The 135417-nt window shown below is 38.3% G+C and overlaps 3 protein-coding genes and 1 long non-coding RNA gene across 6 annotated transcripts; 2 read left to right on the top strand and 2 right to left on the bottom strand.

The window, feature by feature from the left end:
• Positions 1–30892: 30892 nt before the first annotated feature.
• On the bottom strand, positions 30893–77909 carry GALK2 (galactokinase 2). Of its 2 annotated transcripts, XM_088172544.1 has the most exons (11): positions 77761–77878; positions 75705–75793; positions 74447–74570; positions 69420–69510; positions 66083–66229; positions 53408–53506; positions 50555–50707; positions 48882–48968; positions 45439–45649; positions 38074–38275; positions 30899–31372 (listed from the first exon to the last, which is right to left on the bottom strand). In XM_088172544.1, exons 1-11 carry the CDS (start codon positions 77811–77813, stop codon positions 31165–31167), a joined length of 1464 nt encoding a protein of 487 aa, XP_088028670.1. In that variant the 5' UTR covers positions 77814–77878; the 3' UTR covers positions 30899–31164. The 2 variants fall into 2 exon arrangements, with proteins under 2 accessions (XP_014743220.1, XP_088028670.1); XM_014887734.2 differs by lacking the exon at positions 48882–48968 and having other exon boundaries at positions 30893–31372; positions 77761–77909.
• A 1756-nt stretch (positions 77910–79665) lies between these two features.
• Positions 79666–101258, top strand: COPS2 (COP9 signalosome subunit 2). 2 transcript variants are annotated; one of them, XM_014887755.2, is made up of 13 exons: positions 79666–79822; positions 88808–88921; positions 89968–90045; positions 90604–90729; positions 92045–92134; positions 92248–92325; positions 93191–93365; positions 94355–94533; positions 94677–94729; positions 96721–96818; positions 98498–98580; positions 99661–99719; positions 100502–101258. In XM_014887755.2, exons 1-13 carry the CDS (start codon positions 79769–79771, stop codon positions 100644–100646), a joined length of 1332 nt encoding a protein of 443 aa, XP_014743241.1. In that variant the 5' UTR covers positions 79666–79768; the 3' UTR covers positions 100647–101258. The 2 variants fall into 2 exon arrangements, with proteins under 2 accessions (XP_014743241.1, XP_014743240.1); XM_014887754.2 differs by having other exon boundaries at positions 92024–92134.
• Positions 101259–107535: 6277 nt separating this feature from the next.
• LOC148222240 (uncharacterized) lies at positions 107536–108231 on the bottom strand. Its single transcript, XR_015806510.1, has 2 exons — positions 108056–108231; positions 107536–107766 (listed from the first exon to the last, which is right to left on the bottom strand). It is a non-coding gene; the product is annotated as an uncharacterized LOC148222240 (long non-coding RNA).
• A 78-nt stretch (positions 108232–108309) lies between these two features.
• Positions 108310–132984, top strand: SECISBP2L (SECIS binding protein 2 like). Its single transcript, XM_014887731.2, has 18 exons — positions 108310–108463; positions 117590–117768; positions 118366–118690; positions 118806–118941; positions 119330–119559; positions 119653–119677; positions 120398–120513; positions 122274–122405; positions 122924–123007; positions 123919–124086; positions 124237–124378; positions 125991–126160; positions 127253–127385; positions 128301–128463; positions 129169–129389; positions 130042–130196; positions 130657–130876; positions 131836–132984. The coding sequence occupies exons 1-18, from the start codon at positions 108446–108448 to the stop codon at positions 132507–132509; spliced, it is 3291 nt and encodes a 1096-aa protein (XP_014743217.2). The 5' UTR covers positions 108310–108445; the 3' UTR covers positions 132510–132984.
• The last annotated feature ends 2433 nt before the right edge of the window (positions 132985–135417 follow it).

Below are 135417 nucleotides of genomic sequence, written 5' to 3'. Positions count from 1 at the left end.
CTCTCTATAATGGGGTAGCAGTTACTTATTAAAAATTAAGTGCAGTGTAGAGTCAGTTAAAAATCCCAGGGAGTACGTATGTGCCACCTTGTGGTGAGGGGGACATAAGTAAACAAGACTGATCCAAAATCAACACAAAGGTGCACCAGGCAACCTTGTAGTACTCAGCCTTTCCTATCCACGAAGAGAATGAGTAATCTCCTTCCTTAACATCAACAGCCTCCTTGTCAGCACTCACACGGATCAGTCCCTTTGTCACTCATTTTGCATTCTTTTTTCACCATTTTTACACGTAGTCCAGAGTTGATAGATTTTTCTTGTTGTTATTTCTATTTCATATTGTTTTCTGTGTTCTGTAGCTCAGCCTTGTTTTCCTACTTTAGCAAAAGGCTCAGTATATGCACCTTTCAGATATGAAAGATGTGCTGCTGAGGGCTTTCAAAGTCTGCATACCCACAGCTGATACACAAAGTGCCTTTCATTAGTTAACTGCTGTAAACTATGATCACAGCTATCTCCAGTTTGACTTCTGTCTTGGGATGCCGTGGGGACTGAAGTGACTTATCCCACTTGTGGCTTTTGCAGTACGTTTGCTGGGTTTATATCAGCATGTTCTCTGGTCCATTCCAGTCTGAATTCAGAATGATAGCAATGAAAAAAATTTGTGGTATTCAAATGGCTTATCTCTTGCATATTATAAAGAAAGCAATCAAGGATGAAAGGTAATCTGTGTTTTACTCAGCAAAATAGGATGCAAGTAAAAATGTTTTTGTAAATATTCTGGGTCTTTTATTTCCAATAACAACCTGCACTTTCAGATCCATACTGGTTTTAATTTTTCTTTTTCCTTGCTAGCATACTGTTTCTGACAGTTAGTACCAGGAGAAAAAATACATACCTGAGGTTTCAGTTCCAGAAAGCTGGAGCTATTCGTAGTCCAGGCATAGGCTTGTATTTCTCTTGGCTCTGGAAAAATAAATCACTTGCTGTAAGTGAGTTTTCTTAAGTGGTGCCTCACTTCAAATCTCTGTAAACTTTTTTAGTTAAGAATAAATGAAAAGTGACTTAGATAAGGCACTAGCTCTAATTTTATTTGGTGAACAATGCAGTTACAATTTCATTATTGCTGCTAACATTCATATCCTCATATCTTGAAATTATAGAATATCTTTCCACCATGCTTTAGCTGCATTTAATTTTATTTAATTTCACATTTTTATATCTTGCTATACAAGTCCAACTGTATTTTTTAAAGGAGGGATGCCATCTCGCTGTGCATGTGTATATCAGGCTTCTCTGCATGCATCTCCAAGCCTCTGAATGGCCCAATATGCATCTGATAAATCAAGCATAACTATTATCTCTATCAAATTGGACTAGTTTAGGTTTCGAGAAGATTTCACTTGACTGACACTTGGTACTCTAACAGTTTAACGAAGTGCATGCCCAGGCCTTTGTACTACAATCCCAAGCAAATCTTTAATAATATATAGAATTTTTCCACTTGTGATTTTCTGTTTCTTTGGTGATCAGGTTTCAAGACCACAGGAAACACGGAAATGTGTGAAATGCACATGCTGTAAAGCATCCTTTAATACTTAATGCATGCACTGGTGTCTCCTTCCTGTTGATAAGAGCTTTCCACAGCATTGTTACAGTGCACATGCTGAAAAGGAAAGTGGAAATTAATTGCAAGCCCTTTGGTTCTTATTGTAAAGATTGTGCATAGGTCTCCAGTTAAAATAGAGCTTAATTAAGTTTTTCCTTACATAGGAAATTACTTTTTGTCCTTTCAGATGAAAATATCACCATAAGGACCTATGGTTTCCTCATCTCCAGGCTGGCCTGCTGCAAATTTATTGCACAGCTGTGGCATTGGGTCATGAATGTGACTTTTAAAAAACCTCCAGTTTGTCCAGTTTGCCCTTAGGGCAACACATCCCTGCTAAGAAACATAATCCTCTTCCTCCTTGTTCCTTGATCCATTTCAAATTTTCTTTAGAACACCTTCCAGAACTTCCAGAGTTTAAGGTAGTAGGAAGATAAAAATCTCTGTATCAGACTTTAAACCCAAGATCTTGGGTTTTAATGCCCTGCAGCAATAGCTAAAATGGGATTGGAAGATCCCAGGGAAAAAATACCACACATGTGAAGGTGCTAAATATTCTTGTGATTAAAGCCTTATCCACAGTTTCCAGATCTCAGAAATCAGGATCAGATCAAGGCTGACTATTATTACACGCGAAAGATACAAGAAAAGTGCTACAGTTGGAGCAAATCTTTGGTCAACATTGCAGTATCTGAGAAACACTGCAACATGAGTGGGAAATAAACTCATATAATGAGGCAGTAAAGACAAGAGATACAAGGAATATTGCACTTCAGTTTGCATTTATCTTTTCAGGTTGTAAGGTTCAGATTAAAAACTAGAACTATGAATCTTTTGTCTCCCTAACTATAAGAGTGTCTTTTTGGTTTTGGTAACTGGTATGGGTTATTAAAATCATATTGAAAAGACAACAGCATTTTTTTCCTAGCATTTTTCAAAACAGATCTCTTCAACATCATTCCTTTTTTTGTTTCCTCCTATTCATCCAGATCATATTGAGCTGATTTAAATCTACAGGAAAATTTGAATGGGATGCAGTAGATACTTGGAAAAGAAACCCCCTCCAAACTATCAAATAGTTTGACTACTACATAACTAATTCCTTTTCTTTTAATTAGTTACAGCAGACGTGTTTTATATATTTTATTTTAGGGAAAACAAAGTCAGGGAATACCTTAGCTCAGTGAGTTGTAAACTTGAAGGTAAATCCATCCAGGCTTTTTTCATTTGGACAATGAAGTATCATGGTACTGACTTTTGAAAGAGATAGAATAAAACCAGAATTCAATGGCAGCGAGATGAATCCTTCCTTTCTGAATAATAACCCTCAACATCAGGGAATTCTACTTGGGATGACATCAGGACACTCAGGCAATGTTTTTCATAAACTCAGATGTTAATGCAGAATTGTAACAGTGCATTTTTGGTGGGGATAAAACAAATAGAGATCTGGTATGAGGAAACACTGAGGAGACTCATTTGGTTCATCTCACTTATTACCAGCTATGATGCTCAGAGGTCTCTCTTCTCTTTCTGAAGTGATCCATACATTTGTAGTCACATTTTTGTTTTACCAAAATACTTAACCATGCAGTGATTTCATCTGCCTGACTTTAAATTTATTCCTTTTAACAAAATAAAAAACTTGTAGCATTTTTTTATATACACAGATGGTTGGATAAGAACTAGCATTAAGACCTAGATTTGTGGAATCTGTAGCTTAGAGTCACCTTCAGCAGCTGTCTCAAATTAAATAGAGGTGTGATACATCCAATATCTACTGTTCCTGTTGCATACTGTAGGTGTCAAAATGCTTCTGTGATTGATTTTTAAAAATCTGAGCTCACATATATACACATCATCCACTGAAACATTCTTAATGCTGTGAAATAAAATACTCAAAAGGCACAAATTCTAGCTACCCATCTCATGCATTCTGTCAGGGAGAAATTTGTGAAGAAAACAATAATAATAAAACTTAGTTTGTATCATAGTACATACTCACACACTCAACCAAACCAGTGGTTATCAAAGTAAACTTTTGGCATCTCTGTATAATTCAGTGAGTACAGGCTTTCACTCAAGGTTTAATGTAAATTCCTTCTTTATGGTTCTCTGTTATTTACGAGTGTCTTAAGGTCTGAGATTTAACTAGACATTTTTTCAGCGGCTCTCTCTGTACTAAGGCAGTAAAGCAGGTTGGTACAGCAAATGCAGCAAATACAAAATAACAAAAGGTGGAACTGTATATGGCAGAAATGCTACTGGATTACTACTGTGTATTTATTATTTTATTTTGGGAAACGAAAGTAGGACCTTGCCTGGAGTAAGACCTTTCCTAACTGTCAGCTAATTACGTGGGCTATTGTTACTTGTGTTCCAAAAGCAAAATAATGTACAGGGAAACTGCCCTACTCCCCTGTAAAGCTGTGGTCCTTGGGAGTTCAAAACTCACCAGTTGATTCAGAGCAATTCTCTGTAATGATTGCTTTATTTATTTATTGCTTTATCTGTCAGATACAGGGACACCACTTAGTCCCAAAAATGTAAGGTTTTCCAGCTGTTTACCATTTGAATGGTAGATAAGCATTTGCTAAAATGAGGGAATCTAATAAAAGGGTGTCGTTCCTAGGGAATCTGTGTTAGGAATTGGCTTACAGAGTGAACTCCACCACATTTCCTCACATTTTCCATTCTCTCACTTACTGATAATGAAGTCCATGATATCCTACTAAATCCTATGTAAATTCAGGCCAGAAGAGTAATTTCATAATGTGTTAAGGGTGTGAAAGAAGGATGTGGAGTGCTAGGATCTGAGTGCAGTTCAGCATATCAAGTGCAGGGTTAGAATGAGCATGTCAGCATCATTCCTGAGGCATCTGGTGTGGTCATGGACTGGTGAGCCAGTTTTTCTAATTATAAAAAGAAGAAAAGAAAGTGTCAAAATACCTTTGCATTCAAAGGGCAAATCGAGGCTATGTCAAAACTGCATTTTCTTTCAGAGCTCCCTCAAGAGAGTTAGGCAAGAAGCAATGCTATTGATTTCAAACTGGCTGTAATTTAAAGATGCCTAGACTGGGGGTTACCAGATAGTGCTGTTTATTTGCAATATGAACCATCCTGCTCCTCTGTACGTATAGTTCTGTAGATTGCAGGAGTGATCCCTTCTTTCTGGGAATAGCTGTGCTTCCAAGAGTTGAAATGCCTGCCAGTGCAGCTGTTGCTCTGTTAGATGGTTATTTGCCTGGCTTGTGGCATCATCAAGGATTGAATTTTGTCAGCGACTGTTGAGGGTCAGGCATTGAAACAGATTATCAGACTTGATGTTGTTCTGATCTGCCTCCCTACTCCTGCCTTACGTTGCTTGTCATAACTATCACATTACTAAAATAATTTCTACCCTTTTGACAGTAATGCCAGTTGCTAGTTTTTCACACCTTCGACAAAGACTGTCCTTTGCAACCATCTACAAACCTAAATATTACTGTTCTGTGAAGCTGGAATGTGGAACATTTGGGAGGTGATAGTGAGAAAGAGTGAGGTAAAGAGCTTGGACTAAAGAATCTGTATATTCCTCCCTCCCCTATAAAAGAGGAGGGAAAACTTGATTCTGTGATAGGAATTTGTCTAGTGTAGTGGTAAATTCCCTTTATCAACCTTTTATGATATTGTGTTGAGTGCAGCATCTGTCTCGTTTGTGTACCTCTTGCATCTGTGTTATCTCTGCCGTGCTTGACAGTGGGCTATTGCAACAGAGGCCTTTTCTGGAATAGAAAACTTTTATTGACATGACTTTGTGAAAATTTTTTTCACACTGACTGTGTGTATTGGCTCCAGTGCTGAAGTCACTGTGCTAAACTCCACCATGCTGAGGTACAAAGTGTGGTAGTCCCTTGACACTGCAATCAACTGAACAAGTTTTTGTGGGTTTTCTAATCCAGTTGACTGAAAGCCCTAGAATAAGAAGATATAAATATTAAAGGGAAGTTACTGAAAAGCTATTTTTTAAAGAATTTTGACAGGCAGTTTTTTGCTAGTTAACCACATTTCAATAAAATTCCTCTCTGAAGACCATGCCATTGTTTGTTTGTTTGTTTCATAGCATTGTTAGACACGAACAATAAGCTGGCAGTGCCTGGTATGAATTCTTGGCCTCTAACGTCTCTGGTGAATGGTTTATCAAATTGAACATGTGTTCTATAATCTTGAATTACAAATTAGTTTTTTTCCTCAAGTAAGTCTGCTGTGCCCTTCCTCATTTTTCCTAATGATGACTAACACTTTTTATATCTTTTCTTGATGAGAAACCTGTGGAAGAAAAGACAGTTCTCTCAAAATGTCCTGAAATTTAGGGGCTTGTTGCAATTCTGACTCTTCTGTGAAGATTGTGAGATTTTATCAATAATGCCCAATAGCAACATGGTTTTGATAGCCATTACTTCAAAAGCAAAAAGAAAGTATCTTTTATAGGAGTCTCACATTATATACCTGTGGAAAAAAAAGTGGTAATGCAAAGAAGGATCAGCTGTGTACACACACGAGTTGAAGTAAGGCTTCATGAAAAATATTAATTCTGGTGTTTCCAAAATTCAGTGCTTGACTTTATGATCTTAATTTTCTTCTGATATTGGAGTAATTGATAGTTGTAATTGCTGATTTACACAGTTAGCACCAGCATCTCAAATGTAGAAGGGGATGTCTCAAAAAAGGGAACTTTGTTCCAGTACCAGTCTTTCAGCATCCACTAGTGCTGCTTCTCAGGAAGGTTATTGTCTGAGTACACAAACTCTGCAAACTTCTGCATGAAGACAGTGATGGGTTTCCTGAACTATCCCAAGGGGCTGTTAAGGTGCTGGCATGTGGAAGAGAATGGAGAACCAGCAATGGCAAGAAGAAAATTAGGAGCATTATAAATTGTGGAAGAGAAGGAATTATGGACGAAAATTGATGGACTCTCAGGAAGAGGGAGAGAGTTACAAGACAGAACAGAGGAAAGTAAGAAGATTCTAATGTATGCAGTATGTCAGAAGAAATGGGAGCTAGGAAATTGGGGAACCTTGGAAGTCATTTTAAGAAAATACAAGAAGAGATCAAGGAATTTCTCATACAAATCCTCTCTTCTCTCTGATATTTTTTCAAAAATATCTATCTATATATATAAATATATAAACTATATATCTAAGAGAAATAACATCATCAGATGTGAATCAGATATGAATTAGACTGCAGTGCATGAAATCTTTAATTTCAAAGTTTGTATTTTGGCTTTGGTAGCCTGCAGTGAATGACTTTAGGGATGGAATGATTACTGTACTGTGTGGTGACGAAGCTCTGTTCACCCAAAAAATAAGATTCTGATAGCTAAAAGAGATGTTATTTCTAAGTTATCCCTTCTGCCTTTATATGGTGTGCTATTTCATGTTTTGCAGGCCTGAATGTGTGGCTTGTGCTTTTCCCATTGTGACACTCAGCTGCAGCAAAATGACCTGGCACAACTGGGACATTGCTCATTAGAGTTGGTGCTGAACAGGGCTAACCCAGCCACTCTTCTATTTCTTTTAAAAATATGGTAGATATGTGACAGAGATTTTTTTAAATCTATTTTTGAAATTATTATTTTATCTGTCCAATGAAGAAACCCCTTCTTCTCCATGCTTACCAAAGGAAACTGCCAGCCTCTTCACTGGTCTCTGGTTCCTGGCCTAGATGGAAAGGTGCACAGGAAAAAATAGGACTTCATTAGGGCCACACTATCTGCAGTAGAATCTGTGATGTTGAGGAGTGGTCTTGCATTTTCCTTTGTGGTTTGTGATCCCTGTTCCTTTGTGACTCGAAATTTTGTTCTTTTCTAATCTGTGTAAAGAAACAGATGGTCTACTCTGCAAAACAGTGCCATTAAGTCATACTTAATCTTCAAGATTGCAGATACTGGCCTGCATTTAGCAGAAAAAGAGCTCCCATCAAGTTTGGCACAAAGATCTCCATTTAATACCTCTGTGGAGTTGAAGATTGATATGTAGGTTCCAAAAAAATTATCTTACTTAAACCAAGTACTATTCCTGTAAAACACCGGGGTCTAAATGTAAATTAGTCTTTTTTCTGTGAGCTTTATTTCTTGTGGATTTATGAGCAAAACTGAAAATAGAGGTTTTTTCTTTGTTTTAGTGTTGGCTGATACACCCAGTTTTAAGATAATAGTGCATTGGAGTATAATCAAAATAGGTGTCTAAAGAACTAGATTGCTTCATGTTTCTTAGGGATTTTTTTTTTTTTGTGAAAGAGGAGATTTCTGGATTTGAGTGTTTTTCAGTTCCTACCCCACCCTTCTAAAAGATACATACACTCTCCCTCTTCAGTTTCGAGAAACACCCCCAGGGCATCCTTTTTATTTGAATTGATTTTCTGGTTGTTTATCTTTTTCAATCTGGTCATGAAAAGCACATCTGGTTCCTATTTTAATCAGTATTCCAGTGGGAGCAACATCATATTATAGAAGGCTAACAATGCTAAAATAATAATCCATAATGATGCAACTTCTGGTAATTTAAAACTGTTTTATCCACTGTTTGTAGAAGTGTGTTAATGATGTCGGCCAACTGATCTCTTTGTAGATTAAACTCACCCAGGGTCCTCATAACAGAGAATATCTGACATCCACCTAGGCAAACCCTTGGAACTGTCAGCAGTTCCTGAAGCATCTGAGCATTTCAGTACTTATAGAAAGTGCAAAACTGACAGTGTGCAAACTGAAGCAATCACTTGACAAAGAGGTTGGGTAAAAGAACCCCAGTGCTGATTTAGATGTAAACTACTTCTGCCTTTTATTTGACATAGTTCTGCCTCTGGAGGTGACAGAGTTGGAGGTCGTGCTCTTGTTTTTCTTCACTTTGTTAGTTGATGCAATACTCAGCATGTATGGCAAGACTGCCAGAAGGTGACAGTGGTTATTTTATTACAAAGCTGTGTGCTAACACATAAACTGAGACAGGTTGCCAAACAGCCTTCAAGTGGTAGGGCTATTTTCTGTATTTCCTGTCTTGGTTTAAGCCAGCAACAAAGAGGAAAGACTTCTACTGTTTCTCTAACTAATGCATATTCAGCAATTATGTAAAAGTGAAACTTTCTATCTCTATAATTCCAACATGAATGGTCCAGCAAAGCAGCCACCCCCAGTACTTTTGCTGACAAGGTGTTTGTTGAAGTGTGGGCCTTTCAGTCACATTCATAACTGTATTGTCACTTTGAAGCGTATCGTTCTGATGCCATCTCCAGACTAGAATTTCACAATAGCAGAATAAACTGAAGAGGCTGTCCTTTAAAAATAGCTTTGAGAGTTGGGGAGAACATACACCTATTTGTTGAGAAAGAATCTTCTGTTATCAGAGCTATCTAAAAATTTCATTCAGCCTTCCAAATATGCATTGGAACTGTCTCTTTGATATACACCTGCTTCTACCTTGGCTCTTCAGCAAAGTTTCTCAATGAAGCAGGCTGTAGCATATCTGAAATTGGGAGGTCAAATTTAATACTGGTATGATAAAGGTCTGGACAGGATGATGAAGTTATACATTATTTTAGAGTCTAAATTTAGAAGTGATAGTTGATGTTTGTGACCTTCTTTCTCCTCTAACTGGTGTTAGGAAGAGCTAAAGTCCAAAATGAAAAGAAACATTAAAATTTTGCAAAATCAGTTTTTAGATAGGTTATGTTTTAGAGAGCAATAACTGCAGTCACTGTTAGTGGAATCCTCCTAAAGGTCTGTGTTCTTGGTAAGAGAGGATGAAGAAGGTGAACAAGTGAATCTCAGCAGCACATTTCTCTACTTCTCTAAGAAACTCTGCTCTTAATCCATCCACTTACTTTGCTTCTTAAGACAACTGATTAGTATCTTAACACTTCCATGGTTTTATTTGGTGGAATAAAACAAGCCATTTTCCTTACAGTTCTAAGACAATAAATTATATAAAACATCAGAGCAAAGCAATGCAAATTTCAGAGGAGCTGCGCTTTTGAAACTCTGTGTCTGAACTTCTGTAAATAATCTGTGCTCAAGGTCAGAATATCAGGTCAGGGATATCCAGTGACTGCACACTAAAGCAGGGGAGCTGCAATATCTCTCATCACTGAAGTTTTTGGTTTGCATTTTTAAATAAACCAGGAACAAGTGCAGGGTATATATAGTATCACAACCTTATGCTGGCAGAGGAACTCTCTTGAATAATTTTATTCCAGCATCTTGAAACATGGTGGTGTTTAACTGGTGAAATGTATTTTCAGCTACCCATTTACAAGAGAGAATGTCCAGAAGATTATCAAGTTATATTCCTTGCTCTCATTTGAACAGATGTGACATTCCTGGTTGCTTTTGTGAACTGGATTTTATTATTTGTTTTACTTTTTTCCTGTTTTGACACTATATAATTTCAGATATAATAATTTCACTTTATAAGCTGTATTTTAAAACCTGCTCTCATCTTTAGAATGTTTCATTTTGAAAGGACTTTCATGAGTCAAAAAATATTTTTGTTTATACTGAAGAAGGGGGTGAACAATCACTGTACTGTCCCTTTGGCACATTTAGATATCCCTAGTAGCCAATTTCAAGCTGTGGATACTGAAACAAGTTTCCAATCTAGGTTGCTCTTCACGTTGTAGATGATGTGCATTGTTTCTGATGTTGAAATTGTATCCTGAATATAAGCCAAATTTGTCTTTCCAGATCCTTGGTTTAATTTCTTGTGGTCTAACTTTAGAGGTGCCTCCTCTAGTATGTTTCTATATGTATCACAATTTAAGTTCTATAGAAATGCTTTCAGGATACTTGGGGAATAATTGTGTAAATAATGAAAGGTAAATAGAGCTCCCTATGTGTAGATAGATGATTTCTGATATTGGGTGGTTTTCTTCAGAAAAGGAGTTTCCTGACTGCATTCCAAGAGGCATATGCAAGCAGCAGGTATTCTGAATAAATGACAGAGAAAGTCCTTGTAACTTGATATCATAGCTGGGGAAAGTGAGGTACAGAGAGGAGATGTGCTTTTTCATGGCTAGGAGGTGATGTAGCCATAGATCTTGGAGTTAAGTGCAGGTGGCCTCACTGCAGGAGCTTTCAGAATGACATCAACTGCATCTCGAGTGTGCATTTTGCTTTCTGGTTTTCCACTCTTGTCATCATATTTTTCCTTTTCTTGGTCCTATTCACAGAAGAACATATCTGTTCAATTTTCTATGTACATGTACTTAGGAATGGCATATAAATTGTTAAATAAAACACATTCCTAGAATGGGATAGAGTCTCGGAAGGTTATGAAGTCATGGAACTTCTGTGACTTTTAAGAACTACTCTTACATCCTACCTCACCCCCAGCATATGCTCATCTGGTTGCAGCTCAAACATGTAGTTTTTCACCATTCTCTTCTTGACTTCATTGTCAGAACAGATGTTCTTTTTGCCACATTTTTCCAGAATAGTTTTCCCTCTTTTTCTCCCCCATGAAAATCATTAGCTCCGCCTTTTATTTTGAAAGATGCTACTGTCTTGTTTATGGAAGCCACTTCAATGTTTCCTTTGGCTCAAGAAGTCTTTGGTTTCCTAAAATTGTTCTTTCTGTGTGCATGGTGCCAATTTGGAATTTTACTGAATAAATGAGTAGATTAGTTGTATAGTAAGTATAAGAAATACTAAAAGTAGTATATGGTGTGAACTTACTTTCTCTGAGTAGATACTGTGAAATATAAATTTAGGGTTAGCTTATAAAGCAGTATTTCTCATTTTCTTAATGGGCAATCTATTAATAAATTACAGCCTTTTCTGTTTTGTTGGTTTTCTTTTACTTTCTACAAGTAAGAGGATAGTAGATCACATAATTATTCTGAAACAGAAAACCCACCTGACTTCAATGATTTTCCTTAAAAACTGATGGTGTGATAAAGTCACTCTATTTAACATCCAATATTTTAAGATAAGAATATTAAGGGCAGCTTTATTGTACAAAATGAAAGCAGATAAATTATCTCTGCTTTATCAAAGCTTTACACGTTCTAGAAACAGATGCCTTTTTAAACCAATACAAAATTCCTAGATATTAACTTTTCAAACAATAACAGCTGCTAGAAATCAATCCCTTTTGATTATCTACTCTTGGAATAGGCCAGATTTGTTTTAAAATTAAACATTATCACTGAATGACTTTCTAAAATCAATGTATAGATTTCATACTCAGTCCAAGGTAATTCATGTTAATTCAGAATTCATTGTATATTTAGCCCATATTCCATAATAAGGGAAATATTTTGTAGCCTAAGTTAAAATGTTACTTTTGCATTTCCTCACCATTTAAAGGTTGTGTAATGCAGCTTTCCTATTTAATTTTTATGGTTGTTTTACTCTATTCATGAGAGTGACAAGGGAATTTGGGCTGGTATGGATTCAGTCAGTTGTTGTCCTTGATAGATTTAATTTTTCTGGCATCTGCTTGAAGAAATGAGTCCGTTTAGGAGTTTAACTTGGACTCTTTTTTTAAATTCTTAGTTTTGATTGCAAATAGATAAATGTGTAAATTAAATATTTGGAGATAAGGTTTCAAGTTGTAGGAGAGTGCCTGGTGTCACAGAGCTGGCCTCTGGCCTGATCCTCTGCCACATGCCAGTGTACACATGCAATTCCCTGGCCCACTGCACCTGTTCCAGCTTTTTGCTATTCTGAGAATACATTTGTGTGTGTGGCAACAAGGCTGCTTTTTAAATGGAGATGGATTTCTGGTGACTCTGGGCAATAGTAACCAGTGTATTCTGAGACTGGGATAGCACCATGCTTTCCCAGTCATGATTCATCTTAAAGGAAAAAAGTTAATGATTCTTTCTTCCTTTCTTCTTTCCTCTGATGTTACTGCAATTTTAGACTTAGGTTGTGGGAATTTGGATGTTCTAATGTATAAATGGATGGTACAGTTTGGTGAGTAGTACTAGAAATAAGGAGCAAAGCCAAAATGATATTCTATTCATAACCCTTGTTCAAGACAGGGATTTCTATTAACCAAAACCAGCTTCCTGCATTTCGGGTGATCAAAAGCAAGATGCAGATTTACATAAAAAAGAGGAGGGTTTGTGTTTAATTGTCCATCTTAGAGAGTACTGCAGTTCTAACTTTCCCCTCCACTTAGAAGCAGCAATAGCTGCATGACTGCACTAATGAAGTTGCTCATTGTCACTGCCAGCAATACTATCATTTGCAGGGATGTAAATTTTTGCTGGTAAACTTTATTACAATGCTTTTCCCTTACTTTGACACTGAAGACAAAGGCAATCCATATTTTATATGGATATCTCATACTAGATTGAAGCATGGCAGCCATAATACACCTACAGAAGTACATGCTATCTTTGCTCAGATGTTGAGTCGGTATCCAGAAAATAATTATGTGTGAACTAAAGTGTCAGACCCTCAAAATAGTATAATCAAGTATGATTAAATTTGTGTTCAACTTGGGTGCTTCCTAAGAGGTCATATCTGTAATAAACTCTTCTTCTGGTAGTGATCTTCTTAAAGCACTCAGATTGCTGTATTAGTGGCAATCATTATTAATGAAGGATTAAGAGCTATAGACTATTTTCTGGCATTCAAGCAGACAGGGAGAAAAAACCCCAGACTTTCCTTTAATGTGAAAGAAATACAGAAGTGTGGAAAATCTGGTATTATATGTTGGCACTTTCAGGAAAGAAACATTGAGTGGTTTAAGGTATTTGCACTAAGAAAAGTAGATCTCAGAAAGTCTGAGTTCCAGTTACTGCACCAGTTCTTTTCTGCTTCCATCTTCAAAAATCGGGGAATTTATTAAAGTGTTACCAGGTTCTCATCACCTGATAGTTGTTCATTCAAAATTACTGTAATAATTAGAAACAGAATCTTAGCTCCTTCCTTTTTCTAAGCCTCAAATAGCCTCAGAGAATAGAAAAGCCTTGGAGTGTTTCATAATTTAATGAAAAAATGGAAGCAAGCTGAATTCCTAAAGCCTCTTGGAAGCTGCTTTTTCACTCAAAAGTCTCTTGAAATCTGAGTGGCAGTAATGGGGAACAGAATTTCTGTACCTGTTTTTTGAGGTGTGGTTTTTTTATGTCTGCATGTTTGAATGACCAAGATATCACTACCCACTTTGCAAGACTCCCATATAAAAACTTCTGCCACCATGTTAAAAACTTGTCAGCTTTCTCTTGCCAGTACTGTTCCTACTGCTAGTCACAGGGTTACATGCAGTATTTAATCAGAAAAAGAATAAAAGATGTAGAAGATACGTGTATTGTTTCTTTCTATCATGCAAAAATATGCAAAGCACTTTATAATGGCCAATAAAAGAGAGACAGCAAATTTATTTTCTAAATTTTTTATTTAGACTTAGCCCATTTCTGTACCCTAAAATCACTGCTCTAGATTGTTGAAATATTTTCTTAGTACCTCCCAAGCTGAAGACAAAGAGAGAGTTTTTTTCCTGCCAGCATGCAAGTGCTGCTTGGAGAGGTTCTGGAAGCATTCATCCACCGTGTAATCTCTCTGACAGGGCACACACTGCTGGTGGAATTTCCTAGATAGGCATGCAACCCTCGTTTGCCTCATCTCATCAAAGGAGCAGGGGAACTTGACCCATCAAAATTGTCATACTTTTTTGACTAGGTAATTATAAATAAAGCCTCACTTTCAGTTGTTAATAATTCCTCATTTCTTACTTTCATTTGTGGTTATTTCATGGCATGCTACAATAACTAATGACAGCCTAGGTACTCTGGTTTTTAAATCAAAAACATTTTTAAGAGTTAAATGCTTTCATTTAAGTTGGAAAAATCCCAGCAGAGTAAAAGCTTATATAGTACAATTTGTGCATGATACTAGAGCAGACTCAGAGTTCATTCTAAGTTTCTGCATGCTAAGCATCTACTGAAATCAATGACAGCTGCACATAAAGAGATATTGCAGGACCCATCCACAGCTTAATGATAAATAAATAATAAGTATGAGATAATCTGACTCTACTTAATTTTAAGTAGAAAATTTTGATTGAGAATTTGGGGTGAAATTTTACCTAGACTTCCATATGAGTTTCTAAGGAATGAGTTCACTTCTGAAAGTGTCCTGTACAAGGAGATCAGGTGCTTATCTCGAGCAGTTTGCTCATGTGGTTTTTTTCTCTACCTTCAATTTAAAAAGTCTGTTTTTGAAATCAGCTCTTTGTACATATGAGATATTTTCAACAAATTCCTCTGAAAATTTATTGTAGCAAAAGTGATATTGTTTCCAGCTGTTTCTATCCAGAACTGATATTAAATACTGGAAGATAACACAACCAGATCACTTTCTCTATCAGACTTTGACACTAGGTCATGGAAATTAATAATGTTCAAAATGTATCTCAGATTGAAGCTGCAAAGGCCAGTCAGAGATATCAACCAGCAGCAGATGTTAAAGCCACACTCTGATCCAATTATTACCTTGCACTGCAAAGGAGACAAAATCTTCTGGAGGTCAGTCACAAGGTCTGCTCTGTCTGGGTGGCCTGCATGTCTCCTCTGCAGCTGATCTAGTCCGAATATCACTCAAGATGCTTTCGTTCCTTCCCACCACACATTAGGATATTGGTGAGATAAGATGTGGGTAAGATATCAAGAATGACACTGTTTGAGTTAATACCATTAGATTTGTTTCAAGTTCTTACTCTTACTGTCAAATTTTGTTAGGTCATAATATAGCTGTAAGTCAAGTTTCCATACTATTTCATAATCAAGTGAGGGAGATATCTATCACCCTTTGGGTTAAGTCACAATGTTGAAAGCACAAGAGCTCCCAATTGCTTGTTCACTGAAAGCAGCCAATTCAAAGTACTGAATGCCAGCTACAAACTTGAGATGCACCTCTAGTTATTGCTGATATTTCTGATGTGATGAAAATCCCAACAGCCACTAATATATGTCTGCTTAGACATTTGATCATGAAGTAAGGAGTAGGTTTTGCTCATATGCAGCAGATAATTTGCAATGCTCTCTGAAGACTTCAGACTTAAAGAACCCTGTTCCTGAAACCACTCTGGAATTGAGAGCAGTGCAGTAGCTGTGCCACTGAGATGAAGCATAGCTAAAGCAGCCTAGTCTGAAAGATTTCCCATACTTGCTGGGAGGCAGAAATGATTTTTTTTAAGGATCAAGGTTATCACTGAACTCCAGGTGTTTTTTACTTATTATGTGTTTTACAATAAAATTTGGTTTCAAAGAAACAAAGTAACTGAGGGGAGAATAAATCCTTCTGTTGATAGCAACAATATTGGGTCTGTAGAGGCAGAAGTCTGGGCAGCAGTGGTAGCAGCAGGAAGATATTACACTGCAGTAGCTGGCTTGCACAGAACATACTAATGCTATTGGGTTACTTGTGGATTGAATGTACCTGAATGCCAGGTAACACGTTGACCTGTCTGTAGAATGGATGATTTTTGTATGGCTAAAATATGTAAAATCATCTCTCAGAAAAGTATAGTATAATATAAAAATATTTTATAGAAGTGCTATTAAAAGTTCTGTTTCTACTATAAGAACTCAGAAATATTGACTTTAGAAAATGGAAATTCTTCTCTATTAGTTTAGGACTATTAAATTAGCAGAATCAGGAAAAGGAACCTGTAATGAGAGAACAGCTTTTTCTCTGCAAGACATCTTAATATACAGAAGTCTTCAGCTGTCTATAGCAAGATTTTACATTTTAAAAGAAGTCCTCTGATTATTTCCTAGTTTTCAAACAAGCAGGACTACCCGAATATCAGATTAAACCAAAACAAAATAAATATGGCTCTTCATGCAATATTATTAAGCACTAAAGGACACTGTAGATAAATTTTTTAAAGTTACAAGGATTACTGAAGTGGATTGAAGAAACTTTTACAGAGCTGTCAAATAGAGTCACTACCTCTGGTTCCTGAGCCACAAAATGCTTGTGGCCAAGAGAGATTTCTGTGGAAATATCACTGTGTGCTTGCCATGTTCTTAGTCTTCCTTAGGCATCCGATGTCGGTCAGAGCTGGAAATTGGATCTTGTGCTCTGTGTACCTTTGGTTTGACCGAGTACAGCTATTCTTGTATTCTTCTGTTGTAACAGGAAACAATCCAGATCTGTTTTATTTTTTGTTCTGCTGAGAGAAGTCAGATTTTAAAGTAGAGTAAAGCAGATGCAGCATTAAGACATCTGGTGACAGTCATGCAAACTCACAATTTGTTAATTTAGATTTTTAGTGTCTTCTAATCTGCTGATGAGCAGACTTACTAATCTATAGATTCTACATTTTAATAAGAAGGAACTGATAACAAGTTTTATTGATTTTAAATTATCTAGTTCCACTCTTACTCAGAGCCTGCATGATTTGGCTCCATAGGCTTGCTTAGAAAATAATCTTTTTCTTTTTTTTTCCTTAAGGGTTTGAGAAGATTCAGAGGAACTGAGTGGTATCTGATGGTTGACCAAGTTGTTCTTTTGCACTAAAACTGTGTTAGAATGATGTGCTGTTTATGTTGCAAAATATTCTTCTATCATTGGTCTCTTCTTGAACATCAAATTTTGAACGTCCAGTCCCTGTTTGATGCTTTGTGGTTTATTTATCCTGCACTTATTCCCTTCAGTACTGAACATCTTTCCCTTTAATATTCCTTGGGTCACTAGTTCTTACTTCTTTTAACAAATCAATGTTTCTCCGAGACTCGTAGGAGTTGCAATGTAAATAATTTCAAATAGGAGAAACAGGTGATAACAATGTTTGCATCATATTGAATTTTGTGTCCCTTACACAGTGGGAGAAGGTAAGTTAGCCTTACATAGTGAGGATAAGCTCTTCAGCTTTTTTTGATGACAAAATAAAATATTGTGAATCTTAATGTAGTAAAACAGGCTCTCATCTATAGAACCCTTAACACTTGTTTAATTCTATTTGTGTAAGTTATTTAATTAGCCCATCAATACTACTGTTTTTAAATTAATTCTTTTTCTGTTGGGAAAGTAAGGGGTTAATAAAGGTGCATCTCCAAGCCTAGTCTGACAGTAGACTATGGCCAGTTGTCATGTAGAAAACCAGATTACTATTTCATTTGCAAGGCTGTCATGCAAAAGAAACCATTTGGTTTGGGATGCAAAAGGGTGCAGATACTTCCTGTGAGAGAGTAGTTTAAAATTTCCAAAGCTGCTTTTACATACGTTTTTTCCTTTGTAAGAAAAGATCTTGTGAGAAGTAGTGGCTGCCTTTGGTTGAGTCTGTTCCACACTGGGCTTCGTGAATGAGGTGTCTGTGTGAGGCACTTGTAGCAGCTCACTTTAAAGCTGATCTGCTTTAATTTTTTACTTTCTTTTCAGAATGGCTTTAGTTATCCTAAAGAGAACTTTGTAACTTTTTCACTAAGCAAACGAAATTTTTTCTTCTCCTTTCATTCCACTTCTTTTTCCTTGTTAGGAACTGAGTCCTGTTGAAAGAAGGCACTAATTCCTTACCAGTAAGGGAGAAATCGGACAAAATGAAAGCCTGTGAGGCTTTTCTCTGTAGGATGACAAGTTGTAAAAACACAACTGTATGCTGAAAAGTGACTGTAGAGATGGCATCTTGGGAGTGAGTGGGGGAAGGTTATGTTTATTATCTGCTAATGACTTCCAGATCAAGTTTGCTCAGTTTGTGAGTAAAAAAAAAAAACTCACCCTTTTTTAACTGCCTTCTCTGCAGACTCAATTTGAGATTTAAAAATCATGCTGTGCTAATTTTAATCCAAGTATTACTGTCAGTAATAAAAAGGTTCTTCAGGGTATATTGTGTCTTTAGTTAAACTGTTCATCACTGTACTGTAAGTGAATGTTAATGCTGTTGATGAGAACCTTATCAAAATCAGAATTTGTCTTGTCCTGATTAGTCTTAATTTAGTCTTGCTTAACTAAGTCTTATTAACCCTTTTAAACACATCTCTGTTGTATTGGTTTCTGGACTTGTCTACTATAGAGGAATGTAAAAAGAAGAGGAATAAACCTCAGAGCTATTATTTTTGCATTGCATATAAGGATTGTTGGATGAAGTCATAGGAATTATAAAGTAAATCCCATTGATATGCTGGCCATCTTGTTAAGTTCAAATTTTTCAAGGATTTGAGTATCTAGTCCTCATACATAACACAAATGAGAAATTTGTGGGAAAGGTCAGTACTTTAATTAAATCAAATGATGTAATTTGAAAAATGTCAGCTTTCAGACATGTAGGTCCTTCTTTAAATCCAGTTGGAATCATAATAATCATAACTGGAATGATGTTATCAGATAAAAAGCCAGCAATCTGGAAAATGCTGGGGTGCATTTAAGTGTGGCCTCTGAGGGTGCTTTGTTGGCAGCACCACTGAGCTTGGTGGTTGCAGTAAAGGAAAAAAGGATACCAGCGGTGATCTTGCACTCCTTCCTCTCTCTGACAGATATTCAGTGATCCAAATTGTCCCTGTATCTTGTTAACAAAGACCTCGTTACTGACTTGTCAGGCTGCAGGGCTCAGCCATGCTCTGAGATGTGACTTTTCCACTGCTCTTCTCACTAGAGTGGCAAACTGGGCTGGATACTGCCTCTGTCTCAGCCTGGTACACTGGGATTCTTTCAGGATCAAGGGAGGAGGAGGAAGTGCTCATCTTCTTTGTCATACTCGTCTCATTTTGTTCCTGTCAGATCATCTGGCACTCTGATGAGAGTAGCTTTTCTTCAGCCTCATGTTGTTGGTTACTGATCCTGTTCCCTTCTGTCCACTTTCTTCTTTCCAGCAGGAGAGCACTGCAAAGATTTGAGATCGTTCCTGGTTTTAATAGGCAGTAAAACTTCTGTCCTCAATACAGTGTCAGAGGGGTTCCTCATCTTTGTTTCTAGTATGAGGGTGTCTCCTCCTGCACCTATGACTTTGTTTTTATTTGTTTGCTTGTTATGTGTTTATTTGTTACTCCTGTTGATCAGCCTTTCAGGACTTCTTGCTTGCTGCTGGACCATTCCATGGAATTGGTTTTTCTGTGCATGTCACTTCTGCAAGCAGGGGGAGATTTTCAAGGAGCACACAGATTCCAGCTAGTGTGTCTCCAAACCCCGCATTGTGAGTAGAGTTGGATTATAATTCAGTTTCACTCAGGACATTACTTTATCCCTTTAATTTCCTAAACTCATATTTTGGAGCACAAGAGTTTCTATGCTTATGGGTTTCAAAAAGTCCTGGGCAAGATGTGGAAACTCAGGCCTTTTCTAAGATCTTTCTAAGAATTCAAATTAACTGATTTGGAAGTGGTTGGTACCTCCTTCCCCCTCTTGCTAATTTTCAGCAATCTGGAACATTGTTCTCACACGTATTCTTCTTGTGAGTATATAAATTGTTTTGAAGCCCTATGGGATAATTGTCATTGCTGGAAAACTTTTATTGAATGGTGTTTGTCTGCCAGCATCAGAACTTGAGGAGGTTATTTCATCTTGGCTTTCATTTCAGTTCTATTTTAGCAGTTCTTTGTCTTCAACTCCATCATCTTCTCTGTGCACTGAACTGCTGTGTTCAAAGACATTTTTTGAAATAAAATTCTTCATTTTGTGGTTCTTTTTCAATGATGTTATTTCTCATTTTAGGAGCTTTTGTGTTTCTTTAAGGCAAATGAGACATGTTAGTGGTTATTTGTAATTCTTTTTTGTTCAGTGGATTTCCTGTTATGCAAAAATGTAAAGCTTTTCTCACTGTTCTTCCAAACTTTTGTTTTCCTGTCTTGATAGTTTTGTACATCTGTATCTGCTTTATAACCTGTGGCTAAGATGTACTTGCCCAGTTAAGATCTGGCTTTGTCTTGGTGGATGTCTGACAACTTACTGTAAAACTGCAAGTTAGAACTCCTGCTTGTTTGTTTCAAGACCTTCGAGAAGTGAACATCTTTGCTTTTCTTTAACAGCTTTTCTGAATGGACACGAGGGTACTGAAGAGCCACATAAAATTATCAGCATGTTGTGCTTGCATACCATGTGTCCAGTAATAATTTTATTCCTTACTGTAAAAAAAGAATCCCAGGGGAAGATTCAAAGCACAGGCTTGCACAGGGGCACTGCACCAAGTGCCACGTTTGTTTATGGAGCACGGGAAAAATCAGAGTCACAGGATGCTCTGGGTTAGGAGCAGCCTGAAAGGTCATCCCGTTCCAAGCTCTGCCCTGGGCAGGGACGCCTCCCACCTGCTCAAAGCCCATCCAGCCTGGCCTGGAGCACGTCTGGGATGGGGCATCCACAAACTCTCCGGGCAGCCTGTTCCACTGCCTCACCACCCTCACAGGAAAGAATTTCTTGCTGTGCTCTAATCCAAACCTGCTCTCTCTCCGTTTTAAGCCTTTGTCCCATCATGGGTTCATCCCCAGCTCTCCTCCAGCCCCTTTGCATACTGGAAGGTTTTGCACACATCTCTGCTTTACAGTCATTTTTCCCTTCATGGGCAGGTGGGGTGGGGACAGACAGACAGAAATACACCCACTTTGTGAGACTGGATAAATACTGCTCTTTACCACCATAGAAATCCAGGATTATTACCAGTCTATACAGGCACAGTCTTTAAAAACATCTGAAAGAGATCTAAGTATCTATGTTTTATTGCTAGTGTTTTAGTGGATCAAATAACCTTCTTAGCATCATTTTTCATTAACCAGTTCATTAACTGTAGAGAAATCTCTTTGCATATCATTTTGTCTGGGAAGAAAAAAATGTGGAAAATGTGCTAAGGGGAGATTTAGTTTATTAACATTTCACAGGAAGGGTGATGTGTATCCTAAAGTACCAAGAAAATGCTATGTATGATTTTTATATTTTTGTTAGAAGAGGATTCAATTTGCAAAAAATCTACCTAAAGATAGGAAATATATGGCAGGTGAAGAAATAAGTGAATGGTGTGAACATATAAATACTGTGTCAAAGGAATCCAAAGCAATAACAGAGGTTTGCTTTACATACATCTGATATTAAAAGGATCATACCATGCTAACAAAAGCCATGATTCTGTCAATATTTATAAACTATATTATGAAATCCTTGATAGAATACAGAGGATTATGGGGGGAAAAACGACAATACATGTAACTGAAGAAAAACTCAGCCACAATGTGTTTCTTTTCTCTACTACTCTGGCAGTTGCAGTAATATCAGGTGTGATAGATTTTAAAAATTAGGCAGAAAAGCTAGAGGTGAACATCATCTTTAAGTTTGTTATGTAGGTTATACCATCAGAGGTTTTGAACAGTGCTGCATTTATGTTGGACTTTTCCTTTTATAACTAGTATTTGTGCTGGGGTTTTTTTACATGGGTTTTTTTCAGTTCTCCTTTCTAACATATTTTAATGCTTTCAATGTTCACAAAAGGACAGTGCTTTTGCCAGACATAAGAATCAATTAGATTAAAGGCATGATTGTAGTAAACTGCAGCTTAAAATGTGATACACTAGTTTAATTATTGACAAAACTTTATCATACACCTTGATTCTTCTTAAATAGCTATACACAAAAGTCAGCATTAATTTTTAAAAGAACTCAGATTTGCAGGTGTCTATGTTCCATGCCTAATGTCGTCTGCAGTTTTTCTGCTTGAAATGGAGGATGATCTCCTGTAACATATTAGATTATTGCCATCAGTCTTTACCAGAAATTCTGAGCCCTTCCTATACTGGTATCACCATTAAGTAGTACAGCACTTCATTTTGATGAAAACAAAAAATCTTAGGTAAAAAAACCTCAGTATAAATATTTTTTAATACGAATGTAGAACTTCTTAGTCGCTTCTGCTAGTCTTCTCATGGTGATAACATCCTTTATTGACATTTCTCCCGTTTTTACAGCCCTCTTGTATCAGCTCAGGGTTGAATCCACCTCTGTGCTCCTCAGAATTCAGTGGCCAAAATCCTTTCTCTCCTACTTTCTCCATGCCCACAATACTGATAATGCTTTGTCATATCTCTTGACTTGAAGAGTGTTTGTATACTTGAGTACAATTAATGATATCCTTTTGGACTCCCTGACCAACCTGTATTGTGTTTAAAAACCTTTCTTCAGAAGTTTTTGCCAAGATGGTTTAAACCAGCTGGGGCAGGGAGGAGAAGAATGCATTACTCAAGTCTCACCCATTTATTTTGTTTCCTTTTTCTGCTATGATCCACAATAGCTGGGACAGTTTTCTCTTTTCTAGACTGAGACAGACCACAGTAATGCAGACAATCTCAGCAAGTGGTTTGCCTAAAAGACAGAAACTTAAAAATACAGAAAAAAGGTTTGATTGGTTCCTCATCTTGTTATCCTTTAACCTAACATGTGATTTTAAATGTCTGAAGTGAGACTGCATTTCAACTTGGTTACTTTATTTCTGTTAGATTTTTGGGGAATAAGGCTGAATGAGAAACATAAATCAAACCTCCCAGAATATAATGAAACTCCTCTCATTTCTGGATTCTAGCTTTATATATGGACTTGGTTCTAATATGGCCCTGAATTATACTCTTTGGATCCAAACATCTATAAATCTTGAGGAAGCTTAGAGTATTTTCTGAATTTGGACATATTTCTATCTGGCATGTATCCTTTTGAATGTAGAAAGGACTTATCTGTTATGTGTGCAGATATTCAGAGCCCTTTGTTCTTTTTATCTTAAAACAAAGAGGTTTCACAAGCAAAGATTTGCTAATTAATTCAATTCTTTCCCTGACACACATAGAACTTCTTTAATTACAATGTTTTTGGAGGATTTAATGAAGACTTACTTGAGTTTCTCTGAAACCTTTTCTCGAGGGATTCTTAGCATTTTGGTTTTCTGTATATTGAAGAGTTTGCACACAACACATTAAAGGAAAACCGGTTTGCCACTGCTTTTCAGCATATTCAGCATAGGGACGCCTCAGCTTGCTTGTAAAATCTCAGCAACTTCTGTTACAACAGGACAGCCCTTATTCAGTGAATTCAGAGGTCAGTTTGTGTTATGGTAGTTTAACTTCACTGACTTCAACAAATTTCGCAACTTCATATAGAAGAGTGGAAAACTTTTTTTTCAACTTTCAGTGTGGCATTTTTATATTTGTCATTGTTTTTATGAACTTCACAAGGACAAATTGTAAAACTTGTTATTAGGCTGACTAATGGGATAAAAAGAAAATTTTAGACTTCTTGTGAAACTGATTATGTTTTTCTCAGCAGATTTTAGGTGACTATTCACATTATGAACACAATTCTGTCTAAAAATAAGTTCTGTCCACTTCTTTATGGGTTTATTGAGAACAGAAATTTCCACACCATTCTCCCTTTAATGTGACCACAATGGGCAGTCATAATTTGTCCATTTATAAAAAAGAATAAAGTAGCAAATTGGCCACCATAAACTGTTAGTATATCCACTTTTGCTGACATGTTTATTGTAGTTTGCAATATGCGTGATGTTGATTCTCAAAAATGTTCCATTTTCTTTTTTGAGAGTATGAATTATAAATTCATGAATCACAAAAATCAAGACTGTAATACAGCTCAGGAGTTGGAAAAACTACATGCCACTCATCTATGTCATCCTCAAAAAGTGAGGATGCTGAAATTTTTCATAGTTTGAATAAAAGCCTAAAACTTTCTATTCATTATACAGCTGAAGCCCAGCAGGTCAGATAGTTTGTGTTTATATAATGAGCAAAAGCCAATTAATGAACATGCCAGGAAATGTTTTGTTTAGAGAACCTAGAAAGGGACAAATATGTAAATTTTGGTACCCCACCTGAAACCTTATATAGCATAGATTCTCATAAAATAAACATACAACTTTGCCTACAGTCTGAAAATATTTTTAATGTTTTACTTTCATGGTATGTTTCAAAGGAGATGAACTTGACTCCAAAAAACACATCTAGGAATTAAAGATGGCCCCTAATGAACAGACAAAGGAATGAAAAAAGCAAAAGCCTTTGCAGCCTTAAAAGTAGAGTTCAAAATATCATCCCTCTTACAAAATATTTCCTGAAAATAGGCTTGTGGAGCACAAAAGTAAATTCTGGAAACGCGAGAACTATGAAAGCAAGTCCAGTAGTCGGCACTTTCAAAAATAAATAAAACCATCAGGCAACAACTGTATGCTAATTGCATTTAAGAAATGAAAGACCACCTACATAGAAATAAAATAAATCTCATTAGTGGGGCTCAAGCAGATAGTTGGGATTCAAACTCTGCTAACCAAAACCTTTAGGCTCACCAGAAAGAGCTGATGAAGTCACTGCCATTTTCCTTGGGATGGGGGAATGCTGTGCAAAAACCCCCTGTGTGCCCCTCACTGCAGCTCCAGGGGCTGCTGTGCATTTCCTGCAGGGCTGTGCCCTCGCTTTCAGAGCAGCCAGCCCAGCTGTTCTTGCTGAACGAGCACAGCCAAGGCAGGGACAAAGGAGGGCACCCAGAGCACAGTGTGCAAGGGACTGATAACCCGGGGTGCCACTAAGAAATCCCACAAATCATGAGTGTTGTTCTGTCCAAAAAATTTTATTTATTTAACTCTTTAATTTGTTTTATGAGAAATCAGCTTTAGGAAGGCATAATACTGCAATCTTATAATCAAAGAAGTTAAGCATTTTATGACTTTTGGGCAGCACAATAAATTTTGAAGGTTTTCAGTAACAATAGTGAGAGGCCTGTAGGTCCATCTCCTGAAGCAGCTCCCAGAAACCATCCTATTCCCTCTAGAGGAAGTATTGAAAATCATTTGCAGCCAGTGACCCCTCTCTCCCTGCTGGCCATCATCGGGTTATAGATCTTCAGAAACAAAAGCTGCCCAGGCCTTCACTTGCTCTCTCAAATGCTCTTCTGAAAATAAATGAAAAAAAAATAAAATAATTTTTAAAATCAAGGCTATTCAAAGCTCCTCATCTATTTTGCAGCTGACATAGTTAGATTGGCTGTGGAAAGATTGCAGAGGAATTTGACTGGATATATTTGTAGGGCCAAGGCCTGACCATAACCAACTTGAAAGAAAGCCCAATAGGTATTTTTTCCTTGACCTTTAACCCTTTGTCCTCAATTTTTTTCGTTCACAGTTAGTATTTGGCTCTGACTAAGTTTATGATTCAGCTGTGGAGCTTTAACTTAATCTGACAGAAGTTCTGTAAATCTTTGCTAGATGTTTTTGGTTCTGATTTTAGCTCCTGTTTTTGGTTAGACCTTTTAATTCAGCTATGAAAGCTAGAGCTTTATGTTCCTAAATAAAATTAGGTTCAGCCTTTCATAAAAAGCTTACTTGTGGAGCTACTATAGATGTTTAAAAGTGGTGATCTGATTTTTTAATTATTTTTTTCTCAAGTGCAGGGTCTTGTCTGAATTATTTTCTAGATGGAAGCCTGAAAAGGAAGGAGACAGGAAAGAATGTTCCCAGCCAGAAAGTCAGTAGAAAATGCTTCAGCATTTAATCAGAACAATTTAATTCTATTGATAATTGATCAGTAGAACACAATTAAAAAATCCTGCTCAATGGCAGAACAGCTCAGCCAACAAAAAAAAAATACAGGTATTTGTCACATGAGGGACAGATAAGAAACCAGAAAATGTAGAACAACATGAATAAAACCTTCCCCCATATGGAATTTGTCAAAAAAATTAGGGTATTTAATAATATGCCTGAGGAATTTCTTTAAGAGCTTCATACAAATCTGCTTCAGTGTCCCTTGAAAAATTAATTTGGATTTTAAAAAAAGAACCCCACACATCTGGCTTGATCATTGGCTGATAGAATATATTTTTATTCCCACCCCAAATCACACACAGCTTGGCTGGAAAGAAGACAGCTGCTTGGGCACTAGTTGTGTTTCAGTCTGAAGTACGTCTAATCTTTATTGAGTTATTTGATCCTTGTGTGCCAAGTGCTTTAGTGGAAAGATAATTTTTGTTTTCATTTTAATGCGTAATTTTGGCCAACAAAAAAATGTTTAGGAGATGATAGCAGTTCTCAAAATGCTTTAGACTTAAAATCCAATAAATATATATAATGCTTTTGTATGAATCCTCATCAGTTTGTTTCTACAGGAAACACTGCTATTGGAAATCAATCTCATGCATTTTAATGATCAATTAACTCTGATATCTCCTTAATGTCTTCTCATCTGAAGCTTAAACATTTTTTTACTTATCTACAGTTTTTTCCATTTTTCACTAGGTCTGACACCTATGATGGATTTGGTCTGAGTGCCTTAAATTACTTGTGAGATTTGGGCATGTTAGCTCTATGTGTAAACTCTCACTATTTGTTATTGTACTGCTTGAACCGTTCGCAGGGAGTATGGGCTGGGTAAATCCACCTTATGCTGAAATCTGTGACCACACCTGCAGAGGCTTCAGGAGCTCCAGAAAATGCTCACCCACAGGTTTAACTGGTCAAACAATCGTAGGAGACCTGAGGAAAAGCACGTGCTGAAGAAGCAGAAGCTGCCAATGTGGAGCTCCAGCTGTGCTTGGGCACTGCCTGCCCTCGGCAGCCACAGCTGTCCCTAAACCTGGGGCTGCCAGGGGAGGCTGTGGTCAGTCGTGTCTGTATCAGAGAATCTCATTTACTTGTGACACAAGTCCAAAAGCAAAGGGCAGAGTACAAGAGATCAGTACCAGAATTAATCTCTTGCCTCTATTTTATGAGATTGAATCTCAGAAGAGCATTCGATGAAAGAACTGCAGAGCTGAGGGAGGACAGATGTGTTGGCAGCACTGCTTGGCAGTGCTTCCTTCCTCTGCCAGTTCTCTGTGCACTGGGAAAATCTGTCAAACAGGACTGTATCATAGTGAGCAATTTGCAGTTAGTTTTACATTCCCAGTGTAGTCCTTTCTGCTTTGTCAACTAGTCTTTCTTCTCAATACCTAGCTTTCATTCTCAAAATTAATTTAATGTGCTGCATGATTCACAGGTTTTATGACATTGTCTTACCAGTCCAGTTTTCACACTACTGGTACTTTTTAGTGTAAGTTCTTTTATAGAGTTTGTTTTTTCTTGATGAACCTTAAAATAACAAGAATCAGGGAGCACTACTTCAGTCCTGCCTAGAACAGCTATGGTATCTTTTTTAGAACAGGATACTCTTGTGAGTGTTGTGTATCTTTAACTAGATCTGGCTGGGATTTAGCACACAAATAAACTTCGTAGTTAGCTGAAAATACAAATCTTTCACTTGACTGAAGCTGTAGTGGAGCAGTTGCTCCAACATATCAAGATGTTATTAAAGAGACACATGGACTCAGAGAGGAATTTCAGAAGGATTATAATGACTAAGTAGTCAGCAGTTGCTAAAATAAAAGTTGGCATTCAGATCATATTAACTAGAAACCAATATTCCCGAAAACGTTATGTAAGTATTATATATTAGATTGCCATATGTCCGTGTGTGTGCTGTGTCCAAGACATGCACACATCCCGATTCCCTCCCAGGGAGTGAGTGGTAAAATTGCTCTCATGCTATTTCAGAGGATGAGCATGTTCCTGTGCACAGAGACACAGTCAGCAAATGCAGTGATGAAGACTTACATGTCAGTGGGATTACCATAATACAGAGTATTAATATGGCACCAGGCATGCTGGTGATGCTGCACCCGCATGTTTAACAGTGTCTCCATTCCAGATCCTTTTTGGAAATGTTTAGAGCCCATTTACTGCACACTAAGATTAAACTGGTGATTGAATGAATTACAGTCAGGCCTTAAGATAAAATTACACTCCATGGATAATCATAGCTTGTGCTAACCTTCACTGGGTGCAGGGGGTAACACTGACAAAGGATGAGGAAACGCCTGAGGCAGAGGAGGCATTAATAGTAAGAGCAGTTGTTCTCTGGGTACCAAACCCCCTGAGCTGGAGGAGAGGCCCAGGGATCCAAAGGAAGCACCTGTAATCCAAGAGGAGATGGGCAGTGACTTCACTGCCACTTAAATTCAACACTTACCAGTCTCTGGGGCTGGATGGATCCACCCAAGGGAACCGGGAGATCTGGTGGAAGTGCTCACTGAGCCACTTCCCATCATTGATCAGCAGTTTCACCTGAGGAGGTTTAGGTTGGATATTGGGAAGAAGTTCTTCATGGCAAGGATTGTCAAACACTGGAGCAGGCTGCCCAGGGCAGTGGCGGAGTCACCATCCCTGGAGGGATTTAAAAGATGTGTAGATGTGACACTTGGGGACATGGTTTGTGGTGCACTTGTCAGGGCTGACTCAATGGTTGGACTTGATGTTCTTAGAGGTCTTCTCCAACCTAAACACTTCCATGATCTGATTTACCAATTAGTGTTACTCTAGCTATAGAAGAGATTTTTAAAAGGTAGTCAGGAAAAGTTACTAAAAATACAGACCTGGAAAGTCTTGCTTAGGCAATATGCTCATGAGCTGCTGCTCTAGACTTAGAAACTTTCATAAAAATCTTTCTTTATTGTTAGAGATACTACTAATATCTTTGCCCCTTACCATTCTCATGCTCTGATCATTGGGGAATTTTACCATTATGTAGAAACATGTCTTTAAAAGTTTTTAAAAATAAGCAAAAAAAAGAGAACCCCAAACCATTTTTGTTTAAAAAGAAGCATTTACTTCCTATATACAGTCAGTAAATAAAAATGCCTGAGTACCCTTTTTATGTAAATAGTTGGATTTCTGTAGGTTTTTCCATTAAAGTTATGTCTAATTCTTACTGGGAAAGAGATTCATCAGAAGTTAAGAACTTTTAGTTTTATTCTTTTATACTGTTTTCCTTTTATATCTGGTTTCATTTGTTTATGAGAATATAATTTATAAGATTGATTGTCAGAGAAGTTTTGAAATGTACTGCAGCCTGCGTGTTTTGGGAAAGATTCTATGACTTTGTTTGTCATGCTCAGCTTAAAAAAGAAGAAGAAAAAAACCTCCATAATATATTTTTATTCTGCTCATACACTCATTACTGCTTCCATGAGTCCAGCTAAATTCTAAGTTCTATGCAAATATCTTAATGAAAGGACTGGTATTTACTGGTTTCTACTCCATTTTTATGACAGAATAATAAATAGGAACTCACTGGAATAAGCTCAGGATTGTATTTCATTAGGCAGTTGGTAACAAGGCAGTGGCAATAGCTGTGGCTATCTTAACCATTGTTGAAGATGCCTGATTTTTACTTTTTGGGGTCCTCTATTTACAGTATCTATATCTACTGTACATTACAAATGGGTTACAAGATGTTAAATTTCAGAGATGACAGGGGAATGTTTAAGATTAGCCCATTCTATAATTCTGCCAATTGTTCAGAACTGTTTCTCCTCTCCTTTGCTTTCCCCTTCTCACATGCATACTTTTAACTGTCCTCCCTCCAAATTGTCTTGTGCCCAGAGCCCATCCTTTTCCTCTTGAGTGTTTGATTTACTTGACCCAAGTACTCTATTCCACTTTTCCTGGTTGTCAGAAATAAGAGATCTTCTCTACAGATACTACTGCCATGATATTCCCCTCTGAGGTTCCTGAAAAGATCTGGTAGTTTGCATTGGCTGTCATTCATCTGCTGTGCTCAGATTTGGCAGTCTTCTCAGAGAATTAGGAGCCTCTGAGAATTTGGGTTTGGCCTGAATTAGCATGGGTAATGTACAGAAAATCTGAGAGATCTCTAATTTGATACAGACTTCTGGACATTAACTTGTTCTTAGCATCACAAAAACGTGCCCAGGGCCAACTCTTGCTGTGTCTTTTATGGCTGCAAGTGCTGTGACACGACCAAATCTTCTCTTTGGTTTTCTTTGGAGAGAGCAGAGAAGTGGAAATTTGTGCAAGAGAGAGGCTACAGGAGTCTGACTTTCCCCTTGGGAGCAGGGTTAGGACATCTTTGGGGGATCCTGATGTACAGTCCCCTTTCTACAATCACAACCATTTCTCCTGCTCAGAGCAGTCATAGGAGATGGCAGGAGCAGACAGTGGTGGCAAGGTCAGAATTTGTCAGTAATGTCAATGATATTTTCCCTTGGTCCTACCTAGAGCTTACTTTTGCTTAGTACAGCTGAGTAAATATCCTACTTGTGGAGAGTAGAAAACTTTGTATATTTAGCAAGGTCCTTCCAATCTTTTGAATGCTTCAGTTTAATCTTCATGTTTTACAAAATACTCCAAACAAAACAATGTCCAGGACCTGAAAAGAAAAAGCACTGAACAGCCCTGCAAATACTGCAAGGTCCCCTCCTTCCACTGAGGCAGCTCACTGCTCACCTGGTCTCTCTTTTATTACAGCAAAGGGAAAAGAAGAGACAGACACTGTAACAAATCATCATCTTTATTTCAATTTCCCTTTTCCCTGTCAATAGGTTTTAGTAAATCAGTATTTATAATGAAAGATACATTTAATATGGAGGGGGAAAGACTTTTATAATCAAAGAGTTTACTTCTAATTGCTTCTTCAGAAATCCATTTTGATAATAGCGACTGCTCATTACAATACAAATCAGAAAAATCATTCATGTACTGTGGCATGGGAAGTACTGCCAGTTCTACATGCTCTACATAGTTTCTTTAAAATTTTTACGTTCTTTAGGCCTCAACAAAAACCAAAGCTCCTCTTCCAGGTTTGGTAGCAAACAGATTATTATTCTCCACTGCTAACCTTTGGCCATCCGTTTGGTAATAAGCCTTTTTTACATTTTTTAGGAAAGTGTTCAGCTTGTCAGTAGGCACCATTGACACAGTGCAGCCACCCCATCCAGCTCCAGTCAGACGTGACCCAATGGCCCCAAATTGCCTAAAAGAAAATAAGAGGGGAAAAAAAGAATTTAAAATAAACCAAAAAGAGGTACTTTGTCATATATAAAATTTTAATAGAAAACTCAGATGTCTTTTGAGTATTCCCATGTCATCAGACTTTTCTGATGTTCACTTGCTTGTATGTAACACTACAGCAATTTGCAGTTACCCTTTTGGACCAAAGGAAAGTGCTGACTCTAAACTGCAGTAAAGTCATTTCTATCAGTTCCAAAAGTCCCCCTGTTTTGTAATGCTTCAGCATCAGCTGTTTTTAGGATCACAGTGCAGCTGAGATGAAGAAAGCAGGAGAAGAAAGGAATTGTGTTAGCAACATTCATAAGACATCAGAAGTGAAAACAGAAATACATGACAAAAATAACAAAAGAGGGTTCATAAACTAATTGCACAGGATGTAGGCATGCAAGCCATTTTCTAATGTGGCAAAGACAAATAGCTCTATTCTTCCAGGACAGCTCTAAACCATGCTGAAGATTCACAGGCTTCTGCAGGACTGCTGAGTGTGCCAGTCAAGAGAAGGGGAGTTCAGAGACTCTCAAAAAGTCATAGAGTCACTGCACTCTGTATAAATAAGCTCGTATAAACTACTGTTTATGCTGAATGGACAGAGTTGGGTGTCTCTCTTTAGAGGAACCTCATGAACTTTAGACTGACAGCAGTAGAGGTAGTGTATGAATGTAGTCCCTAAAGAAAAAAAAAGCTCTCAATGAGGAGTGTGAACAGAAAGAACAATGACAAATAAATGAGATGCAAAATATAAACCATTCCTAGCCTCAAGATACTGGCCTACTAGAAATGTCCTAGAGCAAATCCCATGCTGTTACACTGCAAGACTCAGATACCACCTCATTAGAACTTAGAATTTTGCTTACCTGTGTTCCTGAACTTAGACTCAGAAAAAGTAGGAAAGTACCATATAAAAAGTTACTTTGAGGCTTTTCTAACCTAATGAGAACAGAATGAGTAAGATTTAGAAAACTCATCTGAAACCTTATTCTTGGGGGAGATCTAATCTGACTTACAAACAAATACTTCTGATGTGTTTCCAATAGTCATGCACAGAGAGATTCACCAGCCCTAGAATATGTTAGAGGGAGAGACAACATCATGTGAATAGCATTGGAAAATGACAGCTCATTGGAAGTGGGCTGTTGTAATTTTACATGTGTGCATTTTATGTTAAATCAATCTGGTGTAGTGCTGGGTTAGTATAGGTTTAGGTCATATTTCAAGCAAGTACTTGCATATGTGTTTGATTCTAAACACAGATCTCTTCTTGAACAGAAACACTTTCTTCAGTGTCTCTGTGTGGTGCCACCCTTCATATTGACTCGATTTTATGTTCATTCTGCATTTCCTGTTGGTGTTTTATTTTACTTATTGTTATTCCTGTAAGCCACTCATTCTCTGATGCAATTTTGGTAGTTTCTAGTACATGGAGCAACCTCCTAAAATGAGCAGGATCTAATCCAGTCTCAGTTGCAGTCAATAAGGAAATTCCCATTGACTTTATAAGGCCCAATCCACTTTTCAGAGTCTGTTAAATCAACTGTCTGTACTCATTTGGTCTGTTACCTCAGACAGAACTTCATATTTCAGATGGTGTCTGGCTTTTATTTTGGTAGGCAACTGAAATCCCTTCAGAATTGTTCTGAACCTTTTATTGATTTCATAATTCTCTGTGGTCATGCTCATGCCTCATTTTTACTGAGTCATTTTCGAATACTTAGTTGAAATAAAGCATAAAGTAGACAGAAAATATGCCTGTTGCAGAGCTGAAGTCACTGTGTTTCAAAATACCATGGCTTAACAGTGTCAAATGTGGTGATAGCAGCCACTTGGGGCTACTGAGGAACCTGATGGGCAGGGTACCTGATACTACATGGATCCAGGAGGGAGCTCCTAATTCTGTGTCTGCAGGAGATGTGGTGCCTGGGAGGTATCTAGATCAAACACAAGGAACTCATCTTTGGAACAGGTTTGAAACTGCCCCATTGAAGTTTTAATCAGTTCAGTACTAAGTTGGACCCCTCTGGTAAAGTGGGATTCCTGGCCAGACACTCCTCTTGTGCACTGGCATCTAGATGGGTTTTGGAAGAGGAGTCTGAGCAGACAGTCCTGTGGATGGGGAGCTCACCCACGCAGTGGGAGGTGTGGGTTTCATGTGTGGGAAAGGCCCTGTGTGCTGCTGGGCTGTGCTGCAGGGACAAGGAGAAGGAAAATGTGTCTGGAGCCCAGGGCTGGGGCCACTCAGTCCCAATCCCAGGTTCTGGCTTTTGCTGCTGCAAGTGTTTGTGCATCGTTTTCCAGTCTTCACTGGACACAAAGACAACTAGCTTATGGGGATGTAAATGAGAGTAAAAATATGAGTACTGCAGCAAAGGAAGGAAGGATAATAAAAGGAGGGAGTAAAAATGGAAATTCCATAGGTTTGGTATATGGAAACAGTAGGCAAGACATGGCAGTAGTCTATTTTAAAAATAGCTGTACTTTTAAGAGGTGAAAAAACCCCAGAGCAATATTGTTAATTTGAAATACTTAAAATTATGAAGTAGCTTTTAGAGAGCATGGAGTTAATATGGTAAGACTTAAATATATAAATGGGGAGGATTGTGCTTATTCTGCTGTGTAGTTTAGTTTGCATTTGAATAGCATCTTTAAGTGTTTCTGGCTTTGTTGAAATTTCAAATTATGCCATGATTGCAGGCTCTACAGTTTTAAGAAAATCATAAGTGGAAATGGTAAGAATCTTGATAAAATGCAGAATTGTGTTGGCTACCATAATGCACCTGGATGTAATATAAAATCTGTTTTCTTTTAAAAGTGGTCAGAGAGGATTCAGCTCTCTGTCATGTAAGAGGCATGTCTGGGAGCACAAAAATTACCAGGATTTATAGCACCAAAAGATGGAGAATAAGAAAATGAAAGTAAGTCATGTGCAACACTAAGGAATGACAGCTTTTCAAGAGTACTTAACTTACTCAGGAGCTCACGTCCAATTTTTTGTCCCTTTATTGTTTAGTAAATCTGCTGTGTTACCTGCTTTAACAGGTAAACCAGCTACTAACAGCATGAGGTGGGTTAGAGAAAACAAAAGTCCTCAATCTTTGCAAAATGAAAAAAAACCAACTGACCAACTCATGGTTACAGTTTTCAGCACTACAAACCACAGCAAGTATGGATCCCTTTCTTTCTTGGCAGAGGTTATACAGTAAAACATAAAGATCTAGGCAAAAGAGAAAACATCTGTATATGCAGATTATTCTTCACAGTTTAAACCTTGTCAGGAGAGAGCAGCAGTAGACTCTGGGAATTCTGTGCAATATATTTTTGGAAAAGCTTTTGAAAGTTACAGGGTGGCTGTACATCATCGTAAATAAAGAATGTCATTTGTGTCATTCCTGGCCATTTCTAGAATCACATCAGCCAAGTCTTCCTAGAGTGACTACTGATTTTATGTCCTTTAGGTTTTTTAATGTACAATTTAAGAAAAGTTAAGACTTTTTCCCCAAAAATTAGATACTGGCTTAAGGTGCATTCATCCAGAATAGCTATACACTTTTTGAAATCTAATTACTGAATCAGAATAAGATTTAATACTGAACTCCTAGAGAAGAAAGATGCATTTCTTAGGAAATATTGTTGATGGGACAAGACGGCAAAGAACAATGAGCATTTACTTTTTTGTGCAAAGAATACAATAAAAAAACCTCCAAGTGAAATAATTTTAATATATAAATTTGAAATCATTCCATGTGGTGCTTAGCTCTGCCCATCATATGCTGTGGGTTCTTCTGCCAGTAAATCAGAAATCTGATGTAACGTGGGCACACACATCACTTTTTTCCTTTACTACTTATATATTGTTCCCTGGAACTGAAATGCTCCCATGAATTTTAAATTAACTTAGAAAAATCCTAACTGCTGCTTTCTTTTTGGTGCTGTGGCTGTGCTCCTGCTTGGCAGCCAGTGTCCCCCTGCCTGAGCTGGCTGGAGCTGTGTCACCATGGAAGCACAGAGCTCAGCACAAATGGGGATCACAATTTCCATTCCTGTGCTGAGCTTCCTGCGGCAAGAGGCTGTCACTGCCATCCTTGCTGGTTTATTGGAATGTGGCACAGGAAACTCCATGCTGCACAGAACATCTGGCCAGGTTTAACCTGCTTGTCTTCCCCTGCTCAGGGCAGGACAGTTTCCTCACAGCTTTTCAGAGAACACGCCCTGTCAGAATGGGGTCCTCAGGTCTGCCAAGTGCAGTCATTGGCTGCCACTGGTTGAGGCACCAGCCCTGGGCAGTCACTGTACCTAAAGCAATGCAGATGTTAATTTAAGGCTCTGGCCCTGCCAGTGGTGCCTCAGAACAGGCAGTGCTGATGCCTTGCGTGGGATCAAGACTTTGTTGCCCAAGATCTTTGATAATTCAGTAGAGTTCAGTTTCCGTCTTCAGCTGACCCTGGAGATAGTGATTCCCTGTCACACATGGAGCAGTGGTTCCCTTTGAGCAGCTGGGATAACTCTGGTGGAACTGCCCTGCTGAGTGACTGTCACAGCTTATTGTATGATGTGATACAATAAACTGAATAAAGCTGGGAGTTCCACCCTGGACTAGGTCCCAAGAGACAAATCAAAACTTGTTCTTCTCAGTTGCTATCAGTCTGTCCAGTGGCTATCAGGCTGTTTTGTGTTTTAGCACAAAATAGCACATATATCCCACATGCAAAATAATCTGTCAATGTCCAGAAGTCTTCTGTTCAGTTTTTAGGTTTGTAGCTTTCTGCCTCAGAGGCCATTCCATCTTGTCGACAAAAGAAATCATACTCACCTAAATAATCATCTTCTGTACTCTATTGATTTACAAACCTGATAAATGGGCACTGCAACTTAAAAAATCCGTAAGTGCAGAAAAAAAAAAGCATATGGTAAATTGCATGCTTTCAAAATTCGTATTTTCATTCTAAGTCAGACTAATTTCTCAATAATAATAAAAAAAACCAAGCTGGTAAAGGTGGTAAGATATTAATAATCTAATTTTTAAAACACCAAATTGAAATAGTTTGTTTTCTTCAAGACTTAAAAGATGTAGAGAGAGGATGGGATACCTGCTTCAAAAAGACAGTAAAACAAAATTTCTTGACCTCAGGCCTACAAACACTTGTGTCACCCCACATTTCCATTCTGGCACGGCAGTAATGCTCTGGCTTAGGGCAGTTTCCCAAATTAAGCACACCCTTCTCCAAGGAGAAGGAACAATTAGGAGCACAAGTCAGGAGGGTGGCATCACCAGGGAGCCACTATGAGACTGTGGGAAGCAGCTGGGACAGGATGGCTGGGGCAGGGATGCAGTAGAAGTGGGACAGCCCAGGTGGGCAACTGTTTATTTCCCCCAGCCACTGTTAAAATGATCCACTAAATTTCTTCTACAGGCACTGAATTTAGATTACAGTTAGCACCAGGTGTCTGTCTGTGATTAAATATACCAGAAAAAGAGAAATAAAGCAGGACTGAAATGTGTACATTGTTAGATGCTGACCCTGTGGGAAGGGTGAAATGCTATGCAGGATGTGAGTACTAAGTGCTTGTTTTTACTTTGTGGATTGACACACGATTGTACCAGATCTCACTGTCCCCTGCAGCTGAGTCATGGAAACAACAAGCCTGATACCACAACAACCTGTGTGTGGGAGAAGAGAAGGGACAAAATGGCACTCAAGGAATGTGCCTTTGGAATTGTTTCCTCACGACCAAACTGAGTTAGGAAGGAATCACAGCTGAAAGAATAATGCTGGGGCTGAGATGGAGTCTTAATTATATGTGGAGAGCTCAGACAGCACAGAAAGAAGTAGAGTATCAGCTCCTGTAACAGCTGGCACGCTCATTTCTTAAACAGTGAAATGCTGTCCAACCTATCTGATACTCTGGACAACTTATTTTTAATTGAAAAAATGCAAATGGCATATCACTACATTTCATTATAATTCCAAGACAACCTAAAATTGTAGAACAGCTTGTTTATGCCCTGGAACTCCTGTGGCAGCAGTACTGAAATGGTTAAGAAACATGAAAAATGTAGATTTAGATTAGATATTGGAAAGAAATATCTTTCTATGAGAGTTGTGAGGCACACACATTGGAATAGGTTGCCCAGAGATACTGTGGATGCCCCATCCCTGGAAGTGTTCAAGGCCAGTTTGGATGGGGCTCTGAGCAACCTGGTCTGGTGTGAGGTGTCCCTGCCCATGGCAGAGCTTTGGAACATGATGATCTTTAAGATCCCTTCCAACCCAAATCATTCTATGATGTTATAATTCTAAGAAATAGAGAAAAAGTAACAGTTCAGATAGAACAAGTAAGATGATATTTTAAGAAAACCACTTATGACTTCTTCTGCAACTTACTTAAAAAAGAGTAGCCGACAGTCTAACGTAACACTTGTGACGATGAGTCAGTCCAAAAGCAAAATCTGTAATAAAGTCATAAACCGTAGCTTTCATCTGAAAGTATTACACAGATGTCAGCAGGGAAACAATTGACCATGTAATGCCCCTGCAGGAGATTAATTTTGTAAGAAGAGACAAGAATACTTTCATTTTAAGACTGCAATAGGCAAGGATGTCATATTTTCTCCTCAATTCGAACCGTATTCTCCACAGACGATTACTCTTCCTTGTGGTCAGAACTTACAGGCAGATGTCGACCAGGCGATCCAGCTCAGGACAGCTGCACTCATACATCTCCCTGCAGCTGATATGGCTCTGCTTCATTAATTCTCCCAGCAGCTGGAGAGCATTGACAGGTGCTTCACTGCAAATCTTCTGAAATTCCAGCACTCTGGCAGCCTCACTGTACACATGCTTTGCACGCTGGTATAACTTAAAGGTGGAAACTGTACAAAAAGAAAACAGCATTATTATTCATTACAAAAGCAACATACAAAAACATAATAGGATTGTGTTTTTTCAGCAATTTATCCTTTATATGAGAACTCTCTAGGCTGAAAGTCTTCTGCAAAAGTTCACACACATCTTCTTTAAAATCCCTAATAAAAAATAACGTTTAGAGGTTATCAAAATGCAACGTACACATCTTTTTTCATTTTGACAGCTTCATGCACATGCTCTGGTTATTTGCTGTGCCACTGGACAGGCTCAGTCTCTCCTCTTACTTTGCAGAAGCAAGGCAGAAGTGCAAGGGTGGGCAGTGACAGCATTAGGGCATTAATCTGAAGTTTTCAAATAGCAGTAGAACAGAGGCAGGAGAACACCTGGAGGGTCCCCAGTGCCCTGCAGGCAGCTGTCAGCCAGCACCTGCTGGCACAGGGCCTTGTGTGTGGCTGCTGCAGGCCAAAGCTACATCAATTATGGAACTGTGCAGATGGACCTTTGCTTGAAGAAAAAACAACCGCTAAACCACAAAAAACACCACCCAATTTTTTTTTTCTCAATAATGCAGGCTCACTGTGACTGTAGATAATACTGGATTAAAGGTACAGTGAAGAGAACATGTGCTTTCACTTTGGTTTTCAGGGTTTATTTTTGGTACAGGTTACTTGCCAAAGCATTACTGCTGCCTTTATGGATGTGAAGAGATGCCAAGCCCAGACAGGTTCTGATCAATACTGACCTACTAAGATCAAAGACTAGTGCAAGGATTTTGGCTAAACTTTTTCTATTGTGCCATAAAAAAGCAATTCTGCTGGAAAGGGCCGGGGGGGGAGTCCAAACCTGTGTGGCCATCAGGGTAGAGACCTCCATCAAGCCTGAATAATGGGGCATAAAAAGGAAGGAGATGGCTGTGGTTAAAGACTCCACAAGCCACCCATACTTACAGGAAGGTTTGGTTTGCAACTAGTATCTGAGAATTGATCTGCTGTTCCCAAGCTTGTGCTGTAGTTCATTGTTTTCCTCTCCCAATATAGTTCTGTTTGCTTTAATACCATGGCTACTATTTAGGAAGTATTGTTCACCAGAAGCATGCATGACATAATTTAATTTATGACTAAATTGGTTTGAGTGAGCTGTTTGGGTGGTAAATATTACTGGACTTTAACCTCTATATGGAGCACCTACTGCACTGTTTCCTTATTTTTGCACAGTAAAGCTAAAATGCTAACTTGCTAGAGCACTTCAGAACATCCTTCATCTTTTTTCTACGTGTAAATTCTCCTTCAGAGTGAAGTTTGTCTCTCAGTTCAGCTCCTGTCTCTCTTGCTTTCTAAAATGGCTGATAAAACTCTCAAATAGAGCTAAAAGGAGAAGCAAGACCAGCCCTGTATTTAAAATAGAACTTGCTCTCTGACCCAGACCCACAGAGTCCCTACTTTTCTGTTCTGTTGAGACTGCCAAGTTCTAGAACCACTTCTGACACTTTCAGTAATCTACATTTGCAAATACATGTAGAAATCTTTCTTGAAAGACTGGAAATAAAATTAGGTCCAGTATGAAGCATCTCGTGTTGTACACTCCAGGCAACAACACTTACAGACTAAAACTTCATCAGCACCTCTATAATGCCTTTTTATTTCTCCAGAGTATTTCACAACTGTAAATGCTGAAAATAGTGCTGAGACACAAGTAGTCTAAAATGAGACAGAAACATTTAACATAGCAATATTCTGCTGCTGCTGATATTGCTTCTGCTCCTATTTATTTTGTAATTCAATACAGCCTGCTACTGAGAAACCCTGTGCTGTTTGTCTTGTGAACAGGCCTTCTGAAATCATTGCAAACTAGGACAGAAATGAGAAAATTGAGTGCCCCTCAGAAACACGGACTTGAGAGTATCACACAGGAAGAGCATATTTTGGTTTCTGATTTTGTTGCTGCTGGAGTTAGTTGCACTGTGTTTTGCAAAGTGGTGCCTCAGTATTTTTGAACGCTGAAGAAAGGCAGCTTGGCCTATTTTTAAGGATGGTTTCTCTTTAAATATTCTTTTCTTATGAGGCATTGTTTTAGAGCAAGGAGATTTCTAAATGTGCATTCGTTTAGGGAATATCTAAAGTTGCGTGAGAGATTGCCATAGCTCACACTCTCTTGTAAATCACCATCGAACAGTAGTAACCCAAAGAATGAACTGAAAACATGTCTGGTTTCAATTGTCGGGCCACAGACTTGCCAAAGGCTGTGATTGATTCGGAGACCACCCTTTGGTAGAGCAATGCTCCACTGGCCAGATTACCTTAAAGTCTCTGGGGTTGTGTTGTGCTCGTCATGTCAGGAATTGGCAACCACAGTGGGGCTCTGGCTGCCAGCCAGGGGACCTGAGCTGTGTCCTGGGCAGTGCTGGCTCCCAGGAGAGTCTCTGGTGGAGGGGGGAATTTGCTACCTTGACACAGCTTCCTGTGGCTGGGAACACGCTCCTTCCAGGCAGCAGAGTGGCTGTGTGTTATTTGCTCCTTTGCGGACTTCACCAAATTAGTACTGGTTAAAGGCTGGGATCCTGGCATTAGCTACTGCTCTGTTATAGGCGGCGTTTTGTTTCAAAAAAACTATGTTTGCATTTAAAAATTTTTGTTATAGCTTGCTTTTCTTCTCAGGCAGTTTTCTTTTCAGGCAAAATTATCTTCAGGACGGCAAACAGCTCAGTACTCTCCAAGCCTTATTCTAAAATAGTGAAATGATTCACATATTTTCAGCTTTCAACACCAAATACCTGTGATAATACAGAAACCTTCTTCTGTCTCTTCTGTTTGGATAGTCCAAACAAACCCTCTCTATCTATCTGAAGATAGAGTATAGGTTATGTTTCTAAAAGTCACATCTATATTGGAATCTGTTTGTCACATCACAGCTTGTATATTGGCTCCACTGATTTCCTAAGCCATACTCTGTCACAGTTATAAGAAACAAAACCAGAGGGCCCACACCTGATTAGTTTATATCTGAGCCAAGGCTGCAGTGCTCTGAAAGAGGAAAAGCTAAAGCCCTCAAAGAAACCCTTGCAGGATTGCACAGAACTGGGTTATATGGTCTCACCCTCTGTGGTGCTCAAAGGAGAGCATAAAAAGCAGAGTTTAGGGAACTAATGCCAGATTCTTACATCTACTATAATCTATAGAATTAGGTAACTAATTAGACTGAAAATGTAAATATACTTTCCTATAATAAAGGTCTGGTTTCTCCCACTTCAACTTCCGAGTTCTCAGAGCTTTGCTCCTGGCAGAGGATTCTGTCAGGTCACTCATGAACAGGTAAATTCAGTTCACTTACAAACCACCAAATGCCCTTGAGAGAATGCTGCCATTTTCCAGGGCACTAATAGATAGCACTGCAGCAAGAACCTTCCATGTTGCTGAGACCCAGCAGACTAATGTTAATGAAAGCTTGTCCAAAATCCATATAAAACCCCTTAACAGACAAAAATCTGGACTATTAGTCCCAAATAATTGTGGGTTAACTAAATATAACAGAAATGTTTACTGTGCATTTTCAACTGTATGGTCATATTTTTTAATTCTAGCTTTACAAAAATTGTGCAAACCTGTCCAGTCTGTTTAAAGGAATTTTTTTTCTGTATAAGTAAACGTTGTGGCTTCTCAGCAACTCATATTATTTGTTACAACTTCAACTTCAGCAGATTCCTTTCTTTAGAGGCTTCCTGTACAATTCTATCTGACCTTTAGCTAAAGACCAGCCTCTCCAGGCTATATATTTTTTTCTAGTTGCTTTGGCAGCTTCTAAAGATACATTTCACTGTAGATTAATGAGCTACACATGGCTGATGGGACTGTTAGAAATTTACAACCGGAAAAACTCACGGACACACACTTGTGTAGGGGACAGCTTCTAGCACCATTACTCACGTGGAATAGGACCCTTCTCTGTTAGGCATCCTGCTGATTAAACATGATGAGGGTGAAGGTTTCTGGCTCATAATGTGTATAAGAAAATGCTGCCAGATGGCTTTAATTTGAGCCAGATTGTGAACCCCCTCCCTGAAGTGGGGAACAGTTACTCTACTGGGACTGCTCAAGTAACTGTTTGCAATCTGGCTTTCTGAAAATAAACCAGGGGACGAGTCATTGCTGGATTTGGTGACACATTTAGCAGACACCTGCTTTGAGATTATGGTAACTACTGGTTTAAAGTGATTTTTCCTCCAGAGGAATGATGGCTTTACAAGGCTTTTGCAACTAACTTAGACTATTCAGTGCCTGTGCCTAACCTGTGGCACAGCCCAAAAGCCTCCATCCTCCAGGTATGGTATCCACATCTCTGTTTCTGTGGCACATCCCAAAATTTCTCCATGACATGCATCAGGGCAAGGCTGAACTAGGCACCTGGACCCTTCAAATGGAAAGTGCTCTGAGGTCTATCAGTTTGGAGGTGTAACTTCTGGTCATGCAGGACATCTACTGATGAACAGGGAGAGCTTTTTGTACCCCAGAGCCACCTGACAGAACAGAACTCGAGACCCCCTCACCTCCACGTGTCAGTGCAGGAGTGTGGAAATTTCCTGCACTCACATCACCATCAACACCCATGAATGGCTGTTCAAGCACCACTCATGCTACCTGCAGCACAGAGTTAGAATTTTCTTTCCAGGAGACAAATAGGAGTTAAACAGCCAAATCCACAGAGCAAATGGATGGCTGCTCCTCCCATGGCGATTTCATTCTCAGGTTTAAATTTCAGAATTAGATTAAAATTTTTTATATGAAAAGGAAAAATGGGTTTAAAAAAATACCTCATTTAAGAAGCAAAAACATTTAGTGGTTAAAGGAATATACTGTTTTACAGGAGAATATCCTTTTGTGGTGAAGCTTATAAATACTTAATGTCCCACAATCACCACACACTATGTGTTCTGTGAAGCACTCGAGTCCAAGCCAAAATTATGGCACAGTGCACCTTAGAAAGTAATAAATATTATTTTTCTAGTGATGTTCAGAAGCCACAAGTGCAATCCATGTGTAAACATTTGCAAGGGAACTTTAAACTCAGGATTGTGAGTTGACCAAGGAACAACTGCAAGAAGTTTAGAGAGGCTTTATGCACCATCTGTACATCTCCAAACATGGGGAACGAATGGGCTGTACAGTGGGGAACTGCAGAAACCCTTGAATATTTGCTGTAAAAGGGATGCAAACTTGCTGAGGGCTTCCAGATCTGGCCTGGGACTTGACCAAAGCCAGTCCATAGAAATGCTCCTTTGAGACATGGAGTTTTTATCTGGTCATCCTTACATACTGATAAAACTTTATATAAGTATACAATACTGTCACTGGAAGAGTAGAGGAGGGGGAAGCTGGGCTTAAGGCTAAACTATGTACAGAGCACTTTTAGATCCTTAAACATGAGACACAATGCCAGTACAAAACAGTATTTGTAACGATCCCTGGGCATGAAAAGATCCCCTAAATGTTATGGTTTGTTCTTCACGTTGAACAAAGAAATTCATTGAAACTCTGAAATTCTCTGCAGAGGTTATTTATGTTTTCTTTCTCACATGAAGAAGCCAGTCATTGTCATTAAAACAGAGTGGGAAAGTAGAGGGGAAGTAAGAAAAATGTTTTCTTCAAACAGCCTCTGGTGTTCCAAAGCCAACATAATGCGTAATTTGTAAAGTGTGTAACAAACCCAGCAGACTTAGATTCGTTCTGTGTCTGTCTTGTTTCTTCTGCATAAGTTTTACAGAAATCTGTTATTTAATTTTATATTGTACATGCAAAAAGGCTTTCAGCAAAATCCTTTTTAATTGGTCTTATCAAATGAAATCATGGTCATGCAAGTTTAAGAGATTCTGTTCAGCAAACATCTGCAAATGGTATTCAGAGCTACAGTATAAAATTTCCTCTGAATTTCTTCTATGGCTTTTTTGTCTAAATTTTTCATCTAGACTTTATTTTTTGAAAAAAAATCAAGATAACCTGTATAAGCAACTCAATTTTGCAGAACTGTTTTATAAACCAGGTATAAGGAGTATAAACATCTGTAAGTTAATAGTTTTGCATTGCTTCATGAAGGGGAGAGTGCAGGGACAGTGTAAGATTTACAACCTTGCAGTTTCCCAGGAAAATGCTGCAGATGGCAGGTACATGGTTCATATATTCCTCATGTACAGACAGTACAAAGTTATCAAAACTCTTTCTGTGGAGATAAAGAGCTGGCTTAAGATATCTTATTCCAGCCTGGTATCTTCTGGCAGTGTAATTAGACAGTAAGATTATCTTACACTGTCTGATACCACTGGGGTACAAAACAGGTTAAAGATTCAGGACCTGGTCCTTGGTCAATACATAAAATTTACAATCACTCCAGATGAACGGATTATTTAAGTAAGTGTCAGTATAGACAGCTGTGTTACATATCTATGTACATCTGATATACACATTCCTGAAAGCAGTCTTGGGAAGGACTGACAAGGATGTAACTTGGCTCCAAAAGAATACAGGTATTAATGTTACAGAATAGAAACAAGGAAGAAGGATTCTATGTAGTTCTTACAGAAAGATTCTGATCTCAATTGGAAACCTGTTATGAAAGCAAATGAATTATTTCATAAATTCTCTATTATTTGGTATTATTAGGAACCCTACTATATACATTTAGGATACATTTCATGTATGACAATGCTCATGACTGCGTGGTATAATCCTAAACAATAATACATGGGAAATACTTTAGATAGTAAATTGTTCATCTCCACCAACATCTTCCTAAAGAAAAAGAAATGGTAATAGTGACAGAAACCTTCTCAGGAGACATCAAGATGACTTGCTGCCCAGTGCCTGTTTTAGGAAGTGACAATGTACTTAGCAATTAAGAACAGAAGCACAAGCCCATCTATGCTGGTCTTGAGCACCAGTTTGGCTATCTGCTATTTCCATCATTTTAGAAACAGTTCAATCAAAATCAGAGTTTGCTCTATTTTAAGTTAAAAGTTAGAATGAAAATATCCATTGATGATGGTATCAATTCTTTCACTTCCCAACCAAGATTCCAGCCAAGTATTCTGGCAAGAATTCCACTTGCACTACTTATTAATGCATAACATTTTTATATAATACAAACATTGTACAGTAAACCCCACCATTTCATATATGCTCACCATCTTGCATGTTTTGACTAAGGATCTGAGAGTGGAGCTCCTCCAGGCTAATTCCCAGGCATTTACAAATTTCCTCTGTGCTGTAAGGCTCAGGATGTAATACCTCCTCGACAATGGTCAGCATTTCCTCTAGGCTAACTCCTAGCTTGGTTTGCACATCATGGAGTCTCAACATTTTTCTCCACTCCAAGCCTTTTGACTTCGAGAGAAGCTAAAATTAAAAAAAAAAAGAAAACAGAAAATATTGTGCTTTCCTGTTTAAAACTATTAGTTGTCTGTAAGTATCTTTAAGGCCCATTTTCTCTTTTCACTTCTTAATTGAGAACCATCAGGACCTACTTTCTATCAGTACAGAGCAGTGAATGCCTATATTTCTTATTAAAGGTCTGTGAATGACAGATACTCTTTCCTCAAATCAGATACTGTCTGTAAAAGCCCTACTGGCATTATTTATGTGATACCAGATCAGTGATTTATCCTCTTCCATGGACTATGTTACTTCAAGCACTTACTAACCTTTTACAATCCCATCTGGACAACTGTTTATATAAGTGCTATGATGTTGTAACACTAAAAGTCCTTAAAAAGTCTATTTCCATTCTATTAGTATTTGCTCTAACATATCAGTTTGACATTTCCAACATGCTCCTGGAATTTTCTGATGAACATTTGAGGCTGTCATTACCACCTTTTCTCGTACTAGCCTTAAAAACATGAAAGTGGTCATAAGATTTGTGGGGAGAATAACAATAAGCTTTCTCAATCTCTGGAGTTTTAAGTAAAATTTAAGTACCTTCTTTAACATCCAATTTATAGGAACTTCTGAGCCTTTCCAGGAATGGTACAATGTTGGTTTGAATCTGTTCCATTCCTACATGGTTGCTGTGATATTCATTAGTTATTGATGGATCTGCTTTCCCCACTCCTGGCAATGATACCATGCTTTGTGTATCTCTGTGATGTTTTGGCAGTTGACAGTCATTACTTCAACACACCAGAATCCTGAAAGGCAGAATCTCCAACAGGCTTTTCTCTGGAAGGCTGAAATGTGTTGATGCTCCCATGTGTCTAATGAAAGTGGTAAAGCAGCTTTCCTCATAAGGTGAAATATTTAGGTGTTATGAATTCTAGAAGAATAGTCAGTGGTCATTGACATACCACCTGTAATTTCAAGAGATTACAAAGTAAAACAAAGATTAGCAGGTACATACCAATGTCATTTTACTGTGTTCATAAGCATGTGGTGTATCTCAAGTGCTGCACCATTTAAACTGAGTTTAAAACTTCTAGATCAAGCTGTATGTCTGGAAAGAGTTTAAACCAGTACAGAAAGACCACGGAATTAAATCTTTCTCTATACAAATCAGTCTTCAAACCTTTTATTAGCAAGGCCAAGATTTCACCCAGTGTGTTTTATTCTTTTCAATAAGCATTGGTTTGGACTGAGATTGGTTTGAAATCATTTGTCTTGATTCAGCTAAGCCATTTAATTTTCTGGGTTAAATAAAGTCATTGGATTTACATACACGTCTGAAAAGTATTTGCTTTATTTTGTGCAAAGTTACAGCATGAAATTTAAGCAGATCTGCTGCCCAGCTATCTAGGTGTAAAATCTCACTTTCCCCTAACAGTGCTTTTTTTCCAGGGGCTCTTCCCGTTTTGCTTTATTGCAGTATCTAAAAATTAACTACTTTTGGTGCCATCTAGTGACTTGCTGAGATTTATGTGAGGCTCAGCAGAGCAAAACAAACAAAATCCTAGTCATATAACTTTGTTGCCATTTAAAACACAATTTTATATGTTCAATGGTAGAGAAAGAAGCAGAACTGTTTAGTGCCTAATGCAGAAATCAGCGTGAGAGAATTTTTTCTGTAAAACACTGGTTAAGTGACTTCTGGCCTCCTTTTCAAAGGCTCTGAGTAACTAGAACTCTACAGCCTATACATAATTTGTATTTTAGCTTACTTACTGATAAGTTAGAATAAAAATTACTGCTTCATTTTACTTAAATATGTTTTACGTGGGTGCATATAGATCTTCTTCAAGATGCTAAATAAATGGAAGTTATTTTCCTCATGGTTTTATCCCAAAATTCAGCATCCTCCAGACTTTACTATGAGAAGTTAAAGAGAATCTGCAAACAATAATATTCTATATGGCAACAAATTTTTTCTACTTACTTTTTGAATAAATAATCCCCTGCAGAAATATGCCACATGCATTGTCACATCTGTTCCCATTTCTGTACTTCAAGGGAGATGCTGTATTTCAGACAATCCAACTACACTGGGGTTTTAGAGGTCAAATGTTCCAAATGAAAACTGACCCCGTTGGGGCAGTGGGCACAGCTTAGTTGGAAAGGTCTATCCTGCTTATAGCAAAGTTTTGATTCTAACAGCACTGGGATAAATATTAGGGGCAAACAGAAATGGATTTTGAAAACAGTCTAGCTGCAGCAGCTTGAATTGTAATGGATATGGAAGAGAAGTGGAAAAAAAATCCATCTCTTTAATGCACAAAAACTAATCCCAATACTTGTCCCACAGTTGGATATTTTCTGGATGATCTTTGACTAGATGGATTAAAGATAGGGACATCAAGCAGCTGGCTCTTAACTGCCAGGATATAGAATCTCTGTTCTTTATTGTTCAACACAGCACACTGGAGAACTGTAAGTAACTGAGAGGAAAACATACTTGGTAAATGATAGGACAAACATAAATACAAGAAAGTCTGACTAGGACTAAGTCCAGGAATACTTTTATAGCAACACCACTTCCTTACACATAACATTTCTATAATGCCATCTGTGCCCAGGAGCTGCTGGTGGCTCTGCAGCTGCAGACACTGCTGGCCCCACCCCACACTGACGGTGAAGCAGGGAGAGCATGGTGTCCCCAGCCCTGCTGGTGTCCCCAGCCCTGTTCTTCCCAGCGGGAGAGCTCAGAACGAGGAGGGACAGAGCTGAGAACGAGGAGGGACACGTCAGATTCCTGCGGAACTGCGAGCGCTCTGCACAACGGAAACGTCTTTGAACTTCAAACTCACTGAGCAGAGTGCAGGAGAGCACTCAGACCCCACTACAGGAATAGGGAAAGGGAAAGAAAAAGGCAAAAGAATGATTCTCTAGGGGGAAGGGAAAGGAACAGAATCTAAGAAAGATAATTTGCCAGGATGATCAAGAACTGGCTGTAGGACAGACTGATACCAAGATGTTCTACACTAATGCTAACACGGATGAGTTGTGTTGGCATCTTTACCTACACAGTAAAGCAGTATGAAATTCTAGAATTACCTAAAGCAGAAAAGGGGAAATAAAGCCTATCCTGAGGCACTTAAAATGAGAATTTCTTTTAAAGCATTATTGCAAGGCCCAGCATGTTAGTTCATAGTTCTATTAGCTTAATGGTGCTTAAAAGACTTCCCTGTTTCCACTTACATACCTGCCCTCCTTCACCCCACTGTGACCTTTTCCTAAAGACAGTCTTTTCCTGGCTCAATGTATTTTTATAGTGTGTGCAGCTTTCCATCTGGGTAGCATATGTTTAAAAACAGACAGGTGTATGTTGTTAGTCTCCTTATAATCAAGCATCTGTTAAAAGTACATTTTTAGAGATTGCATCACAGCTAAAAGGAATTTGAAAGAAAAGATGTTTACGTTTCCTTACTACTTCTTCAGTTTACTGTACATGACTAATAATTTAAAGCAATTTAGAAAACTGTGATTCAATTCACAAAGTCTGGTATATGGAACAATAACTTCAAAAGCTCTCACAGTTTAATGCACACGTTGTACAGTGCCTTTTAGAATAGATTATCTGTAAAGGCTCTCTATTCCTTATGCAAAAAAAAAAAAAAGAATTTACAAAAGAAGCTCTTCTTAAAAACATGTATTTTGTCAATTAGCAATTCCAAATTAGAGATTTATCCGTTATAACAGATAGGTCCTTATCTTTGTTTTCTTAATGGCTTAAAAATCTTATTAACTTCAGTGACAACAGCTTTAACTGTGGTCATCGTTTTACCATGTCTTAGATACAACTGAAATGCAACTACTCCTTTTATACTTGAGTTTAATGCCCATTTAAAAAGTCATCTGAAGTTTAGCTTCCCTCCTCAAAAACTAACTCAGCACATTATTTTGTAATACATTTTGTCAGTGTCTGATCAGATCTTCAACTATTTGTTTAGCACTAACTAAAACTTGTAAGAAATTGCTTTTTTATGGAATCATGATGCCAACAGATGTTCAAAGTACTTTTGAATATTGATAAGATATTAGTCTAACGTTCTGTGGCAAGGAGTTCCATGCTGCATTTTTCAAAGCTTTCTTCTAGACTTTGTGACCCACATTCTTTTCTTTCCCACAGCCTCCTGTGCTGGGGGATTGACTGCAGTCAATCTTTATTCACTGCTTACTCCTCATTTACTCTTATCAAAGAAAAATGTACTTCTTCCCATAAAATTTCAAATCAAACTCTACATCTACATACCCCTGAACATACAAAATCCAGAATTAAAGCAGAACTAAGATTTCCCCTGTTCAATTTCCATACATTGTAGAGATAATTTGAAGCTGTAAACCAGCAGTACACCCTAAATGTTGGAGTTTAATTCAAGCCTGTTTTTAAACTTTACACTGACATACATGCTTCTATTCAGCACTTCTAATATTATTTCCAGGCCTTCAGCTACTAGCTTAGATGTTCTCTAAATCCTAGAAAATACACATCTATTGCCATATATACATATAAACATGTGACCAGACTGGTTGCTTTCCATTATTTGTCATTATTCAGCTTTAATTAGAAACAGTCTATCTTATTAACTGGGAATATTTTTTCTGAAAAATACACTTATTTCCTCCACTGAAATATAATAATAAATTAATTTAATAGAAGTAAATCACATAATCTTCTATATAAGGAAGTCCTTGCACTTCCATTAAGCTCAGCAGGAGTTCTGTTCCTGCAGATGGAAGTGTCTGGTTCTGGAAAGAAAAATTATACCAAGAGTAGCACCTAGCCAGGTGTTAAAGACACAACTGGTCAGAAGTGGAAAAAAGCACATATTTAGATGAAGGTTTCATTAGAGTTTGACATAAGCCATGCATTACCTTTGTAGCCAGCCGACACTCCATTACCCTAATATTGTAATGAGAAGTTGCTGCTTTATTCATTTCAACACAACTGTTAGCAATAACAAACGTTGCTCCACTTGGAAGTCTAACATCAGTTGCCCTCAGTGGACTGAACTCTATCAACTTGGCCTATTGAAAGAAAAATGAATGGTTAGTTTTAATTTACTGCTAGCTAACAGTGCACTTAGTTCTATAAATCAAATGCAAATTTGCATGTTTTTTCTCTTGAAAATCCAGGGACAGTTAAGGAAAGAAAACTGACATGAAACAGCAAGAAAGGAGGTTTAACCTCATTGGTCAAGTTACACATACATTTCAAACCTTTCCCTGTAGCTGGATTTTAAAATGTTTCCATTAAGTCTTTGGGTTTTTTCAGCATTTTACAGAACCCCACCCAACCTATTTTTCTTGCCTGTTTAAGACAACAGTTTCACTTTGATCTGCAGAGAAGTACCAGGCCTGGCTGAAGCTAATGTGCATGCCACTAGAAACAAGGGGCTTTGCATTCCCTGCCCCTTCATCAATGTCCATCTCCCCCTCAGTCTTCTGATTTTACATTACAGTGAGATTAGTTCACTGAGGTACAGTTTTTTACCAACAGTTTAGGACTGATTTGAGGCAGTGATCATGGTACACACCCAGACAATCAAACCAAGAAACTAAAGAAAATTACGTGTAAGAATGTAGTTACTGTTTCTTCCTTTCTGACATAACAGACTGCCTTGCCTCACACATGCTCACACAAGCTGCATAAGATGTTCCTAGCATTTGTGACCTTTTCATGGAATAAGTTAGGCATCCATTAATTAAATAATTCAGGATGTAATGTAATCAAGAGATTAAATTCACATCTGGTTTTTCACTGGGATAAGTTGTAAATCATGTGCCCTGCTTTGGCTTTTTAGAATAGACTGTAACTGTGCAAGCAGGGACATCTTACTGGTTTTGGCATTGTTCACCCTCAGAGAGTCCCTTGAGCAGCTAGAGTGCTAAATAAACAATGACAAATCTGCTTGTACATTATGTACAGCATGTGTGTCACTCCCTGCCATTGAGATTCTGGACCCCATCACAGAATTACTATCAAGACAGAGAGACTTGCTTACATTTCAATATACCCTTTAAGATCTGCTACATTAGACCAGAATGTACCACTAAGCTGGTCTAGTGTCCTGATTCTGACAGTAGCCATAAATGGCTATTAAGGGGGAATATAAAAATAGAACATATACAAAGCAATCTTTTCCTGGGATATGTTTTTCCAAATTCCCATAAGCAAAGATTACAATGGTTATACTTACACTGGAAGAAGCATCTGACTGTTATGTTAAATAGCTACATATAGTTTAACACTCCATTAGTGTATCCACAAAGGTCTTTTTTGAATCCTTTTAAAAAGTCTGCCTTCCACAATGTATGGTATTTCTCAATTTAACAATGAATGTTTTGGAAAAAACCCCAAACTTCCTTGTTTGTTTTTTACAAGCTGCTTGCTAATGTCATTGTGTTTCTATTAGTTCTTCAGTTATGAAAAACATTGAATCCTCTACTTACCTTCTCTTTACTTGTTTAGGGAATTTACAAGTTTCAAAGTATCACACTCAAAACTTTTTGTTTTCCAAGCTGAAAACTTTGAAATTATTCAGTCAATGCTCATATTAAAAAACAACTAGCTTTGATAAACCTCAGTGTCCTTTTACTGTACTTTTCTTGGTGTTTTAAGATGAGAGGCTAGAGCTGCATTCAGCTGCAAGTACACTGAAGCAAGAATGTTTTCTGGTTTGTTGACAATTTCTTTTCTCATCCAACATTTTCTTTGTCTTTTTGGTTGCCACTACTATAGATCAGAAAAGCTTCCACTTACATAATCATCTCTGTGTATGGCAGGAAAATATGCTGCTTCCTTCTTTCATTATTCATGTAGCTGTGCTTTTACTACTAACAGCATAAACATGAAGGTACAGGTGATGTGAAATTGAAAATACATGTGTCTCATGATGGCATTAAATGTTCGGTGTAATTCTAGGAAATAGGTTTTTGTCTGTGTAAGCTCATCCAAGACATGTCACTAAGGAACAAAAGCTGTAGAGATAAAATGCCACAATCATAAGGAAAGGTTGTTATGAAACACTACATTAATTCCAATAAAATTATTTTGACAGGCCTGAGGTTTGAACAGTTGCAGTCCTGTGCACCTTCTGGGACGGCAGATGAACCTCCCTGTAAATTCCACTGCAAGCACTCATGCATAACTTGGCAGGTCCCGTTTATCACAGCTAGTTCACCTTCTGTCACCACGTTTAAGACTGCTAAATGTCTTCTACATCAAAATCCAGCCACAGAATTGTCTGGAATTAGCAAAACTGGTGAAAAAGAAGTCTCTATTGTCTTTGTAACTGAACCTGGCAAAACTTCCTAGAACTGTTTGGTTATAAGAAGTTTCAAGAAAGCATTTTTGTAATAATTATCCCATTTGCACTGAATACAAGGCATGCCGACCATTCAGATTTCATTATATGGGAAACATTCTAACTTCAGCATGAATTAGCCAAATAGTGGAACCTGGTGCTCTTCTTCTTTTCCCACATATTTTCCTTCCTCCTTGCCATTTCTGATTTTCCTCATCATATTCATTCAAACTTGTCACACTCAATTGTACCCAAGTTTGTAAATTTAATTCCTGATTCATTTGTATACCAATGGTGCTTATACTGCTTACTAAGGTATTCCAGTTTCTTGTCTTGTCTTTCTTCTAGATACCAATGAAGGTTTCTTTGCTTGCATAAATTAGTATTACACTGTTAGTTTAGATTACAGAGGTACACATACAGTTCCTTCTTCTGCCAGAAAAGAGATTGACTGATCCATTCCTCCACCTTCTGTGCCAATGTAACGTTCACTCTTTGTGCAAATTTCTGCGAGTTCCACCTGAAAAAATATTAATATGTGAATCTTCAGCCACAGTTAAGGATGGTACTTTTATTTTGTTTACATATTAATTAGTGAGAAAACAAAGGAAACAATGTCAGAGTTCTGGAACTATTATCTCTTACACATCAAATAGCATAAGCTGCTGTCAGCTAGGATACCATGTGGCCCCTTTTGCCTTTTGTTCTGAAACAAAAAAGAACCAACTACTCAGCCTCCAGAGGACCCACCATAGCCAAATGCTTTTCAGAGTATCCTTGTTTAGACAGATAACTCTTGTAGCTGTCCTCCTCCCACCTTCCTTGTGCACTTCAAATCCTTCCATCCCAATAGCCAATGTTTTGTTGATTTAATTAGATGAATCCATCTACATGTGAATTTCAGCTTAGCAAAAAATTGCAAGTTATTATTCCATATTGTTTTAATGTACTGACTCCATAACCAGAAATTACTCCAAAACTGTTTCTCACTGCAGATATTCAAGTCAGTGATGCTTGACATGTCTCCTTGAGATACTGTACTCTGTTTATCTGAACTAATTTGTAACTATATGTGATGTGCATTCCTTTGTGACATTTTAGGCATATCTTTGTACATTCTAATACCTGCAGGTCAGAGGATACTATGGGAGGGTGGAAAATCAATGTCGTAACTGTCGAAAATAATAATTAATTGTAAAGCTTTCAGCTATCAGGCCAAGTCAAAACAAAACACAAGAGAAAGCTTGGAAAATGGTCAAAGAACACAGACTAGTCAAAAATAAGTGGGGCAAAAGAAAAGTATTTGTGTCCACCTAGTATGACCCTACCAGCTTGTTTTTCTAAGCACAAGGTAACCACAGGGAAAGATGGGAAAAGAACTTTAGAAAAGCCACAGGCGTTTTCCAGTCCAGTGGCAAAGTCAGATTCGGATTCCACAGGAAGGTTGTAGCATTGCAGGACTGAAACAAGCTAAGCAGCAAGACAGGGACACTAGCCAGCACACAGCTGTAAAAGGCAGCAGATAGAGGCAGTAAATCACGATGCTGAGAGAGGTATGTGCAGGGTGCCTGCCTGCTTGCTTGCTCGAGTCCTGTAATGGCCCCACTGACACAGCTGTAAAATTGGTGCTTACATGAATGGAATCAGGCTGAACTGTTTGCAAATGCACTAACAGCCATTTACTCAGCTCACAATGCAGTTATGGCCAATAAGCCTTAAGCTGATAAGCAGAAGTTATCAAAAAACATTAACAAAGTTATTCTAAAACTATGCACAGTGGATCTCTTTGAATCAGACATGGTAAATGACTTCTTACTAGAAAAAAGACCATTAGTGAGAGAACACTGAAAGTACAATCAGTAAAAATACTCTCCTTTTGGCACTGCCTTTCCTTTGTGTATTTTAAAGATGAGCTGAAGTAATGTTTCTTATCTTTTTCTTGACAAACTATGGAAACTTCATGCATTTTGGTGTTCTTTCTTTTTAACAAAAACCATTTCCCAGGTTCATGAAAATACATTTTTCCTCCCTGTCCCATGTCCACTCAAGTCCCACTTCCAGTTTGAACATTAGATCTCTTCATCCCATCAATGAAAGTTTAACATCTAGTTACAGTATCTCCCTGCTCCACTAAGAGCTGAAAATAATTGTAAATGAAATGCTAATGAATGTCATGATGCTTTTTTCCCTATTTAATGCTAAAATACTCAGCAACAGCTCCACAGAAAATAACAAACCATCACACACAGCAGTCTCTAGATGCTCACTCCTTTCTACATTTGAAGGTGTGCCTATTTACAAACAACTCTTGCTGTGACGTGGGAAAGCCTGCATGTTTCAGCCAGTTCTGCTGAACCTGCCTTTTGTCCCTCTGAGAACACAGCAATACCACATCCTTAATTTTTGTTGCTACTGGCAGGAGCCTTCAGACTGGAGCTTATGAGTATTACTGGATGAGAGGACCTCGCTGGCAGATGGGCCATGTGCACTCAAGTGGGAGCTGTGGCTGTGCAAACCCGGCCTGAAGTACAGCTCCTGAGGTAATCACAACACAAATTCCATTCTTGGGCACAGCTGCCTGACGTATTACTTCATCTGCAACTGCCAGATAAAGATTGGCCAAGTCAGAAATTAGGCACTGCACTCTTCACTTAGTCTGGCTGCATCTCTATCTTCACATACACATCAGCTACCACTTGATTGCCTAAATTGTTTAGACTTTATGAGCCTAGGCTTATTAAATAAGTATCAGAAGTCTTGCAGAGGAGGAATGTTAGCAATTAGGACAGTGCCACTCCCCTGTCCCTTTACAAGGTCTGGTGAGCTGAGCCTGGTTGAGCGCCGGGCCTCGCTCAGTCCTGGCTCTCCAGCTGTCCAGCTGCGTATGCTGGGCAAGCAGCGCTGCTCCAGCTTGAGCAACTTCTGTTTTGAAACTTAGCAAGGATTGGCAGGACCACCAAGTAGTAACTGGCAAGGGTTGCAAAGAACCCTCTCCACAAGACAGCCCAAGGCATCCCTGAAATATTATTTGGTTTCTAATTTAAACGGGCCCTTGCTGACACAGGCTGGCCTTTAATACTAGGATGAGAAGCATGTGAATGGAGAGGAAATTGTCATCTGTATAGAGAGCAATTTCTACTTACTATTGAGACAAATAGGCAAATGTTTGTCTTTTTGCTAAAATGAGTGAAAGGGCAAAGTTTCATTGGAAACTAATGCGAAGACTAAACTGGAGAGCCTTGTGTATATATTTGATACTTGGAAAAGGATGGTCATATGACTGAAATAGTGAACTGAATTTCAGGAAGTCTGGGCTCAATTTCTAGCTCCACATTAAGTTTCTCATGAGTCAGGGGAAGTCTCTTTAATTCATCATGGCTCCATTTCCTCAGTAAAATGAGGAATATCTTCCCCCTCTTTCTAATTAGTAATTGCTACTTGGGATTCTTACATGTTAATGCTATAAATATGTGTGACTTCATTACTAGAAAGTGAAAAAACCCACATTTTACTACACAAGTTCTTAGAATTTAAGAAAATATCTCTAAGGAAAAAAGTCTGTGAGAATCATGTAATAAAAGGAAGTAGCTTTTGCCTATCTCAGAGCTATTCCCTGTTTTCTGCTTGCAACACTCCGAAGCTCTTTAGGGCAGGGACTGTTTGGATCATCTGCTATTTGTATCTTTTCAGTCCATGTCTGACCTGTAAAAATACAGAGCTTCTCAGATCCCAGATTTCACTGCACAGTTTGGCAACATCTCAAGTGTCTGTCTGAACAATACCTGGGCACAGAACACCTTCCTTCTGGATGCACTGCACTTCCTGCAGAGAAGTAACACAGAGCATTCTCACAGTCACATTTAGAGGACTGCACCCCAGGCTACAGCACAGCATCACCTGTCAGGCTGGTAGGTTAGAGGGGGCCTGACAGTCCTTGGTAGACTTCCAGATACAACTGTTATGTGTATAAAATAAACAATGTTAGCCCTGCTGTGTTCTGCAGAAGTCCTAGAACAGGCTTTCTCACTGAACTCGGTGAGGGCAGATATTTGCTCCTCATGAAGCACCATGAGAAATACAGAGAACGAATAAACCCCATCTACACATAGACTTCACTTGCATCCCACACATTCTGATTCATATGAGAGATCATTTTGAGCAAAGCCACAAAACATAGCTAGTTCTATGCACCCAAGGCTCATTAGCATACTTTTCCATCCCTAAAGCATTATTTCAAAAATACTAGTAAATCACAATTTAAATCTTCATAGAATTTTACGTAGTTTACTTTAAAAGCATTCCTGTAAGGCTGCTGTTATCTTCAACTTAGAGACAGCACAGATACTTACATGATTTGTTCAAAGTCATGTGAATCAGTCACAAAGCTGAAATGAGAATTCAAAAACCCCTCCCTATTCCCAGCACCGCTGCTTTTTCTGTAAAGAATATAGTCTAAGGGAAATGGTTGCAGAGTGGATTTAAAATCTTATTCATATGATGGTAATGAAAAGTGAAACAGAAAGATATCAAAATCATAGCTAAAATGAGTCTGAATAGCCTCATGATGAATCTAAAAAAAACCTACTTAGATAAATTAAAAATTTCCTTAGCTCAACCATTGAGAGGTCTACATATGTTACTGCCCTGAAGTTCTATATTATTGTTTCAGGAAGTTGTTCCAACAGCACTAACTAGACCAGGTGAACTCTAACTATCATGCAGACAGTAAGTCCTAAGATGTCATCTACACTATTAAACAAGCAAAGTGATATACTTAACATAGTAATTTAAAAAGCTCAAACATCAGGAGATGCTTACTTTGATCTCACCTCCCTGCAAAAAAACCTCAAAGAATCCAACAACCTAGTCAAGAAGGGAAGTGCATATAATCACAGAATCCCAGAATATCCTGATGTGGAAGGAACCCCTGAGGATCTCTGAGTCCCTCTCCTGGCCCTGCCCAAAACAAGCCCCAGAATCCCATCATGTGCCTGAGCACGTGCACTTAAGTAAGGGATTTTCACCTAGATAAAATCCATTAAAAGACTTAAGTCAGAATAAAAATATAGAATATATGAAGATAAAAGCAGCCTCTGTGGATCAAACCAATACCACTTCTAGTCCTGTATCTTTTAACTGAAAATGGGCTCTTAGTATGGACCAGAGGCCAAGTAAAGATCTTATTTCCCCAGGACTTTATATTTTGATAGGGAGTTCCCTGGGCTGAATGTCAGTTCTGCACTCTTAGTCACCAACAACTAATTTCCTATATGTGAATTTGTCCAGACTCCCTTTTAACTCATGCATAATTTTAACATGTAGATCATCCAGGAACAAGGATTTCCACACCTTGTCAGGTGAAGAACTGTCTCCTTTTGTTGATTATTAATGTGTACCTGATTAGCTTTATTTCACAACTGCTGACTCTAAACACTTGAGGAGGCAACAAACAATTGATTCCCATCCACTCCATCAATTACATTCATCATTTGATGGATCTCTGACCCCTTTCCTATAAGTGACTTTTTCCAGAATCCTAACACACTTTTATGGTGGTCATTCTGTACCTTTAATTGTTCCATGTGGCTTTTTCTTACATCTTTTTCAGTTTAACTATCTTGGCTGGTAAGAAAGGAAAAAGGCAGACTTACAGCTTCTCCTAGACACCTTAGAGAAAATATCACAGTATCATTTGCAATTTTAATGTGACAAATGAGCCACATAAAATGTGTGTTAATTAGTGTTAGCATAAGCACATTGTAATGCAACCTCAAGCACTCAGCACCACTATTCCACCTCTTTCCCTGAGGCTGGTGTACCGGAGTCATCAGGAGCAATTATGTGACCATATCTGCCCCTCCTGTGCAAAGTCCCTTTGTTCAAACCTGGCAGTGACATAGCTGAAGCAAACTGTTCCCTTCTGCTGACTGTAGTGAGGTCAATTAGTGGAGTAGCTGGGATAGAAACTGAAAATAGCTGAAGTTATTCTAGCAATGCCCTGAGCTGCTTCACACACTGGCTCTGTTCAGCCTCTGAACACGGGGGAGGGATGAGTGTAACGTGACAGCAGCAGTAGCTGGCAGGTGAGCAGAACCCTGAAGTCTCCCTGGTGATCTGTTGAGAAACACTAAATATTGCAGCTTTTGAATGCCAGACCAAATATCATCCACACAAACACTACTTTTATAGCTGCTGGCAAGTACATATGCCAGGTTGGCTGTGCTTCCATGGGAGATGTTTAGAATCCATGAGTTTCATGAGATATTTACATTGGAGTTTTGCTGTTTATCCAACAAAAAAAAGATACAATGCAATAAATTAGAATATCATAATTAAAACAATATAAAGCCACATCACTAGGAGAAGAATCTCAGTACGAATAATTCATTAACAAACAAGTAAGCATTAAGAAATTTATGTAAATTAATTACTTAAGGAAGCTGCTCTCAGGTTTTAGACAACGTTAGTTGGAGCACTAGGAAATATCTAAAACTAACAGTTTTCAAAACGTATTTTTTTGGCTGATTGTTTGCAAAGCTTAATTCTGAAGTCTGTCCAGAATGAATCCTACTGCAGAAGGGAACACCCATTTGTCTAGCAGGCAACTGCCCCCCCCTGTGCAGACCTAGGCTAGCTTTTGATCTAACACTCTACTAACTACCCCTGCTTTTTGTTTGAAACAATTTAAGGATCTCCCTGATAAGGAGTCAATCTTGGGTTACAAAGAAAGAAATTACTACCACTTATATCCATTTTATCTTTGAGTCACAAGATTTCCTATCCAGGATGCAAAAAGTCTAATCTGGGAAATCGTATCAGTGGAGATATAATTTAGTCTGACAAAGAAAGGTTGTGATTTTTTGTTATTAGTTGCCTTATGTGTAGTTAGTCTAGATGGAGAGATTTCTTCTAATAAGAACTCATCAGTAGCTCTGCATCATGTTACCTTGTTTTGGATTTTTAATGGAAAAATTGAGTTTTCAGTAAAATGATACTTTTCACTAATATGTGCTTTTCTCTACTTATGTTTCAATATGAAACACCTCAAATTCAGGTTTAGATTTACAACTGAGTCTTTTTGGTCTTTCAAGTCACAGAACTGATAAATTATAACCCACTCCATACAGCTCACTTGATTCTCTTTTGCCCCATCATTTATTTTACTTTCTATCAGTTTGATGTTAGTGATAATAAGCATGAAGGCCTAAATGTAGAAAAGTATTTAGATATCCTAGGAATAATGAAAGTGAACAGATGATCAGTTAATTATATAAAAATTCCTAAAAATAGAAATCTAAAGAATTATCTGAGTGAGGACAGATAAGGGACTTTCACCTTTAGTAGTCCTCTTGCTCACAAAGAGGCCAAGGGCCAACTGCTCTGATTTTCACTCATGCAATAATGGGTCTGGACAGTGTGTAAATTGTGACAGAATTTGTCCCTATATAACTGTCACTGTTAATATGTTCCTAACCAGTGATCAATCCCTTTCAATCTCACACAGCCCTTCAAAGAAGTAAACTTGTGTAAGAGTAAACCTCTTAAAAGTAAGACAATTAGTGAGTAGGAGACAGGCAAATATTTGTTAGTAAAACAGAATTAGTGTTGCTTAGTATTTTTTTGGAACAGCTCACCCTACATTACACAGAAACTTGATATACACAAATCCAGAATGACAGCAGCCAAAATAAAGCAATCTTCTCCATAAAATGATAGTATTAAATTACATCTGCCTCAGTGGCTTAATGTAGTTCATTTTGGCCCAAGTTAAGTGTGCTAGATTTTCTATATACTACAGTGTAGTAGTAATGGTAACCAATCTTTAAAATCAAAAAATCCCAGTTTTCTTCTTGTTTTAAATTTTATCGTTAGTGAATGGAAGCTCCATGAAGAAAATGAATTTGTTAATAAAAGTTATTTTTAGCACTGTCATTTTCAGTGCTCCAGAATTCTCTTCATCATGCAAATTTAAGTAAGTGGAGTATTTAAATATCACTTCAGTCAAAAGTGCTGTGCATATATTTACTCCCTCTATGGAAATAAAGTAATGGTCCCCCAATGAACATTCCTTAACATTTTGGCAAGTTAATCTGAAAAGTCAGACTCAGTCTACTGCTTTCCTTTACAATAAATTATGTTGGTAATTTAATGGCAAATGTAGTGTAGATCTTCTATTAAATTCTACAGAGTTTGGTTCACAATAACAAGACTGAAAATGCAGAAGAAACATTTATAGATAAAGAGGACTGTTTTACAGTAAGAAGGAAACATTCTCCATCATATAACATATTTCAACTCTAGTTATACTGTCCATTTTTTTCCAATCTGTGCACATTTTCTATATAAGTATATAGGTATAAAAATAATTTATGAAATATAAGATACTATGTTTCATTTAGTAAAGTATAAAATGATGCCCAAATTTTTGAGGCTATTTTTACCACCAGGAATGTCTTTAATATCTCATCTTGACTAGGAATAGGTTGCTGAAAGTTACCATCTGCTTCCAGTTTGCACATAAAATCCCAATTAGCTGAACTTCATATATGTTTTGCAAGGTAATTATGCTTACTTTTTTCCAGAATGGGAATATATTTGTCAGATAGTATCTGGATGTCCTCATAAGCACAGCAATCCTAGCTTGACTTTGTCTGCCCCCTAACATGCTCAAATAGAAGGTTATCAATTTGGTTGATGAGAGATTATGGCCTTTGATTACCACTGCTCTGAAGTACTCTGTTTCCCCTTGATTACAAACACACAGTCAAGCTTAACAAGAACCCTGTTTTTCACTTCCACAGGGAGAAAGGGACTTCAGCATTTCTCTGTATTAACAGTACTTTAAAATACAATATCTATGTGCCATTTTTTGTGTAAACAATTTGGTTTCTCATATAATTAACCTGAGCATGCATCTATCAAAGATTTTTGATAGAGCCATAAAATAAATTATACAAAGAAATATTTTTTAAAGAAAATAAAGTATAATCCAATTCCCTGGAGTATTACCAGCACAAGTTACCCATTTCAAAGTCACACTCTCAGTATGGATACTCACAGGTTTTCTTGCCAGACCGCCATGGATTAGGAGCAGTAAAGAGTTCAACTCAAGTTCCTTATTATACAGAGGCTTCAGAAACAAAGTAGAAAGGATTCCAGATGGCCCAACAGACTCCCACTGAAACTAGTGACACTAGCAGGTATAGTAACTGTTGAAATACTGTTTAAAATGTTGAACACCCACACTCCAATTCATCTAAGCCATAGTCTGGAAAAAGTGAAACCAATGGACACTGCACCATTACAGAGCAGATTTAGGTCCTTTATTTACTCTGTCTGACTTAGCTTTTTCTCACTCTAGATAAAGCCAAGTATGATTCACCTTCCTAGGCTCAACATTTCACTTTAAATTAGATAAACCCCATTCACTTTTGATCTCTTCTCAAGAAGTATATGCACAGCTACCCAGCCTTGAGTAACAGAAAAAATGTTCAGGTGACTGAACAGACCTTACACCAGATCTAACATTTGGACACCACCATTATCATCACATCTTTCAAGTAAATCTAGTTACTCAGTCCTAAGTGCTCTTCTGTACTCATGAAATCCTACCACGAAACACTAGGCTGTTTAGAGCATTATTATGTTGCCTTTACAAAAAGTATCATGTCCTGATGAAAAGTTATACAATAGATTGGTTTTGTAAGGGTGAAATAAAAATCACTTCAAAATCAAGAACTGCTACTACTGAGCATTGCTGCTGTCTGAGTGATGCCAACACAGCATTTGACTGGTATCCTGTTTGGAGGAGAAAAATGGATTCTTTTTAAAGATCACATTCTATGTTTTCCATCTTGTTATTTGAGTACTATTGCACTGCTGCAACTGGTTAGCACTGCACATCTGGCTGAATTGTCTTGAACTGGTATTCTCCCTAACTATTGTGTATGTGTATGATGGGTTTTTAAAAAAAATACTGTATGCACACTGAAACAATGCCCTATTGCAGACTGCTACACACAATTAGTGAGAGCATGTTTTTTTCTGATTTTGTTTTCAATGTCAAAAAAGTGCTATTTTTAAAGTTAGCCACCATGAAATTCTAGCCATGCTTTTAATTTTGTGGGATTTTGGCTCTTAATCTCATAGGCTCTTAATCTCATAGGCTCTTAATCTCTCACACTGGAAGTGTGTATCTCATAAAAGCTCTAAATTTCAACGACTTTTACTGTACAGCAACTATTTTAAACTCACATTTATCAGGAAAAAGGAGCATATAACTAAAATATTCTCATAAAAATAGTTTCACAGAAACAAAACAGATAAATGTTCCATTCAGTAAAAGGTCATTTTTTCATAACTTTGGCTACAGAAGCCCTACAATTCAGCCAAATTTGATTCTAAAGCCAAAAGTTTCCTGTCTTCCTGCTACAAACCATCACACTAAGATTTTGCAAAGTCCATCAGACTAGTGAGGAGCAAAAAGTCAGTCTTTTCTCATAAAATTACCATCATAACCAAATATTGTTATTTATAAGTACTACAATTTACAACTTTCACAACTACAAAGCATTTGAAAAAAAAAAAAAAGATGGATGGGAGGCATAAAGTGATATTTCTTATTTAAAATAAACAAACACATAAATATCCAGAGCCTTAAAAATGCACCGTCCTGGTTTGCTTTCTAGCAGAAAGGATCTGGAAGGCCCCTACTTGTGTTCAGCTAAGAATTTCCCTGCCATGGGGGAGCTCCCTGCTGACACAGAGCCAGCAGGACTGGATCCTGCACAGATCCCATCTGACACCAGCACAGGATGCATTAGGAGCTGGCAAGAAGTGGCCAGAGCACGTTTTGTACTTCTGAGGATTCACATGCCTAGACTGCTCTAATTTATACTCAGACTAGCCCTGCCTTACACCAGGCAGTTCTGCAAGGCTAAGCATAAATCCAGTGCAACACAGACTCTGGATTCAGCTACATATAAGAAGTCTCTAATGCTAAATCATAAATTAGCCAAAAACACTGAATGAGTTTTTACTGTTCTGTAAGATTTGAGGAAACTTAAAGCCTGGACAAAAGCAATCAGTCTTCAGAGCTATCACCCTCTCTCCTAACCGTGACAACCAGGTGCCTTGGTCTATGCAAGCATACAAAATCTTGTATGTGTTCTTAACTGCTCCTACAGTGATCATTGAGAAATCTCATCTGTACATTAATTGCTCATTTTTCATCACAAGTGCAAAATGTCTGGCTGCAGACAGCAGGGTTTCCTGACAAAAATGTGCAATTGTGTCTCTTGTGTTTGTCCAACTGTATTTCAGACACAAGCTTAACTTTCAGCACATTTTTCAACTAGCAAGAAGAGGATTGAACAGGACACATGAGAAAGATACATTCACTGGAGTCTCTGTCTTTCTTCTGTTCTTCCATAGTTTTCTATGAAAATGAGGAGTTTTTGCACCTTTCTTTACAAGTTTGGCATAATGCCAGCTGGTACTCCCAAGCCACGCGTAAGTCCAGTTCAAGATACACACTGGATCATTTATTCTCTGAAGAATAGTGTGCAGAATTGGAAAAATGAAAACCTGGCTTCTGGTTTTCCAGATACATATTTTTACCATCTAGTAAAATTTGGGCTTTATGACCTCTGTCAGTTTTATGCTTGTGCAGATATCCAATTTCTGAACATGTGCACTCCGGTGACTTTGATCAGTTGTTCCCAAGCTTTGCTCTTGAGGTGATCACTATCAGAGATGGTGCTGACCTGTGGTAGGACCATCTATGCAAAACCAGAAGCTTTTTGTCAGGCCAGGTACACATTCTGTCATTTCCAGCTCTTTAATTGCAGACTCATTCATCCAAGAAGGAGCCTCAATTCCATGTTTTCATCCACCACCGATCTATGTGTCTCACCTCCCAAACCAGAACCTCTCTTACGGTGCCCAGTCCCTTCCTGACCTTTGATCACACACCAACACAAGCCAGGGTGGCAGAAACTGTAGCCACATGCTCCTACATAAAAAGCTTCCCTGCTTTACCACCCCTGCTCCTTTCTGTCTGAGCCCTGCCTGATGCTCCTGAGGCCAGCCTGGGAGCTGGGAAATCTGGGATCATGCATTCACTGCTGAGAGCATTCCTGCAACTGCAGCTTCATAGAGAAGTACATCTCAACAGATCAGCAAAAACCTTCTGTATGGATCTGTTCACCTCATGGCTCAGAGAAGTGCTTGTTACAAGCAGAGTTAACAGCTGCCATCATCATGTGCCACTTTCAGTTGGCTTTGTACCACAATTTGGGAATGTCTGTCTTAGACAATAGGCACAAATATGTGTAACAGTCACATTTAGATCTGCTCTTTTCTCTTCCTGACAATGTTCTAATTTAAGATCCTAGTTTCACTTAACCAGACATTTTTAATGGAGAGAACTTCATTCCCATATGGCACCTTCAAGGACCATGACTCCTCCAGAAATCTGTATTACACAAGCCAAACAGTGCTAACAGTTGTACTGCTAACAGGTCACATACTTGGGGTTTGTTTTTAGACTAATGTTTGTTTAAAAGTGAGGAATACATTTTGGATTGTAAATATGTTCATTCCAAAAAAACTGTGAAGAGCATAAGGAGAGTCAGATGGAAGAATTTTACCTCTACTTTGTGCTGATTACATAATTTATCAAGAAATTGTTCCACAGGCCTCCAACAGATGCTCTGCTGTTAAAGCCATGAAAAGTCATTCAGGGAGAGAGTAAAGGCCTCGGGGGTGTGGTCCACATGCTTCAGCACATATATCCTCAGCCCTGGCCTGCACATAGCACATCTGGTCCAGGCATGGACCTGATGGTTGGCCAAAATACAGGCTTACAATAATGCTCCTTTTTTCAGCTTTAATGTAAGCCTGTTTTCTTGCCAAATTCAAATCCTGCCAAAATTTGGCCAAAGATGTTTGCTCAATTGTGCAATATCTTAAGTTTATATCCAACAACTCTTTGCAAAAACAATTGTATCGTGTTTTTAATGTTTACAGGCATTAACAATATTTAATTTTAAGTAGAATTTTACTGCTGACACTCTCGTGTTTTACAGTAAATTACCTTAGAGAGGGTTTTTCCATTAGCTCTGAGTGTCACGAGTCCTGCACAGCACACCAAAGCACTGGAGCTAGAGAGACCAGAACTTGGAGGGATGGTTCCGTCTAGCAGACAATTCATTCCAGTTGGGTTATTAAGACCAAAATGTTCCTAACAATGAAAAAATAAACAATCTCAGTTTCAAGTACAGACAGGCTCAGGCTTGCAATTATCTGATACTTAGAAAGAGAATCCTTCTGCTGAGTTGCTGGAAGCAAGGACCTGCTTCTGGTATCTCCAAAATAAACCAAAAGCAAAATTTGCATTCTGTTCCTTAAGAAGAAAGCCAGTGGTGGGGCTTCAGCCAAAGGTATGTCTGCAATTGCTGTACACAAACATATAACTACCCCAAGCAGAACTCAGGATGGGCTGCACGCCCAAGAATTCACCGAGCTTCGTGGGTGGGTTTTGCAGCAACTGGTTCTGCTTTGAGCTGCTGTGGTGACAGTGCAAAGTCACCAGTCCTTTTATACCCTACTTCTGTCCTTTTCTCCACAGCTCTTCATTTTAGGCACCACGAAGAGCTCAAGGTCCACCTTATGCTTCACTTCCAGTGCTGGCACGTGGCGTTAGGGAGCCACATGACACTGAGGGGGAGCAGCAGCCATGCAGCTGTTTGCAAAGCCAGATACTCGTCCTGAAGCACCCACAGGACTGACACTGGGAAAACCACAATGGTACTTAAGGAGCTCTGTGCTTTAGGGTCACAAAGACACACCTACCAGAGGGGATGGTCTCTGGCATGCTGGTTTTTAATGAAGTTTAAAATATTCTAACATACATGATAGATATTACAGATAATACATTTAATCCAGAAGTCATAAATCCTCATGTACATATTCTTTTAATTATCCTTTAGTTGCTTTGTCTTTTTATTTATAATCACTTTTATATAAATTTCTCTCTGCTATTAGTTTGAAACAAACATGCAGTACTTATTAAAAAATCACTGACTGTATATGGGGGGTATATGAACAGCTGACTTCTGATGCAATTTATATGTCAATGAACTATGTTACAGTGTCAGAAATCAGAAAAAATAACAGTATTTTAATAAAGAAATGTCCACTTTCAAAAGATTTCTACTACTTCTCCTGAAACAACTTCAAAAATAAATATCAATGGTAGAGATCAGCAAACACAAAGAGCCTCCTTTAAAGTCTTTAAAGTTATATTTTGAATTTCCTGTTTTACAAATAAAGGACATTCATATCTAGAATACTATTGCTGCCCATGCCCCTTCATGAAGAACACTAGACAGGCTTGTTCAAAAACAGAAAATGCTTGAGTAACCAGAAACTGATCCACAGTTTCTGGATGTCTTGAATGTGAATCAGGCTTGCAGACTTATCACGCGATGTTTAAATAGAAAACGTACTTCAGTTTCAAAAATGAAAATGGACTTTGCCAAGTTCTGCAAGAGTTCTGTCCCAAAAGGATAGCATGTTCAACTTAATATAAACAGATTATCCTGCTGGACCCTCTGAGTACTTGTATTTCAGAGTTTCTTAAGTCTGTAACATTTATGCTTATTTTCTGCCAGTACTAGAGTCTGCAAACCTGCTTTGCAAATTAACCTTCAAGTATGAAAGCTTGTCCTTAGGAAACAAATCTCAGTAGCAGACTGAAAAATAAATAAGTCAATTGGTCATGCAAGCCTTAATATAAGAAAGGATATATTGTAAAGAAACCTAATCTATATCTCTACAGTCAGTGCAATTTAAATGCCTGTGTTACTGAGCAATACAAAATTGAAAATACTCATGTTACTGCACGCATAAGTAATGTATTTGGGTCTATGTATAGAATCAGGGGGCTTTTAGGACGTGTGAATTGCATTAAAGTGATTTGTGGCACTGATTGTTCTGAATATTGTATTTTGAAGACTCCAGTGACAGGTCTGAGGTAGGCTATTCAGCAGTCTGCAGTCCTTAGCTATTGGATCATCCTGTGGGGTGACCTAGATGGCCTATCCTGAGGCAAACTTCACGTGCTTTAAAAAGCACATTTACCCATAATTTGGGCTGGCTGTTCCTGCCCTGCCATCACTGTTTATCCCATCTGCCCTTCCAGAAATATCATTAGATCATCGAGCAGAAAGTCACTTTTTTTTCTTTTTTTTCTTTTTTTTCCCCCTCAAAGGGCCGTGAATTCTGTGCCTCACCTGACAGCAGGTGACATTTGCAGGAACCTCGATGGTGAGTTAAGGGCACCTCCCAGGGCATCACTGACGACCAGCTCTTGGTTGTCACAACAATTGTGTCGTCAGGTCAGTCTGGAGAGGGAGATAAACCTGGAGTAGGCAGACAGGAAAAGGTCTGGTCTGTGTGTCTGTGTGTCTGTGTGTCTGTGTGTGTGTGTCTGTGTCTGTGTGTCTGTCTGTGTCTGTGTCTGTGTGTCTGTGTGTCTGTGTGTCTGTGTGTCTGTGTGTGTGTGTGTGTGTCTGTGTGTGTGTCTGTGTGTGTGTGTGTCTGTGTCTGTGTGCCTGTGTGTGTGTGTCTGTGTGTGTGTGTCTGTGTGTCTGTGTGTCTGTGTCTGTGTGTCTGTGTGTCTGTGTGTGTGTGTGTGTCTGTGTGTCTGTGTCTGTCTGTCTGTGTCTGTGTGTCTCTGTCTGTGTCTGTGTGTCTGTGTGTGTCTGTGTGTCTGTCTGTGCTCCTGCCTTTCCCGTAAGTGTGCCCCTTCCTGCATTGCTGCACTTTTAACTCGGGACATTCTGAAAATCCCATTGAAATTCCAAACCCTGAAAACCAGGATGAGTAATGGTTCTTAATGGATTATTTCTTCTGTATGCTGTTTACTTGGCTTTTGCATTTGCTTTTGCCTACTGCATGAGTCAGCTTCACTCAGCTGTTGTGCACAAATTATAGGTTTTAAGCTTTAATGGAAGTCCATGTTTTTTAAATGCTTCCATAGAAAGAAAAGGGCTAAGATATGATCTTCATGTCCTGAAAGACAAACCTTCAAATCTTTTTCAAAAAATATTTTAATTAAATAATTCCATTGGAAAGCATTCCTTTTGATTTCAAAATACAGAAATGTCATCCTGATAATGTTTGATCATAACTTTCCTAAGCAATTATTTGCTACCGTAATTTGTTTTATAGAGATGAAAATAGTGCTCTGCAAATATTTTAAAGCAAACCCACTCATATCCACTCTTCAAGTTTTAATATAAAAATACTTAACTGTATGTTAAAAAGAAAAAGCTATAGAATGCAGGGAAACATTTTGAGAGTAAACAGGTATTCTTGTTGTATTTTATTTGTACATTAATTTCATAAATTAAATGGATTTGGCTTACCTGAATACCCTTCAGTCCACAGAGGAAGTAGTTATGCCACTGAGGTTTGGTTTTGTTAATCTGAATGTTATTAACACTAGTACTGAAATCCCTGCAAAAACAGAAAAACCTTGAGGCTTTAATTTGTATTACATTTAGTCTGAAAAAACGTGGCTTGTTACTGCCACCTGCCGATGGACAAGGCTGGTTTGCTGGTTTTCAGTGCAATGCTTTCTGGCTTGGTTTTTTGTTTGATCTTTTTACCTTCTTTATTAATCATTTCTAAATGGGTTTTTTAGATGAAAGCATAAGAATTCTTGATTAAGTATAAAGAGTATATTAAATATATCCCGAAATTAAGCTGCCTTTGACATCCTTAATTCAGGCAGGATGCCTTCCATCATGTATGTGTATGCTATGAAGTTTTCTTAGAATTGAAAATTTAAATAATCATATCTGTCAAGCCTTGACTAGAGACAGATAAACTTCAGGCTCTCTGGTAATTCCTTCTCAGGATTTCATCTTCATTACCTTTGCTCTGAATGGCACTTGACTAGAACAGGCCTCATGCTGCAGAGTTATATTATGTATGTTACAAGACAAAAATATTTAGTTTAAATATTTTATCTGTTTCCTCCAGGATAATTCCTACTCCACCTTTCTTTCAAAATAATAAAAATAGTGACCTTGAATGTTCCTAAAGACCAGCTAGATATTGTCAGAATGGGCATGGGTGACATGCAGAGACCTCAGAGAGGTTTGTCAGTCCCCAAGGTGTGCAAGTTGTTTGGCAGTCTGCACCCTTGAACAGCCAGGAACTTTATCTGCTTGATGTCATGACAGCAGGTGCCCAACACAGAAACAGCAAAGGCACTGAGAACATCAAGAAATCAAATTAAAAATATTCAGAAGTTCCAGACCAAGATGTGCTCTACAAGACAAGCTCTGCTAAAGAATTTGAACAGAGGCAGCCGAATTCCTGGAAATATTTAACAGGAATAAAACCAGTTTCACGAAATAATACTTCAGAGGACAGTCTGCACGTCCTAAGAGGATAGAATTTTTCCTTCTTACACTGGTTCCAGTGAACTACACAGATTATTGATTTCCTGGATTTATTTTTGTCCAAAAGGACATCACTAATTAATACTTGTAATGGATGCCAGTGAAAGGATGTTTTTATCTGTTACCTATGGAGAAAAAGTTATACAAATATAAAACATCTTTACTATGACACAATTGTCTTCAAGCAATGTCTGAAAAGCTCATTCATTCTGGTGCACTTAAAGCCTGTGATTGTTGTGTCATGCAACCCCCAAAGCAACAAGCAGTGTTGCAGTGGCCCCACAATTCTATTGCTTGCACCACTGCAGTGAGCAGCTCCACTTGTACCCCCAGCCTGCAGCCTGTGCCCAGCTCCATGGCACATGACAGACCTTGCACTTTGGGTATCAACTTAGAATTCCCATTCTGCCAGTTGTACATTCAAGTTCAACCTTAATTACAGTGCAAACCCATCAGACTGGTGAACGGTTTAATGTGCAAGCTCCTATCTTAGTGCCACAAGCACGATTTTTTTCAACAATGCAGCAGCAAAGAATTGCACACAGCTAGTGTCAGAAATTATTAGGTTTTGTAGAGGAAGACAAAAGATATTAAAGGGAGTATTGAAATTAGAGTACTAGGAAGTTTGAGAATGGCTGTACATTCTTCCAGTTTGAGATTCATGTGTATTTAGAATGATCTCCAAGAGAATAAAACATCAACTTGTTTATGGTTCTTGAGTAAAATAAACCCTCCCCGAGGTATTTGTAAAATATAAAATACTTGTCATAAGTAATGAAGATTTTAAAATTCTGTGTTTGTTTATGCTTGCTTCCTACAATAATCCTAAATTATTGTTGTAAAAAACAAGGCTGGTGGAAAGCAATGTGTGAAAGAGATTATGAGAAAAGGAATCTTAAGTCCTCTTTGCCTCAAAGAAGAGTTCTAAAATATCTTATGTTCATAATTCTTTTTACCTCTCAGAGTAAAATTTCAATGAACAAGAAGACACATATTATGACTATATTTGCTGGTTCTCAAGATAAATTAACGACTTCTTAAAATGCATTTTGCTCTTTTTTGCAATCTTCTCACGTAGAAAATGAAAGGAAAAAAACCGGCTTTGATTTTGGCAGGTTTTATACGGACATAATTCACACAGACAAAGAATGTGAGACTGTCAAAATCCCCGGAATCCTTAAGTCTATTTCTTGTTATCACATTCAGTTTTTTATAAAAGACAGTTTCTAAATATCCAAGCTTTATCTTAAATCAGTAAATCTTCAGGCTTGCCTTTGAACCTCCTACTGAAATTAGGCAGTTCAATATAAGAACTTCATAACAAAATAAAAGAAGATTGGGAAAAACATACCCATGAAATAAAACTACTCTGATATTGTCTGTTCCAGCCTTTCTGTTTTAAAGAATGCTAAGGAAAGAATGCCACTTCTGCATAATCAGACATAAAAACTTCAAATTTTCTGTATAATTAGACAAGATGGGATTTTTAAGTAAAGTGACTGAGGTGGTTTTTACTGCTTGAATAGTAAATAATCCATATTTTTGGGAGATCAGCTTGGCTCTTTCTCACAGAACCTTACTGTCTTGTCAATCTGTTTGTTAATCTGAGTCTACTGTACAAGTACCCTGATTTAAAAACAAACAAACAAAACTTTCAGGTTTTGTCATGAGATGGAAACTGATTGCTAATTACCATCCTCTGGTACTTCTGAAGGCATTTTGAGAAGTATAATGTCAGATACTCTGTCTACACACACTTCTCAATTACAAATGTTTTGTGAAGGGGAGGTATCAGGAACTTCAAACGAATTTAAGTTTTGAGTATCTTTTTAGTCCCAATAACATAAAAGGCATCAGATCAGTTGAGATAATTTATGATAAAAAACAAATAGGTGTTTTTTCTAGCAACCTGTTCTCTGTCCTATTTCTACTAAAAGTTAACATGAACTATCAGGGTGGAAGAGTGCCACAGAACTGTTCCACAGTTTACCAGTTCACAAAATAAGAATGAAACAGGAAATAGTGATTCTACAGAGGATTCTGGTTAGTCCTTGTTCACCAAAGGCCTATAGATATGCATTCACCACAGGCATAAATCTACCAGTGTAACAGACTGGGAAAAAAAAGACATACTGTCATCAGTTTTGTTATGTGGTGTAACATACAAAGTGTTGAAAAATACTTCTTTGTTATGAAATTAGGGGCATGTTTTAGCTTTGTTTTTAAGCAACAGTGTCTCAACAAAACCAAGATGCTTAATGCTGTGTTCTGAGACCTTTTCTTTGTTTATGGCTTAAAAATCATATGGCTAGGATTTCAAACTGAAACCAGGGCACATGTAAAAATATAGTCAGTGTGTGCAATTTAAATTCAAAGGCTATAATTCTACATTTGGTGGAATTGTCCTGAGAAAGCCATTTGAATTGCAATATAATGCAGCAAAGCTTGAAGACGGAGTGAAAATGTTTACCTTTTTATTACTGCTTTATTTAGTGTTCATTACAATAACTTTTCCTAATCTAAACTATTGTAATTCTGAAGCTATTGTCTCTTGCAGAATGATTTTGCAACACAGCTTAAGCCCTGGTGGGAGGTTGCTGTTAAAGAAGGGGAAAGGTCCCATGCACTTCCATTTCCCTTCCCTGTTCACCACTGCTTGTTCCCACTGTTTACCCCAAGTCAGCTTTAGTACTGAGTGCATGGCAGCTCACTAAAATGACGGAAAATTATCCAAGCAAAAAACGGGGCAATAGTGCACTTTACCTTAAGATCAAACAAGTACTCTACACCTGCTAAAAGGCAGAGGCTGAGTTGATCATAGAAGCAGGTACAGGGAGACCGGGGGTAAAAGATGCCAAGCCATTGCCTTTTGGCAGTGGCAAACTCTTAATTCAGCCCAGCTATAATGTGAAAACACACTCCACAAAGTGAAAAATCTCTTAGTATTTATACTTAGCATGGAAGTACAAATTCCTTTCAGCTATCTTAGTCGCAGGCAGCAGTTCAGAACATGTTTATAACAAACTGAGCTTCAAGCAGGAATATGTGCTCAAGTGTTTCCCACTTTTGACAGTATGTTCCTGTCCCTGTGCTGCCACACACTGTGCTTTCAGGAACTAATTTACCAATTAAAGCAATGGCTCAATAAAAATGGCTTAAACTAAGCTTTTGCTGATTCTGATTTTTACAAAATGTCCACAAAAGCTCATGTGGATGAGTGACCTGATCTGAACTGCCATGCAACTACACAAATATCAGTCTATTACAAAGAGGCAGAAAAATGTCCCTGAAGTTGGAAAGAGTGGCAGGATTATTTCCCTATGTTCAGCACTTGTGAGACCATAGCTGGAATATTGCATTCAGTTTTGGGGTTTCCCAATACATGAAAGACATTGGCAGGGAGTTCAGCAGAAGGCCAACATGATTATTTACAAGGGATCTTCAAAGGTCTTTTCCAACCTAAATTGGTCTATAATTCTGTGAACAACAACTGTGAAGGAAGTGGAAGTGAGGGAACACAGATTTTTTGAGCCAGGATTGTTGCTAAAGCTGTTGTGTTGTGAAAACACAGCCCCAGGTTCTCCAGCGCCGGGGAGTGTTACCTTTACAGTAATCGATTACAAAACATTTCACTCTCTTTTCCAGGAGAAACTGAGCTCCTAGCAGTTATGGGGATTATATTGAGCAAGATGAGATAAAAGAATGGAAGACAGAATTGCACTTTTAGAAGGATTGAAAAATCAGAGGCTTTACAGAGTAATATGAACAAACAGGTGGGAGACAGCAGCTGCAAAGCTATTGCTCTGAACTAATAGACATTGCATGGAGTCAGTCTGTGGGATTCCACCTGCTAATACAAATTGTTTTACACAATCAGACTCTGTATTGCAATGGAAGTCTGTCAGATCTCTGAAAAGGTAAACTGTATTGCAATGCATGAAGAGGATTATAAAAATTAATGAATAAACAAAGTAATTACATACAAGTATGAAGAATTTGTATTTGCCAGTTGTACAACTTGAGTTTGTACAGGTTCCACTGCAATCAGGATATCTTGTTCTATAGCCATTGGGAGCACAGCATAACCACAGTAGTCTATGTGTTCTCCTAGCAAAGAAACAAAGAAAACACTTTGCAGCAATTCTTTGTAGAATAGCAAATTTCTAGTAACAGGGCTTCTGCAGGACTTCAGTGTTGTTTACTGGATGAGACAATTTCTTACTGTAGTTTCAACTCTTATTACCTAAAATTTGGGGTACATTTCCTCCATTTTGTATTACTTCACAAAAAGATTTTCTTTCTTTAGTGATTTTTATCTATTGCATCTGTTTATAAATGTTCATGTTTTAACACTGGGTTACAAAAATTTTTATAAAACCTCACCATATAGATTATTGTCCAAGAATGAGAATGGTCATGCACATACAATTTCTGCACCTTTTTCCAAGAAGATACTACATTTAAATAATCATTAATACAGCTGCATACAACACATACAGTAACAATCAAATAGAAGATGTATGTAGCAAACATCTTCTCCCTTGGGAATAATTCCCAGTTACCATATGCTGTCTATTTAGTTTATATGAGATGTTCACACAACACTGAGATAAAAATTAACATTAACTGCACAGTAAACAAACTGACTTTTACAGCTCTGTTTTTCAGGATCCTTTTACTATGTCTTCAAATGCGTAGGATTATTTTATGAACATATGCAAGAAACTCAGCTCCAGGGAGAACACAATCCTAACATGGACAGAGAAATCTCAAAAATAAGGCTGCTACAGAAATAAAAGTAAGTCTTAAACACAAAGTAATTGTGACTCTCCAGTCTGCCAGTGAATCACACCCACTGTTTTAAGTTCTGTGAACACATCTCCATGGAAGAGTAAAAAAGAGATGGTGGTAGAATAATTTCATGCTTTATCCTGTGCATTACTGTGGGGCTGGTTATATTTGGTAACTTTAATTAATTTTAAAAAACCATAAGATGGCAAGTTACTCCAATTTTCAAAACCATCGCTACTGTCTATAAATTTTTTCTCCAAAACTGATATCCATGTAGAGTTGTTTATAACAAGACACAGTAAAATCTACTAAATTATATATGATTTTCCATTTATCACTAGAAACTTCTCTGAAAAAAAATTAAGACCAGCATTTTCATTCTGTGTTTTAATCTACTAGACTTCCATGATGATGGATGAAGTAAAATAAGGTTAATTTTTTCTCTTTTACCTATTAAGTTGACTCGTCCTGGTGCACGAGCATAAAACTTGGGAGCTGATCCAAACTTTGATATAAACATCTCCTTCAGTTTCTGCAATCTGAAAGGCAGGTTAGAAACATTTAGAAGGACTATAGCTGCATAAAAGACGGGAAGTTTCAATGCTTCTTGAAGCAAATTCAATTCAGCTTCCTGAAGTATGTGTAGTTTTCTCTGCTACATCAAGAGTGATATTAAGCTGCTTATTTCTGCTCTTCACATAACGTTGATGACTCTCCTTAGATCTTGATTTTTATCAGTTTTCATATTTGACACTACCCCATTTTTGTATAAATACATGCACAGAGAACTAAAATTTCAAACATCAGATTATCCCCATGATTTATGACAGTATTTACTCCACAGGATTCCAGCAAAAGTACTTCAGGTTTTCCATTTAGAGGTGCCTGGCGTGCTACTGAAAGTTCAAAGCAAATAAACTTAGTCATACTGCTTTATTTCCTGCAACTGTAAAGGCACCAACCTTCTGCCTGATGTTTGCAAAGTTGGAATACTTTAGTGTGTCTTGCAGAACAGTAGGAAAACGAGGGCTGAGAACAGATGAAGCCAATATCTTCGTGAAGCATAGGAAACTTGATAGTAACTCCTTTTGGAACTACCGTAAAGCAAAATTTTAGTCTACTGACAAAAATCCAGTAACAGAACCCTGATAAGGTTTCTACATTTAATCTAAATCTAGAACTGGAAGCCTAATTAATGCAAAGTGGAAGTAAGAAGACTGCAATGAGAAACAGATGTTAGAAAATTCCACAATTATTTAGTTTGTACATCTTTGTAAAGGCTGTGTTACTGTTCAGCTACATATATTCAAATGCTTTGTAAGATTTTTATAAATGGAAAGTTACAAAATATGATTATATAATTTGTTGTGATTTTTTTAAGAGATCTTTCAGATCTATCTTTGTGAACAATTACAAAGCTGTATTAGGTCTGCGATTTCCCCTTCTTATCATCTCCCCTAGTATTGATTGGTATATCACTCTTCCAATTAGCAAAAGCAATTTCTGCCATTTCATTGTTCAACCCTTTCTCTAGATCACATTAATAATATTATAGTCCACAGGGGAATCTGTTGGCAGAATTCTAGGTGCTAACTTTATTCCTTTTTGTGTCAGTATTTAGAATGCTGCTTTGTTTCACACATATTTTTATAGTAGTGTTGGTACCATGAGACAACAAACAAAGCAGTCATGAGGGCATGTTTATCTAAGTGCTGATTGATCTCTTTTTTTAATGTGGGTTTTACAAGCAGGCCTGATGAAAGGCTATTTACAGGCTTTGGCCTTGATGTTGCAACACGCACACTGAATTACAAGCACCTACATCAAGAAGAAAATTGTCAGAAGCCTTAAGGCAAAGGCACTCCTCACAGCTTCACACTTCCAAGTCTGGAAATGCTGGACTTGTCGTTTCTGTGGGATTTAAGGTGCAATCGTATGCAAGTAACCAGTGTTTTAAGAAGTGCTCCTTCTGCGATGCTAAAGCAATTAAAAAGGTTCGTTTGTGAGCGTTTTAATTCCACACACCGAGCGGAACTCCCTGGGCAAGGAGCGGTCGCTGGCACGTGCCGCAGCCATTCCAAGGACGGGCCAGGCCACCGCCGCTCCAGGGCCTTTTACAGCAAAAACGAGAGAATAATCAGTGTTCCCCAAAAACTCCGGGGGGAAAATGATGCAGGCGAAATGATGAATGAAGAAATGAATGAATGAACGAACGATTCCTCCTGCCGCCCCAGCGCCACCCTGCAAGGGGCGCCAGGGCGGGCCGCGCTGCAGTCGGGGGGAGAAGGGGCCGGAGCCCGACGCGCCGCGGGCAGCGGCAGCTTCCCGAGGAGTCTTTGGTCGTGTCAGGGTAAAATCGCGACGCTACGAGTCCCCACCTCCTCGAACCTCAGCCCGGGGAACGAGGATGGGCTTAACCACCCATCCTCCACCTCCCCCGGCCGCCTGCACACCGCCCACCCACCCCTGGATAAGCGGCGGCAGGGCCGGGGAACGACCCACCCACCTGGGCTGCTCCACCAGCTGCACCGGGAGGGCGCTGGGGCCGTCCCCCGCCATGGCGGTTCCACCGCGGCTCCGCGTCAGGCGGGACCGCGGTCACGGGGCAGGCGAACGCCGCGTCCTTCCGGGCGGCAGCGCCGGCGGCCCGGCCCCGTCCCGCCCCGCCGGCGGTGCCGGCGCCGGACACCCCGCGGCCCGCTCGGCCTCGGGGCCGCCACAGCACAGGTGGGACGGGGAAGCTGCTGCGACGTGCCAAAGAAATGTTTGGGGCTTTCCAGTACTGCTGCCGATGCTCCTGCAAAATGCACGTGCAATGAAAATAATAAATGGGCAGTTGCATCCGTCATGGCGTGGAGGGATGGGTATCTCTGGCCCCATGTTTTTCTGGTATGTGGTTCCTCCAGCTCCCCTCCCAACAGGCAGCCCCGTGGCTCCTGCTACCCTCAGATAAATGGCTGCAGATACTAGCAAGGAACTGAGCATTTCAAATGTTCACAGGCTCACTCACTCAGTGTTTTGGTGTGTATCTTCGTCCATTTTGGTATTTATCTTACTGTCTCTCATCCTATTCAGGGAGCTTTAAGTACTCGGAGTGAAGGAAGCACAGTAACAAATTGCATTGCGGGTTTTCTGAGGTAAAACATTTATTTCCCCGTTAGTATAGTTGTAGAATACAAACACAGGTTTTAAAAAGACTTGGCAGTAGCTGTAGGGGAAAAAAAAAAAGCAAAACAAAAACGCAGTGTCAGAAACTGTAACAACATAAAATGACCAACAACAGGAAAACCTGGAGACCAGTAAATATTGCAGATGCATCTGGGTGTCTGTGAGAACCCCAGGCTTTGTGGAGATGGGGAGGCAGAGCTGGTTTGTTGGGGGGTTTGCCTCACGCAGTTGAAGGCAGCAGCAGAAATTAGCATGTAAAAATCTTTATAAAGCCATTGGCTTGCAAGATCTGTGAATTTAAATAGTTCAAGCCTTTGAAACTGCTGCTCTGGTATTATTTTCTTGTCATGAAGGCAGCCCAGGTACAGCAGCACTGAGGAAAGCAAAATGAAACTGAGCAGTGATGCTGGTCACAGCAACTGGCCAAGCTGTCACAGAATGGGTCAGGTTGAAAGGGGCCACCGAGGGTCATCCGGCCCAACCTCCCTACTCAGGCAGGGTAATCCCAGAGCACATGGACCAGGATTGTGTTCAGATGGTTCTGGAGTATCTCCAGTGAGGGAACCTCCACAACCTCTCTGGGCAATCTGTTCCCCTACACCGTCGCTTGCACAGTAAAGAAGTTCTTCCTCATATTCAGGTTGACCTTTCTGTGCATCAGTTTCTGCCCATTACTCCTTGTTCTATTGGATGGCACCACACAGAAGAGCCCGAGTCTATCCTCTTGACACCCACACTTTACACAGGAGCCCCTCTCAGCTGCCTCTTCTTGAGGCTGAACAGGCCCGGCTCCCTTAGCCCTTCCTCATGAGAGGTATTTCCACTCTTGGCCAACTTATTAGCTCTCCGCTGGACCTGCTCTGGGAGTTCCGTATCTCTTTTGTACGGTAAAACTCGTAACTGCACACAGTACTCCAAATGCGGCCTCATGAGGGCTGAGCAGAGCGGCAGGATCACTTCCCTCGACCTTCCAGAGACGCGCCAGTCACCAGTCTCGCAGCCTCCGTGGGGGATCCGGGCTGGCAGCGCCCACGCCGGACACACGGGAGGCGGCCCCGGCGCCAGCACGGCGCGCTCCGGGCGGCGGCAGCGCCGGCCCGGGAGGTTCCGGCGTGCAGTGCCCAGGCCCCGCCCGGCCGCCGTTGCCAAGGGCCGGTCGCTACCAGGGGGAGGGAGCCGGCGACGGGGCGGCGCGGATTGGGCTCCGAGCGCCCCGGGCCGGGGGCGGGAGAGGCGCGGGCGGCAGCGGGTTCCGGGCGGAGCGGAGCCACATTGGGCAGCGCCGCGCGGGGTTGTGGGAGAAGGGGCCGTCCCCGCCGCCGCCCCCCGCCCGTCCTCCGGCCAAGATGTCTGACATGGAGGATGATTTCATGTGCGATGATGAGGAGGACTACGATCTGGTAGGGCGCGGGATGGCTCGGGGGCTCAGTGCTACAGCCGGGGGTGCCGCCGGCGCGGCGCCGCTTCGGGCCGCTGCTGGTGCGGCGCGCCTGCCGCAGCAGCCGCCCCGCCGGGTGCTGCCCCGGCAGGGAGCGCGGGCATCCAGGATGAGTTTCTCTGCCGGGGACGAGGACGCGGGCAGGGGCTGCGAGGGGCGGGTGCTGCTGTCGGAGCAGCCGCTCGGCCGGCTCTTCCGCGGAGGAGCAGGCCAGCTCCGGGCCGGGCAGGTGGATAGGCCCGGGCTGGTGCCCCGGCCCCGGCTGGCCCGTGTGTGCCCCGCAGGGCTCACGCTGAGGGGAGGGCTCCGGAGCGCTGCCTCCTTCCCTCTCTCCTCTTGCCCCGGCCCAAATGTCGGGCACGAAGTGAAGTGATAAAGTTGCCCGCCATTCTCCCCACCCGCGACTGCGAGAGGCCCTTGGGGGCAGATACTGTTCATGTGTTTGTGAGAGCAACAAACTGAGGAAAAAGTAGGGGGAAGAGAAAGGGGAGTGAGGAGAAGTGGCCTCACGGCCCGATTCTGATCCAACGCGCCGAAGGATGCACTTATTTCTAACTTTTTGTCTTTATAGTCCTTGTAACCTTTCTGCCGCTCTCTTTTTATTTGTAATGTTTGGGGCTTTTCGTGTTACGTTTAGTTAAATGTTAACATCAGGTTTTGTGCTAAGGTTTTAAAGTTAAAAAATTGCTGTTTGTCTGATTAGTTATAATTATATTGCCCTTACGTTATATTGGAGCTTGAGGTTTGCTTGTTTGTTTTTTCGTTTGTTTTTTTTTTCCTGAACTTTGATTGGGTTTTTAGAATTAGAGGCTTCTTTTTGAAAAAGCTATATATAGCTATGTAGAAGCTAGAAAGTCTATTTCATTCATTTCAGCTAAACCTGTATTAACAGTATTGCAGTTTCACTGAAAAACTCCGGATACTTGCTTCTGGAAGACTTACTTTTTGACACATTATTTGGTAGTCATTGCTACTTACGAATTCACCTAAAATGTTTACCTGATTTTATCTTGAATAGTTTCTGGGCAGTTTTGTTAGGAACTGCTTAGAATGGTTGGATGGCATTAGATATAGAATAAAAGCACCTGCTTTTGATTTTGAGTTTTTTCCATTCATGTAAGAGTGCTTGTTTGACAGGCACTGTCATCAAAATCCTATGAGCTGCTCGTGTCACTGTTCCAAAAACTGTTTGTGTTCCCCTTTCAGTCTGTGAATGAACTCACATACTATAGAGACAGGGTTACTGAAGGAAATACACAGAGGCCAATAAAAACATTTTGTTCCAATATTAATTTCCATTCATTTTTTAATTCATTTAACACTGAAATTTTTGTCCTGATTCAAAATACTGTGGTGCTTTTTTTCCATGCAATACAATCAGAGCAATATTAAACACAGCAGAATTCATGTTCCATATCCCTCCATAACGTGAGAACTGGGCATGTAGAGAAACCACTGGAATTACATTTTTCAGTCTACCCAGATATGAATAAAAGTGCAGCTCAAACTTACACTGCTTTATGTCCGTTTTCTCCAAGAAGTATTGGTCTAATGCTTTTTCCCGTGTTTCTTTCTTCTGAAGTACTTTATTTCTCATTGGAAAAACCTTCCAGAAACACCCTACTTGTGGCAGATTTCTGCTTCTGACTGTAGTTACTTTTACTGGACATTTTCATTCTCGTTAATTACCCTTAGCTCAGACATTTCAAAAATTCTAAAACACTGCTTGTTATAATTAGCAGCACATTTGTTTTTGTATTTCCAGTATGTAGCTCCCATGTAAAGCATCAACTAATACCCAAGCTTCAAATTTTTAAAATTTAATTTCAGTTCATAATTGTTGGGGGAAAAAACCCAAGAATTGAAGAGTAAAAATATTCCAACTAGATTAGTTGCAACATTCTGAGACTAACAAACCATGATTGACTGTTGTTTTCAAAAATGCTCGAGACTAAATGTAGTGTTCCACAGAACTGTTTCAGAAAAAAAAGTTAAGGGCCCTGAAGATAGGGCCTGATTTCTTCCTTTCATGTGGATATCTAGTTAGATTAAGAGAAGACTGTAAGGGGATTGGTGATTCTCAAATTGAGCATAACAGCTGCTGCAAGAGGCTTTGCAACAAAAGAAGGAGAGCACGACATAATACTCATATCAGTGGAGAATTGAAACTAAAAGAGCACATGTGAGTGCTGTGAATACTTTTTTAAAGAACTGGAGGAGAGGCAGTGATTATGGAAACAGTCAATGAAAGAAGTAGCTATTTTGTCAAAATATAGTGAAACTAGGTTCAGGTCTCCCAGGGTAGCTGCCATCATAACAATAGCAGTGAAGACTCCCAAAAAATTAATTTTGTCAGGTTTTATTAGAAGTGATTATGGCTGTTCCTCTTTAATGTGCACTTGACCTGCTGATTATGTAGAGCCAGTCAGTTAAATTTCCTTAAGTATGCAAATGTTTCACACTTGAACTGAAATATGAGTAGATATTCCAAAGGCCCAGATCTTTCCCAGCTTCATCATGGTATTTTATATAATTAGAGTAATTGCTACACTGTTAAACAATTGAAGACTATCCAGGTTGTACTGGACTGTTTCTGTTTAGTTTTTCAGTGGGTAAAGAGTCAAAGTTTTGCATGTAAATGACCTCAGCCACTCCTACAGAAGTTGAGTTTATTCACTGGAGTCTTGATATCAGGAAGAAATTCTTTTTATATTTGTGGGTGGATGAACCTAGATTCACAATTTGCTAGTAATGTGCTGTGACAGCTTTGATTATAACATGAATTATTCCACTTTATGCTTCAATGAACACAATAATGTTTACTGGTCATTATGAAAGCCACTCAATTTTAATTTCTAGTTTGGTGCTGCTAGGTGTCTTACACGATTTCAGTACAAGTTCTTTTTGCTAGATCCAGCTTGAGGGTGGAGAAGGACAAAGAGGGAAGGACCACTGTAAATTCTGGGTTTTTTTCTGTCTGGGACAAAAGACTATTTTTAGAATTGACTTGGAGGCTAAACTCAGCCTTCCTCCAGAAATTGATTCTTCCACGCACAATGACAACACATTGACAGTTGTTTTAGTACATCAACTGGATTTTCCTATTTTGTTTTAAACAAATAAGGAGCCTGTGGTATTCTTCATGAGTCGTCTTAGTGTGTTCTGAAATTGAACTTTAAAATTAATCTGAGGAAAGGCTGGACAAATCTATTTGCTGAGCAACTGGTCTTTTTACCTTCTGGAGTTGTATTGTTTCAGTGACATGTAGAACATCTGTAACAATTCCAATGAACAGCCATCAGTTTGCACCCTGGTGAGATGGCTGCAGGTTCATGAGGATTGGCACGACTCAAATATAGGGAGCATCCCTCCAGATTACTGAGGATTTCCCATTTCAGGATGTGATGATATTAGGAAATAGGCAGTCTTACTACTTATTTCAACCTACCTGAGTTGGTTTGTTCTTTCTTTCCAGCTAGTGAAATACAGTCCATTACAAAAGCAATTTCTATATGTTGCCAAGCTTGATAAGCAATTTCATCAGTAGACAGAGACATTATTCTGTCTTTTATTGCTGGATTTCAATAGATGAAGTTGAAATTTTGTGTTCCCAATTGCTCATATTTCACTATTATCATCATTTTATGAAAATACATATATATGTTGCCAACAAGAATGTGATAATGCTGCAAAAACAAGTATTCAGTTCTAGGGAAGTTCCAAATCAAGCAGATCCATTTGGCCCTCTTCAGTTTCTTAGTTAAGTTTAATTACAGTAGTATGTGATTTTAAAAACGTGCGTTTCACAGAGGACATAGGATGTACTGTTCTCTGAATTAATTATTGTTTCATACTTTATATGGATTCAGCATGTGTTGTGATATTTTTAATGCATTCTCTTCAGATTCATCTTCAAACAGAGAATTAATATATTTGAGGCTTATTTTGCTCATTACCATAATATCTCAAAAGGAACTATTGAGGCAAAAAGTGTGGGAATAATTAGTCAGTAAATTCTTTCTATCTAAACATTGACAAGTGTCGGTGAGTTCTGGTTTTTGTTGCCTTCTTTTGCCAGTTGTTTAGGGCTGTGTTCAGAACGGTGCTCTCCAGGATCTGATATGCAGTTGAGTGTAGGACAGACATAAATTAGATCTAATTTATGCTGAAAGTTGGACTTTCACAAAAGGACGCACATGACTTCAGGAGAGCTGCACAACACAAGTAGAAAGAATAGACACTTTTTTGCTGTACTCTTTACATGTTGGAATACCAGGTTTTTCTTTCTTTTCTTCATTTCTGTGCATCTTCCAACCTAAAAAAAAAAATAAAACAAAGGCAGAGCACTGTCTTTCATGGAACTCTTCTGACGCCATTGCAAATCGCTGGTTTCACCGACTTCTATTCCTGGTGACAGCCCTGGGGTGAGCCAAGCAGGCACTGGATGACTTGCAGAGTTAGTGTGTAGCAGCAGAAGAGAGAGACCTGGAATGTGGAAAAGAAACCAGGACTCCCAGTGCATGGCTGAGCAGTTGCAGGCTTCTTACACAAATTGCACTCTTGTTTTTACTCTCAGGGTTTGCCTCTGTTCTTTTCCTCTTTGCTCTTTTGCATTCCAGTCCGATTGCTTTCTTTATATTCATGTGCCTGGATACCAACTGGCAAATGCACATAGAACCTGGTAGCTGCTGCTTGTCCTGGTGCCTGCTGGTCAGGAAGAGCAAATGCAAAGAAAGTAGTGCTTAGTAGACCTCCTAAATGCCATGGTTATGAAATAAAGTTAGCTGAAGTAAAATCAAATTTGTACCAGACTTTTTCTCAGAAACAGTTGCACTTCATAAAAAAATAAATTGTTTGAGTCAGCCAAATGGTTGAAATTTGGTAGAATCACTAGCAATTGACAATAATATGTAGCTCAGATAAGTTTTTACAGAAATAGAACTCTTTGTATTGTATTTTTTTCTGGAAAGTTGCCCCTATATAGCTATTTCCCCTACTCCTTTTTTTAAAAAATGCTTGCAAAGTAGGAATTCAGTTCCTGTAGTGGTGGTGAATGATAAACAGAGGAGCACAAGTTTAGGTAGTCACTCCAGTTTTGATGTAGAAGTTAGGAAAGTGCTTCAGGCAAGAGAGGAGACCAGAAAATTGGTAACGACAGTAGTTCTCACAAAATACTTGTATCTTTGTTTCTGTTAATGTAGAGCTTTACCAGGTCGGTGTACCACTCTAGTAGATAGAATGCCACATACTTCTAAATGTCACTGACACACTGTTATGGTCTCCTGTCCCTGTCCCTCATTCTGGCCCTGAGCACAGGGGCTGAGCTGCAGGTCCTGTGATCCCTGGAGGCTACACTGCCAAGGCTCCTGCCACAATTCTCAGAAAGCAGCAGGGAGCAAACGGCACAAACCAGTGCCTGCTGCAGGGATGGGAAATGGGAAAGGGCAGGCTGGGAGCAGCCAGGGACGGGGAGGAGCCAGGAGTGCTGGGTGCTCCTAACGTGCCTTTGCTGCTGGACAAACTGCAGATCCATCCCTGCACTGAAAAGGATGACTAAAGCTGACTCGGGTGAATTGATTTCTGTGTGTGCTCGTTTTAGAAGCTGAGACTCAGTGTTTTAAAGCTGTTTACTAGATAAAATTTTTTGAAAATTTAATATGTAACATAATAAAGACTTCTTAGTTAACTTGATACTAATTTAACTTTTATTAAAACTATTTGAAAGAACGATGTTCCACGCAGAGTAAACTCCATCAGAGGTTTTATCGCTGTTACAATTGAGCTAGTGTCGTAATTTCTCTTCCTCCAAAAAGCAGTAGGATGGCTTAGGATTAAATATAACTGACTACATTTAGAACATGCAGATTTTTAACATAGCAATGCTTAAATAATGTCCGAACTTATTTAACTGCATTTTTTCAAACTCTATCAGGGCTTTATAACTTCTTGAGTAATGGTGAAAACCCCATTTGTTTGTTATGATGTTCTTCTGAGGAAGGAAGAATTCAATGGGTTTTAAAGAGCAGTTCTGTGTATTCAGACTGCTCTTTTTTCCATTTGTACTTATAATGTTGATATCCATTTGAAAAATATCACCAGGACCTTAGTTTTAAAAATTCCTAGGCCTTTTACTTTTTTTACATCAGCTAGAGATAAATTATATCATCCAGCTGCTTTTATATCTCAAAGTTCTAATTAAGGATGTTTGCCACTATGTAGATTGTTAGGTCTGGATGCTGTAGTAGAGACTTTTAGAGTTATGTAGAAATCCTATTTGTAAACCATATATTTCTACCTAATTTGCAGCAGACTTCCTACCTAGAAGGTTTGAGCTGGGAAAGTTGCTCAGGCAGGAACCAGGGATGTTAAAAATGAATGTGAGGAAAGGCTGGACTTTTGGTATCTGAATTTATTGTTAAAAAGAACTTTTCTGGTTTCAGAACTAAGAAGAAAATTGATCTTTTTCATAATTGGAACTTTGAGGACACAGCTTTATACTTTCCTTCTTTTCTGCTTTTGGCAGAAGCTTAATGTTCTCACATTTGTATCCTACTGCACTAAGCCATTTCTGCATCCAAAGAAGACAGAGTGCTCGTCCTTCTGAATTTATCAGCACTGGCATAATTAGCATCAGTGCTTGAAATGAGATTCAGTTTCTACATGGATGATTTTTTTTTTTTTTAATATTGTCTAGAGATTAATGGCATCAGCTCATACTTAGTTTGAGATTTTAAAGTTTTATTCACAGCCATTAAGTCTAACTATGTCTTTCTTAAAGTAAACCACCTTATATTTTCTGGAAGTAGGAAAGTCTTATCTCCATTACAGCTTTGAGTCCATATCATCATCCTAAGTCTGATGTGAGGCAAATAGGCATCAAGTGAAGAAAAAATATAGCTGTGAAAATATAAATCAGTACCTTTGATGCTTTTCAATGCATTTCCACTGGGGGAAAAATATCAATAGACTTAAGACTTCTTTATTATGTATTAATATTGTAAAAGGATCTTTATGGGATATTTAAGTAGCATTGAGAAAAATTGTCTGAAAAAAGGCTTCCTGCATGAATCCACACCCAGAATCATTGCCAGAGCTAAGATGAAAGTTCAGATGTTTCTGGCTTGAGGCTAACGGAGCACATTGTCTCCTAAAATGAATTAATTTAGTTTGCTTTCCTTTTATCTTTGAAAATAGACACTTCTGCCAAAAATATTCCCCATTGTCCAAGTTAAGTATAAACAAGACATCAGCTGATTCTGCACATCTTAAATGCTATGTTGTTTAGTTTTTGGCAGCCTGTATATATAAGGTGCCTGATGCAGCTGTTGACATCGTGTGTATGTACCCATAGCTGCTCCATTGGAGTTGGATCAGTAGGATGGGGAATTGACAAAAACAAGCTAACCAAAACGAGAGCCTGCCCAATGAAATAAAACACTTGCTTCCTGTTTTCTTTGCTGTTTTCAGTATCACATTTTTATAGTTCTGTGGGAATTCAGAAGGCAGGTTTGTGGAATTCACAAGACTTCAGTCCATTCTTTCTCACTAATGATAGTAATTTGTTGGTTGAAAATAAATACATACCTGGGCAACTTGCCTACATTTACAAATGGAAACATTAAAAAGGAGGACAAATTTCTCAAGTACCACGTTTAATAAAACTTGATTCAACTATGGGCTCCCATAATTAATTTTTGCTTTAGAACTTCAGAAAACTTAAACTTTGAGAGATTACTTTCAGTGCATGGAGGAGAGAGCTAATTTAAAACTTTCCTTTTGCCTCGTTTTTTTTCATTCCTTCCCATGGTTTTGGAGGAGTCCATTAATAGTAGGAATATACAAATGAACAAAAGAATAAATGTTTCTGATGAAATCCACCCTAAAGGAGGGGACCTGACTGTGCATTGCTTATATTGGTGCAAGGGAAAGTTACTCTGACAGCAGTAACTTTGAGATTTAAACAGATTCTGTTAAAACAGCTCATCTCCCAATAGCCAAAATCCTGTTCAGAGAAGTTAGCTTGAAAATACAGAGATGTGAAGTGGTTTTGAATCATATAAACATCAAATGAAATTATTATTTGAGCTTTGTTAGTGTTTTGTAATTTGGACATGTAGCATTGTCTTTAGCAGAAGAAGATAAAATATGAAGGAGTTTTTCATCAGAAGAAGTCTCAGAGTACTTCTTAAAAAAATTTAGTAGTAATTGCTAGAAGTAAGTACTTCCATTTGCTTGGCACTAGTGTACGTGATGGATAATTATTTGATTGAATTATTGTGCCTATGCTGCACCCCAACATCTCTGACAGCATTTTTAGCATTTTCTTAATCATCTCCTGCTTCTCAGTGCAGAAGCAGCTGGTGTTACTGTCATTATTCTTTTTTTTTTAATTTCCTTAGACAAGGATGAATCGTTGTGGCACAGAAAGGCAGATGATAGAGAGATTGATGGAAGCATTTGGTACCCTCCATAGCTGAATCATTACTGTGTGGCAGCTCAGCCAGAGCCTTTTCTGTGCCCAGCAAAGGCTGGATAATAATGCCTTTAGGAGGACCAGTGGGCAGCGTGTTCCCTCCCCTCCCAGAAATGACATGTGCTCTTGGGCCTCTGTGCTCAACCTCCAGCATAGGCAGAATTTCAGTAATACAATCTGTACTTGTCATAAAGGTGAAGTTGGTGGAACTATGAGTTCATTAATCCAGAAAAAATCTGCTGACAGGCAAATGGTGGATGGTGAGTCTGGCCTAGTAATGGGAGAGAGAGAAAATCAGTATATGGGTCCATAGCTGTTATGTGCTCTCAAACCAAACACTGCCTGTTAATACACAAACATTCTGTGCCAGTTGGAGTAATATGTCTTACTATTTACTGTTTTCAGCAGGTTATTAGATGTTCAGATGTTCTGAACCCTTTTTTTCCTCTGATTTTTTTTTTTCTTAAAATATAGGAATATTCTGAGGACAGCAATTCTGAACCAAATGTGGATCTGGAAAATCAATACTACAATTCCAAAGCTTTGAAGGAAGATGACCCCAAAGCAGCATTAAGCAGTTTTCAGAAGGTTTTCTGTCTTTCTATTCTATCTCTTCTTTTTATATTAATTCATATTTTAAAATATTTGATACCATTTGAGTTATCTGAAATTTTAAGAGCGGGATTTATATTTTAAATTACTAATGTGCTAAGTTTATTATTGAGTATCTTAGACTCCTGGCTGACTGCCTTTCAGGGTCATTCTTAGGGATAATAAATAGGACGTGGTATAGTCTTATCACAGATCTGACTTTTTAATCTTCAGGATTTACTAAGTTCATTAAACACTTAAAAATGTGTTTTCATGCATCAACAATAGAAACCAGATCCATTTGGTTTTTTTAAAATGAAATGGTGTTTTCCCCAGTGTCTTATGTATATTTGCTTTGCTATCTGATTCCAAAGCTTTAAATGTATAAATACTAAGAGACACAGAGTTTCTTTTCTTCATCTCAGTTTTAATTTTTTAATGTTTGCACACTGCTATGAGAAAGAAGTATGTTAGATTCAACTTTTTAATGAAAAACCTGATTTTTGCATCTCTTGGCTCATCTGTAGTGCATAAGAAAATTTTGTACTGGACTTTAAAATAATAAAAACTTTCTAAAGTTTTTACTTTCAAAACATTTCCTTAACTATGTTACATTAAAACCTAGCAGTGTTTCTCCTTTGTGGAGGAACCGTAGTAGTTCAGAAGAGCTTTTTAGCTCAATTTAGTCAATATTTAGTTGACTCCGTTTTACAGGAGGTGTTACAACTATTTTTGCATATGTGTTTATGGAGTGCTGTTAAAATTTAGTGTTTGGCATTAAAGTGTTTGCTGTTAGACAACAACAACAATAAAAATCATGTTCACCCTCCCTACATCAGCTAAGTTGTGAGAACTGATGAGATACACTCTTGCTTTTTCAATAATACCAGGAAAGAACAAAACTGAAGAACAGGGCAGACTCAAACATTACTTTGTAAGGAACAAAGTGGGGAGAAGGGCATGTATGGGATATGTGTATTTTAAACTATTTAAGTTTGAACAAAGCTTTTATAAATATTGTCTTAAAAATTCTTCTTTTTCAGGTTTTGGAGCTCGAAGGCGAAAAGGGAGAATGGGGATTCAAAGCCCTGAAACAGATGATTAAAATAAACTTTAAATTGGTAGGAATTACAGCTATCACTTGGGAGTAAATGGCATAAATATGTATTTGATTCAGAGATCTTCAGTTATTATTCTAATTTACAACTGTGACAACTAAATCTACCAGAACTTGTCTTTTGCAGCCTTTGGCTACTACAGATATGGCAGGGAAATGATGTGGTGGTTGCAAGTCAAAGGTAAAATGGATGCAAAATAACTGCTGTGGTCAGCTGGTCCTCCATGCAGGTGTGAGGCTCAGTCCTTGCTGTGCTGAGGTGTCACATCACTGGAAGTGGTCACGTTTCTCTGTGTGTACTGCACCAGGATAAAACTGTGAAAAATTTCGGTGTATGCAACCATTCTAAGGATTTGTATGTTTTCTTCATTGAGATAAATATTTTAAAATGTATGTTCTGTGCAGTCCTGAAGTTATTTTTGATTCTGCAGGTTATGAATAAAGTAGTGAGATGAAAGTTTTAATAGCAATCACTACTGCATGGTCTTTCTTTATGCTTGCAAGATATCTCAGTTTTAATAATTAAAGCAAAAATTATAATGTGATTTTGTTTTTCTTTTAGACAAACTTTCCTGAAATGATGAATAGGTATAAACAGCTATTGACCTACATACGGAGTGCAGTTACAAGGAATTACTCTGAAAAATCCATCAATTCTATTCTTGATTATATCTCTACTTCCAAGCAGGTTGGATCATCAATTCTTTCATCTTCACAGTTTTCAGTTTTGCATTTTTAACTATGGACGGTTTTTGTATTTAGTTTGGGGTTTTTTTTGATGTTAATAGAGGAATTTTGAGTATTTATTTGCTGTCATATGTAAAAATATATTTCCCACATGTAGTGGATTCTATTAACACAGAGAAATCTTCATAAACTTGTCCTTTATTGGCAATATTTACCTGGAATTTCTATATTAATAAATAAGAACTTTTTTCTAGCATAGCTACATAATGTAAGTGTCCTCTGAAATATAATTTTTAATTAAACAATGCTTTTTTTTATTTTTGGGGGGAGAGGGGAATCTTTGCCATGAAGTACTCCCTGTCCAGAGTACTGTGCAAGTGAGGTACATGTCCATAGATACACAGCCCAGCTCCTTGTCTGTGCTGTTGTAGAAGCTTTACAGAGAGTAGGAAGCTCCCCTCACTGACTCCCTGGAGGCAGCACCTTCATGTGGAGGATCATTGGTCTTTAGCGCTGAGTCCTTGGTCATTATCACAATCCTTCCTGTCCTGCCACTCTTGGAAGTGGAACTTCGATGCTGGTTTGCTCTTAAGGTCTGAAGGATTGTCTTCGACTGTCCCTTCTTGGCAGGGATAAGGTCTCTGGTTTGCAGTTGAGCCAGACCTGGAGGGACAGTCTGGAAATCTAAACTTGATGTATAGTCAGAGATTTGTTACCCCACAGGAGCAGTAGCCATGAACAATACTAATGCATTCTTTGTAGAACCCTTGTAAAAGGCAACACTCAGCACTTCAATTTCCATTTCAGATGTTGTATTTTTGGGTTTTATGCAAAGAAACAGTTTGATGCACTCAAGAGCTTTCTTCCACTCAGCATTACTAGTCCAGAAATAATAAGGCATCTTTTTCTTTGACCATTTTCCTCTCTTTGTAAAGCGTATTTTCTTTTTGATATGTAAATTATTTTTATTCTTTTAAGTGGGAACAATATTGCCTGTGTTTGTTACACAACATCAGAGTTCTGTTCCTTGGTTATATAAGATGGGTTTTATAAGGTGGCTTTCATTTTTCACAGATGGGTACAAATCTTAAAATGTGAATGCTTTTAAATTATATCTGTTTCATATAAGAAAAGATAGTGTAGTTAGTTTGGTTACTTCAGAAGCTGTTTGCAGTTTAAATGCAAACATTAAGTAAGGTGCAGATACCTTTCTTATTTTCAAGTTCAAGCATGCACTTTTAGTTTGTTCAGATTGACTTTATTAACAGCTACAAATTTGCTGTTTACAATTATAGAATTCTGATTTTTTATGTCAGATGGATTTGCTTCAGGAATTCTATGAAACAACACTTGAAGCTCTGAAAGATGCTAAGAATGATAGATTGTGGTTTAAGACAAACACAAAGGTAAAATACATAACTTCCTATTTTTTGCTTTTTGACACCTTCAGCTAATTCTTATAAATTATAATTGTGAAATTTTAATAGACCTCAGTACTTGAACTTTCTTTTCATTACAGCTTGGCAAATTATATTTAGAACGAGAAGAATATGGAAAGTTACAAAAGATTTTGCGTCAGCTGCATCAGTCGTGCCAGGTACCTTTATATTCTAAATCACTGTGGCTTAGTAAACAACATTGATGCATTGATTTTTTTTTTAATACATCTGTTGTTGGCCTTTGAGGCATTTTGCTGAGCTTTAGTTCAGAGGGCAGAAATACTGTGCCTGATTTTATTTGTTATCTGCTTGATGACATGAACAAAAAATGCTAAGTGCTTTATTCCTTCCTTAAAGATAATTTTTAAAACATTATTCATGACTGCTGATTGGGTTTCTCTTCAGGTGCAAGGATGAGATGCAGATACCAATAATCTATAATGCATGGACATGTATTTTAAAATACAGCAAAGATTCCAAGCGAGCTTTATTCAAAACTGAAAGTGCAGTTGTTACTTTCCTGTCTTGAAGGGGAAAAAAATAAATCAGTCATGCAGTCTGCTCTGCTTGTTTGTGACACTTTACCTCCTTCAGTATGGAAATAGGTTACAAATATCTGGGAAATGGTTCTATTAAAGGCAGCAGAAGAGTCATATGTGTTACCTATATATATATATATATATATATATATATATATGTATATATGCATTTGTGTCAGTCGTATTTATATACTAAGAGTGTGGCATAAGGAAAGTGGAAAAGAATTACGGTTAAAGTTTTGAGAAAAACATTTAATTAAGAATACTGAAGTTTTAAATAAAGGGCTTCAAAATGTAGCCTGTGCTAAGTTCTTTTGAGTATTATGTTTTCTGTTAGTTACATCAGAATTTCAGAGTTTCAGGAATATTCTTGTTTTTGACAGGAAATTACTGAGAGTATTTGGTTATCAGTGTTCTACTAGTATAAAACTGAAATTGCTGTTCTCTTAAAATTTCACAGTATTTATTACTTAATCTGTCCTAGACTGATGATGGGGAAGATGATCTAAAAAAAGGTACTCAACTATTGGAAATCTATGCTTTGGAAATTCAAATGTATACAGCACAGAAAAATAACAAAAAACTTAAAGCACTATATGAACAGTCATTGCACATCAAGTCAGCCATTCCTCATCCACTGATCATGGGAGTTATCAGAGGCAAGTTCATCTTGAATTTTTCATTTGTCTTCTGTTGCAGAGATTTGTTCCATGAAAATCTGATAACTAGTGTTTTTTTCCAGTTCCAACTACAAAGACAGGGGATTCTTTAGATTCAGTCTCATCATTTTCTTCTTGCAGGACTTCAGCTCTGCAGTTTTGGTGCCCAAGTACCAGAGGCACTGGTCAGAAGGGCAGGACAGCTGGCTAAGTAACTTAGGAGAGAAGCAATAGAAAAAGAAGAGGAGGACCTGCCTGACACCATGGCAGGCAGCAAAAGATGAATGCAAAGGCATCTGCAGGGGATAAAAACAGAGGCTTGACAGGGCTGCCAGCAGAAGGGACTGCTGTTCCTGCAAGCCCTTTTATAAATTTGTGTCTCACCTCGCTAAAACTCAGCAGGAACCAAAGGGCCTTAAGATGTGCTTGAAAATATTATTTATTATCTGCAATAATGAATTGTAGTGGAAACAAGCCATGTGTCTTGGAAAAAACCCAACTTTCTTCAGAACACTGTTATGCCTTCCTCCTTTCCCTGGTGTAGATATTGCACAGACAGGCAGCAGTGGGTACTTCAGAAATAAAAAGGATATAGAAAGTATTTTTCATTTTTTCTGTGTGGTTTTACTCAACAGATAAGGAAGATTCCATAAATATACAAAGTCTGTTGCCACTGAAATGAAGAGAAATTCTATCTCAGTTTTTGCAGTATTTTAACATAATGGTGATGTAATTATTGGCTATGAAGATTAGTGTTCTTTAAGTTTTATGGTGTGGGTTGGGTTTTTTCTTCTTTGGAAAGGGTTTATTCAAATGGCAGTGCTGTATGTTAAGGCCCTAATGCTTTTTTTTCCTAGTGATTTCAGAGAACCAAATGACTTCTGAAAATGTTTCAGTAATCTGTTTAGAAATAGCATGGAACTTGAGTACAATTATTGTAGTCAGCAACAAGCACACAGTGTTCCTTTTCATCTGTGTTTTCTTTTCAGAATGTGGAGGCAAAATGCACTTAAGAGAAGGAGAGTTTGAAAAGGCACATACTGATTTTTTTGAAGCATTCAAGAATTATGATGAATCAGGGAGCCCCAGAAGAACCACTTGCTTGAAATATTTGGTCTTAGCAAACATGCTCATGAAGTCTGGAATAAATCCATTTGATTCTCAGGAGGTATTTTTTTCTTTTTCCTTCACACCCACCCTCCCCCCCCAATCTCCTCACCCTTTTCTGAATATATAGAGAAATTGCCCTAAGGATGGAAATGGGGAAAAAAGAAATCTAACCTTGTGTATTATGCTTTCTGTTCTGTGTAGGCTAAACCATACAAAAATGATCCAGAGATTCTAGCAATGACGAATTTAGTAAGGTAAGATTTTAATTTTTCTGGAGAAGAGAACAAAAAGATTAAAAGAAAAAAGATACATTGTCCAAACCTGAAAGGGAATATTTTTAGAAATAGCTTTTCTCTCCACAGTTAACACAGTTATTCATAAATTCTGGGCAAATATTTGAGGACTGTTTTTCTTTAGAAACTTACTATGAGAGACCATGGTATAGGTGCCATATTATGTAGGGGTACAGAAACTGTGTACTTTTGTCACTTTATGGTGTGACAAAAACCTCATTTCTTCCCTTAAATAAAGTTTTCCCATCTTGTACTGCATCTGGTTTGTTGAGGCTCTGGCTGATTACATAAGAGAAATGGAATTGACTGACATCTCATACCAAAGCCAATTTGCTGCATGGATATGTCATGATTCCCTAAGTTAGGAATACAAAACTTAATTCTCAGTGATCTCCTGTATCCTTCGAACATGAGAAAATCAAAAGAAAGCCTCGTTACCTCTTAGAGGCAACTGTGAGAGCTTCGAGTGTGTGAAGGTCATTAGGTCAATGAACTGAGGCAGGTTTTGTACACTGGGTTTTGAAGCTCCTGTATCCTCTGGCCTGCCTCTGCTCCTTCCCCATCTTTTCCCTACATAAGAGGTAATGTCTGCTCACATTGTGGAACAGCTGATCCTGTGTTGGAACAAATTGCTCTGATATTGCTGTTGTGCTTTAGCATTGCATACATACAGATTGTTTCTGAAAGTGAGGATAGTCATCCATTATTGACATGGTGATTGAATAAACTATTTGGCAGTTTATTAAGGGACTATTTCCAGTAATTCATTCTACTTTAGATGTGTTTTTTTTCTAATTCACTGTCATAGTTTCATGTGAATTTGAGGCAGAAGGAACTCCAGATGGCCTTACCAATCTGATTTTATTAATATTTCTAATTTATATCTTTTATCCTGACATTTGAGTATAATTCCTTCTTTAAAATTAATAATGCAATTAAAGCAGTGTTGATAAGAAATAGGCAGAAGATAAAATTAATTTCGAAGATTACAATTATGGTTTTAATCCCTTCTATACTCCACAGTGGGAACTTGCATGTTTTACATATGATAAAAAGAGACTTCTGAAATAAACAACAAAATATACAGAACTGAAATTTCTTTTACTATGAAGTAAAATTTACTGGTTTCATGTGATAGTCTATGCCACTTACATAACTATTTATAAACTGCTCAAGTTCTACAGGTCTTTTTCTTGGCCATTTTAATAATGGATGAATCTTTTTTGAACAGTTTCAAAACAATTTTAAAATGTACAGAATATGAAGAACAAATAGATGCTGTTATTAAAATGTTTGATGTTAGTATTATACAGAGGTTGAAAGTTTTGTTTTGAAAGAATGTTTTATGCTCTTGACCTTTATATGATGCTGTGGTAGCTCCTTCTTTTTGCAATGCTTTCTCAGATGACAGGATTGACTTGTGAAAGGATATATACACAAGCTATAAATAAAAAAATCTAAAAAGTAGTATTATGCCAGAATTACTGATGAATAATCCTGAAAGTCTGTATTTCTTTCATCTTCCAATATTTTTAGCATTCAGCTTAAGCTGGATATTGTAGAGACAGCAACAGCCTTGTCGACTCTTTTTAGCTCGTATTTGTTCCATAAAGTATGACTTCATGAAGCCAAAATTAATGTAATGATACTTTTCAAAACAGGGTATTTAAGAATAGCTTCTTAAAGTACAAAAGTTATGAAACTAGAGTGCACTTGTGGAACAACTAAATGTTCATAATAAACTTCAGTAAATGCTGCTAAAATCAAAACAGAAGACAGGTAATTTCTGTTGCATTTCATCTTGAAAGTGTTTTTTGCTTATAAAAGTTCTGAATATAAATATTTTCCACCAGTGCTTAATACGTGGTTTTTTTAGAAATTGTGGAACATAATCTTATGGCCTGTTTAACTTTTAAAAATAATAATTGAATCTTTTGTTTTTTTTTCTGAAGTGCCTATCAGAATAATGACATCACTGAATTTGAGAAGATTCTGAAAACAAATCACAGCAACATCATGGACGATCCCTTCATAAGGGAGCACATTGAAGGTATTTTGAAGGCTATTATCATTTTTGTTTTCACTACTTAGTAAGCTCCTTTTTTTTTCTTCCCCCCACCTTGGTTTATTTTTCTTTTTGGCACTAGGAGCTCCTTGTAATTACTTTTGGATGATTCCTTTACAAGTTATTTAGAAATTGTTCAGGGCTAACTTGCATGTGGCATGATGCAAAGATATGCAGGATTGATGGAGAAAGTTCTAGAAGAGTGGATGTTGTAAGATATCTGTGGTGGTGTTAAGACACGAATATTTTGAGTGTTGTTTTTGTTCTTTCTTCTTTTCCCATTGGAACAGTGAAATGAGAGCAACTCTCACCTGTAAAGATGGTTTATATCACTCTCATCCAGTTTGATGTTGGCTAGTTTATAAAGTTAATTTACTGCTTCAGGTTACAGACAAAATACATAGACAATGTAATGAAGGTTGCACTGGTAAATATGTAATTATATAATATGTAAAAAAAGAAACATACTTTTCATTGATGTCCTGTAAACAATGGTTGGAGTCATAGTACCTCTGCATAATAGAATGGGAATACATTAACTCATGCCTTTCTGCTCCATTGATGTGACAAATAAAGTAACCTGATACGTTTTTCATGTATGTGAGAACTGAAGGGTCTCTTCATTTGAATACAGGGCTCAGTTCTTCAGCTAAATGTCATTTTCAGGAGTGGGTCTGACTGTGGCAAGATCATTTTGCTGGATAGTTACACGAAAGTAAAGAGTTAAATCCAGAGACCTGGTTTTCATATACTTGTTTGTAAAAGAGAACAGGGCAAACAGCAGGGGAAACTAAATATAACCCACTACTGCTGTTCCATGTGGGCTGCTGGTGAGCTGCAGAGTCTCGGAGGGAGACTCAGTAAGATTAGAGCTGGATGCTCATGGAGGAAGGTGTGACAGAACTGGAGAGCAAGAGGAGGAAGCTGGATTAAGGCATTGAAGAGAATTTGAGTGTCATTCCTTATATGCTACTGATATCTCACCATTTTCACTCTGTAGTGATACACAACATGTTCATGGTTATGTTTACATACCTTGCCTCGTTGTTTCAATCTTCATAGTTTATTGAGACATAATCTGGTGTTCAGTGGTATTTTATTATATAAACAGTCCTTGTTTTAACAGGCGAAAATGGATCTAGGTTTTTTTTCCTCTGTTAATTTATAACTGTAATTTATGCTTTCATTTTATCCCAACTGTCTTTAATAATGTAAACATTTATAAAACAATGACTGTTTTATAAAACCATAAAGTTTTTTTAAAAACTATTTTATCTAAGCAAAATCAGCCTCTCCATGGAGACCATTTTATACGATTTCAGTTCCTCATTGTAATTACAATATTGGGCCCTGACTTTTAACTTTAAAAGTCAATATTCCCCATGAAGTTAAATGCACAGACATTTTAAGTTGCATAACCCCTTTTCAATTTTGTTCAAGGCAAGCAGTCTAGCTTTAAATTAGGCGGTCAGCCATACCCCCCAGTTACATATTGCTTGGATCCCTGGAAAAGGAGAGCCTTGTTATTTTGCTGGGCTTCCCCACTCACTGAATTACTGCCCTCAAAAGCCATGGTGTTTAGTGTATCTTTCTGCATGGATTGGTATTGCAGCTTTATTTCAATACTGTTGTTTTTACAGTGTTTATGTTTTCTCCTCTTACAGAGCTTTTGCGAAACATCAGAACACAAGTGCTTATAAAATTAATTAAGCCTTACACAAGAATACATATTCCTTTTATTTCTAAGGTATGTGCCAGTAGAGCCTTGCATTGGTTTAAGTAAATGATTAACTGTGAATAAAAGCTTTTAAATAAATACCGTGCTTCCAGAAATAGAACATCTAAAATACGCTCTAAACCATAAAGTACTAATGATGCACTACTGGCAGCTTTGCAGTGCAAAAATGTAAATTTCATGTGTCATCCAACTGCTTTTTATAATATGTACTATGATACACTTCTAAAATACTCAACCACCATATTCTACTTGGTGTAGAAAATCACATTTCTTAAGAAAAGTATAAAAAGTGAAATATGTAGAATAAAAATGTAATTATGAACATAAATTTTATGAATGTAAAAATGAAAATTTTAATTCCTTTTGTTCCTAAGCCATCTTCACATGTTTGTGTTGTACAAGTTACAGAACTGTGGTAGTAGAACAAACCAAATATTACCATAGAATCACTAATTTCACTGCCTAATCTGCAAAGAATGAAATAAAAACCCCATTGGTAATATATTGCTGTTTCCATCTCCTATGGGTCTGTGATTTTGCCTGCAAAAATTCACAGCATTACAAAATACATAATGAAATATTAGGGTTGCCTATTTTTATGCTTAAATTCTCTTTGGAACTCAGTATGCTTTTTTTTAAAGCTAGACTTAACACTTGTAGAACTTGCTCAAGCCAGAAGATGCAATTACATCTCTAAATGGTTTTGAGTGCAGATCCATTCTTTTCTGATAATTATTGTCTTATTTTATTTCCTGGGTTTTTGTGGTTGTGGTTTATTTTTTGTTGTTTGGTTTGGGATATTTTTTATCTGTTTGTTTTTTCAGCAAGTCAGTAGAGGAACTAATTTCTGGAGCTTCTAAAATTTTGCTTTTGCCTCTTCAGCTTTTTCTGAGAGGTTACTGGTCTCTTGGTTCTTGGCCATGTGTCCTTTGGATGGAGGTCTTTTATTTAATAGATCATTATTGAATTGATTGTTAGGAACAGTAAGAAACAGAGGTTAAACCAAATTCTATATATGAAAATAAAGATTAGAGGGTTTTAATGTCGCAGAACATAGTAGCAGCATAATGAGTTTTCTTTTTGTTTCAGGAGTTAAACATAGATGTAGCTGATGTGGAAAGCTTGCTTGTGCAGTGCATATTGGATAAGTATGTACCTGATTCTTGATTATTGATCTTTGATTACTTTAAAATAATCAAACTATAGAAGAAGCAACAAAATATTTTGGGGCACTGTGATAATACTGGTTGATTTTAAAAGTTAAAGGTAATGGTGCTGACTTTGGATTTGCTTGGTTTCTGAGCAGTAAAGTATGTTTGAAGGATGGGAGCCAAAAAAATTACATAGGGAGACTGAGTGGTATCTTTTTACTTTAATTCTTAATTACATAATAAATTATCTGAATTATTATGAAATTATAAAAGCTGTTATTCTTAGTAATTGCTGCTTACACCCATGTATATTTTTGAGTGCATTTTCAAGTTGACAGATTGGTAGTCTGCTCTCTTAACTAGGAAAATTTAACTACAATTTGTAAAGCTGGTTTTTTTGGAGGATACCTTGTTATAACTGCTACAAAAATATAATCCGTACATGGCCTTGTATTGTTTGACTTCTCTTCACATAAATCTCCATTTTTCACGATTCTTGGACTTTCAAGAACTGTTTATATTGTATTGCTTCAGACTTCGTGTGGGGTCATAGCCACAGATAAAATATGCATTGCCCAATGAATTACTTCATTTGATTTCCAGTCAGAATGACAGCTTAATAGGCAGTACTACCCATGACAATAGTTATAAAAGTGCTGAATTCTGAAATGGACTTTGTGCCTCTCTTGTATAAGACCTCTTATTTTACCTCTGATTTATTGTTAGCTCCTATTTCCATGTCCATTAGCAATTCATAGTTTTTATTTATTTACTTCTAGCACTATACATGGCCGAATTGATCAAGTCAACCAGCTCCTAGAACTGGATCATCAGAAGAGAGGTGGTGCACGTTATACTGCGTTAGATAAATGGACCAACCAACTAAATTCTCTCAACCAGGCTGTAGTCAGCAAGCTGGCCTAACAGAAACCAAGCTTCTACAAACGTACTTAAGGCAACAGTGCAGTGATGTAAACCTTAAAAGAACTGGGAATGGCAAAACTACTGTCGGTTGGTGTGCCCTGAAATTATTGGAGTTATGGCAGAAGTGCTTTTTTGATCAGCTGGTTTGTGTTTTGCTGCTGCATTTATCCCAAGAAAAAAACAGCTTTAATCTCCAGAAGAAAACCAAAATGCCACGGGATTTATGCTGTATTGACATCTTGCCCTAAACATACAACATCCTAGTAATTTGTCAAGGGGCAATTAATGACCAGAGAGAAGATTTTTGTCATGATTTTAAAATACACTGACACGTTACTGTTGGTTAAATTTAAAAATGTTTTACCTGCAGAAATTCTCTCACAGAAATAACCTGCAATAACTTGAAATGCATACCCTTTTGAACACTTCCTTTTCTCATGTATAAATTGAAATGTTTGCTGCATTTTGCAAAATGTCAATTCTCCAAAAATGTGTCCATATATTTCTGTACCTGCAGTGTAGTAAAGGTTTAGAAGAAACCCCATAATTATAGTGGCATACTGTCACTTAGGTTTCAAGCAGCAAAATAAACAGTGCAGTTCAGAAATTGTACAGCTTGTTTCTTGATGTGCTTTCATTATACTTGAATTTTGCTTGTGTTATTTTTAAAAGAAAATAGGTATTACTTGATCTCATCACGTTTGTGAAGGACAATATGGAGATTCTAAGTCTGAACGCCTTGGTATGTGTGTTGTTGATTTTTCTTTTTTTTTCCCCCTTGAAATAGTGAAACATAAATTCTAAAGAGCTGACATTTAGCTGTCTTGGTAACTAACTTCTAGCTTCAAGATGCCAAACTATTATCAGTCCTATCTAGTTATGTTGGTGGGCATTTGGCATCACTCAGGGACATGCTTGATTTTTATTTTGCTACTTCAAGAATAGAGATTTCCCACGCAGCTCAGTGGGAACAGAGATGCAGACCCTGGTTGTTCTCTCTCTTTGCCTATTCTGTGGTCTCTTTGAACAGATTCAGTTTATACAAAATGACACTGTCTGTATGGAGTGGGGACCAAGTACAGTGGCCTTGCTGGTAATGGAATCTGTTCTGTCCCAAATGTTTGAATATATTGCAGTCCCTTCAGAGCTGCTGTTCCCTACCACAGTATAGCCACATGCCTTTTGTGGACTAAGATTTTTGGGATCATCAGATCATTTTAAAATAAATACAGTGTTGACCACAAAAAATTTTATTCCTGTAGCAGATCGGAGCTGACAGAAAAGTTCTCTTACAGGTCTCAGTAATGTAGTAAAAAGAGTCAAATTTTCCATAAATGCAAGTATTCCAGTTTAAAGCTGGGATTAGGGTGTGATGGTACATAAGCAGTGCCACACACAGACATTGTAATAGTAGAAGGAAAAACGTGTATGTAGACTAATTAACAACACCTCAAAAATAATGAAAAAGCCTAGTAAATTACAAATGTCCATCACATACATGCAAGGCAGTGTTGTAAACTCAATGTTCTAGGGCAGGATTTAAATTGGTAACAGGGTGTAATTAATTAGGATAAAATTAACTTCAATCTGAGGAATAGTTATGTCCCTTAGAAAATCATTTTGCTCTGCAGTTGTCAGAGCAAGTGATTTTTTTTCCTAGTGTTTACACCATGAAACTTATGTGTACCATGAGTAGCATGATGTTGAATCTTGGGTGAGAATTTCTTCTTCACTCATATATTTTTTTATTAGTAGGTGTTTTTAATTTATCCACTCACTTAAAACAATAGTAAAATTTTATTTTTTAAGCAGAGTTTTCTTTCCTTTGTAAAATCTGTATATAACATTTGACTAAAGCACCTTGTATTTTGTTTCCTTATAATGCTGTGATGTGTAATGTAGTTTTTACTTTGAAAATTCCAGTAATACCTGGTGATGTGAAGTTGAACTTAACAACAGTGCACAGTCATTGGGACCCTTACCTGCAGATCCAGAGACTTTATTTTGGATAGCAAATCTTGCAAGGTTCTTCCTCCTGTGGGGACAAGGGATTGTCACAGCAATTTCTGGGTTCTCCTTCCCATGGAGACAGGGGACAGTGACAGCTATTTATTTGAGTAGATTTCCTTTATCTGCCATTTCCCTTGCTATGGGAAGGAACAACTCCTCTCTTCTAAAGGAGGGGGAAAAAGAGAACTGTCCATAAAGTTACAATCACTGAAAATAAAAGTCTTCTTGACTTTGTTTGTTGTACTTGATGTAACCTTTTCCATCCCAGCTCTGTCTGCTGGGGAGGCATTTTGGCCATTTTGCATTTTTTCCAAGAAGGAAATGGGGATACTGCAGTAAATCTTGTCATATCCATCTAGTTCCCTTGTTTTTATCTTTTTGTCCTGAAGGACTAATTGTTATAGGACTAGTCCAACTAGTGAAGGACTGTCAGTCTGAACAGTGAGGACTAGCAGTGTTTTTAGACAGAAAAAGAGTCAGTCTGCCTCTAAGAAAGGGTTGTATGTTTTAGCATACTTCATCTCTTTCTCATGTGTACAGTGCCTTAGCAGTGCTCTAGGCACATAAGGAAGATTTATATAGTCCCTAAGGGATTCTACCCCTTTTCTCAGTTCTCACAATTCTTAGCCTGGAAGATGAGGATTTTCTCTGGGGAAATACTGAGGAGCTCTGTTGCCACACAACTACAGCAGAAATCATCAATAGCTGTATAGCTCACCCATAGTCCCTGGTAGATCTGGTTCTGATGTCATTTCTGTCTCCTCAGGAGAAGTGAACAAGGACTTGAAAAAGAGGGTGAATGATTTTTCCCAAGAAACACCATTGCACTGCAGGTTGGTTGAGAGGTGGTAAGCAGCCTCACTGCATTCTCAGTCTCGGGTCCAATCATTTCATTTCTGCAATTGTTGTTAATTGTGAGACCCACACTTGTCACACCTTCTTGGGTGTTTTTATACACCTCTTGTTGCTGATGGTACAAGACAAACTGGCATTTTAGCTAGTTACCATAACACTGTTTACAAAAGAACATTTTAATGGCTGTTGTAATCTTGTGTAAGATTACAACAGTGATTAAGCTGTGCATATATAAACCCTTCTTTTGAGTTGCTGGCAGCTTATGCATTAAAACTGAACAACAAGCAAATCTAGGAGGATGTGGGTGCTATGTCTGAATTTTAGGTTTTTACTATTATTTTTAATCAAACATACTTTGAAGGAATATATTCTTTGTGCGTCTCGAAGTCCTGTTCTTAACGGATTGGATCTGAAACCAGTTTGATTTCATTTTCCTTTTAAATAGGCCTGAAAATACATTGAGCAACAAAAACCCCTAGAAAAGTGGCAAGGGAGCTGAAATGCACCCAGCAGAATAATACGATGAAGTTATTTGAGTTTTAATCTGTAAATTCTTGATTTCATAATTACTCAGGAGTTTTCAGTTGTAGAACATTGTCTGTTATTGAAGATCTTTTCATATTTTTTTCTTTGAGAGGTAGTGGGTTTAAGTAGGAACTGTGTATGTGTGGAGTAAAATGATATCACTTGGGACAGTACCCCTTGCTTTCTCAAAAATACAGCCTAAATACAGAGCTAAATTTCCATGTGTTGATGGTAATATGGATTTTAAATACAAAAGTGTAGCGGTTACTTTGTTATTTTCAAAGTGCTAAAAATGTATTTTTGAACTAGATTAGTGAACTAGGTAAACTACATTACAAGCTAGTCAACTATTTAAGGGTTAATTAAGATATTAAGAAAGTAGTATCACCATCTTAAATGCCTCTAACTGTGTGGTAAGGTAGATTGCAATCTGTGATAGAATAATTGCATATGTAGTGCTAAATTTTAGATACAATACGTGTAGGCATTACAGCAAGAGTAAAAGCTAATCCTTCCTGGCTGTGTTAGGAAGAGCTGCATGGCAGCTCTGTCCTGGCTGGCTCTGCTGCCTCTCTCTGCAGCTGCTCTCAGTGGGAGTGCTGGGCTCACTCTGCCTGCTGCCAGGTAGTAATGGCTATTGGAATCGTGATTCTCAGCTTCCTGGAGAACTTCCCAGCTCACCTTCCCCCTTTGGTTCCAGTTCTGTTCCCTGCTGCCTGTGCAGTGTGCCTGTGGCTGCCTGTGCAGGACACCACATGTCACATTACCAGATATGGTTGATTTGTCAAGATACACTTCACCTTCTGTACTTGTCTTTTTCAGTAATTATGCTGAAGATTTTAGTCCCAGGCCAGTTAAACTGTCATTTTGGAGACTCCTTCATTCCTGCTGCATTTTCCACTTGCTCGCCATGGCAGCCTCCAGCCCCGCTAGTGCTGCTGTCGTGGAGCTCAGTGTGAGCCTGCCGGGATGTCAGGCAGAGGGTGTTACTGAGCAACCTTTACTTCATGTTTCCATGCCAGTGCCATTAAGCCTATACATATGTTCAACTTTCCATATAAGAAGCTGCCTTGACTTCAGTGAGATGTGTGTAATCACATCCCTGTGTTTCATAGGACTTTGTACCCACTGGATGTAAACAGAGCCCAGAGAAGTAAGGCTGTGAGTAACCCACACATGTGCTGTTAGATTTGCTTGTAATCCTGTGATTTGAGTTCTGAACAGTCATTACCACGTGCCTTTCCATATTGCTGAGATCTTTTGGTTTAGTCTTCATTTTTTATTTTTATGTCAACCTAGATTTTCTTCTTCGTTTGATCTGTTTCCCCTCCATTGTGTTCAGGAAGGATATCTCCATTACCAGCAGATGCAGCAATGAAGCCAAAACACTCAGTAGCAAAATTGCAGTCAGCACCTGCTGAGTTTGACAACCATTTTTGCTTATGAACTATTCACTTACTCCGTGTTGCAGCCAAGAAGTAGCAATAATTGTTTACAAACTGCCAGATTTGAGAACTGGACCCTTACAATTGAGTATTCAAAATCAGCTACAAAGGATGTTCAATCATATGCAGCTACCAAGTGTTTTAAAATTCCACAGGGTTTTCAGAGTTTTTTGATGGCTTCCTTAAGAACTTAGACATTGTCGAGTTCTCTTACACAACACTCGATCAAGATGATGTTGTAATCAGATACCCGGGCATATTTGTGATAGCTGTGGATAGAAGATCTAACATAACTGGTTCTGAGTGCTTTGGTTTGTTTTTCTTTTTGGTGATAACACAGTTCAATCTTGTGAGAGACTTGAGTTTTTTTCACCTAAGTGGCCACTCAGGTCACCCAGCATGACTTTCTGTATTATGTATATTGTATAGATTTATGTAGATCTCATGTCTATTTAATCACTGCCCAATTTAAATCTTAGACATTCCTGTTATTTGAGTGTGCATAACAGCCCTTTCAAGTGTGACCTTTCTGTTGGTATGTATCTTGGGAACAAAAGAACAATTTCATAACGGACAGCCTTGCCATAATGAGTCATTATTTTTTAAAAACACAGCAACTATCTTAAGCAAATGTCATAATATATATTCCATGGTCAGCATCAATTTGAGCAAATTAAGCTGCATTCCACACTGAAACACTGGTGTGCTAATACAAGAAGATGATTGTTCTAGTTGTTTCAGTGGGACTTTTTCACTGTTTTCTGTCCAGTCAGGCAAGTTCTCCCACATTACTTGGAGATGAAAAATGATTAAGTTTGAAATAAATCAACCTAATTTCACACAAATAAGCAAAATACATTCAACTACTGGGAATGAAATGCATTTTTCTTAGTAGAGATTTGTTATTTAAGTGAGATGAAATTTAGGTAGCTTATGTTTCATACTTATTTACCTGTGGATTTCCATCATATATTTAAGTTCGTCAATTACTGATGAAATGCTGTTCCATTGCATCAGCTGAAAGCTCTGTGTACAACCAGCTTAATATCCAGTTTTACTTTCATGACTTCTTGTGTTGAAATAACAAATCTCATTGTGTAAAAGCCCCTGGGAACATAACCTCATAACCTCAAATTAGTCTGTCTTACCACCTTGAAATGGCTTCCCAGTATTATAAACACTTATGTGAGTTCTGCTGACCATTTAATCTTGTCAAGAAAAGTGCTGGGATACAGAACTGCATATAAAGCATACAACTGCTGCAGCTTCTCCAGTTCAGATGTATTAGTTAGGACACAGCAGCAGCTCTCCTGTTCTCTTCACTGGTAGTAAAACACTCCTCACTGAAGTTAGTAGAAACCTGAAAGTTCAATTTAATTGGGATTACAACCTGATCCACTCCCTTTCCTATATGCTCAATGGGATTTATGATTTTGTGACCTCATGAAAACGTCAATCAATATGTGTAATGTTGCAGACATCTAGGCAAAAGTTACACTTGAGATGGTGATCCTGCTGCTGTGGAATAGCACAGAAGGCAGTGACAGTCTGCACAATTCTCTATTCGTGTCATCTGTTTGCAAGATGAGATCTTGCTGTGCAATGCAATAGCCCTCTTCATAATCCCATATGTTACATATGAAGTTTTAATGGCAGAGAGCAACTCCTAAGAAAGTACAAAGGGATTATGTGGGTTTATCCAAGAAATAATTTTTTTATAGCATAGGAAAAATTGTTACATGGTATCATGAACATTAAATCTGGAAAGATTAATTTTAAAATAAAGGCTAAATCTAGGAAGCTATAGCAAGATTGCTCTGTCAAGACATTCTTGATAGCTTTTACTGCTGTCAAATTCAGATTCAGACTTTGCTTGTTTCTTTAAAAAGCATGCCATTTATTCCTCAAAAGAACCGCTATCAAGCAGGAACCTGACTCATGTGTTAACATGTAATACATTTATAATGTATTTCACCGGGAAGTGCTGATCTGGGATATCCTTCGTGTATTTCTTTCTCAAAGATACTTAGTCTAGTTCTTTCCCCCCCCCCCCACCCCCCCTTGCCATGAATCAACCAAGTTGTAAATAAATCATGCCTCATTTCCATAAAACCCGAGGCAGCAGACCTATTAGCGTAATGAAATACGGGACATCCCCTGCAGAAAGCGCGTACGGGATCTGGTGTTGTTGAGCACCACCGGCTCCCTACATGCGTTTCCCATTCTCCAGGCTCGGGGTGAACACGGTCTCACGGATTTCACTGGCGTTACTCGTAATTAACCACCTGTGAAAAGCAGGACAGCAAAATAAAGGAACGTCACACGAGCTGTGCCAAACCTCGCGTGTCAGAATCTCCCTGCTCTGCTGCCGCCCCAGTCCCTGCACACACGGGACCCGCTCCACAGCCCAGCCGTGCACTCCAGACTCTGGTGCGACATTTTTAGATTTCTGCCTCTAAATAAATCTCAGGGTGGTTATTCTTTTTTTCCCTCGGTGTTCCAGATAATTTCAAGGACACCGTCGGCCTGAGCCTCCCCCAGCGCCGCCTGCGAGCAGACGGGCCCGCAGCGCACCTGCCGCCCTCTCTCGCCGTGGGCGGAACGGCCTCGGGCGGGGCGAACAACGCTCCCCGCGCTTCTTCCCGCGAGTTTCCGCAACGTTTGTGTCACGGCCTCGCTTGTTTTCGGTGTTTTCGGAACGCGAGAAGGGAACGCCCGCCGTGAGGGGGGAGCGAAGGCGTTCCCAGTCTGAGCCCGCCCGGCTTCCGTCCCAGCTGGTCCCTCCCCGCCGCCCGTCCCGCCCCGGCCGTGGCGTAGCCGGTCCCGGTTCCCGTGATAACCGCGAGCGGGGCCGGCGCCGCTCCGGGCGTGTGCGGAGCGCGGCGGGGGAGGCAGCGCCATGGGGGAGGCGGCCTGGGCCCTCCGCCGCTCTCGTTAGAGCCGCCGCCCGGCGCAGCTGGAGCCATGGACAAAGCGGACAAGGTGCGAACGGACCGCGAGCAGCCGCGGCGGGAGGGGCGGCGGCGCGGCGCTGAAGGCGGGGAGCGGAGCGGGCCCGGCTGTGTCAGCCCCGGCAGGGCCGTCGGCAGCGGCCGAGCGACGGGCAGCGCACGGCAGGGCGGGGCGGGGCGCGGCTCGCGGCCTGCGGGGCGCCGGGACCGGCCGTGAGGGGCTCCCGGCCCGGCCCGGCCCGGCGGAGAGCGGCCCTCGGGAGGTGCAGCCAGGGCGTTCTCCGGGCTGGAAGCGGGAGCTCGGTGCGTGTCGGCCGGCGCCGTCCCCTCCCCGGGCGGGAGGCGTCAGGCCGCGCCCGGCCCGGCTGTCCGGGGGAGCTGGGAACCCGGGAGCGGCTCCCCTGAGAATTCCAAGGGAATTCAAAACTCGGCTCTGTTCTTCTCCCCCCTGTTCCTTCAGGCTTTGTTTCAAGCTCAGGGAAGTATTGCAGTTAGTGACGTTTAGTTTAAGCCTGCCTGGTCATTAGTAGAGATTTGGTTTCTTGAGAAAGAAACAGGTTTCTTTGAGAACTTAGCAACACAATTGAGCTGTCGCTCGTGTTGAAATCCTGTAAATGTCACGGGTTGAAGTCTTCAGTGATAGGACACAGCTGATGGTCTCCTCATAGCTGAGTGGGTGTAGCTCACTAATTCTACAGGTCACTAGATTTTTTTCTGCTGTATAAACTTGGCTTTGCGAGGTAATCAGTTTGCATCATTCTTAAGAGCTTTTAAAGCGTAGGTATGAAGAAACAGAAGAGGGACTTAAGAATTTGTATAATTTGTTACAGATTTACAATAAAACATTTCATCATCAGGAGGTAGTTCTAAAAGATGTATCTGAAATGAATGATGTCATCTGTTAGACCCCGATATTACTCTTAAGCTTCTGTTTTAGCAGAATGTGTTGAAAATTGGTGATTTACAGCTCTTTGTTTCCTAATTTTCAGCTTTGGCGTCTCCAGGAGTTCTAATAGTAGGATTAAGGAATAAAATAACACAGGTTCCTATAGCAAAGTAGATAATGACTAATAATGTACTCTCTAAAGATACACTGCTTTTAATTGTGTACATATACCTAAGGAAGTTTGTGAACAGTGTATCTTATTACAGTATGGCTCCTCCCACTGTGGCTTTCTCGTGTGATCATGATTTTAATTTTTTTTAATGCTTTTTATTTGCCTTCATGTAGAAAACCTGATCTTATTCTGTAAAATTTACGTTAGTCCAATCTGTACTTTCTGTTTTAAAATCTTGGATTTTGATGTGGTGGGTTTTTTTTTCCTTTGTTCCATCTGTAATTAGTACTGCAGTACACTTGTGAAATATTTATTCCTTGTCGCTTGAGCTGTTCAGTACTGGAGGTTCACACACATGTCCTTATCAAACTATTCTCTTTTCATCTGTCAAAATAGTTCATGAAAACAGAGAGTTATGTTATTTACAGTATACAGTGTTGACTCTGAGTGATTGTCTTAACTAAGTGCAGTATTTCAACTTGAAGGTGTAGTTAAGCTCTGAAGCAGGAATCATCTTGTTTACTATGTTTGCAGCATATCTGGTCCTGTTGGTTCTTTATCCCCTAGTAAGGCTTCTAGGCAGGCAGATAATTAATACCTGATGAGTTTCTAAAATGGTTTAACAATCTTGTTGCTTTTGTGTGCTCATTATACAGTAGCATCTTGATTAGGAGACTGCTAGATGCTTTGGATTTGACCCTTTTCTGCTCTAAGAATTGAATGTAATCATTGTTACCAGTGTAAGTGTTTGGTAAGGTTGCATCAGTTTTGGGAGCCATTTCATTTTTTTCTGTATTTGGGCTCTTTTCTGTGCCTGTACTAGACACCATCAGATAAATGAATATTAAAGCCTCCAAATGTGTGTTAGCAGTACTCATTCTCTCCTTCCTTTCCCTCAGAATGCTCTCTCAGACACAGTATAGTAACTGTATGTACTTACAGAAGTAACTACTATGGAATTGTAGTATGAGCAGCTAGGACTATTGTACTGTGTTAGTGTGGTATTTCAAAATTAAAGGAAGATCACAAATGCTTTTGATGGGTAAACAGAGTTTTATGGTGTTGGCTTAGTGAGTCAGTATGAGATTTCTTGACACAAGATCATTTGGACACTTAATTGGTAAAAAATATGTTGTTTTTGGATTGCCTTTAAGGCTTCTGTTACCTAAATTCTGGTATGACTTGTTATAAAATGCTCAGTGATGTTTTGGCAGCTGATACAGATGAAATCAGAATAAAGCTGCTTAAAAACAATTATTTTATGATAAGAGTAGTTGTAATTTTTGTAGTGGGTGTGTAAGTTTACTTCTGTCTACACCAGAACAAAATTGTTCCCATTAAGAAGTGTATGGGTTTCAGTAGTTAGGTGTAGGTTATTTTGCTACAAGAGAGAAAACTCAGCAGATCGTGCTCTGTTTAAGCAGAAACAACTTCCCCTTTCAAAGAAACTGCTGTGCTTTGATTTTTCTCAGTCTTATACTTTTGTCTTGCCCTGTGATTAAGACAGTTGGTTCCTTTAGTACAGTTGAGAAACCAGGTGAAGTTGCAAAATCAGTGACCTGTGTTTTGTTTTAGTATTGCTTAAAGACAGCCTGTTCTGCTTGCCTCTGCTATTCTTGACCACTCAACAGGTGGCTTGATAATATGGTTGCCATAGGAGTAGGCCTAGATCAATGTTTTGTGCTCTTTTATCCTGTCCAGTTTCCTTCAGTGTTTTTTACCCATGGCAGATTTTTCAGCTGAGGCAAGCTGGAAAATGTCTGGTTTCCTATTGTTTGCACATCGCTTTCTTTTGAATCCTGAAAGTGCGGAACAGTTTTGGGTTTTGTGAGTTTAGTATTGTCTTATTTTAGAATTCACTCTAAATTCTAATTCAATTCAAATTCTGGTGAATTTAAATGTTATTGATGTGATTCCATGAATATCTTAACTGTTTGAGCACAAAATCATTTTTATCATTGACTAGTTTGTGGCGATCAGAAAACTGATTTACATAAATAGTTTGGGTTAATCATTTTAGTAAACTGTTACAAAGCACTCAAATATTACTACTCCATTTAGATAGCATGAGTTTAGAAGTTTGTACTGTTAAATACTGTGAAGTAGGTAGGTGAAGAGGATAATTTTGGTAGCTTTTTTTGTCTTTGGACAAACTTTGTGAAAGTATTAAATTCTAGTTTCCTCCCCTTTGTCTTAGAATATTAGAATATTCTGGGTTTAAACGTGCCAGCTTGTCATGTTGTGCCATTTGCTTGTTTTCTATATATAGGTAAAAATGTTAAATATTTGGCCTTGCTGTGTTCTGATCATGATACTTAATCCTGTGAAAGGGAAGAGAATTATGCACGTTTCCCTTTCCCCTCAGCTCATAAAAAGGGAAAGACTCACTTCATAGCGTATTTGCTTTAAGTGCTGTGTTGAAATGACTATGTTAAATGTAAATAGGGAAGATTAAATTTTGTGCTTCATTAAATGAAGGCCAGGCCTGCTGCTGGTGTTTCCAGTTGGACTGCATATTTACCATTCCCGAGGTATCTGCCACTTAGAAGCAACTAATTATAGAAACAATGACTTCCATATTTGTAAAGTTTATCTTAAAATAGATGAACTGTGACTTGCCTTACTACTAACATGGCGTTTAAATGATGAAATCCAGTATTCAGAAACAGGATTGTTTTTCTTAAAAAAAAACAAACAAAAGTTTGAGCTATGTTTTTATTTTACTTTGGGATGAAACTTCTTGTTTCCAGACTTTGAGACAGTAAACCAGCTGATTTTATTATAGCCCTCTGAGATGTGGCATCTGTGTCTATTTTCTCACCCTGTAAATGGTGAGATTGATATCTAAAGTGTTCTCCTCTGAGAGCAGGATGACAGAGATCCTATTTAATGGAAAATGCTGAATGGCATTAGGCTACAATGAACAAAAACTTTTCTAAGATTAAATGTACAGTGCTATAACTATAGGACAAAGTTTACCAGTCTGTTCCTGCTTGTGCCGTCTTCTGTCTTCGCAGCTGTTGATGACTACAGTAGCTTTTATACAGGAAACAAAGGAGCTCTTCAGTATATATGCTGTCTTGAAAGACTTGTAATTGTTGGACTGAAATATGTAATGAGCTAGTGCAAAACGTTTTGTAAATTGAACTAGGGGTATCTATAAAAGAGGCTTCTGTCTAAATCTTGGTTTCTTTTGAAGGGGTGTGTTTCCATTAATAGGCAGCTGATTGAAAATCTGATGTTTCAGCATAATTTATATTTAGAATTGAGTTTGGTTATCAAAGGTTGATTTCAATAAAGCTTTGTTTGGTTTTATGATACGAAAGGTTGAACAAACATGAAAACGTTTGCAGTCAAAAATGAGTTCATTCTTGCAGTATTTTCAGTGTTTGCTTTTAGATGGCGTGATCAAACCACATATTATTTTGTGTTAAGGTCTGACCCTGCATTTACTGATGGCAGTGGCAAAGCACTAATTTGCTTTAGAGGATGTGGGCTAAAATAAATCTCACTACAGTGAGAGCAATTAAAGCATGAGCTTGTATCACAAGTGCTCTGTTGTAAGCATTAGGGAAAGTGTAGCAGCCTTCTCCCAAATCTTTCTTGTCTGTGGTTACAATCCAGTGGCACGATCAGTCCTGTTTGTGCTGTTCGTGTGCACTTGGCACTCCATTTGTACTGTGTGGGTGAAATCTCTGAGGAATTGTGTTCACATATATTTGCATGCATGTTGTTTTATGCATTTTTCTTGTTTGCTTCTTGAAACAAAATGGAGCTTGTCTTGTGTTCTGGAGTTTACTTCATTTGTTATTGGTTGCATTTTCCACTGAGTCTTAAGCATGTCAGTATTTAAGAAACCAAACCCACTACCAAACTACTTCTTTGGCATTGCTGATTTCTGTAGTTTGCCAAAGGAGCCTTTCTTGTTAGAAGAAATAACAAGTTTCAGTAGGAGATATCTTCTGCTTGTCCAGTAAAATGAGAAATTAGCAGCACCTTTACTTGATACTAAATAGATTGATAGTTCTCTTGTTTTCTTGTTTCAATTTTTCTCCTTGCACTATGAAGGAAGAAGGCTATTTATCAAAAAGGGGAGGTACTTTTCTGTCTATCTTCACCAACATTTCCTCCTAGCTGAGAAATCTGTAGTCCTAAAAAAATCTGCTAAGATAACTTTGGACCAATTACTTAGTGTTGCTCTTTTGTTTCCCTCACTTGTCCAGTGAAACTACTGGCCATCTGTGAAATGTGCTGAGAAGTCTGGAGAATCACCCTGGAGAATTTATTCTGTTGATGTTTTGGTTTGGTTAGCAGTCTGACCTGACTTAGTACATTTGTTTCCCCTTTTTGCTTTAAGTTGGATAAGTTTACTGCCCTCATCTGAAGACACAGCCTGTGTAACACAGAACTCTGGAAGTGTTTTTGGTAGACTGCTCTAAGGAAGCAATATGTTGAAGTTAAATTAGTATAGTTGGTAATACACTTGAGCTGCTTTTCTGTTTTCTACTCCAAAGTGAAAATCGGGCCTTGTTGTCTAATGAAATGTATAAGTTATGTGAGGATTGGATGTATTATGCTTGCAGAATGATTTTTTTTGAACCACCTGTACTGAGTTTTCTGTTTCCAGTTGCTGTTTTGATGAGTTGGTCTATGTATGTATGTGTGCATTACAGAAAAAAATGCAAAATCTGAAAACAGAAGTTTGCCCTGAATCCTTTGCCAAAACAAGTTTCTTGAAAGGATTAAAAAAACCCAGCCTCCAGAAACCAACCAAACCTGTAAGTGCAGACTAAACTGCACAAGAGAAGTGTTTAAGGTATAATGCATGGAAGAGGTATGTGAACTACAGTTCTGATTCCTTTAAATAACAGACACTCCCCAAGTTCTGTAAGCAAAAAAAGGATTTAACTTTCAAATGCATTCATATGTATTTATGATTAAAAGATCTGCTCTATCTTTATTTTACCATTACAAGTAAGTTACACTTGTTTTGAGCTGTACAGAAAATGATAATTAATTATATCATGCAATTGCTCTGTCATAGCAATAATAATCATAACCTGTATAAGAGACTGAGCAACAGGAAAGGAAGAATTAAAGCCGTCTTTCTAGTTTGGGCATCTCTGAATTGTTTGAACCTTAGAAAACCGAGCAGAATAATTTGAATTATTTTTCCTTAAATCATAAAATTACATTATAAGAGTGAGTCTTGTGGAGGTTTTTTTAATAAATTTAAAACAAAAACCCCAACATTCCCTTTTTTGCTGGACAGATTTAAATAAGTCAAACGTTATCCAATCCACCTTGGATGTAAAAGTAAGGTAGGGATTGTCTTTGAGAATTGACAAAAATTATTTTGTTATGGCAGCCTTGCAGATGGAAATCACTCACTTCCTCCTTGGATCAGTTACAGCTCTGTTTTTAATATCTAATGTGAAAGACTGTTCTCTCATAATCCTAATATGTGATATCCTAATAAGTGATGATGTACAGTACCACAAAAATCATTGTCATGAGACCATTCTGCAAGAGACTTGTCAATAAAGAATGATTTTTGTACTTTCACATAAATCTCCCAAATAAAGGAAAGAGCAGACAGCAACATAGGAAAGATCCTTAAAACAGGAAATCTGGTCCCAGCATGAATGACAAATAGAATGTTTTGACTATTTTCTGAGTCATTACTAGAGTTTATTTTTAGTATCTTGGCTAAAGTTCACTTGGCATGTTGTGGTAGGATAGTGACCAGCAGGTTAGGAATAGTTGTTGGACAGTTTTCAGTGTTTCCTTAGGAATACCACATTTATAAAGCACTCATCCTAGTTTTATTTTTGCATGTTCTGTGGATGAAGCACCCTTGGTGTGTTCCTTTAATGTTTTGGCTGCTCAGTGGGTTAGAGCAGGGTGCTAATGATGCCGAGGTTGTGGTTTAATCCCATGTGGGCCATCCATTAAAGAGCTGGACTCGGTTCTTGTGGGTCTCTTCCAATTCAGGATCATCTCTGATCTAGTTTTGTCGGCCAGCCCATAAGTGAATCTATTCTTAAGCAAATATTTTTGCCTCGCAGTCTTGAAATAGCTCTCTTAGCTTTCAGGGAGGGATTTCAGTGTTGGTATTTCTGGTACTTGTTATGTGTACGCTGTACATAAACACTTAAAAAAATTATGCGGAGTCTTTCTCTTGTGTTGAGGAGAATGCCTTGGAACCTTGGAGAGGGGTGGGCGAGTCACGAGGCAGCTGAGGGATGTGCCCGAGGCCAGAGAGGAAGCTCTGGGTACTGCCGGGTTTGATCTGTGTTGCACAAGTTCAGTGCTGCTGAAGCAGCTGCCCCACAGCTTTTCCTCTGAGTGGAACTTCAGGAATTAGGAGAGTTACTGCAGAAGAAAGGAATGTTCACCCTCTACTAATGATAAAGAAATGCATTTAATGGATATGAAGGTGATCGTTCTGCTGTAATGCAGACCTTGTAGAGCAGGAGTGATATTTCTGTGTCTGTGCTTATGGAATCAGGCTGCCCTGCATTGAACCAGATCTTAAAAATTGTTTGGTTCCAAACCCCTCCTGTGGACAGGGACACCTTCCATTACACCAGGTTGCTCAAAGCTCCATCCAAGCTGACCTTGAATTATTCTAGGGATGGGACATCCTTCCATTTGTTATATTGCATCTATATCTGTATATATCCATATTACAGCCATAAGCGTTTTCAGAACAGTCATTAAAAAAATACTCTCCTGACAAGAACAGTGTGTCTTCTCAGTTTGAAAGACATACCTTTTTCATTGACACACCTGTATTTTCAAAAATTTTTTCGACTTGCTCTTCCCACCTCTTCCACTCCCATGCTACTAAACCAGTACGGGATCTTATTTAAGTAGAATTAGTTTTGGGGACTTGGAAATCCAGATATTGGGTGGGAAGGCTGTCTCTGGATGGGTTGTGGATGTGACACAGAGCAAAGGCATGGAGTGAGAAGTAGTGGGTGTGGGTCTGCCTGCCACGGTACTTCCAGAGCTCCTGTTTAACTGTTTCAGCTCACCTGGATGTTCTGGAGGTAGTAGCAGGGAGAGAAGACTGTCCTCAGCAAAACTTTAGGATTTAATTTTTCTACTATAAGAGCATGTACTCATACAGGTTGTGTTACCTTTGAGATTATTTTGTAGGCATATGGAAGGAAAAAATGTCTGGAGTCCTTGTCTGTTTTAGAATCTTCTTAGGATTTGGTACTCCATGAGGTAGTAATGTGAGGCACATATAGTTAAGCTGAAATCTTTGTACAAAAAAAATATTATTTTCATCTGAATGGAAGTTATAGTGGAATATAGAATTTAAGGATCCTTTGGTTCTGCAGTTGTCTTGCTGAATACAGCATTTTTCATTGCTTAAGTGGAAGATGCAGCTATGTTGTACAAAACCAAAAATGTGAGCAAAACCATCTTAAGCTAAGGATACCTTCAGGATTGGGGGAGATAAGTTTTTAAACTGCGCTTTCAAAGAAAAGCATTTCTAAACCTTCTTCATGACAACCTTTAATCATAATCTTGACACTCTAAAGTGCATTCAAGTTGTGCAGATAGAATGTGTGGGGAGGGTTCTTCTGTGGTGCATCATCTCTTAGCAGTTAAACTATGGTTTAATGCTAAAAAGTCTTTTTTATAATTGCCTAGAAACATGGTCAGTTTTGTAGAGCAGGCCAGGCATTACTACATCTTCCATATGTTGGTTTCACTTCTGAAAGCCTACACAACTGTGCTCCACATACAGTGCTAATTTGGTTTTATTCTGTGCTCCGACTCATATATCCTCAAAGATCTGAGCTTCAGTCCCTTTTAAATTAATTAGTGCTTGCATTGCACTTGTAAAGGTTAACACAAATGCTAAATGTTGGTGATCTGGATTACACCCTGCATTGATTGGAAAGATGAAGTAAGCACTTGCCAACTGTTTTCCACCTCTCTTGGTTTACTGCAGAAATCTTGTAGCTTTGTCATCCATTTGCCTGCTGTTCATGGTACTTGGCGTACAACTTTATGAATCTAAATTTTCCTGAGCAATTTATAATTGTAATTAATGAAGACATTCTTTCTTTTCTCTTAAGAATGTCAAGCTGTCAGCTGAAGTAGAACCATTTATTCCTCAGAAGAAGGGTCCAGAAACACTAATGATCCCAATGGCACTTCCTAACGACAGTGGAGGAATTAATGGCATGGAACCAACTCCAATCCCTAGCTACCTGATCACTTGCTATCCATTTGTACAGGAAAATCAATCCAACAGGTAATAAGTGGTTGTGATCTTCATGGAAGATGATCTGTTTTTAAATGAGTTGATACCTCTAGGCTTGAGAGGAGTCAGTGCTTGTGGGCTGTATATTTGGTTTTTTTGTTCACCATATTTAACCCACATGTATGAGGAGGAAGTTTCTCTGTCCTCAATTTTTTACCTATTTTCTTCCCTTTGCTTTTCTCAATTCATGTTCTTTGTTGCCTTTTTTTCTGGCTATGAAAGTCTGGTACAAATCCCTCCCAGAGTCACTTCCTGTGCTCTTGGGTATTCTAGGGCAGTCAGGAGGTTTTTTGTCTGAATCTCTGATGCTTCTCTGAATGAAGCAAGGCTTTGGGTGTCCAGCTTGGATCCTGCCATGGTGAAAACGTGGCAGGTGGTGAAACACACCCTAGTGCCATGTAGCTGGTTCAGTATTGCATGTAGCTGTATCCAGTTTTCTTCTCATAACTAATTAAAATATGTTGAGTTTAGGAACTTATTATAATAGAACTATTGTTTTTGAGGGAGTTGTGCTAAAGGTCTGAATTCTCTTTGAGAGGGGGAAGACTTACTGAGCAGTTTTTTCCCTTTTTTTTTTTTTTTTAATAGACAGTTTCCATTATATAACAGTGACATCAGATGGCAGCAACCCAGTCCAAATCCTGCAGGACCATACCTTGCTTATCCTATAATATCTGCACAGCCACCTGTTTCTACTGAATATACTTACTATCAGCTGATGCCAGCACCATGTGCTCAGGTCATGGGTTTCTATCATCCTTTCCCTACGCCCTATCCTGCGCCCTTTCAAGCAGCAAATGCTGTGAGTGCAGTTACTGCAGAGTGCACCGAGCGTCCCAGCCCCTCGGGCCAGGTCTTCCCCTTGTCCACCCAGCGGAGCAGAAGCACTAACAGGGGACCAGTCATTCAAAAAGTAAGTCCACTTTTGAATAAGATAGTAGAACTGTATAAAGAAAATGTCTTTGCACAGGAAGCATATATCTCATTTTTTATCAACTTTTTTTGTGTGTGGCAATGTTTGAAAACAGCAACAGCAGTTACAGATGCACATAAAAAATAAACGTCCTCCAGTGAAAAATGTTGCCACTCAGAAGGAGACCAGTTCATCAGGTCCTGAGAACAGATCAAAGATTGTTTTGTTGGTTGATGCATCACAGCAAACAGGTAATTTGTTTAAGTTCTGGGTGTATGGAATGACTAGAACAAGATGTCAGTTATCATTTTTTCTAAAAGAGGGTGGACCTGATTTAGATGCAGCTTTTAAGAGATGCCTTTGCAGCTCAAAAGGATAATGAAGAAAAGGTGCTGATGGTTGCAGATACCTACTCAATATGTCACCTTATAATGTTGCAGTGACATGGTACTCCTACAGAGACTTTGCCAGCTCTTGAAAGAGTTGGTTATCAATAACAGTTGGACCTAGACATAATTTAAATTCAATGCTGGTTTAATGCAAAGACTGGCTTTTTAAATTTGTTTTTATGATGTGTAGCTTTTTCATGTCTCTTATCAATTCCTGCATGAGTAATTTCATTTTTATTGTTTCTTGAAGACTTTCCCTCAGATATAGCCAATAAGTCACTTTCTGAGAGCGCCTCCACGATGCTTTGGAAGTCAAAAGGCAGGCGCAGGAGAACCTCCCACCCTGCTGCAGAGTCCTCCAGTGAACAGGGTGCCAGTGAGGCAGACATTGACAGTGACAGTGGCTATTGTAGTCCTAAGCATGGCAATAACCAGGCTGCAGCTATGGCTTCAAGAAATACAGATTCTTGTGCAATGAACGTATGTAAACAAAACTGAGTAACTTAACCGTATTTGTAGCCTACAGACTAATGAAAATTACTGAAATACTGTTTGTTTTTTTTTCCTTTTCAGGCTGTAGAACCATCGATAAATACAAGTAAGCATTGTCTTGACTGGTGAGCGGTTTAAAATTTGGCTGGGTTGCATTTGTATTTTTTGCTTTATATCTCCTGATCTACTTCAGCATGCTGCTCTAACTGATCAGACACTTCTGAGGATGTATCTTCACTGTGATTTCCAACCACCTCTGCTAAAACACCTGTTACTTGCTGAATAAACAAGTGTATAGCTATCATTTATAATTTATTAACAGTTGCCTTTCTTTAATGGGTTAAAAAAACAATCTATAGAGTCCAGTGGAAGCATTCAGACAAAGCTGTGCTCCTGTTTAGTTTGTCCTCAGACTTCCTTACCCTTTTGGGCTGCAGTTAATACCTGGATATTAACAGAGCCAAGGAGTTCTCATTCTCTGTTTCGGAAGCACTGATACTTTTTAGAAGCCTTACATAGACCATGAACAAATAGTTTGATTAGTGTAGTAGTAGTAGGTAATGCCAGGGACTGCTCTTTATGACTGAATGGAAATTGGTGTGGATGTGAACCTGAGATTTCCTTTCTTACTGCTTTGTGGTGATCAATTCTTGAATGCTCCATAAAGGTCTCTGCCAACATCTGAGAATAGCTACGGAAGCAAGTGTTGTCACAGGAGAATTAGACTTTCTCCAAGAACTTTATTTGTATCAGGATTGTATTCCTGGCTCTGGTGGCATATGAATCATTATGATTCAGTTTTTCATACATGGCACTTCTCTTTCAGCTGGTATAGGTTGGACTAATGTAAATTCTCAAGCAACTCAAAAAAAACCTTGGATTGAAAAAACTCCAACCTTTTCTAGAGGTGGAAGACAAGCTGAGCAAAGAAATAATCCACAGGTATGCTGTCAGTGGTTCTCAATTAAAGTCTTTGGGACTTCTTATAATATGGGCAAAGAAGGAATTTGGAGGGAATTATAAAATCAACAAAAAATATTTAATGGAAACTGTGTAGAAATGCAACCTTAAAGTCTAGTTGCTCATTTGCACGTTTTTAACTGGTATGCTTTTTGAGCTAGCTCTTTATTATATATATATGTGTAATAATGTCCTTGACAGTCTTCTGCCTATGGCCTATGCTTTATATGTGTCTACTTAGGAAGAACATTGCATATATAAAGCAACCTGTGAAGTGATGATGGTGTGGGTGTAGAAAAGTTAGTTCAGTTTTTGACCCATTCACACTTCAGAAGAAAAAAAATTCTTATGTGGTGGTGAACTAGAATCCTGTGTTCTCACTCCTGTTGTCTGCAAAACTTTCTTTTTAAAATTTACATTAGCATACCATTTTTTAAACATTTTTATTATTTCTTAATGGCTTGAAATTCAAGCTTTAGCATAAAAGAATATCTTTCTGTGAGACTTCCTTCAAGTGGGACAGGATTTCTGTGATTAGTATGTGAGGATAAAGGAGAAGGTGGCCTTCCTAATTTTGAGAGATTTTATTTGGGCAGGTGTTCCAAAGGGGTACAGAGAAGGTTGAAATATTTGCCTTTTTTTAAATGTAGGTTTTGCTTGAACTCTGTTGCAGACAGGAAATCTGAGCTCCAAGTGGGAGCTTTGTATAAACTTGCCTGTTTGTGCAAACATATGTGAGCTAGCTTGGCCTGTTTAGGTTTTTAGATGGAATTGTTAAACTGTCTTGAGTCTTCCTGTTTTGTAACTATGGGTGTATTATAGAAAGAAGCTTGTGGATGCTCTTATCTGGCAGTGTGGCAGTTCTGAATGTTTTTATACCCTGTTGTCAAATCAGAGGCTTTAGAAGCCACTATCGTTAGTTTATGGCATTGGGAGAGTAGGAAGAACCAGACTTTCTTTCATCCAGTCACAGTTTAGGCTCTAAATCTGGCAGTTGTTTTAGACATTTAAAAGCAAAGCTGGCACAAAAAGTTATAAATGAAGTTGCCTCAGCCAAATTCACTGTACCTCAAGGCAGAATTGTCCTAGAAACTATTTTCTGTTGAAACTAAATTGGTATGATGTCTGTAGGAAATTTTCTTGAGAAGTAGGTAAGTATAAATGTGAAATTCACATCATCCACTGGTTTTTACCAACTGGTCATGCACATGTGTTTCCACCAACCTGTCACATAATAAGCAGAAGAATGCTTATACCACTATGCTGCTGTCTTTGGCCTTTAGAGAACTGTGTGCATATGTATTGTCATAAAAAATGTGTTGAAAAGTGCATGCAGAAGAATTATGTAGTGAGAAAAAGTTCTTAGGAGTGATCATGGTTACAGACAGTTCCTCAGGGTTCATGGCTGTTAGAGTCACCAGCAGCTCCTGAGTTTCTTTGTGTTGGGCCAAAAGAAACCTTTTTATTTAAGTTACAAATTTAAAGATGAATTGTCTTGAGGGGGAGCAATAATATGGTGTTGTCTGTAGAATTTTTGTACAGGCTTTAAAGAAAAAGACAACCAAAAAAAAGAAACCACCAGAAAGCCCCCACAAAAAATTCAGAACACCAAAGCACAATTTATCCTCTAAAAATGTGCCTAGCTGCTAATTAGCAGGCATGAGAAAGCTTTATGTGCCTGCACATAAAGCTAGCTTGAAAAATTGAAGTTGCAAAATGCCAATCATGTTTGGATTTTTCAGTCTGGTTTCAGATGCAGAGACCACAGCACATCTTCAGAAAGAATGCAGGGTTTGCAGAAACGACACGAAAAACCTTTAGCTACAAGCCAGGCAAGCAGAGGAGAGCAGAGTCCTGAGCCTCTGTATTTTGAGGTACTGTTGTATGAAAACTCTTTTCATGTAGTAGCAATGCTAGCTGTGTCTGGAATAAGTGATGTTCTCAATGGGAAGTTACAAAACATCTGGCTTCAAGAGATGTACAGTCAAAATCACTAATTTATTAGATGATCCTTTCATTGTGTACTGAAAGAGACTTGTATTTGGGTGTTGTGGAAAGTGCAGCAATTTAGAACACTGGATGACAAATTAAATAAGCAGCCTTCAAGTAACTTTCTGTTCTCTGATGTTCACTGGTTTATCCCTTCTAATTGTGATAGGATTTTTTTGGTGTAAAAAGAAAATTTGTATTTAAAAAATACTATCTTATATTTAATATTTGGATACAGATATGCTTTCCTAATTTATTTTTTTCTATTAGTGTCACTTAATCTCTTCTAACTTATGTGGGACTTAGGTAGAAAAACAAATTGAATCCCTTAAGCAGTTTCAGTCCATGCTTCTCAGGTGACTTTGGTTCCATCCTTTTTATTCTTCATTTGTGTATTGTTTAGGATGAAGATGAGTTTCCAGAGCTAAATAGTGACAATGGCAGCAGCAAAAGTAGTAGCATCCAGCAAAAGATTTCACCCAAAGTAGTAAGTAATTATTTTCTTTTACAAAGCATTGTCTTTTGAGACTATTCAGTTTGTGTGATTTTTTTTTTTTTTTTTTTTTTTTTTTTTTAAATGAATCTCTGCTACAAGATTTACATTGCAGTAATTGTGATGATCTTGAGAGCTTGTGTTACCAGCCTTGGATGCTAAAGAAATACCAATTAAAATAAGTGGTGCAGGGAACCCATCTTAAAAAAAAACCAAAACAAAAAAACCCCAGCAACAACAACAAAAAACAAACAAATAAAAAAACCCCACAAACCACTACTTCAGGATTTTTCTTTGCTAATGAGATTGTAAGATACATGTTATAGACACTCGGTATCACAGACTGGCCCAGGCCTCGACTACTACATCATGCGACTTTCATGCAGATACCTTTTAAATTATTAAATCTGCAACTATGTAGTAATGGTGTCCGTTTTTCAAAATAATTGTAGTTTGTGTAGTTTCTTTAATTTCAAACTGCATCTGCTTTAAGGCTGTGGAAGCAGTTGTTGGAAAGGAACTTTTTTTCGTATGTGATCTACTAAAATATTTTGTTGCAGAACTGTGCCTATAGATTGCTTAATATATTTGACTGCTTTCCAGGAAAGTCAAGTCCTATGTGAAATCTTGGGGAGGGGGAAATTCTTTATTTAGTAATCAGACTGGAAAATCTTCTGAAGCCATAATTGCAGCTAAGTAGAATAGCTTTCCTGTACAAAAATGAAATAAAACTAAGTTTTATTAACTGGCTTATTAACTTGTGTCATCTAGCTGTAATTAATTAGGATGTCATACTGGTAATCAAAGCCTTAAGTGATTGGATTTCTGAAATGCCCAATATTTGGTGGTCTAGAGAGAAATGTCTTCTAATTGTGGTGTTTTTTGCATTTTGTTTAAAATTCTAGTTGGATGACTTACCAGAGAATTCTCCAATCAATATCGTCCAAACTCCAATTCCCATTACAACCTCTGTACCAAAGCGTGCAAAAAGTCAGAAGAAGAAGGCCTTGGCTGCAGCACTTGCAACAGCTCAAGAGTATTCAGAGATAAGCATGGAACAGAAAAAACTTCAAGTGTGTAGCACCCTGCCCACCCCCTGCCCTTGGTCAAGAGGAGGATCAGTAACCTGTTGCTCCTCTTACTCTCTAATAACAGTAATCTTTGTAAAGAATGTTGCAGGCGCCATTTCTTTGTATTTATTGTATACAATGTTCCTAATGTAGGAGGCTTTATCAAAAGCAGCTGGAAAGAAGAGCAAGACCCCTGTTCAGTTAGATTTGGGTGACATGTTAGCAGCTCTTGAAAAGCAGCAGCAGGCAATGAAAGCTCGTCAGATCACCAACACCAGGCCTCTCTCGTACACAGGTATTTCTGATGTGCCTGACAATGCCTGAAAACATTTTGTGCCAACATGAGTATGATTGATCTGAGCATCTAAAATGTTTTTCTTTCTGTGAAGTTCTAGCTTTTAAATATAAGCCTGATAAAGACTTGGAAAAATTATTTTTAATTCACTTTTCAATAAATTACCTGTGCTATCATCCTCTGAGCTGCAGTACTCAGTGGTGAAAATCTATGTAGAACTGAGGCCAAATGTCTTTCAGAAAGACCTGCTATTCAAAACTCAGGACTTGTGCCCTGAGAGTAATTCAGTGCTGAAATTAATATGTGAAAGGAGCATCTACTAATGATATTACAAAATACTCTTTGAAAAGAGCATACCTATGACTGTGATATGGAGGGATGTGTCCTTAGGATGTTCTTACCATTTCTGCTATTTATGGTTCAAGGTCTCCTGACCCAAGGCTTTCTCAAATCAAATTTGGTTGTTAAACTGTCAGTTGTCTCTGCCTTGTGCTTTTACCATCCATAATGTCCAATGGCAATGAATTGTAACCTTACTACATGTGTGGAGAAACTTTTCTTCCTAGTGTGGTTTTTTTTGGAATGGAGGTCAGTAATGGGTTTTTTTGTGCTCTAACTAAAGATTTTGTTAGCTTTCACAGCTTTTGTGTTCCAAACACTGAGCAGTCATTCCCTTCTTTCCTCTTCCTATTCTTACATGTCTGTCAGGTCTCTGAAGAGTCGTAGTCTGTTTAGTTATTTAATTCTGGAAGTATCTTTTCTCAGAATCCATATTGCTTTTTCTGTACCTTTTGTATAGTACTACTGTATCTATTTAAAAATAAGATCAGACATACACAGAATATTAGGTTATAGTTCCATCATGAATGTATACAATGGCTTAATTATGCTTTTTTGGTATGCCTATATCAACACAACATTAAATTAACTTTTAATACTTGCTGCCAAATGCAGAATTGACATTTTTGTAATTGCTTATTATAAAACCCTGGCAATCTGATTCCTAAACTCTTGTATGCAGCCTGGAGTCCATCATTATGCACATAGTTACCATTTTCCTCCTGGTATGTTGGTTCCTTTACCTGCTTTGAGTTTCAGCAGTGTTCAAACATTAATTCAAGTTGGCAAGATTATATCAAACAAAGCTCAGCAAAGAACTGCTGGCATTTCCATTGGAGACAGCATTTGTTTTATTCTTTCTGGCAAAAGATCCACTTACTACATGCTGCACTCTCTCATCTGTTTTGTCCTGTCAACTATTGAAGTCTTTAACAACTGAAAATCAATGTTTGGATGAATATTTGCAGTTTATCTTACCATAATTATCTAACTAATAAAGCTACATGTAGTCATTTGAGAGAGACTCCTTACCATTTACTAAAATAATTCCTGGAATCCAGAGTTTCCTAAAACATGAGGCTAAGTTGAAGAAAGCTTGAAACCATCTGGAAGCAACAATATCTGGTGATGTAATTTTCCTGTCATTATGAACTGCTTTTTTTTCCAAGGAAGGAAAATCTACTTAGAAAATTCATCAGTGGAAATTCTGAAAACAGTGTTGAAATAAAGCTGACATGACTTTTGGTGAAACTAATATCTATCTTGTATTTAGTTGGCAGTGCTGCTCCCTTTCATACCAAAGAATCTGCCAGCAGAAAGTCCTTAACAAAGGGACAGCCATCTATGGGTTGCCTTAATCCTTTGGATTCGACTGCCCCAAAAGTGAAAAGAGGAAAAGAGAGAGAAATTGCTAAACTGAAACGCCCTACAGCACTTAAAAAGGTAAACGTGCCAACCTTGGAGTGTTCTGACCCACACTCATACCTCAAAAATAATAAAAAGAAAACCTGTTGTTTTCTTAGTTGAGGACTAGTTCCCATGAGCATAGGGCAAGGGAGTTCTGAGCTTCTGCCTCCAGGTCCTGCTAAACTGGTGCCCTCTCCTTTGGATCCAGACATGTAATGTAACTTTTATATCTGTATAATCAGTTGAAGGTAATAAAAATATATCTCAATACAGATTGCAAGGGCGTTTTCTTTTTTTTAATTACAGACACTCGGATACATGGGAAAGCTTCCATAGTTTTTTCATGTGGCTGATTCCTAGTCTGTAGTGCAATGTAGTATGCTAACCTTAGTTTTTCTTGCTCTTTTTTGAAGAGATGGGTAAAGAACTTGAGGCAAACCCACAATTTTTGAGTAAACTTAGAAATAATTAATTGCTTGTATATAATCTATATTCGTGCAGTCATAAATTAGGTGTGTGCAGAAGGAATAGGGTGTGTATATATATGGAGATCAGAAGGTAAAATATAAAAAAGTGAGCCCTAAAAATGCAGGCCTTCTTCTGACCTGCCTGTGATCTGAGTTAGAGGAATTCAACTGTTCAGAAAAGTTGTCTAAACTCTTTGTTGTCAAGGCTTTTATGTTGTTGCTATTAAGCATGATAGTAATTACCAGTATATCCATGGCTACTTACCTTTGCACTTTCTTTTATGGAAAGTATTGTCTTTATTGAGGTGCTACATAAAGATGACTAGGATGCCTGCATGAGGTATTCTTTACAGGCATGGGCATGAGGAATTGTTAAAAAGTGAATATTATGTACCAGAAGGGAAGCTGTGAAAGTCAACTATTGAAAGTACTATTTATGTAGGTGTGTGAGTATTGAGTATACCATCTGTAAAATGATGCAGTGGAATACTCCTGGAGATCAAAGAGAAAACTGAAATGATTTCTAGGGTTTCCATCCTGGAATGAGTAGGAAAGTTCAGAACAACTCACTTAACTTTGTATTATGTTCAGTGAAAGGGATGCAGTTCTTTACAGGTATCTCTAATTTTCAGATGTTGACAGCTGTTGGTTTTGTTTCTAGATTATTTTGAAAGAGAGAGAAGAGAAGAAAGGCCGTTTATCAGCTGACCACAGCCTTCTGGGTTCTGATGAACAGAAAGAGGCTCATTTAAACTTGACTGCTGACCAGTCTCAGGAGCTGGCCTCTCAGGAAGGTTGGTCTCTAGATGCCCATCACTCCCCCTCAGCTGTATTAATCCGATTTTTTCATATTTTGTCTTTCTCTTATTATGCCACACAATTTATTGGTTTATCTTTTAGCTTTTTTTGACTTTATGAAATAGTAGCAATTGAAACCCTCTTCTGAAATGCCTTGTCTGTCCTTCAGTTCTGAAAGGCTCAGTACACTGTTGGTTTTCTGTACATGATCTCCATACAGCATTTTAATTATCATCTCAAGTGAGTGTTCCCAGCACACATCTGAGTTGATAGTATTCTGAAAGTTTTCCAGGTATAGAAGTTGCAAACTGTAAATAGGATTTTCCAGTTTGTTGAACATGTCAATCATCTGCAATATTTGTCAGATATTGTTGGATTGTCAATTTTCAGCAGCAGCCCTGAGCAACTATAGAAAATTTTCAATGTGTTCAACGTGTTTGGGGCAGTGGGAGTGGGGGAAGGAGGTGTCTGTCAAGATTCCACATGTACTGCATTGTGACTTTCTTCTGAATGACCTGTCTGACTACAGTGGGAAAATCTTAGACATTCTAGGAATAAGTTACTTGAGTATTTTATGTATATAAATAGTAAGGAATTGCCGGAAGGAGTAATAACACTTAAACGGTTTTTTTCTTCCATTTTATTAATTTTCCAAAGTAAGCTCAAGATATTTTTTTTTAATGAATATTCAAATATTACTCATTTATATGGCCCATACTGAGTGGTGGATGTGTGTTCAGTTTTTCTTCCCTTCCCCCTACCCCTCCAGAAGGGGAGGGAAGAATAATGTTTAGTGTTTTCAAAACGGAATTTGGACAAAGTAAGGGAGCAATGACACAAGAAACATGATTCTGTTTCTTTTACGTAAAAACCATATTTGTATTTTATGATGTTTTAAAATTGCCTTTCAGAGACTGGTCTGAGTATGCCTAGTGATACTTCACTTTCTCCAGCAAGTCAGAATTCTCCATACTGCATGACCCCAGTGTCACAGGGTTCACCTGCTAGTTCTGGAATAGGCAGCCCAATGGCATCTTCTGCAATAACCAAAATTCACAGCAAGAGATTCAGAGAGTAAGAGTTTTGCTTTATTAATATAAATTCAAGGCTTGCATTTCAGTCACCCTTGTGTTTTAAGTGTGAGTAGATTGAGTAGACTTAAGAGCTTATGTTCATTAAGCTTCCCCTTCAGAAATAGAAGGTTCTGCAAGTATTTTTTTTTTTTCCCCCTGAATGGAGTGCTTGTGTTTGTACACAAATGTGTGTGTATATATGTGCACACACTCTCTTGAGATTTTCTTTGGTTGCCACAGCAAATAGCAAGGTGGGAGTACTCTCTGAAAATATTTTTTGAAGGAAGGCTATTTATGCTTTGGATGGGAAAGGAAGGAATACTTATGAATGCTTAAAACACTGTAATAATACCTCCTAATGTGTTAGGGCTTTTTTATTAATGTATCTTTATAATGTACAAAATTAAGTAGAAGAAAATCGCTTCAGGCACTTCTTGCAGTATTTGTTTGTATTTTTGATTTTAATATTTTTTTGATCAGCTTCTTGAAGTAAGGGATATTACTACAAATACAAATGCTTTAAGGATGTATTTTTAACTTAGTTTGCAGTCTGATTTCTAAATCTTTTTAATGACTTTGGTAGAAGTTAAATAACTGTTCTGAGGAAATCACTTTTATTTGCAAAAAGGCTGGGTGAAACCTTGGTTATGCTAATATTTGTGAAGTAGCAATGCTGACACTTGTCCATGTTTTTTGGAATTGACAGATACTGTAACCAAGTTCTAAGTAAAGAAATAGATGAGTGTGTGACTCTCCTATTGCAAGAGCTTGTCAGCTTCCAGGAGCGGATTTACCAAAAGGATCCCACGAGAGCTAAAGCCAGGAGGAGACTCGTTATGGGGTTGCGTGAGGTTACGAAGCACATGAAACTAAACAAGATCAAGTGTGTAATCATATCCCCCAACTGTGAAAAAATTCAGTCAAAAGGTATAAATGATAAAAACAAGCGGTGCACTTGGCTCTTTTCAGTTTTCTTGTGCTGATTAGATGTGTTAATTAGCAAGGTTAGAAGCATTTGTTACTATGCTGATGTAACACTTCCAGACTCCAAGTGGGTAATTGCCATTCCATGTGTATTTTTTTTTCTGATCCATTCTGGAAGGAACTCGTTCATGAGAGGTGAAAAGCTTCAAGAAAAATAGATACTGTAGAATTGAAGTTCACTCTGTGTGTTACTTCATTCTGTGTTCGATACACTTTGCAGAGTCCTGAGCTCTGGATGCTTTTGAGGAAGATTGCCTAATAGGAATGTGAAGTGGTTAGTTAGCCAACAAAAACATTTTGCCACGACCAGAAGTATAAACAGAGGCTTCCTGAGATAGGAGAATAGCTCTGCTTAAGAAAAGACCTGTGAAACTCTGGTTTGTGTGCAGGACTACTGGAGAATACAGAATATCACCTTCATCTGTACTCATTCACTACACTTGAAATGTATTGTGTATTATCCTCTGAGACATAGGAGCTGCTGATGTGTGTATTGAAGTTTTACTAATTGCAGCTCAAGTGGGTTAGAGGGTTGTATCATGCCATATGATGACTTCAAGTGACTAGATATCTATTTAAAATTGCTTTCTTCAAGGTGGACTAGATGAGGCTCTGTATAATGTAATAGCCATGGCACGGGAACAAGAAATTCCATTTGTCTTTGCTCTTGGCCGCAAGGCTCTCGGCCGCTGTGTGAACAAGCTGGTTCCTGTTAGTGTTGTGGGTATCTTCAACTACTCAGGTGCTGAGGTGAGTAATTCCAATCACATATGTGGCTGGAGTAAACAATTATGTTCCTTGTAGTAAAGAATTGATTTGGCCTCAGGAGCACACCTAATACACTTTTGATAATAACCCTGATCTCATCTATTTTACGTTGTCTTTTCTCTGAAATTCAGTTTTTATGGTACTGAGAGACTGTGCTGAAACACTTGGGTCACAACATCTCATTGTAGCTTTTAAACAGACAAACTGTAATCTGAAATTCTCTGGAAGGCTTAAGAATATAAGAACACAGCAGTGTCCTAAAGTATCCCCTCAAACTTGCATAAACCTCGGAGTGGTGTTTTTATTATTTAATACAAAGAAGAACTAATTCTTAGTTAAAGTTGAGGTATTTGGTATGTGGTATACTTTGGACTGAAATGAGTAATCTGAAGTGAAAACTGTTAGTAAGAATTGCTGCTGATAAAACTGCCTTTGTACTTAGGATCTGTTTAATAAGCTGGTATCCCTGACTGAAGAGGCCAGGAAAGCCTACAGGGACATGGTGGCTGCAATGGAACAGGAACAGGCAGAAGAAGCCTTGAAGAATGTCAAGAAGGCCCCACATCATATGGGTCATTCTCGTAACCCTTCTGCAGCAAGTGCTATCTCATTCTGTAGTGTTATTTCTGAACCCATATCTGAGGTCAATGAGAAAGAATATGGTAAGTAGTTTAAAGCTTACCTTTGTAAATAGAAGCTGGGGTTTTCCAAATGCTGTTTGTTATGAAATGTAGCTAAAGATGCAATCCTTCCTAATTTACAGTGTTCTAGAATATCCAGAGGTAAGAAAAGATCAGTTAATCTTATAAATAATTTTTTTCTCTGAACTCTATAGAAAATAACTTCTAATCCTCAGAAGTGTTACTGGTATCTAACATCAGTGGAGGTGGCTTTTCCAGTTTTATTGAACTGTTTTAAAACTGATAGCACAGAATTGATCACATGACTGAGGAAGAGCTGATGACAGCAGGAGCTAAAATATGAGGTCTCTGAAGATAGGACATGTAGCTTAAATTTTTAAACTTGAGATGGCAGTGAATGATTGTACTGTGAGCAAAAGGCGAGTTCATTTATCCAGTTGCTTAAGCCCAGAAGAAAAGGAATGTAAGAGTGAGACTATTTGTTAGAAGTCAAAAGCCCCCTTTTTTTTTTTTTTTTTGTCTGAGAGAATGGTGTCCTTTTAGTGAATTTTTTTGTGGTATCTTGAATTCATTTCAGGAGTTAAATATTTTATTAGAAATCCTTAAATTAATGACTTAAGATGGCAGTTTTCTTCTTTAAATTAGATGGTTGCAAATTTCTTCTTTAAATTTGTACCTGATAGTAACCTCTTTGACTACTCTTAGTGCTACATTTGGTGTTTACACAGGAAACTAAGTGGCACAAACTTTCAACTTTGTAGTGTGGGCTTCAGGGCATGTAAAAACCCGAAGTTATTCACAGCTCTTTCTATTGTCTCTCCTCTTCCCTTCTTCCTCTTTTTTATAGTAGAAATTTTTCTAGAAAACATAGAATATTATTAGCTCATTTTGCTATTTTGGCTGTTATTGCATGCTCAGAGAAATATTTTTATATACAAGGAATTAATGTTTCCTACTTAAACTTCTTTCAAAATTTGTAGAAACAAACTGGAGAAATATGGTGGAAACATCTGATGGGTTAGAGGCCTCTGAAAATGAGAGAGAATCCATGTGCAAGGCTGCAGTAGCAGAAAAAGCTGGTAATGGCCAAATGGAAAAAATCACTCTTAATAAACAACCACTTCTGGCTACAACTGGTGCTACCTCAGCAACAAATCATGGAAAATCCACCCCAGGTGACAAAGATGAGGTGAAACCAGATGACAATCTGGAATGGGCCTCACAGCAGAGTACAGAAACAGGATCCCTGGATGGCAGCTGCCGAGATCTCCTGAATTCCTCCATGACCAGTACCACCAGTACCCTCGTGCCAGGAATGCTGGAAGAGGAGGAGGAAGAGGAAGATGACGATGATGAGGATTATGCCCATGAACCAATTTCTGTAGAAGTTCAGCTTAATAGCAGAATTGAATCTTGGGTTTCAGAGACCCAGAGAACTATGGAGACACTGCAGCTCGGGAAGACCCTTAGTGGTGCTGAAGAAGACAATGCAGAACAAAGTGAAGAGGAAGAACTAGAGACTTCAGAGCAGGCTGATCCCATCACGGATGGGGAGGAATGGACAAATGATAAGCACGCAAGTAACACTCAGCATAAACCCACCATCTGCAGTTCTTTGAACAAAGAACACACAGATTCCATCTATATGCCGTAAAAATAAGCAGGAACTCAGGAACTTTTTAGAAATTATATTCAAACTAACTGTTGTAAAGGTTGCAGCCATTATTCCATATGCTTCATCTCAACATTTTGCACTGTTAAACATTTAATATGTGTATTTAATTCACAACAATATTTTTGTAGCTGTCTGTTACTACTTTGATTTGAAAACTATCTTAGCTCTTAATCAGTATTGATTTCCCAGATTAGAAACTATGTGGAAAAGTTGTCAGTAAGCATTAGTTTGATCTTTTTTAAAAGGAAACATCTTGTAACTGACCAGTTTTAAGCAAAAATTCTTTCAAGTTGTGACTCTTAAGCATATTTCTGAACAGGTAACCTGCATTAACACTGAAGAATTACCAACAATTCATGTTGGTGGTATGGTGTTGTACCAGGCCTGTCAGTGTATTTGGCCATGACTTTCTAGTTCTATCTAGAAATAAAAGGAAGATTTTGATTCTCTTTCATGAAAAGCTAGAAAAAGCCATTTGCAATCTTAATGAGAATTAAATAGTAGGGAAATTGTGTGTGATTCTTATGCTAAGATAGATGCAGCTTTTTAGTAGATCTTGGTGAATGCATCATTAAAAAGCTGCTGATAACTGAGATGGTTACAATAAGCTATAATAACTTTGAAAAACTTTAAACCAGAGGGATGTAATTAATGTTTTGCAGGTTTTCTTTATGAGGTAGAAATATTGATTTAAAAAGAAAAAACAACAAACAGGAAAGAAAACAAAATTTCCCTATTCTCTCTGCAGTTGCTGTCTGCCAAACCACACTGACTCATGAACCATAATCTCTATTCAGGGCTTTTAGTAAACTGATGACTTCCTCTCTCTCCTGTCACTTACCTCAGGAATGCTGTTTTGCATATTGTATTCTGCATAACACTGCAAAAAGCAAGAATAATCCTTTCACAGCAAGTGTGAATGATGTGGCTATCTCTGCATTCACCTGCATGCTGTGATCCTGGCTAGGATGTATCTTAAGAACTTCTGCTGAAAACGTGACCTCTTTGTCTCTTCTTGCACTTGAAACTGCTTTAGGAGTTGACCTCTGGATAGAGAAGAAAGTAGTTATTCCAGGAAATGAGGAAGTGCCCTGTAGTTTGGGGAAGTATTTCAGTGATGTAGAGGTAAAAAGAAACAAAAATATTCCCTCCTGAAACATACCTGTTGCTAGAGAATTGTTCCATGTTCTCTTCTGAATACTGAAGCGAAATGCATTAACTGATGATGAATTTATTGCAGACTGAGGGGTGGAGTGTGTGTCTAAACCTTGCACGTCAGGAGTCTGTTTTCCATCTTTGCTATTGGCAAGGGATATACTGAAACTGCCAGCAGCAGGAGCTTCACTACAAGAGTAGCCAAAGAGTAACTCATGTGAATAACACTTCATAGCAAACACGTTTATTTTCATTTCACTTCCTTTATCTTGATCACTTGTATCCAAATGCATGAAAAGCCTCTGGGTAGGCTGAAAACCACAGGAAACTGAAGTTAGCAGAGTTGGGTGTTCAGTCCACACTTAGGAACATGGGACCAATGTTTATAGCAGTAGTGATGCTGGTGTTTTGAGTTGCACTGGGAAAATAAGACTCCAGGTTTAGAAGTCATCTAGCCCTGGGTTTTTGGATGCTAATGAGAATAATAGAAACTGTGTATTATGTAAATAATGCTTTGATAGCTATAGGCATAGCAAATGCTATGTAGATAAGCAGTGCAGAGAGCTGCTATGACAACTGGCTGTTGTGTCACGTTCTTAGCTCCTTAGTGTAATCTTCCTAGGTTAGAACAGGCATTTCATAGGAAAACAAAGACTAAGGAATGATGCCTCCTGAATGTTAAACCTTTTACTGTCCCTATGGCAGATTTCTACTGTCTGTGTGTTTTAAGAGTTTTTGCTTTAGGACATGACAGGTGTTTGAACTGCTGACAAGCAAAACTCGCCCTTGGATGTGTAAGCACATCTTGGCACAGGTGAGATCAGTGCATACACTGAGGGCAAAACTTCGCCAGAACATCAAAAAACAAAGGTGTTTATACTTCCTCCTTTTGCTTTTTCAGTGCCAGTGATTCAAATAACTTTTGATCTTGAAGTATTAACATCAAAGGCGTATCTTTTTATATGTCTTTTCTGAACTTGGACTGTCATTTTAAAGTTTTCTGACATTTATATCAAAGAAGTCTTGTAATATTCAGCCCGCTATTTAACTGCAATTTTGCTACAAGTTTAATAGAGTTCTTGAAAGTGATACAGCACTTATAATTATCTCTCAATTTGCCAGCAAATAAGGAACTAGTCTCTTTTTAAAATGTGGCAGATCACCCTTAGGGGAGCAAACTGAAACTGAGTAAAGAAAACTGGGTTTAGTGCTTCCTTTTTGATAAGCTGGGAATAAGCAATAACTGTAAGAATGAAATTGCAATTCCTTTGGGAGTGATCCATTTGCATCAGAAATTAGGGAAGTTCCTTGCCACTTGAAGCACTTAAGGAGAGTATCTCACTGTGGTAATTTTGGTTGTGTTATCAACAGAATTTAAGAAGAAAGCATACAAATGTTCTACAATACCATGATTTTTTTTTAAAGTAGTTGAATTTCTATTTCAGTGTAAAAGTGTGCAGTTTATACAGGTTGTTACTGTCCCCATGAAAAGATGTTTCTGTAGTTATAGGTGTATAGATATTTTTGTTGTGAAAATAATTATTCGGCAAACAAATCTACTTTTCTTAAGGCATTGTTTATAGAAGTGATTTCACCACTTACTATATCTGGTAAAATCAAAAATAATGTATCTGTGGTAGGGGTAGGGATCTTTAAAACTGATAGAGGTGGCTATGTATACAACCTATTTATATAAATACTCTTAAGTATCTCTGTCAATAAAAAATGGATT

The sequence above is a fragment of the Sturnus vulgaris genome, chromosome 13 (genome assembly GCF_052056855.1).
Source record: "Sturnus vulgaris isolate bStuVul1 chromosome 13, bStuVul1.hap1, whole genome shotgun sequence".
Classification (NCBI taxonomy): Eukaryota; Metazoa; Chordata; class Aves; order Passeriformes; family Sturnidae; genus Sturnus; species Sturnus vulgaris.
This window is presented reverse-complemented; position numbering and strand designations above follow the sequence as displayed.

What these genes read in the sequence shown, in the direction of transcription:
- COPS2 (XM_014887754.2), top strand. Translation starts at nt 79,769, where the DNA reads ATGTCTGACATGGAGGATGATTTCATGTGCGATGATGAGGAGGACTAC. An exon ending in ATATCTCTACTTCCAAGCAG is followed by an intron (nt 90,730 to 92,023) that starts GTTGGATCATCA and finishes TTACAATTATAG; the next exon opens with AATTCTGATTTTTTATGTCA. An exon ending in AGCTGCATCAGTCGTGCCAG is followed by an intron (nt 92,326 to 93,190) that starts GTACCTTTATAT and finishes AATCTGTCCTAG; the next exon opens with ACTGATGATGGGGAAGATGA.
- SECISBP2L (XM_014887731.2), top strand. An exon ending in CTGAGCCTCTGTATTTTGAG is followed by an intron (nt 122,406 to 122,923) that starts GTACTGTTGTAT and finishes TGTATTGTTTAG; the next exon opens with GATGAAGATGAGTTTCCAGA. An exon ending in TGAAAAAATTCAGTCAAAAG is followed by an intron (nt 129,390 to 130,041) that starts GTATAAATGATA and finishes GCTTTCTTCAAG; the next exon opens with GTGGACTAGATGAGGCTCTG.
- GALK2 (XM_088172544.1), bottom strand. Translation starts at nt 77,813, where the DNA reads ATGGCGGGGGACGGCCCCAGCGCCCTCCCGGTGCAGCTGGTGGAGCAG. An exon ending in AATACAAATTCTTCATACTT is followed by an intron (nt 69,511 to 74,446) that starts GTATGTAATTAC and finishes CTGTTTTTGCAG; the next exon opens with GGATTTCAGTACTAGTGTTA. An exon ending in TAGTCAAAACATGCAAGATG is followed by an intron (nt 38,276 to 45,438) that starts GTGAGCATATAT and finishes CTTTTTGTACAG; the next exon opens with TTTCCACCTTTAAGTTATAC.